This window comes from Polyodon spathula, chromosome 24 (assembly GCF_017654505.1).
Source record: "Polyodon spathula isolate WHYD16114869_AA chromosome 24, ASM1765450v1, whole genome shotgun sequence".
Taxonomy (NCBI): Eukaryota; Metazoa; Chordata; class Actinopteri; order Acipenseriformes; family Polyodontidae; genus Polyodon; species Polyodon spathula.
This window is the reverse complement of record NC_054557.1, coordinates 10,468,230-10,585,150: the sequence shown is the minus strand read 5'-3', so window position 1 is coordinate 10,585,150 and position 116,921 is coordinate 10,468,230. Positions and strand designations below refer to the sequence as shown.

At 36.9% G+C, this 116,921-nt stretch overlaps 7 protein-coding genes and 1 long non-coding RNA gene across 15 annotated transcripts; 7 read left to right on the top strand and 1 right to left on the bottom strand.

Annotated features, from left to right (window-relative positions):
• Window positions 1–7,302: 7,302 nt before the first annotated feature.
• LOC121299265 (protogenin-like) lies at window positions 7,303–49,279 on the top strand. Its single transcript, XM_041226933.1, has 20 exons — window positions 7,303–7,369; window positions 9,545–9,847; window positions 24,352–24,496; window positions 24,692–24,825; window positions 25,359–25,496; window positions 25,858–26,016; window positions 26,397–26,556; window positions 26,828–27,075; window positions 30,692–30,856; window positions 31,647–31,952; window positions 33,582–33,770; window positions 42,883–42,978; window positions 43,188–43,374; window positions 43,735–43,862; window positions 44,124–44,294; window positions 46,002–46,181; window positions 47,468–47,591; window positions 47,919–48,057; window positions 48,242–48,352; window positions 48,736–49,279. Exons 1-20 carry the CDS (start codon window positions 7,303–7,305, stop codon window positions 49,111–49,113), a joined length of 3,528 nt encoding a protein of 1,175 aa, XP_041082867.1. The 3' UTR covers window positions 49,114–49,279.
• A 6,789-nt stretch (window positions 49,280–56,068) lies between these two features.
• Window positions 56,069–60,519, top strand: LOC121299226 (pygopus homolog 1-like). Its single transcript, XM_041226877.1, has 3 exons — window positions 56,069–56,444; window positions 57,679–57,761; window positions 58,101–60,519. Exons 1-3 carry the CDS (start codon window positions 56,396–56,398, stop codon window positions 59,232–59,234), a joined length of 1,266 nt encoding a protein of 421 aa, XP_041082811.1. The 5' UTR covers window positions 56,069–56,395; the 3' UTR covers window positions 59,235–60,519.
• Window positions 60,520–62,360: 1,841 nt separating this feature from the next.
• On the top strand, window positions 62,361–66,683 carry LOC121299227 (dynein assembly factor 4, axonemal-like). The gene is made up of 9 exons (XM_041226878.1): window positions 62,361–62,553; window positions 62,727–62,874; window positions 63,143–63,276; window positions 63,475–63,709; window positions 63,805–63,923; window positions 64,256–64,365; window positions 64,460–64,613; window positions 64,746–64,851; window positions 65,849–66,683. Exons 1-9 carry the CDS (start codon window positions 62,431–62,433, stop codon window positions 65,956–65,958), a joined length of 1,239 nt encoding a protein of 412 aa, XP_041082812.1. The 5' UTR covers window positions 62,361–62,430; the 3' UTR covers window positions 65,959–66,683.
• A 2,245-nt stretch (window positions 66,684–68,928) lies between these two features.
• LOC121299225 (cell cycle progression protein 1-like) lies at window positions 68,929–81,365 on the top strand. Of its 5 annotated transcripts, none has more exons than XM_041226873.1 (10): window positions 68,929–69,034; window positions 70,974–71,044; window positions 72,907–73,024; window positions 73,617–73,678; window positions 73,877–74,078; window positions 75,016–75,273; window positions 76,771–76,892; window positions 77,333–77,458; window positions 77,942–79,278; window positions 79,821–81,365. In XM_041226873.1, exons 2-10 carry the CDS (start codon window positions 70,985–70,987, stop codon window positions 79,999–80,001), a joined length of 2,466 nt encoding a protein of 821 aa, XP_041082807.1. In that variant the 5' UTR covers window positions 68,929–69,034; window positions 70,974–70,984; the 3' UTR covers window positions 80,002–81,365. The 5 variants fall into 5 exon arrangements, with proteins under 5 accessions (XP_041082807.1, XP_041082808.1, XP_041082806.1 ...); XM_041226874.1 differs by having other exon boundaries at window positions 73,614–73,678; window positions 76,777–76,892; XM_041226872.1 differs by having other exon boundaries at window positions 73,614–73,678.
• Window positions 81,366–81,442: 77 nt separating this feature from the next.
• Window positions 81,443–87,503, bottom strand: LOC121299231. 2 transcript variants are annotated; one of them, XR_005947375.1, is made up of 4 exons: window positions 87,345–87,503; window positions 84,397–84,484; window positions 82,422–82,504; window positions 81,443–82,105 (listed from the first exon to the last, which is right to left on the bottom strand). It is a non-coding gene; the product is annotated as an uncharacterized LOC121299231 (long non-coding RNA). The 2 variants fall into 2 exon arrangements; XR_005947374.1 differs by lacking the exon at window positions 87,345–87,503 and having other exon boundaries at window positions 84,397–84,713.
• Window positions 84,866–85,705, top strand: LOC121299230 (protein PIGBOS1). The gene is made up of 2 exons (XM_041226882.1): window positions 84,866–84,965; window positions 85,340–85,705. The coding sequence occupies exon 2, from the start codon at window positions 85,437–85,439 to the stop codon at window positions 85,635–85,637; it is 201 nt and encodes a 66-aa protein (XP_041082816.1). The 5' UTR covers window positions 84,866–84,965; window positions 85,340–85,436; the 3' UTR covers window positions 85,638–85,705.
• Window positions 87,504–87,616: 113 nt separating the features above from the next.
• On the top strand, window positions 87,617–100,854 carry LOC121299228 (ras-related protein Rab-27A-like). 3 transcript variants are annotated; one of them, XM_041226880.1, is made up of 7 exons: window positions 87,617–87,710; window positions 88,521–88,557; window positions 96,465–96,637; window positions 97,549–97,631; window positions 97,955–98,058; window positions 98,535–98,658; window positions 100,069–100,854. In XM_041226880.1, the coding sequence occupies exons 3-7, from the start codon at window positions 96,485–96,487 to the stop codon at window positions 100,271–100,273; spliced, it is 669 nt and encodes a 222-aa protein (XP_041082814.1). In that variant the 5' UTR covers window positions 87,617–87,710; window positions 88,521–88,557; window positions 96,465–96,484; the 3' UTR covers window positions 100,274–100,854. The 3 variants fall into 3 exon arrangements, with proteins under 3 accessions (XP_041082814.1, XP_041082813.1, XP_041082815.1); XM_041226879.1 differs by lacking the exon at window positions 88,521–88,557; XM_041226881.1 differs by lacking the exons at window positions 87,617–87,710; window positions 88,521–88,557 and adding an exon at window positions 93,837–93,926.
• A 3,542-nt stretch (window positions 100,855–104,396) lies between these two features.
• Window positions 104,397–107,384, top strand: LOC121298624 (probable ribosome biogenesis protein RLP24). Its single transcript, XM_041225751.1, has 6 exons — window positions 104,397–104,553; window positions 105,240–105,353; window positions 105,450–105,522; window positions 105,698–105,761; window positions 106,271–106,356; window positions 107,027–107,384. The coding sequence occupies exons 1-6, from the start codon at window positions 104,473–104,475 to the stop codon at window positions 107,098–107,100; spliced, it is 492 nt and encodes a 163-aa protein (XP_041081685.1). The 5' UTR covers window positions 104,397–104,472; the 3' UTR covers window positions 107,101–107,384.
• Window positions 107,385–116,921: the final 9,537 nt, after the last annotated feature.

Genomic DNA, 116,921 nt, shown 5'->3' with positions numbered 1-116,921 from the left:
GGGAAGAAAAACATTTTTGCGCCGTGTGATTGATGTACTGTATTGACAGATGTTTCGTAAGAAAAAAAAAAAAAAAAAAAAAACCTGGGAAATGTTAATCTTAATTAACAATTTTTTCCCCCAAAAATATAGTTTCATCCAAAAATTGTACTAATTTTAGACATAATTTGTATGTTTTAGTTGAGTACTTTATCTGTGGTAGAATAATGTTTTTAAAGATTTTCAGTGAAATTGGTATTTATTTATTGATTTATGTGAATAGGTTTGTCAGGTTTAGTAGAAATACCACTGAGGGGGCTGCATTTTTCGCTGGTGAAGCATTGGAATTATTTCAACATTTTTCAATACTAGTCACTAACACAAGGTGGCAGAATTTTCTTGACAGTGCAATAAATGGTGTTTCTCTATTGTTTTTGTAATTAAAAATAGATGCTACAATAAATGTAGTAAATTTCCTTTTTTTCTATTCAATTCAACAGCAGATTACAGCACTAGCACTGTTTTAACTTTTAATAATAATTATAATTGATACCGTCAGCATTGTTAAAAATGCGTCTCGTTTCGACTCCCCCCCCACCGCTTTTCTATTTATTCGAGCTATATCAGAATCCACAGCCAATCAAAATTACTTCAGCTGCTGTGCTACCCAAGGGTAAAGTAGAGCTATTCCTATTTTAATAATGGTATAGCGATCTGCTATAGAAATAAAGACCACTCCATTAACGGTACAGCTACATTTTAATAACCGAGGGCAACGCGAATTTTCAATCACTTTATACTGGAGATATATGTGATTTTCCTACGCGTTCGCATTAGCCGCTATGTAGAATGCAACATTTTACTGAGAACACTGAGTCACCTGCGAGTGTAGAGACACTGTTTTGCACGCACTCATTTCCCTGCGGTTAAGCTGGCGTTTAAGGGATGCGATATAATATATTAACATGTTCACCCTTCACTGGCGTTTTCATTTCCACTAAATTGGACTGAATGTAACTCGGTTCACGCTTGCATCTATTTGATGTATTTTCTTTCTCGTGTCAAACAGTAGGAGGTTCATAAATGCATTCACGTCTGAAAATAAGGTGTTTTTTTTTTTGTTTTTTTTTACAACAAATTGTACACCAAAACCAAACATCTTAAAACAGCTTCGACCTAAATAAAACGAGCGCGTGGTGATAATTCTCCGTTTTAATGAATAGGCTGTAACTGCTTTACGCACGTGCTTGTGTTTGTGTTGTGTTCATAAATACATATATATAGAGGCAACTCTCATTATGACCACGGGTTTACCAACTATTAAACTGTTTTCCAACATTAAAAGTTGTAGCTATCAGATATGCATGCTGTTAGTAATATTTTACAAAACAAATGTAAAGTCTATTCTATTCTTTTTTTTCTTTAAAAGAGGATAATTGCTATTATTTGGGGTTGTATAGTCAAGATATAATAAAAAAAAATAATCCATTTGACTACTGAATTTAGAGTGGAATAAAAGAAAACCATGCTATGTATTTCCACAGGATGTGTTTCTCAATGGAATGTAGCGGCTATTTAAAACAACATATTTTTAAACAGCGTTGTATTTAATGTAAGGGTGTTGAAAACCCCAAATCCACACAGGAGGTAGAGCGTGCAATCCTCCCCCACCAAATGTGCCTCAGCCCTGCCCTGTAGGGACCACCCTCTCGGGTTAGGTGATAGGTCAAATACAATACCATTCAAATCCTTGGTCTCTGTGAAGCAACAAAGGTTGCTGTAAGGGTTAGCAGTGATGGGGCTTTTCTTAGGGTGACAGCTACCAATAGGAAGATGGTTAAGCCTACCGGAACTCATTTCACAGGGGCCCCTGCACATTCTTATTATGGTAATGGCTTTTACTCAATATTGATCTGGTCTCAAAGTGAACCTTCAGCCCAAAGTCTCCATATCCTTCATTGCCAAGTCACTGCTGAAAATGTCTAAACCCTACCAAGGCTGTAAATACCTTATTCTCTGTCATTTAAACCACACTTATTGCATAGGCTGGTGTGGAATCCCTCGAATAAGACAGTAAAACATTGGAGAGTTGGTCATACTAGGAGATCTTCAGATTGTCTTTACATTAAAGAGACTGACACAGAATGGTCAATGCGGGGGTGACCGTTATGAGGAGTACAATCAGATAGAAAAATACTCACATCATACCATAGGAAGACACTGTGGAAGAGATATATGGAAAGTGCTTGTCAAATAATTGTTTAGATGTCTGTGTTATGTAAAATAAAAAGTATTAAATAAGAACACGCATGTATATTTGGCTGATATTAGGAAGGTAAGCATTTCCTAAATTGAGAAAACAAGAAAACATTCAAATAAATTATACCAAGAAGCTTACTGACTCATTGAATCATGCTAAATCCGTGAAGTCTCCTTTTCAACCTGTAAGAAGGACCTTTCATGGCCACTGATGATAATGATAAGATGTTTTAATCTTGCTATCTACCCTTTTAAACATGTATATATTTTTGCAGCTTATACGATTAGTATTAGACTTAACCATATCAGTAATTATGCTTGAGGTCATTGTCGTGCTGCTGAATGAACTGTTCAACAAGGCACATTCCCGATAAAAATAAAGGGCAGATCAATATCTGCATTTAGTTGGCAGCTATCCGGCCACCATCAATTTTCTCCAAATGATCCACCCCCAGTTTGAGAGATGCTGCTCTCTATTTATGTGCCTCCACTATCATGCATCACTTTAATTGTTTGTCAAACAGCTCTTCTGTCCACCTTCAAATGGCCTGCCATGAATGGTTGTTGAGAAATCACCAGTTTGATTAAACGAGGTACACAATATCATGTTGAGGCACTGCCCCATTGCTTTGCTTTAGTGGTCGTTTTCTTTCTTTTAAGTTAATTCATGCTCAAAGAATGGGGGTAACCTTAATAAACATGTTCTTGCTATGAATGTACTTCATGGTATGATAATGGCATGACTTTGCCTTACTTTGTGCAATTGCCTTTCCAGCTCACTTGACCTCAATTCTGATGGTTCTGTGTCCAGTATTGACCCAGCTAGTAATAATGGGTAAATTAAAATCCTTCTCTGTTATCTCTATTTTAAAATGTGGCCACAGTTGGCATAGATCAGTAATACTCACATGTGGCTACTTCAATACCTTGTTCCAACCAGGGTCTTAATAACTTAGTTGGCTCTGGATCAAGGTTCAGTTTGATAACTATGGACTTGGTATGAACAAGGTCCAAGACTGGAATGGATTGAATTGAAAGAGCCATAGGCGCATATTTCAATAATCAAGGTGTCCTCAGCACAAAATACTGGCTCATTTAACCTTTAGCTGATCACAGATCTATAAAGCCTGGGGAATAAAACCAACCATCTTTCATGAGCAAAAGTCATTGATAAAGCTGTTTATCCTCAACAGACCAGCTCTTGAATTACAATCCAGTTTATCATAATCACCTTAAATGTAACATGTTCCACACAAACCTGACTGGAAACACACAAAAGTCAAACATCACCTGTATGTAGGTACTATTTAGAAATGATTCACCAACCTCAAATATTTCCATGAAAGTGTCATTTATTCACATCCCTCATTGTGCCTCCGAAATGTAAAACCTGCTTCACACGTGCGCTGGACACTCATTAGGTTACATCCATTATCAGTGAGAGCTCAAGCAATCGAGTTCTGCCAGATCCTAAAGCTGAGGGAACATGAAACTACTTTTTTAGGAACAAAAAAGTGGTTGAAACCTGGTTCCAGGAGACCTATTTTGAGGCAACTTTGCTGTATCAATTCCGAAGTCTCCCCTGGTGTGCCAGGCAGTGGTCTGAGACCTAGTATCCTGAAACCAAGTTCCAAGCCACAAAGTGGCTTTGGGTTCCCTCAGCTTAATTGGGGCTGAAATCAAATTGCTCTTGATCTGCTGCTGATCATGAGCAGTAGAAGGCACTGGCTGCCGTCATCCTAGCCCCAGGCTTTTTGACCTGTAGATCTTGGTCGCTTTAGCCTAGGCTATCCAATCTGAGAAAATATGTGAAACGTTGCTTGTAATTCTCAAACAGAGTTCCATTGAGATCTAATTTTGAGGACAACTTTAAATTGTTTGCTGGTATGATGAGTAAATCAGATGTTTTCATTTCCAATGAAACTCTTCAGTCAGATTTCAATATACTTTAAATAAATCATTAATAACTATTAAACACTCAATAGCACTACATTTAGAGGTAATAATAATACTAAAAAAAAAACCCTAGGAAAGAAATGTGTTGAATCAATAAAATTGCCCACTATTTTGAGATTAGTTGTGAACTGCGGATTTACTTTAGAACTTTGATTTAACAGTTTGAGAACTAAAAAAACATGTTTTATTAAATCCTGGCTTATTACAAATTGTAATACAAATATATTTTTGCTCAAAAAAGTTAAACTCAAGCTATGTACTGTATAGAATTCTGTATAGCAAGATAAACAATGTGTTATATTGACTGTTTTATTGATTAAGCTTTATTGGCATTTAGCATTAGCTGCCCATAAATGAAATTGGATGACAACTCACTACTGCCTTCGGTAGGAATAAAGTGACAAAAATATTTCCTATAAATCTTTAAAGGCATGTAAAAACAGATTACATGTTACTGCTTGCTTTACTATAGCTTTCTGATTTCCTGTGTATCTGGAAATATTTCAGATCAATAAATAGAACAGGGCTTTCCAAAAGCATGAACACATTAAAAAAAGAACTTACCAAGAATAAAAATACACTGTTCTTAAACAAACCAGATATTACTTAAACAAATAAAAATGACAACAAAACACACTCTACATCGTAGATTCATACATACACTGAAAAATGTGAAATACACCACACTTATTAAATGCATTACATCCTTATTCTGTAAATGTTCTCTTTGATTCCCAGAACATGAAGTGAACTGATGAGTCAGCAAACTGCTATTTCTGTGGAACTTTTCATTCCTTTTCGACGGTTTCAAAAAATGTTTGGAAAGGAATTTGAAAATTTACAACTAACAATTTACAGAACGTATTGCAGTGAATACAAAGATTTATGGGATGCCAGAGGAGAGGGGTTAGTCTTGTGTTGCTTTTTCAGTACAGAATATCTCCCTTTTCAGGAATATACAGTCCACTTCATAGAGGAGGAACAGAAGAATAGTTTTGAAACCTGTAATGGAATTTAACCATGGAACTGAGGGTTAGAGCCATGCACTTATTTTAGTATATTATTATTATTATTATTTTTATTATTATTATTATTATTATTATTATTATTATTATTATTATTAATAATAATATAAATTAGTCAGCTAGCAGATGCTTTGTGACTTGCAGAGACTAGAGAGTGAACTATGCATCAACAACTGCTGCTGCAGAGTCACTTACAATAGGACCTTGGTTTTATGTCTCACATGAAGGACGAGTGCTATTGGATATTTAATTTCCACAAGTAGCCACATCTGATGAAGGTACCTCCTGCAGCATGAGTGTCCAAGCGAGATCCTGGAGGGCCACTCCACTCTAGGTTTAACAGGTAAAATATTTACCTACCTTCGGATCTGGATGGAGGTTTAATTAATTCCATTCAATTATTTAGAACGGGAATGGAACAAAGACTGGGTTTGGAAGGGGGTTACTTTGGCAACCCCTGTCCTACAACATCGTGCCCCTTTGGGCATTGCTTGAAACAGGGCATTGGCACAGAGCGGCCAGTCTGGTTGTTATCCACACAGGGAATAGAACATTACCAAAGTTTGTCATGCTACCCCTATGGATCAGTTGAGACCTCCAACTAGAGCTTCACGGAATGATCATTGAATCATTCGTATAGAGCTCTCCACAGCAAGCAGGTGATAAAAACCCAGGTGGGGGTCTGTGGTGGTGATTAGTTTAATTAGCAATTCCAGTTGAAACAACTGAAGAAACGTCTGCATGAATGTATGCTTATTACTGCTCTCCACAAAGCTGCCTTTGCTAAATCTGCGCTGATTTAGTTGCACTTATCAGAGCAGAATAAGTCTCACCTGAGTCTGAAAGTTTAATATTAGGAGTTTTCCAGCTATAGGGGAGGAACAATTTATTTGTCAGGGACTTGAGTACTGCGACTCCTGATCATTATCATGCACGCTACTTACTTGATGGGGAGTTCTGAAACCCAGGACTAGTGTGACTTTTCTTCAGGATTCATTTCAATTCTTTCCAAAGCATTATTCACAGGATAAAACCCATTGATTTAATTTCAAATGACAAGACATTCTGCAGAAGACTTTTTTACAGCAGGGTATAAAACAAATGCGATATATTTAAACCATGCATGGCTCCTAACAAACTAATAAGGCACTCATCAACTGGGCAGCCACGACAGGTTAAAAGAGAAAAGAGACGCTTCTTAATTAAACGTTAATGAAGACGCTGACCTAAGTGAAACTGGAAGAAAATTCCAAAAGAAGCACACAATTCCTAAACACATCATCATTTTTAAATTTGCTCTTTCTCTCATGCTATTTTAACTGATTTATTTCTCCTGCTGTCTTTTATTTTAAGGAAACAGTCGTTTTATTATTATTTTAATTGATTCTGTTGCCACCCAATCAAATTAATTTCTGATCGTCTTGCACCAAGTGAGACTCCAAACTGAAGCCTCAGTTTAGCTCAATTATTTATTTATCCATCTCGCTATCATGGGCGCACCTGCCATTCTGCACTGTTCAGCTCATTTAGAGACTGGTGGAGGCATTGACAGCAACAGTCAACAAGAGATGACTGCCAGCTCAGAAACTTTATTAACAAGCACTTGGCGTACATAGCTCATGTTTTATGTTGTTTTACAGTCAGTAAACACAATGCAATGTGTAAAAATGTGTGAGATCAGCTTTCTGTCTTTGCTTCACTTATTTGAACAGCCTGCTTGTCTTACATCCCCTCACCAATGTGTTTAAAATAAATGTCAACTTGGGGAAACACAGAGCCCGAAAAATGAACGGAGGGTCGTATTGCAAACCTAACCTTAAAAGTTGAATGGCTGTAAACTGAAAGATAAAAGTAGTTCTTGGCACTCATCAGCTGGCGGATGAACTCTTCCTCTTTTCAGTGATGCCGCAGAACATAGTGCTGGGGAGGGGGAACTGGGATGGAATGTCCTTCCGCTTTGGGGTATGGAGAGTAAAGCAGTCCCTGATGCGAACAGTGGTGCTCTCAGTTGAAAGCACATTAGTGAAGAGCAGAGTGAGAGGCTGTAGTAGTAAGATTTAGCATGCGAAAACAATTGGAATAAATGGCGTCTTTTGAAAGGATTACATATCGGCGAATGCTGTATTTTGCAGTATTTATTCCTATTTCAGGTACGTGAATTAATATTGTTTGATTTTGGATTTTTTTTTTTTTTTTTTTTTAGTATACATCTGTGCACTGCCGAACTGACCATCGGATGTGTCCCTTTACCCCTTTCGCTGGCCTCTTCTTTCTGCATGTTTTAACAGTAAATCGCATCTTTTCATTATTGATTGCAAATGCTGTTGGAAGAATACACAACCAGCAAAATATCACATTTTAAAGTTGCAGTTTAGTTGAAGTGGCCACTTTGAAATAGTCTATTACTGACAAGTCTTAGTGTCCAAAGGCAGTGTAATGGCCGTGCTGACCACTATTTCGGGTCATCTATTGTCCGGTCTGACTAATGCAATAATTTGCCTTATTGCTGGAAAAATAAATCCTGTGTCCATTTCACATGCCTCCCCTCCAGCATTGAGTGCAGGGCACCGTAGCAACTGTAAGAAACAGTAGACAGATCAAAACATTTGTGATACACGTGGATTTATGTAGGCATTTGTTTTGCAGACACACACAGTAGCGTATTGAAAGTGATCGGCGTGCTTGCCACTGCATGTGTTCCTTTGCTTTACTTTCATGATGTTTGATTTGAATGAACAAAATGCAAGATGCATGTTCACTGAAAGGGGTTTATGCCTCCCTGTAGTCGTATGGTACTTACTCCGAGGTAGTAGACATTCGAGATGTTAAGCGTTTAGTTCTCAACGTGTTGTGCCTTGGCGATTGATTTACATAAATAATGTAAATGTATTCGTGTTCTGCTGGTCCTTTTTGAGCTCCATTTGAAAATTATCGTTTACCTACTTAGCTACAGTATGTTATTGCAGCGTGTATGACTCAATAAATACAGAATTTTAAAGAAGCAAACGGTAACGACTAAGTTGTGAGTTCGCTGTGAATTTATTAGTTCCGGAAATATCTGCGTTTTAATAGAATCTACATATAACACTCGGGGGTTTAAAGCGTTTCGCTGTGGTATAAGTTTATAGATTGAAGTCTTTTTCCCCAATTGGCAATTTTTACATTAATGACCATGTTATAGGTAACAAACATGTTCTGGGCCAATGTGTTGAAGAGTCGCAGTATTTATTTGTTTATGTGTTTATTTTATAAACAAAGCGTTGAAGGCTGTATAGTAGTTTCACAGACCCTTTTGGGTTGCACTGTTTTTTACTCATGTTAATACAAATGAGGCAAATTATTGCGCTAATTTAATAATTAATATATATTTCGAATAATACTGCAGTTATTTGTACCTGCAGTTATTTGTACATGCATTGGCTCGCTATCATCAGTAGCAGGCTGCAGTGCATGCTATTGTTACAAGAGAATACACAAACGTGAAATCAATAGGGTGTTAATGTTTCCTTCACGTTTCAAAGCCAAACGAATATGTTTTGTTTATTCGCAGTTTGTAAATTGCAATTTCCCCCAGATGTCTTAAACAGCGTGATATACCTCGTTAAAGAAAATTAGCAGGCTATGATTGGCTTCATTTGCATCGTGTTGGGCACAGAGCAGGACTCCCATCCACGTGGTGTCTTTCCAACTTGTTCAGAGAGAGATCAATCTATTTTGTAAAAGAGAAGCTACTGACCTATCTAGGTAGTTTCTTTCAAATGGCTCCTTGTAAAATATGACTTTTACTACTTGCACTGTTCAAGATCCCTTTTGACAAGCTTGTAAAATTAGCAAACAGTTTGTTCCCAAACGCGCAATACTAGGTGATGAAACTTTTAAGAAATTCTAGAAATTAAAACCCAGTGTGTCAGTTGTGGTGCCAGCTATTTCCTTAAACTGTTTCTGATACCCATGTGAAAAACGTTATACCACTGCACTGTAACATACTGAAAGCTGCTCATTACCAGGTGATACTAAAACAAAAACCTATTTTATTTAAAGTATGCAGTTTTTTAAATGTAGGTTCAAACAGTCTGTTCAGGCAGTTTATGTGCATACTAATTGGATTAAGTTAGTGTAAAGGGAAGTCTTGAAATGCAGGTATGATTGCAGTGTCCTGTTACAATATACTCTTGGGTGGCTGAATTCCATGCTCAGCCTTTGTTGACCTCTCATGCTGAACCACGGCAAATCCCAACAAGTGTTATTCCAAGAAACTCAATTGTGCATTACTTGATTTCCTTGCTGCCTGCCTGCTTACTGTACTGTGCCTTCTTTCTTTGTAGGTGTTTTATGTTTTAGTGAGCTGTTTTTCATCAAAGAGCCACACGACGTGATGGTTTTGAGGAAGGACCCTGTGATTTTGGACTGTCAAGCCCGTGGAGAAGTACCTGTGTCAATGACGTGGCTCAAAAATGGAGTAAAAGTTACAGAAAACGAGCGTGTATATGCCCTGTCCAATGGCTCGCTCTACATTGCAGAGGTGGAAAACCGAAGAGGAGACAAATCTGATGAAGGTTTCTACCAGTGTCTTGCGCAAAACAAATATGGAGCCATTTTGAGCCAAAAAGCCCACCTTACTATAGCAAGTAAGTTACTTAAGCAGGGAAGCTGTTTTTAAGTTGTCCGAATCCATATGATACACACAGCGCATCTCTTTTCATGCAACTCTGCACCGAGTTGTGGACCACAAATGGAATATGATTCGCATGAATGGTCACTAGTGTTCAGGGGCTGACATGAATGGGCCAGTACAGCTACAAGACAGCACCAGTGTTGTACTTTCCATCATTGAATTGCAGCTTGTAACCCCAGTTCATTTGTCAGGCTGTACATGGCTGTAGTGAAAATATTTGATATGCAAAACCCTAGTATAGTTTTCAATGTTGTGAATTGTTCTGCAGGTGTCTGTGAAACTAAATGTTAACTGATCAGAGAAAAAGATGAAGACCTAACACACTGATGTGGCTTTCTAAATTGGCTTTCTGTGCTTTAAGAAGGAAATGGTAGCCTATCATGAGTTTTCAGCAGGGTGCTATCATTTTCTTTTCAGTTTTCCCTGGCTAAGCTTTGGCCAGTGAGATGAACATTTTTTCAGAAGTGTAATATCCAACATTGCATTTGGAAGCCTAATCCATTCCATCTAATAGTCTAGGGTCTGAGAACAAGGGGGGAGGGGGGCGCATAATGCTTTTGCCTCTAAAGTTAGGGATTGGAACCTAGAAGTTACACTGTGGCAGAAAATGTGGTTATTCATGTGCAAATAAGGGAGTTGCAGGTCTAAAAGGTTAGAAACTGTCCGGGATGTGGGTTACCCCAGTGATAAAGAGCAGATGACCCCCATTCATTGGCCAAAGCTTTCATGTCGGTGCCTCACAAAGTGATTGCCACGAATTGTTCTTTTGGAATGCATTGCTGCGTATATGTGAGCAGGCCAAGGAGCATTATCACAAGGGGACATCGGAGCAGGTCTTCTGGGACGCTCTTCCTCCCTGCAAGCCCCAAGGGTTGACTCTGTTGTTCACTCATGCATTCAAGAATTTACTATAGTTTCCACATTCCCTTTCAGAGAAACTTAAGAGTTTAGGTACTGCATCCTAGTGAGACTTTGTTCAAGAGTTAGCTGTGAGGAACAAAACTGTTTAGTTGAAGCCTGACGTAAATATCTTGCAGAACCTGATCTGATTCACGACAGCAGGGCAAGCTAACTGCAAAATATAAACAGCATTCAACAACAAAACATTCCCTGAAGTTGGAATTTAAAAAGCAAACAAACAAAATACTTGTTACAATATTCGCCAAGTCTGGAACACACAATATACAAATCAACATGAATCTCATTTCCTTCAGAGTCTACCTATAGACTGAAATTTTGCTGAATTCACAAAAGCTGTGCATTTATCAGTGGGAGGAAAAATGAATTGCTCATGATATCTGTTAAGGTCAAAGGAAGCAGAAAGTGAAAAGGATTAAGTCTGTTAATTGTTAATCTTCCTTGTAAACTGTGGACAGGAAGTGACTTGTTTATTTCCTCTCCTTAAAAGGTGGAAATAAGATTATTGGGAATGGGGCCCATAGTGCACTGTATTGGTCAGCCTTCAAACAACAACCCTTGCTCTGGGTGACCTAAAATACCTTGCTTTCAAAATATAAACCTCGAACTGCATTTCTTACTGGGCTCCTTCAGATGACTATGATAAGAGCTTCTAAACTTACTGTTCACATTACCATTTTGACCATATTTATCAGTGCTAGCACTGTTAAAATAGCATAATACCTGATAGGCACAGCCATTTAAAAGTGCTGGTAGTAAAAGTCAAGTTAATGAGCCTTGGATAATTTTGCAGATTGCTATTTAAATAACCGAATGTTATTTAGCAGCTGGTTGCATGTGCGAAAATAGATGGCACCTTTCAATGCACCGTTGTTTCAGAGTGTGATTTTAAGATGATGTTTCCAGGTTGCTGTATACCATGTAATTTAATTGTAGGGGTGTGCTGTTTTATGTTGTAAAAAGGTGATAAAATCAACCAGTGGAGTTTACAGGCTTGTTTTTAAAGGGACACTTAGCTCTGATGGACGGTTTATCTGGAAGCTCTTAAAATTTGCAGGTACCTTTGATATATAGTGTGGAGGAACACCAAGCTGGGGGTGGGGTGTGCTGCTGCCAAGTTTACCATCACTTTAGTTTCACTCAATTTCCTGTGTAACTGGTTAGAAAAAATTGATTGGGTACCACCTCACCTGTAAAGAAAAATATGTACCAGTATTGCTGCGGTTTATTGAAGGGCCAAGGAGTGAAGCAAAAGGCAGAACTGTTCATATGATTGTTTTCTGCTCTTCTACACGGAGGAATTAATGAAAAGCATTCAGTATGGCCTCTTTTGTCTGCCTGCTCCCTGACTGTCCCCTGAAAGGGATTTTTTTTTTTTTCCTGGGCAGTTGTTTGTCCAGTGATCTGGGGTCAGGTCTGCACAGTTTAACAGCTGGGCCTTTTCTTTCTTGAAGGACAATTACTCTGACAAAAGAAGTCCCTTAGAAACTTTTTTTTTTTTTTTTTAATGAAAAGTATAATGTAGAGAACCTTATGCTTTTTTAAAACCTTCTTTTAAAAACTATGCTAAGGTATCCTGTTACTAAAAAAACAATGTCTTCGCATAGGTACACAAGTTTTTTTGTTTAGACTGCTCTGTGGGTTGATTTCCATGTATAGCATTTCAGATAACTATACAGAAGCTAAGGGACATTTTGTGATGTGCAGACTATACATTTAAAGTTGTTTCTGTTTTAATAGGGTAACTAAAAGATGTTCTGTTAAATGTGAGAATCTTGTGGACTTTCTCCGTGAAATCCTTGGCCCCTGAAGAAAGCTCAGTCGCTATGTTAAAATCTGTGCCATGATACAAAGAAACATTGTGTTTTTATTTTCTGACCTTTTCGCGGCACAATCGACACATTTACAGTGCGTACATGTGATCTTGCTAATGTTCTATTTCAGTAGGTTCAAGCCTGCTGTTTAGTCTTGTACCATCAGAGCAAGATTTTCTTTGTTTCTTTTTCGAATGAAAACATAAATGCCCTACAGTTAAAAACCTCCTTTCTCTGTAACATAAACAAGCAGGCAGTCTTGAAAGAACTGGGCTGTCGTTTTTGAGGTATTGATGCTGACTGGGGTATAGATAGAGAGAGAGCCTGAGGGCAATCCGATCTGTAGAGGCTCTAATTTGTGCCTTCGTGAACAGTGACATGTGGCTTCTGAAGCTAACTAGGATTACATGTAAAACGTCAGGTTAGGATTGACTGTTTCTGCAGTTGGAAGCCGGATACATGTTGGTTTTGCAGAATGTTTCCAGAAATGACTGGACATTGGAGAGATGTAATTTATTAAAGTTGCTTCAGTCATCTTTGACATGTATTGAACTTCAGTTGACTTTTAAAACCGAAGCCCATTAATAAATTGCTCCCTTTTGTTGCTGCATGCATTGGCTCATTTAAGTTTAAATATGAATACCTTTGTTGTTGGCAACTTGATTGTGATTATTTTGATTATGTAGACATCTGTTGCATCATGGATTTGCTGAAGTTAACCTAGATGTAATTGCAAATTCATGTATATTACAAATGTGTAGAGTTCTACAATTCCACAACCTGTTTTAAGTCGTAGGCTTGTGGCTGTTGGTTTAGGGTTAGGGCTGTCTTTTCTTTTTGAAATTTAGCACCCCATCCTGATTGATAACCATGGAATTCTTGGAAAAGACGTCTGAAATGAATCCACAAGCCAAGTGCTCTTTACACAACAAAGTTAGTCTGTCCCAGCTCGGAGGTCCACTCCAGCAGGCTGTTCAATCACTTTCCATTTTGTTGGTTTAGGCTTTCTGAAAAGGCTAGGAAGGAAGCAGTGGGGACAATTATCTTGAGGTGCTTATCAGAAAACATCTTCATCCAAGTGCACACGCAAAATCAATGGAGTTTCATTAGAACACCTTTTGGTTAAGCCGCTGTATTCTGAAATAAGCTCAATTTGCATTGCTGCCTACAAGGGAACTTGTTTTTCATTACAGGCTCTAATATGTGGAACGATGTGCCTTAGGCCAGACCTCTCTTCTCCGTGACCTTTCTAAAGGGAGCACTGAGTTTATAAAGCCATTGATCGACATTTATCTTCTTTCTTTTTTCTTTATTAAAATTCTGTGACAGCCAGAATTGAGCAGAAACTTCATAGAGTTCAAAGAAAAATCAATTGTTTATCTTCATATTAATGGATATTCAGGAGGAATTCCCTTTTCCTGCAAGATAAACTAATCATGGCAGTTGTACACAGATCACACAGAATGTGTGTCTGTAGAGCGAAAGTAGACATGGCTTTAGTTCTGTACGCCAATTAATTGCCCTGTGCATGCTCTGTTTTACAGTTATTTTTGATTTATATTTGCAAACATGTTTTCTACTTCATGACCTTAAAGCGTGTCTTGTCAAAGTGCATGTTGCAAGGTTAATAAGAGTCTGAAGACCTTTTTGTAAACCATTGTTTAACACATACTGTATAGTTAAATTGAGTCACTGGCCCATACTGACCTTGTTCAAGTTAAACACTAAATTAATAAGATTTAGTATTTGACAGTATGATTGCACACACATTTGAAAGTAAGACAATGAGTTTCTAACTGTACATTTTTTTAAAAGGAAGAGACAAAAATAATACTTTTTTTTTTTTTTTAGTATGTACTTTGTTTGATTTACAGAATCACCAAATAATATTATTATATGTGTATCTTTTATAAACAGACACACAGTTGGGGGGGGGGGGGGGGGGTGCATTTTAAATGTTTTTAAGGGCTTGTGAGGCAGAAGTAAAGCCTCAGGAAATCACTTCAGCCACTACAGATAAGAACTGAATCCTGGTTTGAGATAAAAGGCTTTTGTAGTCTCCAAGTGTCGGAGGTCATGGGCTCGTTTTGACCATTCAGAAGTCATATCTTGAGTATTTTAAATGAGACAGACCAAGACAGATTTCTGAAACAAATCTTAATCGCCTTGTTTGCTACTAATTATTAGATTGCCGTGACACCAGATATGTCCCAAGTTCATACATACGTGTTCTTTCATTAGAATATATAAATAAATAAATAGCTGACCTGTAGAAAATCTGATTTTTATTTTTTTTTAAATACTTTAAAATCCTAAATAGAATTAATAGATGGGACAGCATAGCCTTTAATACAATTTTTTGATGTTCTTTCTGGTACATCTTAAGTCTCCCTGACCATTCATCACCTGCCTGTCTTTTGTAGAACTACTGCTGGCAGTGTGAAATGGCGATACCTTGGCAATGCAATAACTTGAGAACTTTAAAACATACAAAAAAGAAAACCCGAGTGGGGTCTTCCCAGTGACCCCTGGTCTCGGAGGCCACGCTATTCATGGGGAAAACCGGCTTTGTTGTGCTTTGGCAATGGTCAGTGAACTGGGGCCAGCTTTATTCTGAACCTTCCTAGCAACGAACCATCAGCTCTATGATTGATTCATTTTAGCTTTTCAGCTTCACATTCTTCCCTTCACGTGCTTGTCTAGAAGAGTGTTTTTTCAGGGCTAGGCATTTAATTATAAAAAGTAAAGGGACACTATATAAGCTTGAGAGGGCTGTTTCACTAACCAATTTGAACTACCCTGCTGTTCATCAACTACTCATCAGTATAGTGATGCTGTTGGTTGGCCATTGAATTATCATTTTTATTTATTGATTTATCTTGAAAGAGTGTTTTTTGAAGTATTGGTGCAGGCCATCTATCTACAGAAATCTTTTGTATCACCCTATACAATTAATTTGGCTTCATAAAGTCAAATGAAACCTGATGAATTAATGTTATGTTAACATGTTGAATTACATACCGCTTTCTTATTTTTCCATATACTTTTTTTTTTTTTGTATATAAATTGTCATTGTACCCCGGTTTTCTCCCAATTTGGAATGCCGAATTGTTGTTTTTATCCCGGTTCACCACAGCAACTCCTGTGCCAACTCAGGGAAATAGCGACAGACACAAAACATGTCCCGCCAAGCTGTCTCTTCACACTGCAGTGAAATCACCAGACCCGGAGGACAACGCAGATCTGAGTGGCTTCAACAGCAGACCCGCCGGTGCCCTATCGGCTACAGGAGACGCTGGTGTGCGGTGAACCAAAGATTACCCTCCCCACCTGGCTGGCACTCAGCCAAATGTGCACCAACACCTGGGAACTCCCAGCCACGATTTGGCGATGACATAACCTGGGGTCGAACCAGAGATCTCCTGGCTATAGGGTGCATCCTGCACTCCACGCAGAGCGCCTTTACTGGATGTGCCACTCAAGAGCCCACTTCTTTTCCATATACTTAACAAAAAACTGACAACAGCGAAAAAATGTAACATTTCAAAGTCTAACATGAAATAATGTACTACTATTATGTCTTCCGGTATACTGCGATACCATTTTGTAGTTTCTTTGATTTACGTAATGTTAAATAAAAGATCTAAATTATGTTCATATAGGGTTATGTGTTTTTTTTTTTTTTTTTTTTTTTTTTTTTTTTTTAATTGTCTCTAACCTAAAATTCTAGGTGAGGGGAAAACTTTTGGCAATAGCTGTAGGCATTCTCAAATGCTGAAGAAGGAATTTTCTCAGGCAGGATTGATCTGTATTAGACTACTTCACAGAATGAGAAATTGGTGTTTGTTATTTAAATACATGAAACGCAGAACGAATGAGATTCTTCCATGGTCAGTTGCTTACAGTAGTTCAGACAGCCAGCGGGATGATGCTGTGGTTCTTGCTTGATTGACTTTCTAAATAAATACAGGATGCACACAATGAAATAGGAGATTGTTGCCCATCCCTGTGTGTGTGCGCACCTGATGGAGCGTGTCTGTTGTGCATTTGCAGCTTGTTTTCTGATCTGTTTCCGCTTGATCACAGCATGAAGTGGTTTTATGGGCGTTTGCAGAGGACAGCACCCTTTTGAACCCAAATGCTAGAAATAATTGAACTAATCCTTATAGCTCAATGTGTAATATATTGTTTTAATGTAGACCTTTGCCAAAAGCTGTGCGATTTGTCAGCTGTGATTTACTGGGTTCAGTGCAGCTGTCATAGCGAGGGGCTGAGGGATGGAGATCTGTGGCTTCACACGGCTCTTTCCACTGCATGGGATAAATGCCCTGCAGCCGAAGCTCTGGCTGTGTTTGAATGAACATGACGAGCTGCCTGTGATGAAATATGACAGACATTCCCTGCCTATGATCTGTGTAGTGTGTTGATAGACTGCACTGAAGGCATTCTGTGACTCGACCACAATTTTAAAAAGACTTTCTGTTTCAGTCATTCCACTTCTCTGAGCAAGGTCCCCCACTGTGGCAGATACTGTATCTAATATGCGAATCAAGGATGGATATTTATTTATTTATTTATTTATTTGGGGAAAAACACAATAATTGGTTTTCAAGGTTTGGCTAAAACCTGAACATGGGATTGGCTTACTGTATCGTGTACGTTTTCTGAAAGCTACACAATGTAAAATCCTTCAACCTGGCATTGTTTGTATATCAGTTAATCTCCTTCGAAGAATGTATTTACGCAGGGATAGCAAGCCATGAGGGCATCTGTAGGGTTAGGAATCTGTGCTTTGTCAATCGCCAGTTGCACCAGAGCAATTCATGTGCACCCACCTATCTTTAATCTGAATGAATAGCAGCCACATGACTCGAGCAGCTTGGAAGCTGTCCAGTATGGCTTACTTGGGGTCTCCCCTCTCCTGTCCTGCTTTGAACTCCACTGGGGGAAAAGGGGGACATGAAAATGCTTGGCGTGTGCATTTGTTCTGCACGCATTGTCTTGTTGATGTATCTTCTGAGAATTAACAAGGCTGGAAAATATCTAGCTTTAATACACAGTTTATATTCCAATAAAACATAAATAAGTCACTCTGATTGGAAGTAAACTGATTACACTACCTAAGATATACCTAATGCAGAATAAAATAGGGGAATGTTATTGTCATGGCCATAGTTATTGATTGTCAAAGGTTCCGTTGGACTACGCTGACATTTGTCTCTTGTTGTGTCCCCATGTTTTGTATTCGGATACACTTCCGTGCACTTTAAGGTATGCGGCTGCCTTCAAACAGTTTGTTTCCAATATGTAGTTTAAAATGACTATACCAGTGACGAGAGAAGTATAGTGGCAAAGCTTTAAAATATGTGACTGTCTTCATACTTCTATAGAGAGACTTTGTATTGGAGCTGCTATCCATGTGGACTCCACCTTAGGGAGCCCCTCAGGCCAGAGAGCTTCCAAGAAACCAACAAGATGGCATGCCAGTGTGGTGAGAAGAAGAATGAGATTGCCCCCTGACGTCTCTGAGGGGACCTTTGTTTGAGTCTGACCTGGCCACTGACCCATTGTTTACTCTGCTGTGTGGTTTAGTAAGGCTGCCTTCTCGGGTTACAGCACAATTGAGAAAATTAGCACTTAAGTTTAAGAGAGAGTAGACCTTCCTCCTTATTTTGGGTGGAGGCTTGTAAAAGTTGCGCACTTTTAATGAGCTCTTTACAGGTCTTTTTTTTCTGTTTAATTGCAGGAAGACCTGCTGCCTGAACATCCCTTTTATACAGTACTGAAGCAATATCGCCTAAAAGTCCTTAAATATATTTCCTAAAAAGAGAAACTGTGTGTTCTGCTTTTACTAGTTTGCATTGTGACTTTGGAGTTAAAGCCAATGGGTTGTATTCACTCTGATGCCTATAAGAATCTGGTGGAAAAAACACAGCATTTGTTTTATCAGTAACTTGAGGCCACTCGTGACCCTCCATGTCAAGAAAATCTTTAAGTTACATCAAAGAGGAGATACCAGTATACATGTTATTCAATAGTCTGTTTGATGTAAAATATCTTTGTTGTTGGTATTAATGTATTGGTATGTGTTTTTTGTTTGTTTTTTCACCCTTCGTAGAAAAAAACATGTTACAAAGCAGTGCATCCCAGGAATCCCCCTGGTGTTGGGAGGGCCCCTGTGATGTGATTGATTGGCAGTTTGCAGGCAGACAGCCTTGCACGTTGTGGTCTGTGAAGCAGCTTGGCCATGCATTGCAAAGTGTTGTGCTAGCAGGGATTTGTTGAGAGCAGAGGTGAAGGGGTTAGGGCAGGAGAAGGGGCAGATGGTCAAATCCTCTTTCAATGCATTGCAGTGAGGGGAATTTTCCTTTAGGTTTTTATTTGTTGGGGGTAATGAGAACAACTCTAAAGATATAGTAATTATTTTATAGGTAAGCCACTGCTCTAAGGAAGGCCTTGGGGAGATGTTTCTGTAGAAGGTTAGATTATGTATAAAGTATTTGAAAGGAACTACAGTGCGATATCACTGTGAAGTATAACTAATGTGTGTGTGAATGTATTTCTGGAGGATTTTTTACTTGTTCTGTGTCAAGGAGAAATCATTAAACATTACAGTAATTTCAGGCTGCATTGAGTTAAAGTCAATTAGAAACTCTGTTTCAAACGCATAGACTATGTAAAATGTCATAGCTTAACTAGGGTACTAATCACTGTTCATTCTGCCAGTTCCGATTTATAGATTAAACCCAAGGTAGTTTTAGCTGTTGCTGTTTTTTGCATAATCCATGCTAGTATCTGTAAACTGTCCTTGTTGTATTCCCAGCCCTGTCCGGCCCTCGAGGTCTGAAGCACTGATTTGATACCTGCCTGGTGAGAATGCCCTGTTGTGAAACCTCAAGGAATGCACTTTGATGTTGTTGGTTAATCCTTTTGCCTTGCTGAAGGATGTCCAGGATTGACTGTCCTTTTTTTTTTTTTTTGCTCTGGACAGCTTTATACCTCAAGTGTTGGCACTTTTGATAAATCAGTTCTTAACCAAGGATTCTCCCAAGAGGTTGCAAATCTTGCGCCACTCAACATGAAAGATCTATTGGAGTGGCAGCCCTGTTTGTGTGTTGCAAATGGCCTAATGGTCCAGAACTAATTGAATTCAGAATCTAGGTGCACACTTCTGAATAGATGAAAAGCTGGCTATTGTCAGAACTCTTACTGAATGTGGTGTTTCTGAATCTAGTTTTACTTTTATGGTTGAGAAATGGTCTTTTGACAACAGGACTTTTGTCCTGTTTGTCTTGACCACTTTATTTTTCTTGTTTTGCCGTTCATTTCTTTTTTTTTTCTGGACTAGATTTAAAGTAGTGTATTTATTAACAAGGGTTTATTCTACAACACTTTTCAAAATATACTTAAACGTTGGACATTCCCAGACTGGTCATCTTCTAATACTAAGCCTTTTAACTACCATACAATACAATTTCCACTTGCAGTGCAATCAACCCCTGACCCCTTATTGCAGACTACAAAACTACATCACCTTGCATTTTTAGTGGATGTGCTAACATGTTAGCTGATATTTCAGGGGGGCAGGAGGTCTTTGCTACAAACTTAAACCCAGGGCTTTAAATGCCTTAAGAAGCTGTCCGCTGCCAATGCTCTGGTAATCACTCACTGAAAGCCCATACAATCACCCAGGGAATTTGTTCTCTGCATGGGAAAGCAAGGCAGTGTGGGCTTTATAACGCTCTTAATCATAGTTATGTAGGCAAACGTATCCAATAGATTTGAATACAGAGAGATGAGTCAGCAGCTTTTTTTCAGCGAATCACATACAGTATTAGAGATAAGAAAATCCGAAGTAGATGAGCAACTGGATATCTTATATAGAGGGTAGTTTATTTATATAAATTAAGACAGGAGATTTACTGCTATGAAGTGTGGAAGCTGTTGAACAATCAGACCAGATAACCTGTTGCTTGGGAAGGTTGTTGTCGATAAGACATCATGAACCTTTTAATCTTTTTTTTGTTTCACCTTTTTCTCCTATGTTGGTGTTTTGAGCGTTTAATGGTATGGATGAACTAATTAGGACAACAAGTCATTTAGTTTCCGATAGAGATGCTTCAGTGAGAGCGTGAGAATCCTTTATTTGCAATCCAGTGAGCTCGTTGTGGTTTACTTGTAGTAAGTAAGATGCTAGTGAACCTCTGACCTTGTTTTGGGAAAGTATATAAGAGTTCTGATGGAGCATTTTTAGCTGATGAATGCCCCAAGAAAAGGCTCAATATGGGTTTGTTTGTGTATAGTATACTTTTTTCTTTTTTTTTAAAAGGAGTGGGGGATGGGAGGTTGGGCTGTTGACATTTAGAGGGTGTTGGTTTGCATTGGCTCAGGTTTATAGACAGAAATGCACGGTTTAGATTTAAATTACAATGCAATATAATATGCTGCTGTTAGTTTAGTTAGGAGCTAATACTTCTCTAATTATTCCCTGGAAGGAGCTGGTTAATAGATGACTCCTTTAATTACAATAGGATGGGCCAATTTGTCATTGAACTATAGGGTTTCTTTTGATATGGGACACCCCCACAGGGGGGAAAAAAAACTTGGTATTTTAATAAATGCTTTCAGAATAAAACCAGAAAGGTTAGTGAAAAGCTGTACAAATCTATATAGACGGCAGGCAGAGTGGAAAAGGAAGAAATATTTCATGGAAACTCGGCGGGTTACCAGTGGGAAGTCAATGTGCAAACTGTTATGTTTCTCTCCCTGTCAGATTTCATTTTCAGCCCACTTGTGTTATCTGTATTGGTTAGCCATAGATCCAGCGGAGAGAAAGCAAATCCCTCTTCTGCTTCAGCTGCCCGCTGGTTTCTTTCCTCTCGTGTCAAGCTTGGAGCCTGAAATCCTGAATGGAAGTGTATTGTGGAGTAATACCTTCTGACAGCTTCGGCAAGTAATGACTGTGTTTTTAACTGTTTTGATTTGTAAACTACAAAGTGGATTAGAGTGCTGATTGAAGGGCTGTGTCCTGGAAGTGAAATCTATTGTGTAGCTTATTGGAGTGTTGCTTGCAAGGGAAGGAGCTGCAGCAGGGAGATTTCTGGCAGCTCTCCAAATTATGACCAAAAGGACAGCTTCTCACTGTTTTTTTTTTTTTTTTTTTGGCCACACTTTGATTTGTTTTTTCAAACCTGCTGTTTATTTAAAGCATGCCCTCTTTGGCTTCGACTGCAATGTATCTACTGTTCCAGCACAAGCTTGACAAGACATATTTGGTTTGAGTGAATACAGAATAATTGAGTGGTCAGTTCTCCCTGTAATTGATATAAACTGTCATCTCCCACATTCGTAGACCTGCTTTCATAAGAATAGAATTGCAGTTTGGTATTTAAGAACCTTCAGAGGAGATCCTGTAAAGGGGTAACAAAAGCTGTACAGTAACATGTTTGTTATGACAGCTGGGAGTATCAATCGATCAAAACTGCCCTTTTTGTTTTATTTCTTATGAGCTGCCATGCATGCCTGTAAGATGTCCAAGACTGTAGGAAGTTAAGCTGATTGAGGCATGCCCGTACAGTTCGTTTATCTGGAGAAAATGGGTCAAATAGGAAAAGCAGCTTTTTAAAAAAAAAAAAAAAAAAAAAAAAAGTTGTATCCATTTTTAATATATACAGACTACCAGCTTGTTAAATTGTGGGAGAACCAAAAGCAGCAGCCTACTCCTGCACTGAGTCTCGGCATTGCTTTGGCATCTTCTCTCTAAACAATATAAAGAGATTCTATTTTAGCTCAGGCAGTGGTCAAGGAAGCACCTCCAGGACAACTACCAAAATGGGCAAGCTAAACTGCTTCCAAATCCCATTATACTGGGCCACTTCATCTCCTCGATGGGTCATTGTGTTGTTGCAAGAGAAATTGACATAAAGCTCTGTAGTAAAACAAAAAGGCAGATGGGTTGATTCACGAAAGGATCCGTGGAGCTTGTAATTTGTCATAGGAACTGTACATTTCCTTGTCTACTGGTAATCCAGGGATTAGTAATAATCGTGGTTACCAGGAGATTTGTATCAGTAGTTCAAATTCCTTGTTCAGCAGATCCCCTCTTAAAGATTGAAGTGTGCTTAAGCTGTTTCCATATACTAGGTAGTTGGCTTTTAACCTGTCTCGTTCTGGTTATCCTGTAAATAACTTGCATAATTTTAAACTGGATATAAGGAAAGCTATTCTTGTAAATATGGTATACTGTTCATGTTGGTTGTACATCATTCTTTTACCTTTTGAAAATATCTACAAAAGGCACAACAATAGCCAATGGACTACAAAGCCAATGGCACTGATTTAATTCAGTTATCCTGGAGACTGGTCAGACCTGACCAGACAAGGTGCTTGACAGTGCAAATTGATTAAAAATGTATTGGACCCAACATCCCTCTTTTTTGAACACCTGACACATGGTGGAAGAACTACCAGTAGTATACACATACAAACACAGCTATGCTCAGTCTAGCAATAGTCATAGTTTTTATTGTACCTTTTTAATGAGTTTCCAAACTCCTCATGTTGTACGGCATTGTTGTTCCTGGAGTTTAGAAGCCAGTAAATTTCACAGAATTCAATTGACTCAAACCCCGTAGCCAATTAGACTTTACTCGACAACACCATAAAGCTTCGCTGGTGCTATTCAGTGAACTGTACCTCTGTGCAGTTAGTTTAAAAAGAAATTAATGTTTCCTACATAACGATATCCTGACCTTGTTTTATTTTGTCCTTAATGCTGTGATTACACATTTAGTCCATTTGTCGTCACCACCCCCACACTCTTTTTCCATACATTGTTAGAATGCCTATATGAGGTATAGTTAGTGAATGCCAAATTTTGTTTTTGAGCAGCTGTAAACATATGTAATTTTTAAAAATGATTTATCACTCAGCCATCGACACGATCACAAAATAATTATCTGCATCAGGGAAGCATATCTCTGTTGATCTAGTGTTTGTGTCTGCTGTAATAACACATTTTCATAGAAGCCGGTATATATGATTTCGCTGGTACCTTATTACAACATGTAATCTCTTGCCTGAATAACGAGAGGCTGCTATTGGTTTACTATTGGAAATGAATGTAAAACGAACCATTGGATTCTGTAACTGGAGGTGTTAAGACAGTAGGAGCGTGGAGTGACGTTTCTGAACACACTTAATTGTTCCAGGTGCGTTCATTGAACAGCATGATTGATTTCGGTCTACCCATGGCCTGGTAGATAACATTCATGTATCTGATCATTGATCAGGTTTAAGGTTTCATTTTAATTGTAAAGCTTGTATTGATCCTTAGGTGAACATGGTCGCTCAGCCATGGTTTTTATTACAATGTTATGTATCTTCATTTGTTAAATGTAATAAGTAATTTCTTGTGCAGTATGAATATATAAATTCAGCAGTCCACAGAACAATACATTGATTTTTGTTTCTGTTCCAGCTCTAGATTTCACTCTCTTAAGATGCCTCATTTAACTAGGTGAAGTGTTATTGGTGATATGTCCTAAATAGCTATGTCTCAATAGTTACTAGAGAGGCTGTGCTTCAGTAGCCAGTGTATGTGTTTGTTTGGATTCTGGTTCACTCTATCCTAAGCAGTCCCTGCTGAAATGTTCTCATCTGGGTCTTTATTCACCTTCCTTTTCCAGTGTTGCCCATTTCCTCACCATGAACCTTTTGTCTTTAGGTATCTTACACTTTGAAGTCCAGCCAGTTTCTTCAGTGGTGGAGCAGGGTTCAGTGGCCAGATTTACCTGCAAGATCCATGCCAACCCTCCGCCAATCATCACATGGGAGTTGAATCGAACCATACTGCCTCTGGCTACAAACAGGTATGAACCCCGTCTCCTTAAAGACTAAAATCGGATGACTTGCAGCCTCTGACTGTACTAGTCAACTCCCTTGACATCGGGACCAGGGACACCAATGTTGGGTTTGCATCGTTTGAGGATTGTTTTTTGAATGGGTCTTCTGGTTGCTATTTGTTGTTGTTGAGTTAATTAGTTTGTGGTATTGCTGTCCAGTAGGATAACTGTGCTGCCCAATGGAGTCCTGCAGATCTATGGAGTTGATCAAGGAGATGCTGGGAATTATCGCTGCTTGGCAACTAACATTGTGAACCGTCGAAGGAGCACAGAGGCAACACTGACAGTTACTTCAGGTATTTACAAGGACGAAAACTGAAAAAACATACACATTAGCTGATTTATTTTAGTTTTTCAATATATATCTCAATAGTTTGTGTCCTCCTTTGGGCATTTTTTCCCCCCCCCCCCCCCCCCCATAGAGCAATACCAGTGTATGAATGCATTAAAGATCCCTTTCATGTCTTTAGGTGCTTGAGCTAATGATATCGGAAACTTGGACAAAGACATCTGCTAACAAACTAATAATAGTAATACTGAAATATGTGTTTGTGTACAGTGCTTCCCCTTTATAATATTTCCCTTTATACTGCAGAACAGGTTATAAGGCGGTACGGTCATGGCTCCCATTTGCCCCATAATGCCATTACACTAACACTAGTATTCTTGTTATAAGGGGGAACACAAATAGCACGGTCTCTAAACTATGGCTCCTGACTACAGCGTTATAAAGGGGGAGCACTGTATATATATATTGATTTTTTATTTTTAAATAACTAGTTAATTACCTCTACTTTTAATTTTCTTAATGGTTTGATTTGTTTTGTAGTTCTAGAGCCAAGGCCACTGCAGAAGCCAAGAATCATCGCGGGACCTCAAAACATTACAGCAACCCTGCATCAGAGGGCCATCTTGGAGTGTGTGGCCACTGGCAATCCAAAGCCTATCATTTCATGGAGCCGTCTAGGTATCAACTCTCTTAAAACAGGCTACATGGTAGCTGGGATTACTGGAAGCATCGTGGGTTCAGATTAGGTTATTTGCAATGTAAAAATTGGTGGTCTGATAACTGAAACTGTTTGTGGTGTCCTATTATAGATTTAAACATTTATATAGACTGGGAAGAAAGTGACACTGTTGACTGCAATTTATTGGTATCCACTGTATTCCCATGAATATCATTACTTGGTAGTGTAAACAGGCCATAGTGTAAGGACTTTAATGCTCAGTAAATGATGCCAACTATAACACAAGTAATATGAGAATGTAATGGCTTAAACCAACTTTGGTTCTGACTACTTCTTCTCATGCGTTCTTTTTGCCAATAGACCACAAGTCGATTGATGTGTTCAACACACGTGTGTTGGGCAATGGAAACCTGATCATCTCTGATGTGAAGCTGCAGCATGCTGGCGTGTATGTGTGTCGAGCCACCACTCCAGGCACACGCAACTTCACCGTGGCCACTGCAGCGCTCACTGTTCTAGGTAAGCTTGTTAACAGTTGTGTGGCAGCGATTCCAATTCCAGCTAAGGAACTCCTTGTAATCGGTTTACCCGGTGGGGATTAACACAAGTGTTGCAGAGTTGCCTGCCAATAGTGCAGTCCTTCGGATTGAAGAAGCTGGTTGCTTTTAAACTTTGTTTTGCAGGTAAGGAATCCTAATTTGGGTTAAATTTCAGTCAGACTTCTGGTTATAGTTACACAAGACCAATGGACCTGGTTGTTCACCTTGACCAAAAGGAAATCCTCTATTGTCCAATTCACCTGCCTGTTGCCTATATTGCTGTTCAAGTCAAGCAAAGCCATTTAAGTGTTTTTCCTTTTTCTTTTCTTTTTCTTTCTTTATTATTTATTTTTAAACTAGCACCGCCTTCATTTGTCGAGTGGCCAGAGAGTTTGACCAGGCCTCGCGCAGGAACTGCTCGGTTTGTTTGCCAGGCGGAAGGTATCCCGAACCCCAGGATCACCTGGCTTAAAAATGGGCTGAAGATCCACTCCAATGGAAGGATCAAAATGTACAACAGGTAAGAACCTTTTGATTTCCACAGCTTCAGCCTCCAAACGAGAAAGCTCTGCATATATTATACATGTATACAGACTATTTTAAATATGGAAATACACAATATTTTAATAATTTGATGTAACTAATGTGTTGGCCTTTACCTACTGTACTGACTTGTGTACACAGAAATGCAAGTGTATTAATAGGTATTGATGATCTTTACCATACTTCAAATGATGAATGAACCCCCCCCCCCCCCCCCCCCCCCCCCCCCCCCCCCCTGTCTCTTCCAGTAAATTGGTTATAAACCAAATCATTCCAGAAGATGATGCTATTTATCAGTGCATGGCAGAGAATGACCAGGGTTCCAATCTGTCAATGGCCAGGCTGATTGTGGTCATGTCTGAGGATCGGCCAAGCACACCAAGAAACGTCCGTCCTGAAACAGTGTCCAGCTCTGCCATCCTGCTGGCCTGGGACAGACCTCTGTACAACTCGGACAAAGTCATTGCATATTCAGTGCATTACATGAAAGCAGAAGGTATGGTGTGAGGAATATGAAGCTTCTGTAAGCTGCATTACAGCAATCGTGGAAGCTGATAGTGATTTGCATTATTATTATTTTTTTGTATGGGGACTAGTTAGCTACTACTGTCTCATGGTAGTTTTGCTTTAGGAAAAGCCTTAACATGGAACACAAAGTATAACAATGCAAAACATTTTCTTTTATAGGGAGAAAAAAAAAAAAAAGCTTTTTAAATGGTACCTTGAGAATCTTTTTGTAGCCTCCCTGAACCACACCCTTGTTTTATAGACACGGTTTGAAATCCTGGGTCCTCTTCAGTTTACAAATCCCAAAAATGGAATGTGAGAAACTGACCATCTGCTGTTAATAGTGGGTTGCTGGGCAGTGGTCAAGGTAAAGAATGGTTGTACCAGCTAAACAGTGACAGGTACACAAGTCCCCTCCTGCCCCTGCCTCCTTGCTAAAAGTGCATTGTTCCTTGAGAGATAAAGGAGATGTATTTTGCCCAGCTTGCAGGTTTTCACTGAAAGGTAACTATTAGGAAGATTAAGTCAATTCTGGCTTTGGAATAAAATGTTTTAATATACTATAATGTATATGGGGCCAATCAGAAGCCTTTGTTGTCCTCGGTAAATAATTGCTAAAATGTATAAAGGAATAGCAAAAACACAAACTTGCTCGACCTACTATAGAACTCTGGAACACCATAATCACAGTCTTCAGTGTTCAGTTGAAAATGTTCCCTATTCATTGTGCTATCAAAGTGTTTGAGGAGCAGCGACGGAAAGAAACACCTGCTAGTAAATGTATGCTTTCGAATTTTGTCAGAATAAAACCTCAGTTTCTCTTAGAATTACTGGCATCTGTCAAAGATTTAGTGCACTTGATCACAATTTAGTGCCACATTTTGTCCGGCTCTACAGAATGGGGCCCTTAATATTGACAAGAATCATTCCAGCATTGCACTCTGCAACTGAGGTCACAAAAAGAGAACATACAATGAATAGAGGTCTAATTAAAGTGAGGTCTAATTAAAGTGTGTGTTGGAGTGTGCTAATTCAACACGAGAGATTTTGTGAAGGTATTGGAACAGCACTGGTCTGGGTGGAAGGCGGTCTTTGTCCCTCGTTATGGTTTCTTTCATTTGGACACAGTATGAGGCCTAACCATGTATTCAGCTGCTGAACAAGGCCTTTTCTATTTGCCCTCGAGGATCTTGTTTACTAGGTCAGAAATCGGGCCATGCAATTCATTATGAACAAGCAGTTGGTGAATCTGTTGTGCGACCTTCCTAATCTCTGCTAATTAAAACGCTATCGGGGCATTCAGAAATGTGGGAAAATTGTAATTGTGGAATTTGGCTTTAGTTGTGTTTTACAAATTTGGCTGTTAAGGGGAGGACCAGTTTCGGTTTAAGTGAACATCATTTATTTTTTTTTGTCCATGAAGCATTCAGAGACACAATTTCACAAATGTATTGTGAAGAGACCCACAGACCAGCCCTGCTTAATATGCCACCTGATTTTATATTTTAATTGGCATTTACTAGAGGAAAAGAGATATAAATGGATGCAAACGGTTTTTGCTTAAATGTATGCAAATCTTAACACTTTCTGTGAATGCTTATACAAGGGCCCTTTTAGAATAGTAATTCAGAGTTAAAAGATTGTTTTTCAGCAGACGAGACAATGGGCCTTCTAAACTTTTAAAATTACTTTATCTTCTAATTAATCGAGGATTTTTTTTTTTTTTTTTAAAACCATTATTGTTTAGTAGTTGAGTTGGTGCTTTTGGGAAGTGGGGGTTTAATGAAGAGGTGGTGTGAGGTCTGTAAGCCTTTCATTGTAAAAACTGGTCAAATCTACAGGAGGGGGAGGGGATGCAAAGACTGGAGGGTTTCCTTCAGAATGTGTGTCCAGTTAATTTAAAATATGAATCCCCTTTTTTTTTATTACAATTTTCAAACGTCGGTTAAAAGAAAATTGAAAAAATAGGAAAGGGCATTTGGTCTTTTCTAAAGGAAGAGTCAGAATGATATATAATATAAAAACAGTCCTCCGTTCTATAAATATAGCATGGAATATCCAGGGCAGTGAAATTGCAAAGGACCCTTGTAGAGTAAAAACAGTACAGTATATGTGTGTTACTGTTAGCATGGCCTAACTGTGATTTACCCAGTGTGTTAACAAGGGAGTACTGTGTTACAGGGAAGAACAACAAATGAAAACCTTCATTTTAAATCCAATTTGGTGGACTTTCTCTGTCTACTAATTTTGTGGTGGAATCCCCTGCCAGTTGTCCACCTCCTGCTCTTCACTATTCACATTTTTATGTAATGCTCAACATGCAATAAAGATATGGGGGACTCTCTCAGGACTATAGTATACTGTATAACCCCTTCCTAAGGAGTCAAGATAGCTGAGTCAGTACCTCTGGCACTCAGGGGATTTGAATAAAATAAAAATAGATGCTTACCAGGTATCCATAATCCTCCCATTGCCTCTCTCCTTATCAAGTAACAGTCATGGTGACAAATTAACAAGAGGCACACGGATAGCTTGGCAGGACCGTGCAATCTACATGCTGTGATGTTAGAACAGTGCTTTAGGGTTTAGAAACACACTGTTGCTATGGTCACTTGTTTGGGCTATGACTCCCCAAAAGTGGTTTTTTTTGTGAAAACATGTTAAATAATTTTACAAATGTATTGCAGTATATGAAACTCTTTGTAGGGTTAGTTTAAGAACTCAAAAGCATGGCGAAGGTGTTTTAAGGTTAAGTTTTTTTTTTTTTTTTTTTTTTTTTTTTTTTTCTCTCACAGAAAGTTGTGGGACTGTATTTTGCTCCAAAGAGGGCCCAGTGTATCTGAGTGACTCTTTAAACTCCCTGCTGATCATTTAAACGCTTGCTTGTTTGAAGGAAGTCTTCATATCACCTGCGTGTGTTTAAGTCAAGCAGAGCACTTTGGGTACGATTTAGTCTGCTCTTAGGGATAAAGATGCCTCCTCCTGTGTGCTTGAATTGGCATGCCGGTTTCCTAGCAACGAAAAGTCAGCAAGTGAATGTAGACTTTCTTTGGATTATTTATTCAGCTTGCAGTAATTGCTGTTGAGGTTTCATTGGAGTCAGTTCCTATGGAAATTAATACATTGCTTATAAAGTATCTAGTAGGCAAACCATTATAGAGAGAACGGTATAGTTGTTGCCACAGGGAAGTTGAAAATCATTTGCAGCATTTCAGTAACGGGCAAACAGGACTAACCCATTGCCGCTATTGGCAAAACTATTGCTATAGTATAAAAATTGCCATTTGGTCTTTCTCTTGGTCATTTTGAAAATGTATCAGAGCCTCCAAAGCGGTCTTGCCTCACCATGTTGGTATGAAAGCAGTATCGATGACCAGTTAATGGATTTTGTTGCAGCAAAAAGGACCCCTCTGTGACTGTGTAACAAGGGACTGGGTGATTGGAAATGAATGGTTAACTCATTTCCTAGGTCCTAGTATTTTAACTGAGTACATAATGTACATTTACTCAGGGTATGGTTTGGTTGTGTTAATTTTGCTGTAGTTTCTCTAGATCCTGAATGTAATTAATGTATGTATTAATGCCTTTTATTCCCATTGTTGTAGGTTTGAATAATGAAGAATATCAAGTGGTTATTGGAAATGAGACAACACGCTACATTATTGATGACTTGGAACCAGCCAGCAATTACACATTTTATATTGTAGCCTACATGCCCATGGGAGCCAGCCGCATGTCAGACCATGTCTCCCAGCACACTTTTGAGGATGGTGAGTAAAAATTCTCTTGAGTGTACCTTCTAAGACTTGACCCACTTCACATACTATTAACACACATGTGCCATTGTGGAGAAAGAGTAAAGCAGAGGGAATAAATAGATTACGTGAACGACAATGTGTCTTATATGCTGTTAAAGTCCATTTCTGTGTAGCTTCTACTGTTTTGAAAGCATTCAATATTGTATTTCAAAATCACAAACTATAGTCATAGCAAAATTCTGTATCATATTGAACTCATAATCCGTGTTAAACTTTGATGTAAATCATACTTCATGGGAAAATACAATGATATGCTTTTAATAATGCTTCAGTACTTGACTAATCTTTAGAGAAGTTTATTTTTTAAAGAAGCTTTAACTGTCAGTAAACACCAGCCGATTTTACATTTTAGAGGAAAAATGTAATCTTAAGTGTCTGAAAGAAAATATATAATTGGAGAAGTGGACCTTTGCAAGTCTTGTATTCCAGTGATTGCTTGCTTGCTTTAGTGTGGTAGCAATGATGTTAAAGTTGGTTGCAAATGCAGTGCTTTTGTGATTGCTTGGAGTTCCAGGAAAAGTAAGTGCTCGAGTGCAGTTGATTTCGTACCCCCTCACTTTTTTTGTAGATGCTTGTTTGCAATAGAACAATGCAGAGAAAAGGGATTCAAATAGGTTATATATGATTAAAGCAATCCTATCAAATTCTGATGTGTTCCTGCACTTTATTCATATGGACCAGACACATTTTCTGTTCATTTCTTATTGTTGTTTGTGTTCATTCTGGTGTTTCCTCTTTGCAGTTCCACTACGGGCTCCTGAAATCAGCCTGACTAGCCGCAGCCCCACTGACATCCTGGTCTCCTGGCTTCCCATTCCTGCCAAGTTTAGCCGAGGCCGCATTGTGACGTACCGCCTCTCCTACCGCAGCAGCTCGGAGAGCACCATCACCACCCTCGAAATTCTAGGAGCCAAGTCCAAGCACCTGATTGAGGGCCTGGACCCTGACACCATCTACCTGCTTCGTGTAGCGGCCGCCACAAAGATAGGCTGGGGTGAACAGTCTGTCTGGACTTCCCACAGAACCCCAAAAGCATCCAGTGCTAAAGGTGACCTCAGCTCCCCTAGTACATGGTTAATTGTCTTGGCATGAAATGAAGCCAACAACTGCCATCACTGGCTCTCTAATTACTTTTGCAGTACTTAATAGCTAAAGCTGTGCATTCTGACTAATGCATGAAAGTGAAAGTTTTGATGTAGCCTGCATAATAACTTCCCCATTTTGAAGTTAACTGCGGTACAGGAAGAGTCACAAAAGACACATTCATTGAATGGCTGCCTGGACTAATTTTGCAAGTATCCGAACTTAAGAACCCTAAATAGTGCCTTTTCTTAAATGTGACCCGTCCATTTGGAGTGTCATCCATATGTGGGAAGAATTTGCTCTGGTAATCTTGTTAAGCCATTACGTTTGTTACACTACGACCTTTGCCTCTAGTGTCAGTAACAGTAGAATGGTCTCAGTCTAGGGTCAAAGGGAAAGATGGCTCGGTGTGGGAGGAAGAATAGGGTCTTTCCAAACCAAGGTCTGCTGGTGCAGGGTTTCTCTGCACCGTTAACAGTTTTATCTTGCAAGTAATTTCCTCTGCAGAAATGTAACTCTGGTCCTGAATGTCTGCTAGGAGAATGTTAGATAGCTAAAATCTGGCAGGTTGTTGTTTTTTTTTTTTTTTTTTTCCTAATTCAGCAGCCAGGAACTAGGTCCTAAATCTTCCTGTCACCCAGGAGATGGATGTGTTTCTGGGGGGGCTTCGGGACCTGTTTTGATCAGATAAAGGGAGTAAACAGCAGGGTAGAGAACATTCCTGGTCTTAAAGACCAAAGGAGGCTGATTGTTCTACCTGGGTCCCTTTTTTTTTTACCTTTCCAAAAACTGACAAAATATAACTGCTCTTCCTCGTCACATTTATGTTAATTTCTCTAGATTTATACACTCCCACATAATTTCTTACCTCCTATCTATATAATCGCTTCAGAGATTAATTTATATGTTTTGAAACCAACACAGATATTTAATTGCAAATTGTAATACTGAATTTATTCCATCTTCTGAAATAGTCTAGTTTTTTTTTTAAAATGTACTGCACATTCTGTATTGACAGTAGGCTGCTCCCAGTACAGTAAGCCATTTCTAATTGCATCCCCCATTAGTTAAACAGTATTAGACATTTAACAGTAGCTTATTGTCCCAGACGTCTGTAAGCAATGCAGTTCAGGGCCTTGGAGAATTTACTTTGCAAGGACTTTGAGGCCCTGAATGAAATCTCCATATTCAGACCAGAATGCCCTCAAACACAATGCAAAGTCCAGCCCTTTGGAACAGGGGGGTGGGGGGAGGCTTGAATAATGGTCTCAAATTGAATACACTTTTTGCAAGCAACAGAGGGCAGATGACCCTTAAGTGCTGTCACCATTCACCTTTCCCAAGCACATTATAATATCTGTTAAACATCTGGTGTATTGGCTTTCTTCAGCTTATCGCCACAGAACCTGTTTTTTTTATTTTATTTTTGTGCGTTTACCTTGGAAGTTTTTTAAAGACACACAAATTTCAAATGAAATACATTTAAACAGTAAACATAGATCCAGCATGGTCTGTTAACCTGTAGTCCCTCATGGTATGTCCTTCCTGACTCCTTGGTCCCTTGCATTTGTAAATCCTGTGTTATTCCCCACAGTGCCCATGGCTCCTGAGCTGCGTTTGGAGCCGTTAAACTGTACGACCATCCTTGTCAGTTGGCAGCCCTCTCCAGTCAACACGGCCAACATTCAGGGATACAGGCTGTTCTACTGGGAGGACAGCCAACAAGAGAGCATGCCCATTCAGCTGCGTGCCCAGGACTTGCACCGCACCATTGGCGGCCTAGGTAGGTACTGTTTAAAAGAATCTGCTCGGGGACTATTCAGTGGTTATGACTGAAGTATTATTGTTATTTTAAATTAATGAAGTAATAATTACAATGTAGTTTTAGGCTAAAAACTTTACAGTAACTATTTAAGAAGCCATAAGCTGAAAATATTAGAGGAAAGAAATGCCAGTTGACCAATCGTAATCTCTTGACCATAAACAGTATGTTTTATGTTGCCTTCTTCTCTGTTATTTTAAGTTTTAAGTGGGGTGAATGTGTGTATTGAAGTGGAGTCCTCTATCTCACAGAACTGATCCCTGTATCCTGACGGTACTTCTTTTTTTTGAACTACCAGAAGGGTAACTATTGACAACCAGGGTCCACAATGATTAATTGGGCAGATCTTTAACCCCAAATTCTGTCTAAACAAGAGCTGTTCCTTGCACCTTGGTCCTGACCTTAGGTCATTTTTGTGGCAAAGAATCTCACAACTGCTGTTTGAAGGAGGCATTGTTGCCTTTTTTTTTTGGGGGGGGGGTGGGGGTAGCCTAAAAATTCCACACCACTGAGTGGACAACTGACCATCTATAGCCGTTCCTACCAAGGCAGGTGGTCAGCAGCTGATATTTGAGTCAGGAAGCAGGGAGGGACAGTGGCCTTTGAGAGTCAGAGATTAGGCCACATATGGGTTATATATACTGTATATAAACATTCAGAAACCTGCATTTTTGTGAATGGATCAGGTTGTATAGTTGCACCGAGTCAATCTAAAGTATTTTGAATGGAAGTATGTGGCTTACATTTCTGAATGTTACGACTAAGGATGCATGGATTAGGACTAGGCACAAGTTGAAATGTAGCTCAAGCATGGTTTTTGTAGACTGTTACGCAACAAAACACAAAACCTGTTCTGCCTGTAGGTTCCGGAGGAAGTAATTCACTTAAGTGGGACCTGGTGACAGCTTGTGTTGACTTCATCATGTTAGTTAATATTGCATCATCTTGTTTCCTGACCGCATTCATGTCACTGAAGTTCACAATATGTTTCTTAGTTATGTTATTAATGCCTTAATTCCTCAGGAAACGTAGGCCTCAAGCTATTGGCAAGCATGGGATGTCAAATATTCGAGTCAAGAGAACTTGTTTGAATGTTAGAAACTGTTGTTACAGACCAGCTCGCTTGCAGTAGCATTTGCAGCCTTCTTGTGCAGCTTTGATAAATTGGAGAACATGAGATATGACTGTCTGTCTTTTAGAGGAGAGGAAAAGCTGTTGTTCTGGAGATTTATGGCAGTTTTATTACGTGTGTGTGTGAGAGAGGAGACCAGTTGGAGCTCTTCACTTCAAAGGACCCTATTGCCTATTGTGCAAGGTCCTGAAGACCAAGATCATTTATTGGGCAAGAGTCAACACAATTCAGTTAGCTGATCAACAGACAATGGTCTTTCCATTTTTCAAGCCACATGGTAGTGTGTGCATTCTTCAACATGAACTGGCCAGGAAAAAAAATAAAAAATAATTCTGTTCCCATATATGAGGATGTTAATAAGAAGTAATGTATAAATACTAAAACATATATCAGCATTAAGAGAAATATTCAGTATAGATGTTATCACAGTATAATACCAACACTGTACACATGTTATTGTATAGAAACAAAATGTGTTGTCAAATATAGATTCAAAGATGCATTCAAATGAAAAAAAAAAAGAGCAAAGGCAATTTCCCTTAATTTATGCAAACAGCATATATAATATATATATATATATATATATATATATATATATATATATATATATATATATATATATATATATTTATTTCTTTCTTGGTGCATGGTCTAATGAGGAGTCAAACCAAAGTGATCAACAAAGACATGATATATGCATGACACAATAATGAGTGAAACTGTCTAATTGCCTGTTTTTAATTTGGATACAACTTTGTGTAGCTAGATTGGGTCCAGCTGTAACCTCTTGTGTATTTTTTTTTTTAATAGTAGTTTGAATGATTTGATGTAGTTTTTAATCTCTTTGTCCATCAGACCCAGGGGCAGCAGTTCTCTTACTAGGACCCAGGTCTCTTCTTACATTCATGTATGACTGAAGGGCCAGAATAAGTGAACCCTCTGCTGGCAGATGTTCTCACAGCAATCTGTTTACAGGGAATCTGTGAATATGTTTGAACTGCTGCTTCAGAGCTTTGTTATTTTACATCTTTTTTTTCCAATATTGGGAAGCATCCAGACCCAGAATTTAAAGGGATGCCCAGTTATACTCTTTCTAGATTGCGCTTCCAACAGCAGTACCTGGTAGCCAAGCAGATATGACTATTTTAAGTGTTGACTTGCATTAGTGTATGCATCAAAGCCCTGTTTTGTTAAAGAATGATGTTGTATAGGATAATACTGTGTTGGGTGCTAACATTATTAATCAATTTCTAAAGGGGGTGTTCAAGTATTACATCACATCTGAGGTAACCTCATTCATGATTGAACAGGGAATGTGACCTACTACACGTTATTCATTTTGGACAAGCTTAAGTTGCTTTTCAAAAATCCCTTTTATTGTCTAAATTGGATTGTGTTCTTAATAATGACCAGGACTTGCCAATTGTGATTGAGCCTAAGGAATGTGCTTTTTATAGGTCATCTATTTCTACACTCTTGCAAAAGTGCTACATACACTCTATTGACAGCTGAGATTTTATGCGTATAACATTTTAAAGTTTCCTGTTATTTGTATGGTTCAAAGAAAATGCTTTTTTTTTTTAAATGGCCTTACGTAAATGTATTGGCATTTCTGTATCATACTGAAAAAGCAACTGCAGTCAAAACGTCCCTCAGAATCTTTGAAGATTTACCTTGCTAAATATTTATTGTACCTTTTTTAAAATGCAAAGGTCCAAGCACTCTAATTTGCTTTATGACTAGACTTTGAAACTAAGGTCATAATAGTGTTTAATTACAACAGGATGTGATTTATCAATGTGGAGTTACAACATTTCCATGCATCTCAATTCACCAGTTTCAGAGCGGATTGGATCTAGCAGTGCTGCTATAAAAAGTAACAAGGTTATATTTTCTTATTGATTTTAGGAGTGACAAAGTATGACAAATGCCCCTTAATAAAGCATTCTGATTCTATGTTTCTATAGGTCATAGGACAACTTTCAGGAAGACCATAGATTTGAGTAAAATTTTAATGAATGGTTTGACTAGCAGCCAACCAAGATTACTGATTCTGCCTGACCTGTCCAGCATCCTTTTGTTAAAGACATTGTTTGAGCAAAGTTAGATTATTTTTGTAGTCTGTTAGTTTGCCATTCAAATATCCTGTTGAGACAAACAGTAGTTTTGAAATGTATTTCCTTAATGTAAAATGCCGTCTTAGAATTAATTGACTGTGTTACATAGCTAGGTTATAGGGTGAAAAAATATTTTTTGGGACGTGTTAATTATGAAAGTACAATTTTTTTAAATCTTTCCTTTTGCCAACATTACTGAAATATATCAGATATACAACAGTGTTAAATAAACATGAATAACAACAAATATCTTGGCTGGTTTTGAGTGGATTTGCTTGTACCGCAATTGGTTTATTATTACTTTTCTCTACAGAGAAGGGTCATGTCAGAGTAAATTAGATTAACTTTGTCCATTAGGCACTGGGCCATTCTTTGATTTGCTCTCAGTGTAAGCAAGGCTTTATTTGATTCGTGAGGTCCTTCACAGCTTCGATGTGTCAAAGGGGATCTGTTTCAAAAGATGCTTTTACTTGACACATGAATGAGATCTGAAGCATGCCTAGGAACAATACCGTAGCCATTTATGATACAAGTGTTCTACATTTCCAGTTTTAAAGAAATTCTACATTTGCTCAAGTGTTTACAGTTAAAGGGGAAACACTGATAACATATATTTCCAATCATCTATTATATAAATGGGTTTATTTTTATTGAACACTGTAGGAAACTACATGGATTAATTATCCATTTGTGTGATTACGTCTTAATGATGAAGCGTTAAGAGAAATAAAACCTGCATTATTTCAAAAGATAGCCAACAAAATTTAATTTGCTTGTGTGGCTAGGGGGCAGGGTGGTAAGATGTCACAAAGATGACATTGAAGCACCACATGGTTCCCGTAGAGGGTAACACTAGTTTTCTAAAGATTAGCTACAAGGTGCAAGCCTATTTCCAGACATGAAAAATATAACAGATGTAGATAGTAGCTCTTGGCAGATTAAGGCTGTCTTTATTTAGTGTATCGCAGAATCCAATCTCCCAGGGAATCTTGATTTTGTTTAATTTATTTTTTCAAACTCTGTTACATACAAGGTCAAAATGCTGGTGAGAGAAACATGTAGTTGATGTATTTCTTTGCTCAAGGCAGTTTGGAATGTGTTCAAATCTAAACATTATCAAATAATGTGACCTTTTTTTATGGAAACTGAATTACAAAGACGTCTGCCATTGAGAAGGAAGCCCTCTTCTCTAATAGAGGTCCAAGTATACTGTTTCTGTAACTATAATTGTGATCTAAAGTGATGTATTTGATTAACTTTGGTGACCAAAGTAAATGGGGGAATTCGTAGGCTTTACTTATTGAACACTATTTTTGCACCTTTTTCATTGCGTTTTATGATCTATAAAGGATTACATGTAGCATCCCTGAACAGATTTTAAATACTTGTACAAGTCCTATGCATACCCTTTTGTTTTTTACTGACATACACTGTTTTTTGTCAATGGTACTAATACTAGTTACTCCCTTTAGAACAATTTGAATGACTCCGGGGAAGGAATTCTGTAAAGAGTTATCAGTTACAAAACTCCAAGTAGCCTACTGTCCTTCACTTTGTTCTGTTGCTAGTTTTTCTCCCTGCCTGCCCCTGAAAAGCTGCTGTTCCGGTCAGTAAAATAGATGCCATTTATTGCTGAGGTTTATGCCTGAGGCCTTCAGGGGGGCAGAACAAAGCACAGGACCAATGCAGGGTAGGCAAATAGGCCATAAAAATCAGGTAAAATAGGTATTAAAAGTCAGGTGACCACAAATGGAAGATCCCGCAACCCGGAATCCCCCCCCCCCCCCCCCCCCCCCCCCCCCCAAAAAAAAAAAAAAATCTAAGAAATGTGTAAGCTGTTACAGAAACTTAAGTTTTTATTTTTTTTTTTCCACAGAATGGAAACGTGTTATAACGTGCCTTTCATAAGGAAAACACTATTTGTCCATTAGAACTGGGTATTGTATTAGTAAACTATATTATGGTCATCCATTGTTTGTGTTCTTTTAAAAATAATATTTTGTTAGCCAAACTAGCTATGTTGTGGTCTTCTGGCCTCCCGTAACATTTCTCCAGTAGAACACTAGTGTATTAAGATGCCTAAAATGCAGCTTGCCAAAAACCTACCATATTTTAAAGTTAGTGGAGTTGGTATCATGTTAGAATAAGGGCTAAAATCCAACTGGTTTTGACTACAGATGTTTTTAGAACCCTTGATGTGTGCACCCGTATTGCTAGGAGAATAAAGCTGGCAGGAAATGTCAAGATAGGAATCACACATGCACAATGGCCACCATTTAAAGAGACTTCATTGCACCCACAATTAAATCTCATCCACAGTGCTTTTACTTTTCCTATAAAGCATAAGTAACCTGTTGGGTTTTTTTTAAACCCCAGTCTTGTGGTGAGCTGTAGAAAGTATCCTTCTAAACTACATGATTTTTTTCATCCTCGTTTTTATAAAAATATGAAAGAACTGTAACTGCATATTTAGGTTGTGCTTCACTTTGCTCCAGTGATAAACTAGAATTAATTTCCCAGTTCCTGACTTTCCAGACTAATTATTCGTTTTACAGATTGTATCTTAACTGAAGCTAATGGCAACTTGGAGCAGCTTTGAAGCAGTAAGCTTTAAGAAGTTTCATTGCTTCTCATGAGATTTACTCCCTCCCCTCACAGCTCCCCCCTGGTACTTCTGTAGCTTCAAGCAGGATTTAGCCTTCCCAGATTCCATGTCAAAGGTTGTGGTCCAGATGCCACACCATCCCCGTACTCTAGGCCTCTTGCCTGCATAATTACTGCAAGCCCATTGTGCTGAAGGGGTGGACCTGGGGGCTGAGCACTCACCCTGGAAAGGCAAGACCAGTCATCTTTCAGCTGGACTCTGAGAAACAAAGGCCTGTGGGGATGGCCGGAGTCGGACAGAAGGAAGATTGAACAGTGGGCATTTGCTGAGACCTTGAATTTTAATTTCATCACTAATTGCTTCTTTACAAAACCCCCATTGAAAATAGTCCAGACTCGTTAGTATTTCTAGTTATGAGAAATATAGCAGTATATTTTGCTGACTGTTTTTCAAACCACACTACTAAGCAGAGTTGTGCATGCAAGGCTACGTAGTGGAGTTTTTTTTTTTTTTTTAATATTTGCTTTTTATCGGATTCCAAGTCCTGGGTGAACTTTCTGAGCTTTGCAGGTCTGTTTTTCAAATCACTTTCTTTCTCGTCTTAAGTAGGAGGGGGTGGGCAGGCCCTAAATACTTTTTCCATGGTCGTGACCTCTGATTCTTTCTCCTGATATCTGGCCCCCTTGACCTTTATGCTGCTAGCCTGGCTGCATTCAGGGTCTTGGCAAACAAAGCAGCTGAAAGAAGCCATCCCTGGCATTCCTGAAAAAAGATATTCTTACCCTTTTTTTTCATTTTAAAATTGTTAAACAAAACTACTTTTTTTATTTTAGAAAAATAAATATCTTAAGTTGGTAGCTGTATTTATTTCTCAGTTACAAACTTTAGTTTGCCTGTCAATAGGCCTCTCAAATCAATTCTTTGTTTTTTAGTTACTCCTTTTTCAGTAGTAAACATCTGTGGGTTGCATAAAATGTGTGTTTGCATCATGCGTATTCACTCATGTGAACAGTTTAATAGCAGGCATGTCATTTACCACACTAGGGTGTTTCACACACAGGGTAGAATTGGGTTTGAGCACTTCTTATATCCTATAGCCAGCAGGTTAAATATCAGCCCTTTGAGACACAAACCCATAACTGTCAAATGTGAACTTCACAACTTGGCCATTTTTTAAAAATCTATAAATGTCTTCAATGAAGGCAAGGGCGTAGCTAGGTGGCCACTTTTGGTACTGCAGTGCCTGAACCCATTGGAACAACATGGAAGCATGGCAACATCGTAACTTCATACAAGGATGTATTTTCTTAGTTTGTTTTAAAGAAGCACAGAAAGAATTAGATGGTGTTCAAGAAGGTTGCATACCCGTCCCTACTTACTGTAACTGTAACATGCACTACAGCTCCAAGGAATCTACCCTTCTCAAATTCTCATTCTCTAGAGACAGGCCTATCTTATTATTTCCACATGCAGTCTTTATTAGACAACTAAGCACGCCTGGTTTCTGCAGATTAAAAGCGAGAGTTGCTTGAATTGGAGCAGGTCTGTAGTAGTGGTTTTGCTTGTTGTGAGGGAGTGGATTTCCAATACCATGTTTTGCTTGACCACCAAAGAGGGCCACAGTAATGGAGTTACTGTTGTGTTATTAAGCAGTAGTTAATAAATTCATACAGGATTTGTTCAGACCGGGTTAAAATTTAAAATGATTTGTGGAATCGGGACTGGCATGGGATTGCTGTTTCGTAACTTAAATCTGGTTAGAGATTGCGCTTAAAGAAGTGTGACATAATTTAAAATATTCAAGAGCCCTAGAATTCATTTTTTTTTTTTTTTTTTTTATCAGATTGCAAGGTCATTCTGTTTCCCGGAATAAATTGAATAATGTTTAAAGATTGATTTCCATAGGAAATCGCTGGTGTAGTAATGTCTCTGTTATACAAGGGGCTGACCTTTTTGAGGGATCCAGATGCATCAGGTCTGGATGTTCAGTGGTGGTGCTGTGGTTCTCTCTGTGCTGGGCAGCTGCTGGACAGCTCAAAGGCCTCTCCGATTGACCTCCTGTGTCGCATTAATGCTCTGATGTCTGGACACTTGAGTATCTTGCAGGACCCCCAGCTCCACTGGAACTCCAGGTGGTCAAGCCATCAATCTGATTTACATGTGAATTGGACGAGAGATCCAGTATTTTCAAGATTAGGAACGTTTTATGTGTTTCTGCATTTAATTAGACATTTTTTTTTTTTTTTTTTTTAAATCAATGTTTGATCACATGGATCTATTTAATGAATACATGCTGAAGGCAGACAGTGAAAAAAACAAAACCCTAAACAGAGTGGTATTGTAGTTCTATTTTGATGTGTGGAAACTCAGACTAGATAGCATGAAGTATAATTCTTTTCAGTAACACAGAAAATGCTTTTCTTTCCCGACCACTGTCAAACCCATTTGAAAGTTGAAATAGGTTCAGGACATTCTTCATGGTGCTCAATGCTGCCTCAAGATTAGGTTGTTATGAAGTAAGGATACTTTTGGTCACAGCTTGTTGGTAAGGAAATGTTGTAAAAATAGTACCATGTGTTGTGGGGTCATGCGTGCAGTGGCTCTTCCTTTAGAGATAGATGGTGATTCAACTTTGACATTAGACCCCGTCCTTTCTATGCTTTTAAGGATGAAATGACCATTACTGCTGAAGGTCCATTCACTGAGGGCCTGGGAGGGGTCTTTTTTAAAAGCTGTGTGGCAGGATGATGAATGGTGCTGTCAGTCATCTTCTGTGATATATATACCAGTGGGGACATCGCCACCCATCAAACTGTTAATGGGAAGCAGAAAACAGATGCAAGCTTTTATGGATTTCTCAACACGGGTGAAGAAGTAGGGAAAAAAACCCACCAATTTAAGTTATTTGCCTTGTCCTGTTTTCTCTTCTAATCGTTTCATAGTACACACACCAAGTGATTAAAATATATATCATGCTAACGTTTTCAGTGCAGAAAGTGATTAAGGTTTGTTTACTGAGATTGTTGTAGTTTAATTGTATTCTGTGGCTAGATTGTTTAAATTATTATAAATAAATACCTCTCGGCATGTGTCCTTTTTTAAATTTTTACATAGAAATAAACTAGTAGCCAATGTAATAAAAAATGAAGTTAAAGGATTCTTACTGAGGTACTGAAGTGTAGAAATCCTGTTTAACATTTCCCTTCTGTTTGTTTGTAGATCCAAGAAAAAAGTACCATGTGAAGTTGCTGGCCTACAGTTATGCGGGTGAGGGATATCAAGCAGACCAGACTGTCAGCACCCCAGGATGTGTGTGTAAGTATGGAAGAGACTCAGTGTGTTGCCATAGTTGCAGTGTCAACAAATATGTGGGCTGTAGTCTGTAGGCAAATATTGCTTGTTCTGTAAATCTTCTGAATCAGTCATTCAATAAAACCAACAATGTACTCCCTAACTCCTATTCTGTCATTTGCAGCGTTGTCAGTATTTATTCTAAGCTTTGGGGTATTTTTTTTCTTCCACAGCGGTTCGTGATCGCATGGTCCCCCCACCACCTCCCCCTCACCACCTTTATGCGAAAGCCAACGGTTCATCCTCCATTTACCTGCACTGGGGAAGACCAGCCTTTACTCTGACTCAGCCAGTGAACTACACCGTTCGCTGTAACCCTGTAGGCCTGCAGAATGCTTCCCTGGTTTTGTACCTTGAGACGTAAGCCGTATTCTCACTTCAGTTTAGAAATCTGAAAGCATTTCTTGTTGCTGAAACCACAATAAACGATGCTATTTTAACGATCCAAACTGAAGCAGATCTAAATACTGGGGACATACCATGGAGAAAGTGTAGTAAATACAAGTGATAAAGAGCATGCAATTGTGGTGAATTATAGGCAAGTGTACTAAAGCATTTTGAAATGCAGAAAACTGGAAGAACCTTAAATTAACCATGGTAAACGTGTGGAGTTCACAGAAGGATAAGCGGGAAGGAAATTTACACCTAAGATAATTTAGTGTAAACCTGAGCATTGGAGCACTTGTATATTCTGACTCTCTACAACTGTGTCTGCTGCAGATCAGAGCCGCACCTGCTGGTGAAAGACCTTGAACCGCACACTGCATATGAGTTTGCAGTACGCCTGCACGTCGAGCAGCTCTCCAGTCCCTGGAGCCCCGTGGTTTATCACACCACCCTATCAGAAGGTAAGCTGAAAGGTATTTGGATCTGGATTAAGGCTGAAAACCTCAGGTGTGGAGGTGTTTAGAAAGGATTGGGTTAGAGGTTACATGTAAAGGTTCTGCAAAGAGGTAGACCTTTTAATAAGACACTGGATCTGAGTATGGAGGTTCTGGTAGGCGCTTTGTTTTCTTTGTGGAGGCAAGTTGCTTGGGATTTTCATAGCAGATGTGGAGGTCCTTGGTATATCTTCTGTAATCTTCATTCTTCCCGGCCTCTTGTTGCAGCTCCCTCTAGCCCCCCATTGGGAGTGAAGGTGACTCTGATAGAAGATGACACGGCTCTCGTATCCTGGAAGCAGCCGGATGAGCCCAATACAGTTGTGACTCGCTACACCATCCTTTATGCCTCCAGGAAAGCATGGGTTGGTGGAGAGTGGCAAGTGCTTCAAAGAGAAGGTAAGTTTGGCAACAAACCAAAACCCTAGAATAAGCAGGTTGGAAAGCTGTTGCCAAAATTCCTACCTCCAAACTGACAAATCAATGTGGTAGTCAATACTTAATTTCTCATTATATGAGAAACAGATTCTTAATTTCTGTACATCCTGTTTTTTTTTATTTTATATTTTCATTTAGTGATTGGTAAAGATCTGATTGGGAGCATTTTGATTTCTCTAAGGAGAATGTTACATTCCAGTGAGGGTGTATCGTATACTCAGAATCTCATCAGCTGCAGCTCACTACACTATTCTATTTTAAAAAACACTATCGCTTTGTGAAGAATTTTCTGAACGGTTTGCACTTAGTGGAAATCTATAACACGCTAATGAAAAGACAACTGCTTTCCATGAACGTGTAACCAGCACATTGACCCTTTTTTAAAGTGATTTTAACTACGACATGACAATACTTAGGTTTTCAAAGTGCCATGAAGTGTAACCTATTTAGCTCACTCAGGAAAAGATTACAAAAGAATTGACAGCTTTTGAAGTCTGTCTAAGTTGCAGGGTTGACTATGCAATCGATTTAAAAATGCACTACAGAAACTTGCACGCACTGTTCACATTCAGATGGCGGTATTGAGGTCGGCTGCTGTTTGTATCAATTCAGTGGGCTCTGCAGTGCAGTAGGATATAGAAGCGGTTATTTTAACACCTAGTTAAGTTTGTGAATTTGCAGTGCAGTGTAAATCTAGGAATAATTGATTGCAGATGCAATTTGAGGCATCCACAGTTTACTTTTAGCCACCTCCTGAGGGGTTCAAAAGTTATGTGGCTCACGACATGTATTGTACCTGATCCGCTGTAAATCAGGACAACCACACAGACAGTTACTGCTAGAAAATCTCTGTGGAGATGTCTAGAGGTACTGAAACTTGACCTGCCATTCCTTTACTGGCACTGCAGCTATTATGGTCACAAATAGACCCTGTCAAGCGAACTTGATCCTTTCCACAACAGAATGACTCCACATGTTGTCATGCTTGAGTCGGTGAGTAAGAAATGAAATAGAAAGCAAGTCTTCCTTTTAAAAATATTTATTTATTTATTTTGAAAACATGAGCACTTCTTCCAATTGAGGGTATTTTGTTATCAAAATCTAATGTGTACAAATGCAGTCGAAGATGGGGCAGTAATTGATCCTGTGGCAATTAAAGAGGCTTCCAAGGAAATCTGCAGCTGAAATTTAGAAACCTACACCATTTCAGCAGCTCTGTCAGCAAGCATATTTTCCAGGTTTTCTTTAAAAAATCAGTCAAGTCTTTATTCTTATTTTCATTCTTCTTTTGGTGAATTCTGGGGATGTTCTCTTCAGGACAGGCTTGAGGCAAGGAAGGAATTGGATAGGGAGTACCTGTTCTATGGATGTTAGCCTTCATTAAACCACCATGCTGCACCCTCTCAAATATCTGAAGCAGGAACATACACAAGTACAACACAAGTTTTAGAGAAATATGGCATTCATTTCACGGTTAGTTTTAAACCAGCAACTTTATTAGTATATTCCGTAGTAGGGTTTGACTTCATGGGTCTGCTACAAGGAAGGAAAAACAGAAGATAAACTCGATATTTAGCTGTCTTGCACAAATCCTGTGCTTCAGTCAACCCTGCTGGCACCAGCCCCTTGCAGCCGGTACTGTTTTATTAACTCCAGACTTGTTTACAGGAACTATAACCATGGCCTTGCTGGAGAACCTTCTTCCAGGAAACGTCTACCTCGTTAAGATATCGGCATCAAACGAAGTGGGAGATGGGCCCTTTTCTAACGCCGTGGAGCTCGCTGTCCAGTCGAAGGGAGCTCAGTCCAGTCAGAAACCCAAGCGCTCTGATGGCACAGAGGCCAGAGGTCAGTAAGCAGGCAGATGCTATTTTATCAGCATGTTTCACGGTCTGATCCTGTCTTTTTAACAACCGTGTTGTCACGGTGACCATGCGTGAATGTAGTTGAAACGCTTAAAGTGTTAAAAGTTAATTCCCTTCCTTTAGAAATATAGAGGAGACCAATGCATTGTATTTTATTTTACTAACAATCTGAATTCAGTTTAAAGTCTTGCCAGGTTACCACTGTACAGCGGCGATTTCGCTGTCAAATATGGAATTATGAAACTGACAGTACAAAATCTCTTAACAGAATTCAGCCCTACTACTGAATAAGACTGAAAGCCATGGTGCTGGCATTAACATATGGGACCCATTTTCATAAAAAAAATCATAAAAATAAAAAATTAATCAATGTGAAATTGCACTTGCTGTATTGTCCAGGGGGGCTATGACTGGCACAAATTAATCTGAGCTTTTGAAGGTAATTTCTTGGGAAGCATTTTAAAGAAACTATGCGTGGGTCTTTGTCGTGATGTACTATTTTAAACATGGTGTCAGAGTGACCTACTTTTTTTATGACACCTGGAATATGTTATTGTGCTCTTGACTGACAATTTTCCTGTTTTGTCACTCTTCTGTTCTCACATGGTTTTTGTTGTCTTCTTGTTTAACTGTTCACGCAGACAAACTGCTTCCACTTGTTTGACGGCATAATTATTTAATCTTGAAAAGATCAAATGTCATCAGTGTACCAGCCATCACCTCCAGAACAATCTTCTGTGTGAAGAGCAGACTCTACTAAAATATTCTAATGGTTTTGAGCATTTAAGCTATTTATATATTGTTGGAAAAAGCTTCTCCACTAATATACCCGTACTAGAATACAAACAATACTATTCCAGGTTTCTTCTGCTTTTATAATTAAAACTGCTGTTGAAATTGCAAAAGACACACTAATGTTTTGTTTTCCATGTCAAGCTCAAAGGAGTTGCTAGAAAGGGTTACTACAGATTCTGAGAGGCACCCAGCTCACATGACCACGACCGCTGTTTTATGATTAACTCGGCCTGCCCTTTCACGCTGCTATATGACTTTAAATTTGAATTGCTTCCCACCGTGCTTAAGATTCAATAGCTCAAACTTTGCTCCTTGTGCCAGTAAATTATTTATATTTAGGTCAAGTTCTTGTATTTTAAGCCCTGTCATGTTAGAGACAGCCAATAATTGTAAAACACACAAAGATTCATCTGGTTGGTGGTGTTCTCGTTTTTAAATCTTTGATTTGTTTATACTTGATTTTTATTTCTACAGCTTACTCTGACAGCTTTTACCACCTGGACCAGAAATCAATGACTGGGATCATTGTAGGAGTTTGCATAGCCCTGACGTGTATCATGATCTGCGTTCTCATTCTGATCTACCGGAGTAAGGCTAGGTATGAAGTCATTCTCAATATTTTATGATGCACTTGTCCCTTTCTGTGGATGCTACATAAATATGCAGAGTCAGTCATACTAAAATACGATACCTCATTGACTGTAGACTACATTTCCTCCATAGTTTCTTGGCACTTCATTAGAAACCAGAAACTGTCCTTAAGTAGTTTCAAGTGTAGGTATACACATTTTTCACCTTGCTAAAGTCTCCTTCTGTTACAGGTACTTCGACTTGAAAAAACGAATTTAAGTAGTGGTTTGATGTATGCGTGCAGTATCATATCATAACAACATGCATACAATAAACCTGTGTTTATTCTTCATAGAAAATCATCCGCTAGCAAGATGGCTCAGCAGGGTAATGGGCAGGTCCCCCTAACTTCAGTGTCATTGGCTAACGGAAGCCAAGCCGAGAATGCCGAGTCCTTCATGCCAATGGTCTCGGATAATTTTATTGATGCAAAGGTAAGTAATTGAAATAAAGCACACTTCTTTAATATCCTCCATTAGGATCAGTTGGTTCTTCAGCAATTCAGAAGATAAAATGTAATAAAACTAAGGTTTTTTTTTTGTTCTTTACCAAAATAAAATGAAATGTTGGTTCTAAAGTAGCTTTTAAAATAATTCAGGGTGGTGTTTCATCTTTTAGGGTGGGACTGGTCTGATCATTAACAGTGCTGGGCCTGTGAACCTTAAACCAACAAAAAATAAATGGCTATTCTTCACTTGTGAAGATAAACCGAACGCAAAGACGGGCCAGGTAAGAGTGTTCAGAGAGGACGGAGTTTGGACAGGTACCTGCTTCCTCCCCTGTTGTAAAATAAGAGGATTTTGTCTTTTTTTTAAATTTATTTATTTATTTATTTATTTAGTGCTTTAAATTTTAGAATAACATTTCAAGTAGCCCACACTCCACAGAGTTAAAATTTACTAAAGTTATTTGGTTTAAATGCTGCGAAAAAAAGAAAAAAAGATTACTAGGAGAATTGTTGAAACACCTCTCCTAGTATTTCATTTCAAGTTGGTAAATATTCTTTGAACCTCCACTTGCAATTAGCTGCTTCAGGTTTTCCAAATTCTACCCAGGTGCATTAGTTAATTCCCAATTGAAGTGCTAAGCCGTTTTACTGTTTTACTCCATAGGCACAGAGAAGGCTACAGACCCTTTGCTCTTACCAATCAGGAACTACCATGCTGACCCATGAGGAGTCGTCCCCCACTTCCCTCCAAGTTCTGTTTGGCCCCATGTGTGACACGGAGCATTCCAACAACAGCGAGGGAAGCCACGAAACGGGGGACTCTGGGAGATACTCGCATGATGAAATGGAAATGACCCAACTTTCTTCCGTGGGCAGTAGCAGACCTCCTTCACTGGAGCCTTTCACAGGGAACGAAGGAGGTCTGGCCTGTGACGAGCCTAGCTTAGGTCCACCTCATTTTTTTATGGAAATCCCGGCATCCGCTTCCTCGCCACCCCAAAACGAGCAGTTTGCAACATCTCTAGCTGTGTTTCCTCTTTAACAACGATGGGCATTGGCGTCATTTATGCATCTGTTTGGAAAGGACAATGAGCAGGGAGACAAAGAGGCTCAAACCTCACCAGGCACCAATTTTTTTGAGCTACTTTTTATTTGTGAATGAATGTTTCTTTTTTATATAAATATATATTATTTTGTTTTTTGTTTAACTCGCCCACCTTTGAATGTTTCAAAAGAGTGTCAAAAAATGTGAAAAAGGACTGTACATTTCTGACTATTTAAAGAGTATATCACTGGAGCAGAAGGGATCCAGTGAAAAACCCCTTTTGCTAAATGTCTACCTCAGTTTACCTTGTGGGAAACTCCAGATATTTAACAATTGCTTTTACCTCAGTTACGTAATAGGTGACCCCAGTTACGTAACAGCTAGTACTTCCTCGTAGCAATATTTCTTTGTTTTGTTGTTGCTATACTAGTGTCTTTTCTTATGCTCCTTTTCCCATTCTGAAGTAAGGGATTGTAAGGTGCAACAATATTTGCTTAAAGCTTAGATTTTATTTTAAACAAGAAAACCAATGTAAGTGAAGCATTTACTTCTAAGACTGACCTGTGTGTATGAGCTCATACAAACTCACACTTATTTACATTCAGAAATATGTATAGTCGTCTTTGATGCTGTATGAAACTTCTGGCTTCCTCTGCAGTAATTAGCAATGTTACTTACTATTAACTTGTAGCACTGAGTATAAGCCTGTAGTGCAAACTGTTAGGCTTACAGAAGCATATAGTGTACATATATACATTAAAGGAACACTGGTGTGTACAGTACATTTTAGGGATATCTCACCAGCTAACCTTACTTTTCAATTTAATACAAATCAGCATTTCAATTGCAATCATTCGATTTCTAGTGGAAAGACTTCTTTGCTAGGCCGAGTTGCATTTATTTTAAATGTTAAAAAACGCACATCTTAGTATTTCCTTGGCAGACACACTTTCTTGATTTACTTTGTTGTAGTATCTTTATAATATTTGTTACTAAATTCCGGTACTTTTTTTAAAAAATTGAATTGGTTTATTCTGGGAAAAAAAATGTCTAAGCTTTAGGAATCGTGTTAATTTTGGTTACAATATGGTAAATTTCCTTTACAATCTTTGTTTTATACTACCTCCTTCTAATTGTATTGTGGAGTGCTACTCTTCCTAAACTCAGGGAACAATGTGTATTACATTTTGAATTGCCTTGAATTTTTTTTGTTTGTTTTGTTTTTTATATATGTTTGGCAAACTGACAGGGTATCTTTTTGTAGAATTTATTATTGTAGGATATAGTTAATGGCAATCTAAAGGGATGCAGCCATTTCACTAGAATAACTTTGACGTGAACCTTAAACCAATTACCTTTCCCTGTCACTGACATAACTCTGGCTTTATTATTTTTATTACATTTTTTTTTGGGCTGAATGAATTATTTTCGATAGGGTAGCTACTAACAATGTATATCTGTGTACTGATGAATTCGGTAAACAATGTTTTTAAAGCTTTAAAACTACCTGTAATGTTAAGAGACTTTAGAATAATTAAATACCAAAAATGTATGTGAATCAAAATAGTAGTTCCAAATTGAGTTGTAAAAATGAACTCTTAACAAAAAAGTTGTGAAATATAAATAAGAATATTTGAGAACTCCAAGAGAAAACAGAACTCTCGTTTTCGTCTCCAAAGATCTATTTTTGTCGGCTTCATAGTTCTACCGAGTACTCCTTGTAGTTTTTGATTCTAAAAGTAATTTTATCCTTCTAGAATAGAATTGTTCTATTAGTTTAGCACTTGTCTTTCAGATGAGTCATATTTTCTAGAAGAAATTGTTTAATATGTAATGGTGGCAGATGCTGTTATCCAAAAGTAGTTTGCTTTTTTTTTTTTTTTTTTTTTTTTTTTTTTTTTTTAAAGCTCTTCCATGGAATATGACGAGTAATCATCTTGCTAGACCAAAGATCAAATAAACCATTATTCCTGTGGATCGGCGAAGACGCTGCTTTCAGTACAACGTGACCCCGTGGACATAAATATGACCTCATTATTTTCCAAATATGTTGGGACTGTAGATGCTTTTATAAATTGAGCAATAATACCTAACCAAGTAAAACTTTTGAAAATTAATTTCCTTTGAGATGTCTGTGGTGATAACAGAATGTATTGTAAGTGACAAATTATATACAGAATTCTATAAATATATATATTTCTCATTCTACTGTTTGACAGATTTCTAAGGTCTTCTAATAGCAAAAGGATATACTTTTGTATAGAAAGTTTCACAATCCAGTTACTTTTTTTTTTCTTTTTAAAAAAGCAAACAATACAAACCAAAGATTCCTTAATGTTCCCTTTGCATATTGGATTCAGATTTCTATAGTTGTGTAATTTTGCATGTCATTGTTTTTGTGTGATGTGTTTTTTTTTTTTTTTTTTTTTAATTTAAATGATTTATTTTTAATGCTGTAATGTGTCCTGAATATGGGGGGAAATATCCCAGAATGAGAATCGAGATGAAAGTTGGTATCTACTTTATATGAAATAATAATGTCTGAAACTTGACAGTAGTTTCAGAACCTATTGGTTTTTCAAGGGCTGGTTAAAGTAGAAATTGACAGTGAACCCCGGCATTCCAAGGGTGCCAAATATAGACTGCAAATGCTTACCACTGCTATCCAGTCACTTACCCGCCCAGGAAAGCACCAACTGTATCTCTTTCGATTTTTACACAGGCGGGAGGCTCCAGAAAGCAGTGCAAATTGTATATCTGTGAAGATATACAATGAGCAGTTATCTGGAATTCTGTGTTAAACTGTCTGAATTGCTATTGTATTTGGAAGTGTTTTGTGAATTTATTATATTATTAGTTGGCTAGTGTGATGTTATGCATATACACAACCAGCGTTTTATTGTAAACCACCTTGTTGTGAGATAGTAGTTGTGATACTTTTGTCCTGCCAGTTTCAGTTTGAACACTGTTTCACAGCTGCAGTACACAATGCTGGAATGAGGAAAATTCATTCAAGATGTTTTTCGGGTCTTTTTCTTGTAAGTTTAATTGTGCTTGCATCCAAGGCTCCCCTGTTTGTTATACAGCTGGTTCATTTCCCAGTATTTGTTAATCGTTTATAACTGCCTGCAACAGCGTCTTCCATTTTAAAACTGAACGTGGTAGTAAAAGCTTGTGGGGTCACAAGACTCCTCAAGCGTTTAAAACACTGTTTGGGTTTAATTACACTTGTGAAATGACACTTGTTTACATAGCAATGTATAGTCATGTCTGCAAACTGAGCAGTGTTTGTCATGTTCTTGTGAAGTCCACAGGTACATGAATAAGATTTGGTTGGGCATTCCCATTATCTCATGAATGGGGTCACCTGGATGTGATGTGGCCTATAAACATTGGATTCTCAGTTTTTAATGAATAGAACTATCCTCATTCCAGTTGAAGTCTGTAAAAAGAAAGTTGGCAGGTGATGTATTGTTGAATGCAGACATTACATACAGCCAGTGTTAAGCAGGGGAAGAGAGAGAATCCCGCTCCTTTGGGTTTGTTTTGAACAATAAAATATGTTACTTTTGTTAAGATGTGAATTAAAAAAGGGGGGTGAAGTGGATGGGCCAGTTTGGCATTAAGGTAATCTCAGGTGTTCTGGCTCCTCTTGACTTCAGCTGCCATGTTCAGGCTGTGTTGACTTCCTTTGCAATAGAAGGTGGAGCTGCATTATTTCATAATTCAATTTCACTCAGGGGATCAGCTCCGTCCTTCCCATTGCTGAGTAAAGATGCATGGCACATGTTGGATTTCAATGTACTTTTTTTGTAGAGTATTGATGTTTTTTTAAGCTTTTTTTTTTTATATACAAAAATGTTTACAGTCTAATCGCCTTCAGGTTGACTGTAATACTCCAAAGCTAAAGCCAAAAAATGTAATATTAAAATGCCAAAATGTTCTAAAACTGTTATTAAATGTCCAAATACGAATTATTTGCACAGTTTAAAATAATAATAATAATAATAAAGTTTATTAAACTGCACAGGTGTTTTTGTTATTAAGGGACAGTGTTGTAAATCTGGGATGCATGTGTTAATGTAATGGATTCTGACGTTTTTGTGAAAGCAGACCACCAACTGCATCGTGTCCAGTTGCTGATTTTAGAAAGCTTTGATTTATGTTAGTTTCATGCATGTAATGATTTTTTTGAAAAAGTAAACATTTTTCCCTTGCTTTCTTGAATGACGTCTTTGCACCATACAAAACTCGAGTCAATTTATGGAGTTTGTCTGCCTCTTGCTTGCTTGGGTTCCTGGTGTGCTAGTACAGTACACATCGGAGCCAATATTGTGAAGAAATCTGAAAAGTGTTATGTAGTAGGAGGTCCTTTGGCATTCTATTCCACTGAGCTAGAACATCATGAAATTACATCAGAAGATTTAAAATATTGTGTTTGTAGAATGCAAGTGCGCTATCTTTTTATAGCAATATTTGTCTAGATTGTAACCATTTTTGAGGATCACAGAAGACAATTAACATCAGATTAATTCCATTTAACAGATGCTTCCTGCATGCTGGTCAATAGCATTTATCCCGCAGTCACTGTATTCTGTCCAGAGAAAATGAAGTTGTGTGCCGACTCAATTTTAAAATGTGAATCTGATCCTCCTTGCCACACTGCTGTGTGTCTCGGGGGACTGGGATTTTACTCTGGCTTTATTTCTATGTTGCATTCTGCCCTTCTGAATATTACACATAGCCAACCATGTTGTGGGTGATTGGCAGAAGTACAAAACCAGTGTTCTTTAAAATGGTGAATATGGGAGGAGATATCATGTGATGGAGCTGCCTCTTCAGGGCACACAAATGGAATAGTGGATCAGCCGATCAGAGACTCTATTAAACTCTACTTGTTTACGTTTTTTTTCTCTCTCAAACAAAATGTTTTTAAATGTGATCACGTTAGCAAGTTACACACATTCCCAGGCAGCTTTATGTAGATTGCATTAATGTGTTGCCATGGTAACCTATGTGTAACAGAGTCAATAAATATCTTCAGGCCAAGGCTAATAGCATCAATTCTGTTGATCCAATTGTATTCAAATGAAAACGGCTTGGGAAATAAGGCACCTTACAGTAACTAATTTTCAAAATGTGCTTTTATTCAACACCTCAGATTAATTCTGGGGCTTCATTACAATGCTGTAAAGGAAATTGGATGGAAGTCTGTTTAAGAGGAATCTATTGTCAGCCTTTTCGCGTTAGTAATGATAGTGGTTAATTATTCCAATTCTTACTATGCTGGGACTTGAATGTTCCTTCTGTACTAGTTAAACAATGAGGCTATTTGTAAATTAACATTTTAAATATTTAAATTTTCACTTTTACCCTAATGTAAATGAGGTTGGTGAGCAGTACAGATGAATAATTAAATGAATAATTAAAAAATGATTATACAGCTATGGCCAAAAGTTTAGCATCTCCTAGAATTTTAGGATTGAGACAGAATTAAAAAAAAAAAAAAAAAAAACACATTAACAAAATTTAGACATTTCATTGTAATCAAAGAAACTACAAAATGAGATAGCAGAAGTCTGCCGGAAGCCATACATAGTAGAACAGTATTTCATGTTCGATTTCGAAGTGTCACATTTTTTAATTTGTCAGTTTTTTGTTAAGTATATGGAAAACTACAAAGCGGTATGTATTTCAATGTTAACGTGACATTATTCAACAAGTTTCATTCAACCTTATGAAGCAAAATGAGTTCATTCAGACTGATGCCAAACTTTTGGCCATAGTTGCTTATAAAGAGAACAGCATCACCTGGTGGCATTGTTTATAAATGCACTTGTCTCAAAAGTAAAGTTATGGACTGGTTAAATCCAAAAGAAGGGGAATATTTAACACACATCTTCTAATAGTGACATAGATTGTACATTCCAGGAAGTATTAGGACAGTCACAATGCTTGGCATAACACCTGAACAAAAATAGTTTAGATCTTTCTGTGAGCATTCAAGAAACAACTCAAGAAATCTCCTGATGTTATCACTGATTTACTGAAGTCGTTTTGTGGAGCTAACCAAATTAATTTCAAAAGACATATCACACTAGTGATTTGTATGTATCTTACCATTTTGCTGAAATGTGTAAAACAAATGACATGGGGCACTGGATCTTTAGAAGGGTGAACTAGAAGATTAGAAAAGGGTTTTGTTCTGATTAGCCTCAAGCTCTCCTGCATCCAGCTCAAGCCAAAGGCAGGCAAGCTCAAGATCATCAGCGTCATCATCAGGTTGCTGAGAAGGCCTTCTGTGATCAATAACTAGGAACCCCTGGCATCTGCAAGATTTCAAACCAGACGTTATGCCCACCTTACAATTTTTTAACACCACAGGTTTTGTTACAAATAACACTAATTAAACTGCCCATAATTTCACACACACTGATTCGATTTTATATTTATGTTCTTGTTTTAAGGGTTTTAATTTTTTCATACCAATTTTGTATGAGAGGAAAATAGATTAATGAATAAATGAACAGGGATAACATGTTTTTTCTGGCCAATGCCTGAAAACATATGTTTTAAAAATATCACATATAATCCAATATAGTGCATTTAATGCCAAGAGCTGCAAGACAGACTCATCTAAAAAGCACAATCATTTTAATTAAACTGCAAATTCCTCATAGGTGTAATATGCTCAGTGTCAGGAAGGCTGCCTGTTAAAAGGCCATAGCGTTTATTACTGTATAAATCACATTTCTCACCCTGGTTTAGAAGTTTCAGCTCCTAGTTAGAACCTTATAGGTCAGTAAATGAAAAAAACGCAACGTGTATTGGGAATCTGCCTTCCGTGTCTGAGTGCTCCAGTGTAATGACCGCTTCTTGCAATGTTTCATCCGCGGTTTGCACTGTCTGACAGCAACACCACATCAAACAGCATAGCGCAGACATCCTCACATGCTAATGTGGAGGGGGTTTCTTTATCGTGTCATTCACATTCAAATGTAATAAACCAACAGATAAATGGACATTAATCGCTTCGACTTTACACCCGGGAGAAACGATGTTTACAGTCACTCCAGCTTATCTCTGTTTTCAGCGCGTACAACTAAATCACGAAGTTGAACGAGTCCGCGCCTCCCAAAGTTTGCAAACCCTTGCAGCTTTCCTGCCCAGACTGATAGCTCAGCTCTGAGTATTGCGAAGGGAGAAGACGAGTGCATGTACCTTTAGCTATTGAAATTATTATATTATTTTGTTGCAGAGTCATGTATGTTTTCCTGTAATGTCAGCAGACCAGGATAAAGACACCGTCACTCTTAAAAGAAACAGAGGTAATGTGTTCTCTTTTATTTTGCTATTTTTGACGCTTGTCTGTAGAGGCATGATATGCTGCGTACAAGTCTCAACACTAATTATGACTGTGAAGGAGCTGGTCGGCCTACTTCTAGTAAGGCCTTTTAAGAATTGAATGGAACTCTCAGTATAGCCTGCGCTTACTGCTTTAGCATTTGAAAGAACGAACGCGTCCGCAGACACATTTACTTATAAATACCTTCAAAAGGACAATCGTTCTGACTCAACACTATGGTTTGTAAATTTTAAAAAAAGTATTCATCAACCAGCTGATATTTTATTTATAAAAGCAAGTACGTGCGTGCAGGACAAACAAGAAAGTTATGCTTTTCTTCAAGTACTTTGTAATTCTTATTCAATGAGGGTTTTCCAAACTGGCATTTGCAAACTGAATAAAATGTATTATTATTATTATTATTATTATTATTATTATTATTATTATTTACAGATAACGATTGTTCATTTGCAAAATGACCTTTTGGAAATGCTTAAACTTACCAAAACTGGTATTTCTACTATTGTGAAACTTTAAATATCGGCCAAAGTCAACATGTTGCCAGCAAAGCTGTACAATCTTTGCAAACATTACTGTGTAGAAAATTTGCAGTCATTTGTATAAACATAGCTATGTCTGTTCTAGAGCTCGCCAAAGGCAACATTAAATGTACAAAACAGCAAATAGTTCACGTTTTTAGTATCAAGAAGTAACAATACAATTAGACAAGTGGCGAGTTTGTGAACTGCCGATTGCATTGCAGACAAATGGATTAAGCTATTGATATTCCTGACCTGATTAAGATTTCCCCCAGGATTAGGGATTCCCCAATTTGTGTACAGTTCCAGTTTATATACTACCAAATTATGCCTAATTAATGAAGATTGAAATTGTGATTTTAACAACTTTATTTTCAATTCTACCACAGTTAAACTATGCATCTCTTGTGCACCATTTCTGAAAGACTAAATTAGGTCTTATTAATGTCACATAACCCAGTCAGAAATGTGTAAACAGAAATCTGTCATCCAGTCAACCACATCAACTTTTACTGGCCAAGAGTGGACATTATTTCTTATTTCTGTGATATACTCACATTTGAATTCTTATTTTTCATACAAAGCCACAACTTTGTTTAACATTTATTTTTATTTGATTTTTCCAAAGCTATTGAAGTTAACTGTTTAATTAGGGAAAATGTGAATTCAAATTTTCAGGTGGAGATGGTGGGTTGGATGGCTTAGGAGGACCAGGCATACTGGGAAGCCCTGATAAGAAAAAGCGCAAGTCAAGTACACAGGTAGCTTTCTTTCTGTTTTGCTGCTGTATAGGTTGTTTGATGGTTGTAATCCAATGAGATTGTAATCCAGTGAAGTGTTGTTTTGAAAGGCATTCCTAACTGCCACTATGCCCCCACCCCCCCCATTTTATCTTTCCACTGACTTCCATGGTTGTGACAATGCCTCTTTTTATTTTTGTAGGTGCCACATCCAGGAACACTTTGGTTAAACTATAAAATAAAAAGATAATATAAAACCAGACACCTAAATTGTGTGAATTCCTGCAGTTCCGTTCTTAAATTGTTATACTTTTGTAGGCATTTATGTATTCGTGTATTTATTTTTTTATTTATTTCTAGGTGTCTTCTTTTCCTCCTCTTTCTGAGTATGCTCCACCACCAAACCCCAGCGTTGATCACCTTGTAGCTGCCAACCCTTTTGATGACAGCTATAATCCTGTATCTTACAAACCTTTGCCTTCTGGAAATCTATATTTTGGCAATCCTAACTATTCTGGTTTTGGTGGGTACAACTCTCACAGAATGCCACCACACATGCAACCTAGAATGCCTTCTCTTTATGGAGGTCCTTACCCCATGCGAAACCAACCCCATCCGTTTCCACAGATTCAAGTGGGCATGGGTTTTAATCGCGCTCACGGCTTTAACTTTGGTCCTCATGATAATCCAAATTTCAGAAACCAACCAGTGTTTACTTATCATATGAACTCAAATATGAGCTTACCACCTCATCTGCCCTTTAGACCAGGCCCAGGAGAAAACTTCAACCAAATAATGCCACTACAGAATATGAACCAAAACACAAACTCAGACATGGGCTCCAACTTTGGGACAGAAAGCAGCACAAGTATGAATCCATTAATGGGCCCTAACATGGATGGCAACCATGGTTTTTTGCAGCCACAGAGTAATAACCACAATCAGGTAAATGCTGTCGCTCCAAAACAAGACAACAGTCGAGGCCCAAATAAAAACCTCAGTCAAAGCCCATATCAGAACTCTGCTTCTCATCAGCCTTCCCAGAGTCCAGAAGAAAGTGTAAACCAGGACCTTTCAAACCCGAAAGTTATCAATAAACGCGGTTCCCCCAATCAAGAAAGCAGTCATTCAGACACTCCTGAAAACATTAATGGCAGCCATGGTAACAATAGTGCTCAGAACACAGCCATTGAAGGTGTTGCAGCCGAGAGGAGCAGTAGTAAAACAGCAGTACACCCAATTCAGCCAAGCCAGTCTTCTTCAAATCCTATTTATCCTTGTGGAATTTGCATGAATGAAGTCAGTGACGACCAGGAGGCCATTTTGTGCGAGGCTTCTTGTCAGAAATGGTTTCACAGGGTTTGCACCGGCATGACAGAGACGGCCTACAACCTTCTAACGGCAGAAGCAGCAGCGGTGTGGGGCTGCGATACCTGCATGGAGAACAAGGAGGTCCAGTTCACAAAACCAAGGCAAACAAGCAGGAAACAGTGATGGATAAGAACAGTGGCTTTAAAATAAAATATAAAAAAAAAATATTTTTTCTTTCACAGTTTGTATTTTTTTTTTACTTTTAGTTTACTTCAGAAGCTAATGAATATCTCATAATAATATCTCATCAGTGTGCTTGTTTATTAGATTGACTGACTTTTTCAAGACTTCAAAAGTCTCAAATGATTAACAATGCTATAATCCTCCATTCAATCACACCCTAAAGTAGTTATTTATTGTATCCTCTTAATCATGGAGTAGAATGAAGCTCCAGCAATGTGATTGGACATGTGACAGAATGTTGCAAAAGTGTACAGTCTGTTGTTATTTTTCCTATTGGAGTGTATGCACCTTTTTTTATTTAAAGCAATGAATAATTGATTTTAATTGCGGTGATAAACAGAGTGTGCATGGCATTGTGTGTCTTAAAGCAAACAACAAATGATTCAAGAGAGTGATAATCGTGGCAGTGGATTTTGATTGTAAATGCAGGAAGAAGTAATATGAGTAAGGCAGTTTCATTTGGATGGTGTTCTTTTGACCTGCGTTTGTTAATAATACTGGGTAATAAAGATTACAGTTTTCTTGGTACTATGCTATTCTAGAATGTAAAGCTTGTGATGTTCCAAAATCTTTTTATTTCTTTTATTATTTGCTAATGAGATGTGCTTACTTAATTATGGCTCTAAACCGTGCTTTACACAGTAATTTTATCTCACTGTAATACATTTTACACTTGTGAACCGTCGTACATATACTTGTAACTATAATATTGTAACTTTTATATACATTTATGCATATTTCTACGTATTTACTACCTCAAAGTGCCTGACACAATTCAGATGTAATTTGCAAGATGACCTGTGTGTCTAAAGTCAATGACATCTGCCTAATGTTATTTTCTAAAATACTAAAAGCCCTCACAAATGCCCTTTTAGTCTTTATACAGAGGAAGATAGTATATGAAACTAGCTGACAATTGAATGCATAAAATGCCCTTGTCAATGATCTGGTGCTATAAAACACCTTAAACAAATGTATTTATGATGTTAAATTAAAGTTGCCATGTGTAATTTGTAATAAATATTTCAAATATACAAACTGTAAAGGGATTTATTAACTGCCAACATACTACCAATATATTTTAAGTTGTTTAGGGTTTTTTTTTTTTAGTTTGGCTTCCATTTATTGGTAGTCAGTGTAATTGCACCAGTGCAAGGGCGCTGGAACTAGGGGTGGCAGCACCCCCTTGGCTCTTCCATCATATACAGGGGTTAAAGTTTTGATCAATGGCTTTCAGCACCCCCACTTAAAAAATTGTTCCAGTGCCACTGCACCAGTATTGTATTATATTGTATTACAGCAGCACTACAGAATGCTTCATGTAATTGAATGCAACCAGAAAGGACAGGTTCTTATTAAAACAAACAAACAAACAAACATAATACTTGTTGGTGGGTAGTGCATACAAATTAGTTCCATATTGGTGACATTTGTATCTTTTAATAAAAATAAATAAATAAAATAAAATAAAATACATTTTTTTAGGCTGGAAAAAAATTCTAATGAATAGTAACTTTGTGTAATTCAAATTGAAAATATACTTTAAAAAAACATTGTTTAACTTTTCACCCTGGTGAACTGAATTACTATGTAATTAAAAGCAATGAAATGTTGTAAGTTGTGTTTTAAGCTACTGTATGAGACACTTGATATCTTGCATCTATTGTACACTACCCTATGTATGAGTAGGAAGCAGACTTGTAGTTGTATAATGGTAACTGTTACAGGATACTTACCTGAGATCATTTTACACAATGCCCTTAGCCAGCCCCAGTGTATAGCTGCAATATGGGGTACAGATTCCAAGTGGAACTGCATTTTTAAGTGGGTATTAAATAGTATTATAGAAATCAACAGATAATAGGGCAGGTATATGACAAGTATCATGATAATACAATTATACAGAATTAAGATTCTCAGTTCTTCTAGTAAATGTGATTAGTTTAATCAGATATGAATGGTGTAAGTAGATTGTGTTTGGTACTCCTTCAATGTTTTCGGTTTGTAGCTTTAGCTATGTAGGGGGTTAAGCATTGACAGAAATATCCTGTTGGAAAATCCCTTGGTAATAACTTAATTTGCAACTACATGTCTGCCAGTATCACATACCTTGGCCTGTCATTGAGAAATTCTGTTTTGTAAGTGTTTTGACAGGGATGTCATGTTTAATGCCCACTGATCATATTAGCAGAACTTACAATATCAAATATTTCAGTATTTCTGATTGATGTTTTTTTGTTTGTTTGTTTTTAGCAGTAGTGGGAAGAGTTAACAATAAAACCCAATGCTAATATGACTAAAGTTGTTTAAAGACTATTGTTTCTGTGTATTTTAAATAAAAAGCCCCCCCCCCCCCCCCCCCCCAAAAAAAAAAAATGTAATAAAGGTCCAAATCTAAATTTTGTTATTTTATTAATTTCTGTTCTATTTACAAATATGCTTATAATAATAATAATAATAATAATAATAATAATAATAATAATAATAATAATAATAATACAAAAAACAATCAGGGGGTTTCGTAATGTACATCATATTCCGTTTCTGACAACGATTGGTGCAATGATAGCCACTTACAATGACTTCTGAAATCTAAAATGTACACCCATAAGACCTCTGAATACCGGTAGTTCTTGTATTTATGGCTTGAAAAACATTAATGGCAGAATAAGAAAATGCAATATTCACGGCCACCAATGTATAGTCCTTATCGAAATATTAATAACGGTATTTCTGGCTTTTAAAAATGCAATATTTATTATATTTTAGAACAGCATGGTTCTCAGAAAGCCAATAAATGATATTACAGGAATTCTGTTGCACATTTTCAAAATAGTTATGCATGTATTAAGCCAGTTAGGGTTCCAGCAAACTAATCTGTGTTCTTTCCAGTTCCCAACATTCAATTTCAGTGCTGTGTTCAGGAAAATAATATTCTAATAACGGTACAAGAAGCTTGAACTACTGAAAAGTTTAATTTTGACGATTAATTCGCGGGCCCTTTGATATGTTTTCAAACTTTTAGTCAGGAAGTTGTAATAAGCACGTGCACGGAAGGATGACGTGTTGCCCTAGCAACAGGAAAAAGCGTTGATCTCTTTAAAAAAAAGAAAGTGGCCTGATTTATCAATAAATCATGCCTTTGATTGTAAAAGATTACTCGTGGACTCAGACGGAAGCTCTGGTGTACATAAATGTACCTTTAAAAGGGGTGACAGTTGGAAAAGTAGATATATTTTCCACAGACGAATATCTTAAGGTAAAAAGTTGACTAGTACGACTGTATTGTAAGGACAGTGTTAGCGGTGTTGTTATGTCTCATGCGTGTACTGTATTCTGGTTTTACTGAAACCATAACTATCGGTGACAAGCTGTGAAAACACCATCGTAGTCTCTGCCCGTTTGAATATAACTTGATATTTTTTTCCTTAGGTAAATTTCCCCCCATTCTTATTTGAAGTAATACTGTATGCGCCGATAGATGATAATAAAAGCGTTGCAAAGATTGGAAATGGAGTAGTTATCTTCACATTGTATAAAAAGGAGGAGTCAATATGGGAAAATCTTGCACTCATGAACGGTAACGTATATTTTGATTATATGTAAGCATAATGCCGGTACAGCTGGTAACTACATACTAAGTGTGCGTCTGCTGTCTGTTTATTTGTTTTTATACTGCTGCTTTATGTTAGTATTTGATAAGGTGCCATCATTTTTTATTATTTAATTGGCTAATTTCGTCATAAGTGGATATTAAGCTCTATTGATATATGGAGCATGTATACTCTGCTTTTAATATTTCTTGTAAACAATTTTAAATATATTAATAATCATTATTTTTCTACCAGTTGATAAGGAGACGTTGCAGGAGAAAAGAGAACATGCTGTCCTTAAGGCTCAGGAAAAGGCTGTCGCTGACGCAGAAGCAAAAGCAATCAAGAAAAGAGAAGATGAAAAATATGCATTGGAGACAATGATGAAGGTAAAAACACATTTTGTCAGCAAGTAGAATAATAAATGCTTAAGCAAATGTAGTTCCCAGAAAGATGTAAGTTTTGAAACATTTTAATAGGTTCTTAGGATTACTGGAACATCTTATCTCTTTAAAATTAAGAGGAGTCTCAGTTGGGGAGAAGATTTAATTTGCAAAGCTCAGTATATAATATGTTTTGGATTTTAGCTAGAAGATGAGGAGAGAAAAAGGATTGAAGAAAAGAAGGAGTGGGAGCGAAGGAGAGCTACAGAAGAGCTGGAGCTGTGGAAGGAGAAGCAGAGGAAGGAAGAGGAAGAGAAAAAAGCACAACAGAGGCGAGAAATACAAAAGCTTGAAAATGAGAAGAAAAAGAAAAATGAGACGAAGACACACTCAAAGTCTGTGCCAGAATGCCCTAGAAAGAGAACCATGACTAAGACAGGTAATTTATTGATATGTCAAGTTTAATACTGTACTGTAAACATAATTTATTATATGTTTTAATAAAAACAAATGTTTTTTGTTGATGTTAATCAGGCAAATCAGAAGAGATATCTTTGCCCGCTCCACGATCTGCTGGCAACATCAAAATCCAGTTTACGCCTCGTGTATTTCCCACAGCTCTGCGAGAGTCCCGTGTTGCTGAGGAAGAAGCGGTATGCATCTTGTAATGTTTTCCTACAGTTAATTGGCCCAGTAAGAAGAAAATGGCAGCCTTGTAAAAAATATTTTGAACATTTTAAAGCAAGTATGAAAGCAAAAGCATATGCTCTCTCAGGAATCAATATTAGCTATATTAGTTTCTTGATAGTTTTCAGCATTCAGATTATTTTATTGCTCTCAGAAATTTGCTTTTGACCTTGCACTTTCTTTGTCTGATTTTTTTTTTTCTCAGTCATGACAAAAAATATTACAATAGAATATTTTGTGGTCTTCTAGTTCTATATCTAACACATAGTAACTCAAACACATGTATTTATTTCTATAGTGGCTAAAAAAGCAGGCAGATGCAAGGCGAGCCGTGAACGTTGATGTGTCTGAGCTAAAGGATCTTAAGGAAGAAGAGAGGAATCCAGACTGGTTAAAGGAGAAGGGAAAGTAAGTAATCCCCAAAATTTGTCATCAGATTATGTATGCAGTATCTTTATAGATTGAAGAAAAAATAAACAATATTTTTTATTATGCTTTTTAGAAAATTGTTTGCCACACAGAATTACCTAGCTGCTGTCAATGCCTACAACCTAGCAATTCAGTTGAATCACAAACTCCCAATCTTGTACCTCAACCGTGCTGCCTGTCACCTCAAACTGAGAAATCTTCACAAAGCCATTGAAGACTCTTCCAAGGTCAGTTTTACCTTTTAATTGTAAAAATGAAAGAACAGCAGACTTAGAAAAACACAAACATAATAACACAATGTTACAGAAGTAGATACAGAATTCTAATGAATTTATTTTTCATTGGGACTTTTTCTGTAGGCACTTGACTTATTAACACCACCTGTTGCTGACAATGCTGATGCCAGAGCAAAAGCTCACATTAGACGAGGTACTGCATTTTGTGAATTGGAGTTATATGCTGAAGGTATGTATGTATTTAAACATGGTACTTTTTGCCAGTTTTATTCATCACTGACCTTTATGTCTAAGCAGCTTCGTTTCAAAACCTCTCCTGGATCAGTAGTATGTGTTAGTGTAACCAGAGCAAGTTCCAGTTTTCTGTCCCCAATGCACCAAGTAAGACTGTGTGTAAGCCAGTTTTTGGTCTGTGAAATATACTAAATCAGCAGTGATTAACAGTACATATTCTTTTAAATTGTGTTTTAGAAATCCAGTATTCTTAACCAGATCAATTTAGTTTTAATAGAAGAACTAGATCAATCCTTACAAATGGTTTTAAAACTGTGTGAAAGCATAACTTGACAAATGTTTAACTAATTTTTTACTATTATTAATGTAATTGTCTTAATCTGAAACCCATGCAATCTTTATTTAGCAGTGGTGTGTTACAAATTAGCATAATCTGATCGCGATTCAGAAATAAAATCTGTTGCTTATTTTAATTTAAATCTACTATGAAGCGACAATACATATATTGGCTTACAGTACAAATGTCTTTAATTTGCTTTGCATTTTTCAAATTATAGATCAATAAATGTCAAACAAAAGTTCAGTGCAGTGACCCGTACTGCTGAGAAGTACAATTTAAATTATATTTCCTTAAAATACATTTTGAACATAAAAAAAAACAAAAAAACAAGAAAAAACTAACAGCAATATCATCTGCTTTACTACAGTTCATGTCCTCGGCTTGGATAAACAGAAGAATGATAATTCCTTGTATACTGAATGTATATCAACTAGAAGGGTGTTTGCCTAACAGAGCAATGTGCATTCACTATACTCAGTTACTATAGTATTAATATCCATGTTTTGGGGGGTTTGGGGTATTGGTTTATTTTGCATTTGCATTTAGGTTGCACAAGGTTTAATTGAAACAAAAAAACACCCAATTAAGAAAACATATACAAGTAGTATGTGCTTATAGATGTACATGTTTTAAATGTTGTAAAATTTGACAGGTCTTCAAGATTACCAGGCAGCCCTGAAGATTGATCCCCTTAATGAAACAATACATGCAGATGCAGAAAAGATCAGAGAGATCATTCAAGGAACAGTGCCTGATTCTTAATGAAGAAATAGATTTATACAGTAAATTTTTTATAATAATTAGTTTTCAGACTGAAGGCTGCCCATTATAGCTGACATGAGTTTAATAATTAGTGTTAAAATACATTGTAATTTTTTTTTTTCATTTTTATGATTGACAAATCTACTAGTCGGATCAATAGTGAATGACATTTCTGCAATAAATAAATATTTTAAGGTGTCATTTTACTAGAAATGGAAATATTTCAACAGATAATTTAATTGTTCCCAGTCCTGGGTATGCCCCTATCTCATATTTATATGAGCTATTTCTGTATAGGACACTTAAACTATTTAATTAAATATAGTAGGGTAGACCTTTTGCTAAGTTACCCAAGGATTAAATCATTATAGTGACTACCAAACAACAAAAACAATTGTAACTGTTATTTAATAATAACGCTGCATAAAATGACAAACCAGCAGTTGTTTGTTTTATTATTTGGTAAGTTTTAAAAGTGCCAGAATTAAAAAGTATTAATGACTGAAAGACTTACTTTATTATTTTAGATCTAAATCCATAGGTGCCCTTTCTGATTATCATTTGAAACTTAAAGGGTTTAAATAATTCAAGCTTCCTTACATAAATTAAAGGTTTAACAATTGTGATTCATAATAAACAACACTGTATACATGTGAGATTGCTGAATGTTATGTTCCCATTAGGAATCATTATTAAACACATGTGATGAACCAATAAAGTCAATAAACTTGTGATCAATTGTTTTTTTTTTTAATATAGTAATTGTTTTTTGTTAGTTGATTTTAAAACATGTAAGGTTACATATTACAAAACAATTATTGTAACAATAATAACTGTTTTTACTGCATCTTAAACAACAGTCTTTGTGAGACAGCTCTGAAACATATGACATGCATGCTTTGGGATGTATTATTAAAACTGTAAATATTTAAAATCAGAAGCCCATAATTTAAACTCCTACTGTGTGTGTCACAGATAACCTTCATGAGATCTCATCACCACATTAATATAAAAAATGTGTCCTGCAAATATAAACTCTAAAAAATGATCACACTTTGTCATAATGAACCCACTTGAAATTGTTAAGAGAAAACACATACAATATATATTTATGATTTTTTTTTTATTGTTTCCAAAGAAAAGTATTTGCATAGAAATTGTAATGAAAAGTGTCATATTAACAATTACATATCAATTAAACCAGTTTTACAATCTACATATGAATCTTACATATATTAAGATCAGTTATTCACTGGTGTTAAGTTTCAGCAATAAAACATGTCTGTTACCATGCTGTAAAATATAGCAGCATAAATCATTTGAAGCCCAGTGTTAGTGTTTCAGAACATGAAACATTATTTTTTTTATTGATGTTCTCCTTTAAAGTAAAATACTGAATTAGAAAGATGTGAACAAAAGAAGCACAAGAGAAACTATGATATTACAGTTTAGAACAAATCAAAGAGTGTTATGCAGGTATGGATAGTCATAAACTCTGCTTTTGTCTACAACTGTATTCAAAGATTGATTGCGATACATCCCGCAGTTTCTAAGAGCCTCAGAAAATGTCTGTGACACTGGATAGTAAACACACGGAGCTGTTTCAAATGCTGGAGGCATATATCCATAATTACTTGATGTAGTTTTATAAAGTGGATTTTGTGGTCTAGCAAACCACCCAGAATCGTTTGGAAGCGTAGCAGGTTTTATCATACATGAAAACACAGGGTTACCAGGATTTGCACAGGTACTTAAGTCTTTAGGTCCAGCTCCAGATGCTGCTCTCACAGCGTTGGACATTTTGTTGTCTGAATCAGAAAATGCTCCTGGGTTAAAATTCTGTTCTTCTTGCTTCAAATTTGGCTTTTAATAAGCACTTCTTCCAGGCAGCTGAAAAAAAAATAAAATAAATAAACAAATACAAATTCAAATTGACAACACAGAATAACATGGGACAGAACAGTTTATCAGTTTGACTAGTCAAAATGGAAAGGTACTAATACTCCTTGGAGATGGGTTAATTTTTTTCATAGGTATTTAAAAAGACTACACATATTTGCATAAAATATCGCTTACGTTGTGTATGATATGAAATGTCCAACTAACATGTAGATGCCGTATTTTTGCGCAATTTGTTCCACCCTTTATTTAGCTGCTGTCAGGTCGCAATGTTATGCACGCCAGCTGCATATGTCTAGCTTGATCTGCTTGTAATTTTGCCCCCTTGTATCATTGTAACGTTACTGTGTCACAGTTTGCTCACTAAAGCTTGTGGCAGCTGAACATGACATTATTTGCCCCAGTTCGAACTTTAACCAGATATAGATTCAATCAACTACTTAACCCTCCTATTATGTTCAGAATTTAGGTACATCTGTTATGTTTTGGGTCATATTGACCCGATGCAATTTCAAACAAACTGTTTTTATTTGCAAAGGTTTTACTATTTTATGCTCTTTTAGTCCAGGAGCTGTGATAAAACTTCTTTGACTGCCAATATATATATAGTTTGTTTTTTGTTTATAAATCTCCAGACAGGTGCAGCCATTTCCAGAAATAATAATACAAATAATAATAATAATAATAATAAAATAATAAATTAAAGAAGTTTGTTTTATTCCTGCACACAAATCTACATAGATAAATGCCACGGGTCACAGTGACCCGAAACATCTTATTTGTATACATGACCTGTTCTAAAAATTACTTCTAAAATGTAATATAAAATTCACCGTACCTGATTTATCTTCTTATATTGTCGCTCCAACTTGATTAATAAGAAATGTGTAAGATCACGAATCTCACTAACTTTACATCGACACTGAAAATGTTTTGTCGTGCTGTCTTCTCCATAGCAACGATCACGTGGTACAGTATCTATTTACGTGCCGCTCAGTAAAGCGCTCTATATTTCCGCGCAGCGTGAGAAGGGGGTGGTTGTGTTGTTGATGATGTAAGGCGTATTGTGCCCAAAACAACACGAAGCTGCAAAGCTGACTGAGGCGGCGAGCTTACTCTGTGTTTACATATTTACCAACTATTTAATTTTCCACCTGTATTTTCAAGAACGTCACAGGTAAAAACACCAACGGTATTTTACACATTGCAATGTCATTTTATTTTAAGCTGTTATGGTTGTTTGTTTTGTTGTGTGATGAGGATGAGGATGAGGATGATGCAAGATGTATTCTGTGTTTTTTTTTTTTTTTTTTAAAGGGCTTGCACAACAGTCTATTATCGGTTTGGGATTTTTTTTAGCTTGGCGAAGCGCTAATACGAGTTTATCAGTTCAGTCAGTATTATGTTTTAATTTCGTTGTTTGAGTTGCAGGTCAAAAGGATATTGACGTTCAGACTATTGGTACCGATAATCTCACTGCATTTGCAGTAGCAGTGCAAGAACGGAGCCCATTTCTGTGGTTGTGTTTTTTTTTTTTTTTAATGTTCGTTTGTTTGCAAATTAATGCCTCGGCGGCACTTGACTGTTAAAACGCTGACCAGCTCAAGTCCTGACAGTGGTAGTAACGGCCGTTTGCAATATGTGGGCTTTTCACGTTCAAAATCATTATTCGATTCTGTGTTGAGCGTTTCTGGCCTTTTAAGTTTCGAAATGAAAGACAGTGCAGGGAGTAGGAAAATTCTGGTGTCACAAACGACACAGTGGAAACTAGAAATAGCCTAGCTAGTACTGTGTTTTAAAATCACCATTTTTTTTTAAATTCATGTTTTGGCCACAGATATTCGTATATTGAGTTTTGTAGTTTGTATAAAATTGTCTTAATTGTAATTTTTCTCTGCACACTGAGCAAGCATACAGTGTAATGTAGCAAATGTGAAATAGCAGTTCAGAAACATGACTGTAAGTTACATACAGTTTATATAGGTCACCAGAAGTACACGATTTGGTAAGTGGGAGCTGTGTTAGTAGGCCTATAGCCAGTGTGGTCTACGTATCATAGGCCACTGTTCTAAATATGTGGTAGTAGTTTACTTTGCTCAGTGTAACTGAACTGACCTTGAGATTTTACACTCCCACGTTATATTAAAATGCTCATTACTCAAATGTTAACTCCCTAGAAGGACCGCAGACTAGTCATTGAGCAGAATTAATATTAACATGCAACTGTAACCTGTTGGGAATATGCTTCCATTCACTATAGTACAGCCATTTGCCGGCACTGTTACAAAAACCCCCAAAAAAGCTGCTGGGCTTATGAAATAAAGCCACATGACTCGTGTGCTTGGAGTATTTCAGTTAAATCTCATGCACTGAAAGTCCACATGACTGTATACAATTAAACGAATCATGCCAGTTTAACAATTGAATAAAGAACACACTGTATCTGAGATCAGGAGAACATACATGATCTAGTTATATAAAAACAGTTTTGGTTTGCTGTTAAAGTGCATTTAATTAATTGCCCCCCTATTTACCACAACTTGGTAACGGTATTTACTACAGCTACAGAAACAACAGCTTAGATAAATAGTCCATTGTTCATATTAGTCTTGAAGTCATGAGTGGCCTTAGGCTGTTACCCAGGCTGTTTTCTAAGTTTGCATCATGTTGACACACACACACACCACTATATAACAAGATATATATCTATATATATATATTTATTATAGATATAATATATATATATAATATAGTTTTTTTGTGGATGATGCACAAGTATGCTATTGGTCTATCGATGGGCTTTCCTTTTGTTTCGTCAGGCATTCTTGGCTTGACTCAGACTGTCATTCAGTGAGAGTGAGTTGTTCCACCAGTAAATCTGTGTTCAGAAAGGTCAGGTTATGGTTTTGAAGTTTAAACTATTTATTTTAATTTGCAAAAAAAAATCTAGTTTCATTGCAGAAAATGTGTTCAGAACATGTATCAAATTATATTCTCATCAGAGAACATTGTTTTCCTCTTTTTTAACTTTAACTAATGTCTGGAGCCAAAAGAGAATCTGTTGTCGGGTTAGGGTAATAATATTTTGATTAAATGAATCTATTTTTTTTTTACAGCTGCATGAAATATGTCTGCAAGTTCAAGTGACACTGAGTCATCTTGTGGATGGACCATCATAAGCAATGAGGTATTTCTATAGAAATTGATTGCAAGCTGCTATGTCAGTGTTTGAATTATCATTAGCCAGAAATTGTTTAAGGATCCTGATTTCTGAATTCTAGGCTTCATTACCTCAAAGTAAAAGTAGATGTGAAAGCTGTTTTTATAAAGTCTTTATTGGTCAAATGAGCCGTGATTCTTTTTCTGCTAATGAGCAACAGACACTTTAATAGCATTCTCTTATCTTTTTCCTGTTTTCACAGTTCACTTCTAATACAAAAGTTTAATTTTCTGCAGAATGTGATATACTGGTAGTTTTACTTATTATATACTGTTGCACCTTAAATAGATACATGTACAGTACATCCTCACTATAACGCCCTTCATTATAACGAACATTTGGGTATAACGAACCTGGCCCCTGGATCCCAAATAAAAAAAATAAGAAAAAAATAAAAAGATCCTATAAACACACACTGTCAAGATCCTGGACTGTTCACACAGGATGCCACCTCTTTTGTTTAATAAAAAGCGCGCTATATAACTGTGCCTCTGCAACAAAAATCATTTTATGTTGCAACAAAGCTGGAAAGTAATTAATCTTTTGAAAACTTGGGCATATCTCTGTCGCGAATATAGGTTGTTCAAAAGCACTTTTGGCTTGTTAAACAACAGTGCGGCAAAACAAAATTGATTTAAAGAAAAAACAGCAGCAAAAAACTTGAGGATCTGATGAAATTTTCACGTCAAACCTTTATGTCAAAAAGCTCGGTTTGGGATTCTTGGTTGTTGGATTAAGGTTTGGTGCACTTTGAAGTGATTCATGTCAGATTCATTTTGAATAAAAGTTCAGCTTCAATTTGGGATTTTTGCTTTTTGTACTGTGTTTTAATTCTTTAACGAATAGGATAAGCAAAGGCAGTTTACTGCATACATGAGTTGAACAGGTACATGTAATTCTACTTGTATTCACAATCTCATCTCATTAGCTTACTCCAACAGTTTATTGTTCATTTTGATTGTCCTTTCGATATAACAAACCCCTCGATATTATCAGCAAAAGGCTTGGACCCCCACAGGTTTGTTATAGCGAGGGTGTACTGTATTTATTTTTCAGTTTAAAATAAACATTCAATAAATAAAGCCATGTGCTAAAGTGGCCCTGATGATGCATTTGACTTAACACCTAACGTAGCAAAAAATAACTGCCTTGCTTATGTGCAAGATTACCTGGCCTGCCAGCTGAGTGAGTTTGCTCTTATTATCTAAATCTGTTTTATGATAATGCTGCATTCTAACATTGCTGTATGAGAAGGTGTGTAATCTTGTCAAACTGCTATTGAACACTCTATTTCTATTGGAAGGGATTGCTGAGGCTTTTTGAACACACTGGAAACCAAATAGCAAACTAGTTTAAGGTCAGATTAGTAAAGATATACATGAAGTAGGTTTCAACATTTGCATCAGTAGCTTGATTCAAATATCCTGGCTGCCATTTATTTACATGACGCTATTTCTGGATCAGTTCCTTATTCATTCATTTCAGGGTACAAATCGGTTTTGTTTCAATTTTAGAAAATAATACATTTTTTAAAAGTGTTAAAATTTAGTGAGTGATTTTAGTAGGTTAAAGTGTTATTTAATTGTTAAACAAATATGTATGTACTTCTAATTATCCAGATCTGTTTTCTTGAGTTAATTTCAAGTAAACTGTACTATATGTTTTACGAGATGAGCAGGCAGTAACTATTACTATCCATAGTTTAAATTGTGTATTCTATGCTTGCAGGAGTAATGTTTTAGACCTAAAAATTGACCATGTTGCGCATTTTGTTTTTTCAACTTTTAATTTGAGACTGAATTTGACATCTGTTATTTTTGATTCTTGAGGGCTCTGATATAGAAACACTTGGTCCTGAAAATGGTGGAGCTGACAGTATTGCTGATCCCACAGAGGTGCCCATGATTCTAGAAGATGACCAGCTAAGTCATGCATTGGAACAAGGAGGTAGGTACAGTACTATGATCTGTCAGTGGTAACTTTTCCTTAAATTTGCAACAACAGCACTGAATATTGCATCCCCTTACATTCAAAGGACTGTGATTTAAAGCAGTTTTTCCAAATGTAATTACCATTGTAGGTCATTCGGGAAATGCATGCAGTTTTAATAAAGTAAATGGATACGGGTTACTGCACACCACATTCTTGCTCTCCTGCTGTACCAGTCAACAGACAAACTATACCTCAGATATGTTTGTTTAAATTGGTGCATTACTTATCAGTTCCCTTTAACACGTTTACCATGGTACATTTGCAATTTTACCTAGCTTTTCCCATGGTTATACTATGCGTTTACCATAGTGAGGGGGAAATTCTTTACTATACCTCTCTTCCTTAGTGTTTACCTATGCTTTACCATGCTTTCACTGTGCTTTATTAAATTTACGCTGGGCTTTTACTGTGGGTACTGTGGTAACTTTTTTATAAGGGTTCTGCCCAAGAATACAGTGTCATTTGGGTACAGTTTTGAGCCCGTCCACTTAATACTTCAATTATGTTAAGATAAAGCTTCATAGTAAACTTTATTATTTTGTAGCAGAGAGCTTTGAAGAGTCCACTCTTGAAGCCACCCCAACAGAAGAGACTTTAGAACGGCCTGAGGTAAGCACTTTTATTAATTTAGGTTTTATTTTGTTCAGCTGTCCAAATATTTAAATGAAACAAATTTTATATGACGGCACCATTTATGCCCAGAATTTATGTTTATCTAGTTATTTAAATTACTTCTCTGTTTTTTAATGGAGATTAACTGTATGGGTTGTTCATATATGTTCAACCTTTTTCTCCCTGTCTTCCCAGGTAGCCGAAGAGAAGGCACTACATGAGCAGGTTGTGTTCGGGTCTTCAAGTGACCATTCTGACATTGTGACACTCGAGCCTCCGCAGGTGGAGGAGCTTGGTGTCTGGGAGGAAAGGGAGAGTGCTGTGCAGGAGCCTGAGAGCAACGAAGACCTTGGCTCCTCCTCCAGCAGTCAGTACACGTTCAGTGCTCCTGAACCTCGTAAGTATCAAGCATGCATCATACATACCGTTTTTTATATCCCAGCTATATAACTTCTAAAAAAATGTACTTTTGATTTTTTTGTTTTAGATAGTTTTTTTTTTTTTTATTTAGATAAAATCAGTAGACTTTATTAACACAGTGTTTGCGTTAAGTTAGTGAGCAGTTCAGTGAAAGAACCCACTTAACAGCATGCTTAGTCCCGCTCCCCCTGAGCAGCTCAGAGCACTCGGGGCAGGTTTTGCTGGAGATCTTAGTGAGGGGAAAAATTCTCATCAGTTACTTAATGCACCCAATATATCTATTACCCTGTTTTATATTGCAGCAGACTATGTTACAGCTAGAAGGCACATGACCCTTAAACTCTTTTCTGAAGTAGTTGCGGTTTCCTACTTCAATCTCTTGAACACAAAATAGAAACAATTGAAACCAAAAGTGGAATTAGTTTGTATTTTGTACGAGTATGGTCTGTGTGTCTGTTAAACTGTGGACGCAGGAAGTTGCATGTGTTAATTCTTTGGTTCAGTTCATGTCAAGGGGGGTGGAATTTTGTGTAATAAAGGACATATAACATGTTTTTTGGCTTATAGTATTTTGTATTGTATTTGTTAGTTATTTATTCAGTTTAAGTAAATTGTTCATACAGTTAATATATATTAAGTTATTTTAAAATTAGTAAAAACAATCTAATAATATTTTGCAAATCTCAAAATACAAAATAATCTTGTTTTATGTTATGGCTGTACTTGTTATCTTGTTATTCAGCCACGGCCTTGTTAATGGTTTTCTAAATTGGTTTGAAGGTTAAAGTACTTTGGATTGAGATATGCATTGCCCCGGATCTATTTGTTGTCTTGGAAAATAATTAGTAGTGAATTAACTGTGTATATAAATATAATTATTATTAATGTATCCCCCTCCCTCTTCTCCTCCCTAGTCCTTCCTTCCAAGTCCAAGGCATTTGATTCTAGCAGTGATGAGGCAAGTGAACACTCCAGTCCTGCTGTGCGAAAACGGCGCCTGAGAAAAGCAACCGCTTCAACTTCTGAGGCTGAGGAGGTTCCAACTGTGGAGCGGCCGGGAGAGCCGGAGCAGCAGGCACCCCGGAGACGGGGCCAGGTCAGCGGCACCCTCAACAAGTGCGTCTTACTGGCACTGGTTATTGCCATCAGCATGGGATTGGGACATTTCTATGGTAAGTTATTTAGGATCTGGAGTTTCACTTTTGTGTCTAATCTATTTTGGTTTTTTTTAGGAGCGTCTTTTTTTATTTATTTTTTTTATTTTTAGTTGGTCTGGTACTATGGTTTGTCCTTGTTTGACCTACTGTACTTGTTTTTTTTTTTATTATTGTCAGGTAAAAATGGGATTCAAGTTATAAAATGGTATTGATCAGAATTCCAGTGTCACAAATCGAGATTTTAATACAATGTCTAGAAAATTATGTATCCAAGGTGCATAAATGCTAGTCTGGAATGCTTTCCCCCAACAGGTGTGTTATTTTAGGACAATGGTTAAGGCTTGAAATTTGCTGAAAAGCCAGGTTTGTATGGACTGACCACAGTGCACAAGTAAGCAGGATCAAATCCATGTAGCAGGTAATAAGAAACCAGTATAATTGTTTGGTAGGGTGCATCTTCTACTGGGTACATTTCTTTTAGTCATGCATTTTTAGTTTTTATTTAGCTTAGTATTATTTTGCTTTTACAGGTAGATTTGAAGGTATGGATCTGTGAGTACGACGTATTCATCATAAGGGTGCTTTGATGGTTATTCAGTATGCAAATAATCCACATCTAATATTAAACTGTAGGCCAGTTTATTTCTGCATGAACATATAAAGATTTTGACACCATGTATTTTGATGCAGTTAGAGTGAAGATATTAAAGTGTCTTTTGTGCATTAGATATTGTATGCTGATCTAGTGCTTGAGTATTTTAAAGCTGTGTGTGTGTGATGGGAGTGAATAAACAATATCTTGAGTTTGTGATACCCATTTTACTATGCTGTCTTTACAAGCTGAAAGGTTGCGACTGAACACATTATTTCAGCTGTGAGATGACCCTTTTGTTATTTTAATGAGCAGACTTGATGATATTAGACAGGCACAATTCAACCAGTGTAAATTTAACAATGGCATTATCTGTAACTGCATGGTACTTTATCAGCTGCTTTCTTGCTAAACATTCTTTGGAGTTGATTGAGGAATTTAGTGTTTTTGCATGGTGGATGTTAGTATTCCAGTTTTTACATACAACCTTATGTGATAACTGCTACTGAGTGTGAACTGAACCCCCAACACCCCTCAAAAAACCACACCATAACAAAATATATGTCTTTTGGTTCTTGCAGTATTGCAAACTTGCAGTACCCCTGGCTTTTAGTAAAGGTCAATGAATATGTTCAGAGTCACTGCAGTTTTCTATACATGCCCTTTCTATATGTGTCTCCTGTTTTGACATAACCCTCTTTAGATTTCAGATGCACTGCATGCAGTAAGTGTTAATGTGATGTAAAACCTTTTTTAGAAAGGCAGAAAAGTCAATGGCATGATCTTACACTTGATAATACGCTGGTCTGTTGGATATTAAACTTTAAATGGCATGTATCAGTCAGTTAAAAGCTATGGGTGTGTGTGTATACATTTGCATTATTACACTGAATATTATAATAATTTTTTTTTTCTTTAAGGTACAGTGCAGATTCAAGAAAGACACAAGATAGTTGAGAAAATCCGTGAACACGAATTGAACGATGTGAAGGATGATCTGTATCAGTGCCAGAAAGAGCAGGATGCCATTGCAGAAAGCAAGGTAGGTACTTCAGCAATAAAGGGAAGGTGGAATTACATTAGAGACAGCTTTAAAATTAGTTTTCAGTTTTTTAAATAATTTGTCCAAGAGTCGTGCATTATTATAGTCCACTGTTTGTTCAGTTTTGCTTTATTGTGTGTTATGTCATCCTGGGTGAACTTTGTTTCGGCTTGTTTCTGTTTTTATGAATTCTAACAAGTACCCATTGCGTAAAAAAGAAAAAAAAAGAAAACATTGTGTCTGAGGCTAAATATTTCCCTTGTTAGTTTTCAATTGTAAGCAGCCAAGCTGTTGGTAATGCACCTTGTTAACTACTTGGTTTAATATATAATTTCCATGTGCAATATAATACATGGATGGTAGTGGATGTTAACTTTTTATAAGAGAATATAGTGAGGCAATATTTTGCTCACTTAGTGCTGCTGTTTCCAAATATCTAGGAAATTGTTAAGCAGCTGTCAGAAGACCTAGATGAAAAACGAGACATGGTGCTGTCCCTGACAGGGATAATGGATAAAATAACGCAAGAGAACCAGAAGCTCAGAATGAAACAAGCTGAGCTACAGGTAAAACTTCATAGAAGTTCTATCCTGTAGCTTTTGAGTTTTCATGGGTTTGTGGCTCTCTGGAAGACATCAGCTAAATGAATGGTAAATGGTATGACCATGTTTATATAACACATTACAATCGGAAGTAAACATTCAGGGGGAAAAAAAATATATATATATATATATATATATTAGTACTTTTGTTTCTGTTTACTGTGAAAACCATTTATAATGCATATAAGGCTGCAACAAAATTCCCCATAGCATGGATCCATAATTGTGAATTTGTTTGTTTGTTTCGTTGTGAGGTCATAACCAGGGCAAACTAAGCAACATTTTTCAAATACGTTAAGAATAGTAAGGTTTTAATAGCGGGTAATTTACAAATGAAAAGTACAGAAGTTGCTTATGTAGAGCATGCTCCATGTGTCTAACTTTTTTTTTTTTTTTTTTTTTTTTTTTTAAATATTTTTTTTTACTCCCCTTGTCAATTTTAACTAGTCCCAAAATGAAGATCTTACAGAAGAATTAAAAAAAAACATGGAAGAAAGGAGTTCCATTGAATCTCAGCAGAAAACCCTTTTCTCGGAGAACCAGAATTTGAAAAATTCTCTGCAACGGGAAGAAGAATCTCTGGCCTCATTGCAGGAAGAGCTGAGAAACCTCCGGGCGCAGATGAGGAGTTTAAAGGAGAAGGGAGTCGGCACTGAATCCATCATTACAGAGAATCAGAAACTCAAGGATCACCTGGAGGAAGAGACACAGCGGATCCGCAGCTTCCTGAGCCAGAAGGAAACCCTGATGGCAGAAGCTCAGATGCTCAGGAGAGAGCTGGATAAAGAACGAAGAGTGACCGACAAGCTGAAAGAGCACTTAGACCAACTGAGCCAGACTTCAGAAGATACAGGGGAAACTGACCCAGAAACAGAGGGGTTGCAGACAAGGCTGGCAGAGCTGGAAAAGAAACTGAATTTTGAGCAGCAGCGCTCTGATCTGTGGGAAAGGCTGTATGTCGAAACCAGGGAAGAAAAAGGTAAAGAGGAAATGCCTAAATCGAAGAAATCCAAGGATGGTGTGTTTGCTTCGGTTAAGGACAAGTTTGATGCCGTGAAAAACTCCACAAAGGAGTTTGTGCATCACCATAAAGAGCAGATAAAAAAAGCAAAAGAAGCTGTTAAAGAGAATTTGAAAAAATTCTCTGATTCAGTGAAGTCCACATTCAAGCACTTCAAGGACTCTGCCACACGCATGTTTAACAAAAACCGCGACAGGAAGATGCATGAAAGGAGATATCAGGAAAGAAAAGATGCAAAGTCTGCCCAGCAGCAGCACAGAGGTGATCCTAGAGACCATGATGCTGACAAAATCAAAGCATCCTGGCAGTTCAAACAACAAAGACCAATTCATACACATCCAAGAACATCCACAACACACAACTATCAGGAGAATGATGAACAACAACATTCACAATATAGGAGTCCAAAGGGATGCTCCAGTGTATTTGATTGTGCAAACCAGGAGTCCATGAGTTTATTCAACAAAGCTCTGAATCCCATTAAAGCAGAGGAATTCAATCAACTAATGCAGAGGTACTTGAAGCAGGAGGTAGACCATTTCCACCACTGGAGAGAGTTACAGAATTTTATGAATAGGTTCTTCCACAATGGTGTCTTTATACATGACCAGATGCTATTCACTGACTTTGTTAGTGGTGTTGAGGATTATCTAGAGGATATGGAAGAGTACCAAGAAGGTAATGATGAAGTTTTTGATGATCTGGATGAATATGTATACAAACACTTCTTTGGAGATACCTATTCAAAGCAGCATGCCCCAAGGTGAGTATTTAAAGATAGTTCTAAATCTAAAAATGAATAAACCATATCATACAAACAGATTTGTTACAGTTTTAATTCAATGTATAAAAACATTTATATTAATTCTTAGTTACCCAATTTTAGTCTAATGTTAATGTTGCTTTAAAATAACACTGATAATGATTCAGATGTAGTGTTTCAATTTAGGCTGGGTTGTGATTTTTTTTTACAAGCTAAAGCTAAACTGGTTTACAATCAGAAATCAGCTTATAAAACACAGGGGTTTGAAAACAATCATTATGAAAATTAAGTAAAGGTAATTAATTCTATCCTCAGTTAAAACCCTATTCATTATTGGTATGATATCATCTTCAACAATTGCATTTTACAATACTTGGTGTACAACAATATTCTTCTCTTGTGTTTTTAACAATAGGTCAGAAAGTCAGTAGAGCCTACACATTGAATGAATGAATGAATGCTCTGCACAAAACATTATGAAGATAAATGGATTCTTTAAAAGAGGTGAAAATTTACTTTCAATTTCTGTTTACCAATTTCAGTAAACCCTTTGAAGGGCCATGTTTCATAAATGCAGAATACAAACCTCCCAAACATGACCAGCGGCCTCCTTCTCACCAGCAGAAAGAAAGGAAATGGAAAAAGCCGGAGCGTACCACTGGAAGACATGTAGCTAATGTCAAAATAGAGCTGGGTCCACTGCCGTTCGATCCAAAATATTGAAAAGCAATGGTTTAGTAAATGGTGTATAAATACATTTTGAGTGATTTTTATTTAAGTTGTAATTCATGTAAAAGATGAAATGGATGTCATGCATTTTGTCACCAAATATTAATTCTTGTGATTTTTGGATGACAATGTTTAATTCTGAAAGCAGCAAAAAAATAAAAATAAAGCGCAGAAAATGTCAATTTTAAAACTATTAGCATTATCTGATTCTTGCTTTCCTGTGTTGTGCAGTATGCGTTGCTAAATGTAGTTGGCAATAGAATAAAGGCTTTGAATTATTGATTTGTTTCCCCTTGGTGAGCAGGTGTGTGCATGATAACATGCATTTTCTAAAATAACTTTCTATACTGGTGTAATTGATCTGTTTGTATTAATGTAACTTTTTCATCTGCTTTGTATGTGTGGAGGGGAGATTTATTTGATTTGATCTAGTTTTTTTGGGGAGAAATTTGTAGTTGGCTTGTTGCTGCTAGGTTTTGTTTATGGAGTTAAAAAAAATACAGTGCAAGCCTCTTTTGGAGGTTTACTATCTGCTGTCAGGTGTTTTGGTTAATGTGATCAGATTAAAAGCCTCCCTTTTACTATGTAAAATAATGTTGGTAGTAGCATATTTTCACTTGAATAGGAACATAAGAAAAGTTGTTCACCCCGTCAAGTCTCTCTTGCTACCACAGATGGCTCCCAAGCTTGTATGGAATTGTTTCTTTAATAATCCCAGTGTTTTAGCTGTTGCAGTTTCTTCTGAAACTATTCCACTTGTCTGTTTTATTCTCTGTGTAAAAAGTGCATTCTACATGTACAAAGTTCTTTTTACTCAACTTCCATGATTGGCATTGAGTATCTCTCTTTCTCTCCTAAATGCATTTGGTTGATATAACCTACTCCAAAACCTACCAAATTCAAATAGAATCTGAAGTGCTATGTTAAATGGACTACTCTGCTCATGTATGGCTGGTTCCACAGAACTTGGCAGTAACTTTAGACTGTCTCAGGTAACAGTAGGTAGTCCAAGCCTAGTGCAATTGCTGTCTGTGAAACCAGCCAACATTGACTTGTCAGAATCTGTGCAGTTTCCCATGAGAACACACAGTAAGAATCATCAAGTGGCTTGCACTATAATTCATGCTTTGGCACCGAGTGTACTTCGCTGCTGTATGTTAAAATGAATGGTGTTGCATATTGAACTGTAATGAAAGCTAGTTTGTCAAGTGATTTTCTTCTTAATTAGCATTAACACGGATTTTATAAATGTAACATTCCAACAGTATCTACACAATTTACTGAAGCTCATTTATGTTCTTTTACCATGTATGCTTATGAAAATGTGTGCAGAGATACCTAATAAAAACTGAGGTGAAGGGGTTTTGTTCTGTATTTGTTCTGCTGCAGTAATGGAGACTCTGAAGCTGCCCTTTATAGAAAAAGTAGGTTTACTTGGTTACCTGGGTAGTCCTGTCTTTATTATTGGATTTATTATTTAAATCCACATTAACTCTACAGTTTACAACAACATACTTTGTTCATTACTGAAAATATTGCAAGTTTATTTTACTAATTAATTGTAAAGGTGGAGTAAGCCAGCTGTTAAAATAGCAACCCATTTTCAGCCATGTAAAGTTTGGCTTTCAGACTTTTTCACCCCATACTCAGATTCACTGCCTCTGTTATAGAGAATAGGGCCCCTCTGATTGAGCCTAAGCATCCAGGGGTGTCCTATTGCCTGTAACACAGAGGATGTGAACCTGTAGTGTTGTTGCAGGAAAAAGGGCCTCAGCCTATTGTTAACAAATAACTATTTGAGAAAACAAAGTTCAAGAGCAAAACATATTAATAAATTATGGTTTATTTACATGATAAAATGCCTAAAAACATCTAGAAATATATATTCTGTCTGGAGTGTCCACAAATGCCTTCACAGATCACTGTATACCCCACTAAATATCTTGTTAAATTCCCCACCCTTCAAAAGAAGTATTTTTTATTAAGTTTGCCTCTCATATATGCATATGTTTCTTCCAACCTGGCCTTCAGGGATGGGAGTATGAAAAAACTGTGAGGTGTTCACGTAGCTGTTCCTTTCCAGGAAGGGGGTTATTTCCTATAACAGAAAATGACAAAATAGTTCAAACAAATCAAAATGTTATTGCTGCAAAAGAAAAATAAGTAACACAACATTAAAGGGGGGGAACTGAGATGTAATTTCATATGACCCTAAATAAAAATTCTATTAAAATCCATATTATTTTTAAGCATTACCAATTAACAATATTGTCATGCAAATGACCATTACAGAAAACATTACCTACGTTCTATATGAGTGTTTACTGTTTTGACTGAAGTCAAATAAATCCACAATCAAACAAACAAGAAACAGAATGTAGACCTTAATTTAATGTGGAGCATGCAGAAGTTACCTTTTCTAAAGCCTCAAAAAACACCAGATGAGTGGACAATGCAGTCTGATTAGGGAAATGTGCCTCAAACCACCTCACTGTGCCTGAAAAGAAAACCTCAGCTCCATCAATGTAACTTGTATTACCAGTCAGATCTGGTGGGCACTGTAGAAACTGCACTGTGATTGGACAATGAACATGGCTGAAGTAGAAAATCACAAACAGCATAAATTTAGGGAAACTAGGTGTCAACAATAATAATTTCACATTTGAGTAACAAACAGTTTGTTAGGGCAATTTCTCACACTTTATTCAAACACCATTGTCCCCTGTAGTAGTATGATTTGAAACGTGGTGGGCAAATAAAACAAATGTAATCTTTATCTCCTTACTAAGTGTCCATTTGAACTTGACAAATGGATATTTACCTTGCCAGAAAATACACGGTCAACTAATGTAGAAATCCCTAGTCAATAACCTGGAAAAGAATAATAAAAAGCCAGAGGAACCCGATACTAGATCCTAATAAAATGGCAGTTGAGTGCAAGTTCCACTTTTGTTCCTGGTATTAATGAATTCCCTTCAGTAAAGTGCACTGTATTTGAAAAAGAAAAGCTTAGATTCATTCTCACCACTAACTTGACAATATTTTCATTTTCCAGTTTTTTCACCAAGGAGTACAGCTTTATATCAGACAATGCTGCAAGAAATGCTTGGGCAAGCCGAGGGCCCCAAATCTATTTCCACCAAAATACAAAAAAAAACAAATACATATTTTCTCTAAGCACATTCAGTATTTTCAGTTAAAAAAGTCAGAATTTACATCTTAACTTAATTTTGGAAAACACTTTGAAAATTACACTTCAGAAAATTAATTACATAAACATATTGATCATTTTATATATATATATATATATATATATATATATATATATATATATATATATATATATATATATTTTTCATAAAAACTGGTTGTGATTGCTTGCACTTCTGCTTTTATCACAGGTCAATTGATTGGCACAAAGAAAACTCCAGCTGTAAAGTCAACAAGGACATGCATGTGAAAGGATATTTAAAAACCATGTTATGGGCAACTTCTAGAGACTGCCAGTATTCATCTGGGACGAAGGTTGTTTGGACCAGACAGCAGTTAACAAGATGGAACGTGACAGTGAACAGGGCAAAATTGAGATTTACTCCCAGAAAACCTAAGAAAGAAAATTAAATACACAGTGCACTTCTCAACTATTTATATGTGTGATTGTGAACAGCTCCACTAAATTACAGTTCCATTTACTGCTGCATGTAGTGTTCTAACCACGTGACTGGCTACAACCCTGTACAGTTCCAAAGTGGACCTACACTGGGTTTCAAGAAACTGTAGATTATAATGGCTTAAGAAAAGGCTTTCAGATGAAGTCCCTTTAAAATGCTAAAGTTGACTCTGAGTGTTGTCTGCAATCTTAAATAAATCTTATTACTCTGTGCTTGGCTTGTATCTACGGAGTTTTTATCAACCTGCAGAAACATGACTAGCAACAACGAATTCCACACCAGGGTGTTCCAATAACACCAACACCACACCAGGCGTGCAGATATTGGATGATATTTGAACACCCTGTCCTGTTATTGGTTTCAAACCAGGCATTGTTCTCTGGGTAATTGCAGCACAACAGGCGGTTGTGATATTTCTGGAAACAACAGGTTCCCTTTGACTTACATCACTGTAAGCATAGAACAATAATGGTAAAGATCAGGCAAGCACGGCAAAACATGGCGCATGTTAACTGTAAAATGGCCATGCATATGTGGAGTGTAAACTCTGTGAAGGAATATAAAGCTGTTCATTTCCAGTTATTCTGGCTTGACACATTATTTACAGGCGCACTTTTATGTAATTTTATTTAAATACTGTCATTTTAAATACTGCGCTGTGTTGACATCATGGCACTGACATCTTACAATAAAAAATGCAACGTGCACACTGTGTTACCTTTCTCATACAGTGAATGTGCATCCTCTTGGCTGTATAGTTTTGATGTTCTTTTCCTTAGTTGACAGGCTCGGCAAATGCAGATTTTCTGTTAAAAGACAATCGTTTTTTTTTACCCTCTCTATGACGCTGTATGTGGAACAGATTCACAGAACACTACATGATAGTGCTTGCAGAGCTTTGCATGAACCGTTCATTCTATTATTCTGATTACTGCGCTTTGGTTTTGGTTTCCGTGTTTGGAAAGACATGTGGTGACGACACGATAAAGTTCCCACCTCCCTTGCACGGTATTACTGTAGTGTAGATGTGTAAATCAAAATTACTGACGAATTGTTTAGTAGTATAGAAAAATAAGGTTACATTTAATCAGGCGGGTCGTTGTTCTTGTGCATGTGTTATTTTTGAGTTTTTAACATTTGTTTTTGGTTGAAAAATAAAGCGTTGTAGTGCCTCCTGATAGTTTGTCCGCTCCCTTTGCCGTACCTGCTGTTTTGCATGATGACCCTTCTTAACTTTTATTACGCAGCTTGCGTCGGTAGTCTATTCGTGATCACGTTATAGGCTTGGTAAGAGTGCTGTACTTGCAATTTAGACTTATTGCTAATAAATATGACACGAGACAAAGTGAACTACATTTTTAACATGCAGTATTTTTTTCCTGGGACTTGACTAAGGACGCAGCGCTGTGTGTTACCGCCATTGTGATATATTCTAAAAATAATGTTTGGGCATATGTTTATGTTAGAATTTGAATATATAAAGTTCTAATTACAGTAAAATATATCAATATACTATTAGACTCAGTAGCGTCCTCGTTTGTTTAAGTCATACGCCTACCTTTTGTTTTAGCATGCATACACGTTCTAGAATTGGTAAATATTCATCAGTGAACAATTATTTCCTTAATGTAAAACCATCTACTTTTTTCTTTTTCTTTTAGTCGTTCTTTTAATCATCACGGGGTGAGGTAGGCGTGTCACCCTGATAGGCTACGTGAACGAGGATTTTGAAAGAAGATTGCAGATTCACCAGCAAAAATGATATTCGGAAGACTATCCTTTTCTCAAATTGCACTGGTGACTCTCATCGGAGTTGCTGGGGGAGTATATGTGTACAAACCAATCTATGAGCAGTATAACAAAGAACAGAGGTTACTAAAAGAAAAGACAGAACAAGGAGAGCTGGGAGAGCAGAAGGGAAACCTGAACAGCAAACCAGACTGTGGGTGCCATCATTAACCCGGGTTCAAATCCCAGCTCAGCCACTGACTCACTGTGTGACCCTAAGGAAGTCACTTAACCTCCTTGTGCTCTGTCTTTTGGGTGAGATGTATGTTGTAAGTGACTCTGCAGCTGATGCATAGTTCACACACCCTAGTCTTATATCTTGTAAAGCGCTTTGTGAAGGTGGTGCACTATGAAAGGCACTATGTAAAAGTAAAGATTATTATTATGATGATGAATGCAAAGTATTTTTGTTCAGAAATGGAACTGTAATAAATCATTGCAACCCTAGAACTTGTCAGGTTAATTTATAAGATTATAATACATTATTTCTGAAGTCTTATTGCTTCTTTTCAGCTGAAATATATCATTTTAAATGCTTTTGTCTATAATGCCTTCCAGAGTACATTTTGAAGTCTGTTCCTCATGAATTTCTGCAGCCTGTCAGATCTGCTGTTTTGTCTGTTATGACAAAAGTAGAGAAATGGTCCACACCTACATTACCTGGAATGGCTAGCAACCCTGTAGTTATTTGCTAGCAGTTGTTGCAAGGAGTGGGCTGAGCTATAATCTTGTGCAGTCACCTCGAGTAGCTAGCCCTGTTCCTGATTAGCAGTTTTTAGATTCTCTGTTATTTTTATTGCGTAACACATGTATTGACAATGTGGTTGTTAGCTACTTGGTTGTGCAACTTTTCGAGCAGCTAGCTGCACAGTACAATTGCTAAAGTAGCTGTCTTGTTCCAAGACTGATGCTCATGAACATATGAAACCACACTGGCAGTACCAGATAAAACAGTCTGCTTCTATATGTGCACAGCAGATCATGTAATAAAAAAGACCATCACTGTTAAGAGTAAACCCCTATGCATTGTGGCTAATGGCCTTTTCTAAAATACATGTAGAAAGGAAACATTTCAGGGGCTTGTGGCTCTGAAACTCCAATTTTAAAACTAAAATCTGGCATGGCTGAAAGGGAAATCAATTATTGGTTTAATTCACATGGAATGGCCCTTACTATAAATAGCAGTGGGTGGGTGTAACTATTTGGCTTCAGTATGAGCCTCTGAGTTCCAGTTCATTAGTAATGACGAGTAGAACTAATAAATAATCTCAAGACTTTGGCTTGCCCAAAGATTCCTTTGGTGTAACAGCAGCTTCCAAGGAGCGAGCTCCACAATCTAATTCAAGATTAATGAGACTGTGCCCTTGGGATCAGACAGAAGTGCCTCTGTCATGGGCAATTTGGACAAATCTATATATTATTTGAATATCAAACCTTCATTAGGTTTTAAAAAAACTAAAACAACATAACAGCGATGCCAAAAAAAAAAAAAAGAAGCTTAATTGACTTCATTTGCAGCAAATTGTACCTACTTCATAATATAATGATACTGTAAATAATGCTGAAAATCCCCAATAAAAAAACAATACATGGAGCTGTAATGAAGCACTCTGATGTACCCTTAATATATAAATGTTTTCTTGCTGGTAAAAAAAAAAGTATAGTATATCATTTTTCGCGCCATACCTAAACTGTAAACGATTCTTACGCAAGCGTACACCATTTCGACGGTGTTCCTGCCAAGATCTTTTCTGTAATTTGCGTTATAAGGTTTTATATTGTAGCTTAATATATATATATATATATATATATATTATATATATAATATATATATATATATCTATATATATCCAAGTTTTCAAAAAGTTTTTATCTCACCTTACTATTTTTTAATTTTTTTTATAGATTTTAAAATCTAAAAGAAGACCACGTTACTGTTCATTGCCTCTTGAACTGCGACTGCAGCATCGCCCAGTGTAGAGAGTGGTGTAGAAACGAAGTGCTTATTTCTCACAGATTCCTCTTGCTTCAGCGAGGTAGCATCAGTTTGATTGTGATACAGAAGGAGGAGTCGATATTACGGGAAGTGATGTTGCACTGACGGAAAAGGGCAGGTTTATATTGGTTACAACCCAAAAAGGACGGAAAATTGGTTAAAAAGAGTGTGTTAGAAGAAGTGGTCAGAAAGCTGAACTGCGTTTTAAACGTTATTAAGTATAAAAGGACTATCGTTTTCCGGTGTCGGTAAGTAAAATAGTGCCATGCTTATATACTAAAACTTAGATTAACTTAAGTAATTGTCGTTTTTTTTTTTTTAATCTGTTTATGTAGTAAATTTGTCTATTTTAGCGTCACTACAGCTACATACTGAAATCGCGTGCATATAAGTTAGAACTAGCGGTCAAAAGCAAGACGACGAATTTACTGTTAGAAACTTTCAACCCATTGTCCTGATAAGCTATTTTGGGACTGCCCTTATATAGAAGTAGGTTCGTACTGTATTTATGAACTTCAGTAAACAACACACAGGATACAGTATCCTGTACAGATGTTGGCATGCGTTATGTACAGTATGTGTGAGTGACACTGCCAATAATTATTTTAATATGTGACTCGTTATTGATGGAAATTGCTGTTATTCCACATAAAAAGTTTGTCTATCCTGTTACTTACTGTATATTAATGACCACGTAGGGTCTTTGAATTTGAAGAGTCTTAATCTAGACCATAGGTTAAATATTCTATCTATCTATCTATCTATCTATCTATCTATCTATATATCTATATCTATATAATCTCCAAATGTTTTTCATGTCCAGGGGTTACAGGGCATAACATATAATAAATATATTAAATACTGGAAACTGCCAGGCCCACAGTCTGTTACAGAGATATTTAATGTATTTGCTGTGAAAAACTATGTCACCAGAACATCGACTCTAAGGGTTTTTTTTATGTTTGAAACCGTGGTAAAAGCAGAACAGCTATACTGTTTATCATTTGTTGTTGTAACTAATAAAGAAACAAACAGATGTATTATCTTCTTATGCCTAGAACACTCCGTTCCGCACGCTGCGGATATTGATACCTGGTAAGCTGGCCTAACCTCATTCTGCTGGATTTGTTATTTTGTTTTTTGTAGTTATTTTAATACGTGATCAATAACTAACCACCGGGGGTAAACCCAGTCAATATTGATGTGGCACTGAGCTTCTCGTACAGATGTTTTATTTAGATACTTGATAAGGGGACTGTACTGTATGTGATTAACAAACTTGCAGACATGTATTGCAGATGCCATTGGCATGCCACTGTAAAATATGTAATGCTAATACTAAGAGAATAAATACCTAGACTTTAGAACTGTTTAATATCAGCTTAGGTGAAGGGTGACGTTTCTCTGGAAAAAGTTACAGTCAAATCTTAGATTTCTGTCTGTACGTGGCAAATATGTTCTCACTGAAGTTGCTTTCTATGCATACAGTATAGATATTTGGTAGAATTGATCTTATAATTGATAAATGGGAAATGAAGCTATCTGGGGTTTACTCTAATATACCTACTCATTTTGCATGGTTTCAGATGAGATAGAAAGTAACTGAAAGCGTGGGCTTAAATCTCTCCATTTCTCTGTGAATTGCCTAATAGGAAAACAGTGGTTATAGAAGGATGTTATGGCATGCCTCTGGGCTCTTCCTAAAAAGAGTAGGGTAGAGGGGAGTTTAAGAGAACCATTTCCACCGTGAACTGTAGTGGAATCCAAAAAGTTTACAATTTGGAAAGCAATTTGGTTCTTTATAAAACTATTTGTTTGTAAAACCTTTCAAAGAGGATTAAACTCAAAACACTCTTACTCCAAAGATAGAGCTCCACCACTATGCCTACAAATGTAATGGTAATTTGATAATTCATGTTGCAGTTACGAGTTATTTACCCTGCATTGGTATATGAACATAACAATAGTTGGATCTTTACAAGCAAAACTACAGATAGGCAAATACTTTAGCGCTTCTGAAGTATGCAAGCATCCTGGAAAGGCTTCATATTTTCATAGTTATAGTCTAATTATAATTTTTCTTACTTAATATGGCTGACAGTTTGATCATGATCAAACTGATATGATCCTTCATTTTGTATGTGTACTCTACAATTCTCTCATCTACATTTTCTAGTAAGATATATATTTTTAAACCTCTGCCCATATATCAGCAGCCTCGCGTCAGTGACCTTAACATAACACCTGCCCTAATATATTGCTTTCATGTTACCGTTATTCTTGATAAACTGACAAGTCAAAATATTTATTATAAATTGTATAGGGTTTAATACTGTTAGCTGGTGTGTGTAACATTCTACCAATAGAGATGGTTACTGGGAAATTGAGTGTGACATTTCTTGCTAGTTGTACAAACGGTATCTGTGTTAGCAAGAAAACCGATGTGAATGCAGAAGTTAACTTAGCTAGCTTGCGTCAGTCTGATAATGTAACTTTGCTATTTTGAAGCGCAGAGACAAAAGCAATTGAATAATTTCCGAAAGGAATAAAAATATTCTAATAATTTAAAATTAGCCAGAAAGTACTCACTGCAAGAATAAAGACATATTTTCTTAGAGGGATTAAAAACACAGTTACAACCATATAGAAGATTTATCTTTATATCGCCAGAGAAACTAAACTACCACTGTCTTCACACTTTACCCTGCAAGTCTTGTTACAATATGTAGGCTAGGTCTTCAATACACAGTGATTGGGGTGGATTTTTTGTGTCCCACGCTACCTCATTTTGAAGCTTAGGATTGCTACAGATGGTAATGGCTGAGGAGGCGTATTCTTTTGCCACTTCCCCTGTGGGTGTGAAGGTGTTGATTTGTGTGTTTCCCCAGGAATGCTAATGTTGGCCAACTCGGATTTTAATTCCACCTTAAAATTGTTTGGCATAGTAGAGATAAATATTTTTAACCTGCAATCTTCTAAGATAAACTTTTCTACCATGAGCAGTAATTGAAACAAATATGGAAAAAAAAAAAAAGTGCTAAAACCGTCCAAACTTTTCCCAAAGCAATACCAGACCATGGTCTGAAAAAAAAAGAAAAAAACATTCCCCTGAACATTGATTTTAATGACAGAATATTCCTGTTGAGGGGCTCCCGAGGTGGCTTATCTGGTAAGGGCGCTCTGCGTGGAGTGCAGGATGCACCTTATAGCTTGGACACCGCCTGTTTGAGTCCAGGCTATTCCATTGCCGACCGTGGATAGGAGCTCCCAGGGGGTGGCACACAATTGGCCGAGTGCCGCCGCGGGATGGTTGGGGGGGGCTATGTAGGTCGGACAGGGTGTCCTCGGCTCACCGCGCACCAGCGACCCCTGTGCCTGTAAGCTGCCCATAGCTGCGTTGTCCCCGACGCTGTAGCTCTGAGGTGGCTGCATGGTGGGCCTGCAGTGTGTAAAAAGAAGTGGTCGGCTGACGGCACATGCTTCGGAGGACAGCATGTCTTCATCTTCGCCGCTCCTGAGTCATCACAGGGGTGGTAGCGGTGAGCTGAGCCTAAAATACAGCTGGACATTTCAAATTGGGAGAAAAACGGGGTAAAATCAATTGGCGCTTACAAAATTTAAATAAAAAAAAAAAAAATAACTGCATAAAAATGTTGTGTACAATAGATGACTAATTAGCTCAATCAGTCATATAAATGATTGAAGTTGCACCTACTGTAAACAGTCCAGGAGTGCTGGTAATATGAGTCATACTGGCCCTTTTAAGTAGAGTGGAAAGTGTTCCTCTGTGGTTATTCTGGAATGTGTGGGGAGTGGGACACCCAGCTGACTAATCCAGTACGGCAACAAGAATGGTATCTTAATTCAATGCATAAGCCAGGTTAGAACTGTATTTCTCTCTCATGCTAAAGATCTAGGCCTGCATTGCCAAATTCACATACCGTTGGTTTTAACACAAAGACAACAACTTGACAAATGTGTGCTTCTGTACTGCTGTTATTTGTCATTGCAGTCTAACTAATTTCTACCAAATCAACACGTGTAAATACCAAAGTAAATTCACAATTGAGTCTCACTCATTTTAATAATTTTTTTGGCCTCAATTTGTGTAAGCTGTAGTTACTAGCTATAGTTAGTGTAGAAATATCCTCAACTCCTAAATCAAGATGCACATCCAATGGATTGCAGAATGTCTTAGAACTCTACAGCTTGAGTGAGGATAACGCAATGCATAATGGATAATGCAATTGAGTGTTTAATGCAACATGTCTGACAGTTTTCTCTACATTTTTTAGTAAACCGGCAACACTTGGCGGTTGTCAAAATATGTGAAATGTTAAATAGCGTCTGTTGTCATCTGTTTCTGTAACTTTATTTATGTGTCAAGCCTGAGTCATTTAAACTGTAAAATCAAGACTCTGAAAGACCTTGTATGTGAAAAGAAAGTTTCAACACCGTTTATATGTTTAAACTTGCAATTAATTGTGATAAAATCCTAAAGATGAAGAACCAATTGAAATAAAAGTAAACTACACTGAGGATAGTGTAAAAAAAATCCAACTAGGCACAGTTAAAACCTGTAGTTTCTGACTTGCAATGATTTTATGTTAATGGTAATGCTTTAGTTTAATGGAACTAGGTACTGTCATTCTAGAGACTCTTTGCTCAAGGCTTGTTGCACTGATAAGGGAAAAAAATGGGAATGTACGTTCACAAGAATGTACAGCATTTTCTTATGAGATATAGTGGCTTGGTAAAATAAAATGCACAAAGTGCTGTAAAGAAAAAAAAAAAAAACGTTGATATTGCGGTTATATCATAGGAGACATGGTTATTTAATTGGATACTTGGCTTTGTTAAATGTTACTCACCTGACCAGTCAATGCTGCCACATGATGAACTGCTGATACTTATTAGATAAGGATATTGTGCATTTTGAGTTAAGTCCATGTGTGAGCGTTGCTTGGGAAAGAAGTGGTTTGAGTTGCTTTACGTGACGCTTCAGTGAAATACAAGTTTCTCAAAAGGTCAGACTGTTGCAAATTTATCCCAACCTGTTTCTTGAAGACAAGATGAAGAGCTGTTCTGTGGATGGATTAAAGGCTGAGGTTCACTTTAATGCATGACGGATCAAAATTTCTACACAGAATCAAAATCCGTTCTGTTTTTCCTTGAAGTGTTAAGGTATGTTATTAATAAGGTCAAACTTGTTCGGTACAGTAAATGGTAAGTTGCATTATAGAGTATCTGCAGTTTTTAGGTTAAGTTTTGGGTTTGGTTTGATCAATCTATACCCTGCAGGATTTTATTAGAAAAATTTTACAGCACTGGGGAATCACTCTGTATTGCATCAACTACCTATATGTTATATCAGGATTACCCATAAAAATAGATGGTTGATGGAATCCAGGGGGATTTTTCCTCCATGCTATAAAATTCTGTAATCCAGGGGTGTCTTAACCTGGCCAGGAATCAAGTGATCAAATCGGAAAATAAAAACAACCAGCCTACCACGTTAGTGCAAAGATCGATATCCTCATACTTCTGTACATGCTTTGTGTTGCCTGTTGCAGTAAATCAAACTGTTGATTTTTGTATCACCAAACACCCTGTGCTAGGATTTTTTAAATTGACCTTTTAACACCCATTACCTGAGCTACAGGTTTGTTAAAATGACAGTATGGTCTTCAGATCTAGAGCAACATTACATTCTCCTGTAGTTTGGTTAGAGTTGGACTCCTGCCCAGGGTGGATACCATTTTTCCTGTAATTTAGCATGTCGGGTGAAACTCACTTACTATCCTCAGGGCGAAAATAATTTATGGCATGGTAAGGAGGTGGGGGAGTAAAAGGTATCTAGTATCTTCGTATCAACACAGATATTTATAGGTTCTGTTCAGGCGTAATTATAGCATATCAAAGGAACCTGATAATAATGATATACCATTTATTTTTTATATAAATATAATAAAAACGAAATGATACAGCGACAAAATTAATATAAGACTTTGACTTAATATTCAGTTTGTCTAGCTTATCGCTCCGTGATATGAGACTATTTTTATTGGCCTTGTGGTATGAATATGCAGTGATGGACAATGTCTGTGAACATGTCCAGTCGTAATCATCAGGGTGCAGCTGTTCTGAGTAAGAATGGAAAAGGCCGTGCCCTCTTTGTAGCTGCATGCAAAACTGTTGAAAGGAAAAGTACATGCATTATGGCTTCAGCTGTTCAGCACTCCAATTTCCTTAATCACTAGACATTACAAGTGTATGCTCCAAAAACCTTCCTAGCATAAGCAAATCAGCTGTGGTTCAGAATGCAGATGAGAGCCGCTCCTTTGTGACACGTAGGCTCAGAACGCTGTGTACTTTCTACAGTAGGTGGTGTTGCAAAGAGCTTCTGCTGATCGCACTACTTTGACTTTAAGCCTGGGGACTTCCTGCTGTTTGTTATCGTGGAGGTAAGACTGTTCAGGCATTTGTATCGGAATAGTTCTAGGGATCAGTGTTCCAGATGTTACTTTCACATGATGTGTGCAGGATTAATTGAATAGTAGTGCCAAGAAAGAAATATTAGCAAACAAGTCTGATTCCTTGTGAGAGCCTACATTCTCCAAGTGCTCTTGAAGTTTTGGGCAAGCATTTAAAAATCAAATATTGAAAGCAAATCCGATTTGATACAATGAGCATCTAACGACAGACATATTGTTGCTCACATATTACATAGTGTTTCTTCTGAACTCTGTGAATAGCTGGGGTGTTTTTTCTGTTCAGTTCTAGAGTGCATCAGCTGCAAACATTGATGGTTAAGGATACGATTTTGTCACTGTGATTGTACATTTCACAGGCAAGTTGCTGAAAAAAAACGAGAATTCCCAGAAAGGTCATGGAAAGGCCACCAAATAATGTAGGTTTAGCTACATCAACATACACAGGAGGTTTTAAATAGTACGCCAAAACCAGTAATATAAAGACTATTGCTTTTGACTGCTGGCAGGTTTAAATGTTACTTTGGAGTACAAAACTTTAAATAAGTGGTGCTCCTATTTCTCTCTGCACGTCTGGCGTAAATGTACGCATATATACCAAATCAGCATGCCAAAATAGCTTTTACTACCCTGTTCAAAATGAAACACTACTGTTATAAATATCATTCGATAATAAGAATGAGATGTTTAAATTGGTTGTTTCTGAGTAGCCTACAGAGCACTGCCCCTTTAAAAAAACAAACAAACAAACAAAAAATCACACAGGCAGGCGCCGTGTTCAAGAAGCGGGGCATCACAAAGATCAGAAAAACAGATTGATTGACTACAAAACAGATAAACCTCTTGTTTTAGCTACAGTTTGCAGGAAATAATGATAAGCAAAAAGTGGTTCAACGGCAGTCTGAAGTATTTTGTTCAGCAATGTTTAGTTTTAGAGAAAGTGAGTATTTATTTTCAATAGACTACTTGGGTACACTACAGTGTATGAAAACAAAGTTTCAAGAAATAAAATGTAAGTCTTAATATTTTTTAAAGATGCAAGCCCACTTTTTTGTTTTAAAAAAAAAAAAAAAAATGAACAAGCGCTGTATGTATGTGAAGATCACAACCGAGAGTTTACAGTGACATATGATCTGTGTTCATTTACATGCTCGGACAGCTACAAAATAAAAATCTCATTTCCTGACCCACACAGCTACATGTAAATGCTGGATGCTACACAACCAAGCAATTTACATGTATTGTAGATTTGTATTTTCAGTGCCTGGCATACTGCATTTTTAAAGGAAATAAAGGCAGTGACAAACCAAATGTTTTTTTACATTGATTTCCAAGATTTCACAGACTTTTGTTCAAATTCACGATTTTCGTGACCTCCCATGACAAAATCGTATCCTTATTGATGATTCAGTGTCTTTGTTTGTGTGGTGCTGTGCTAAATAGACACCTTCCAGATAACAGTGGATTGATAACCTACAGCAGGTGCTTGTTCACTTCATTCACTGGGTGGAGGTGTGTTACTAAACATTTAGAGAGGGAGGAAGGTAAACCTGGTGTGCGGTGTCATAAAGCTCTGTAATGAAAATATTAACATTTAAGGTTTGGTCTGAAAAGTGTGTGTGTGTGTGTGTGTGTGTGTGTGTGTGTGTGTGTGTGTGTGTGTGTGTGTGTGTGTGTGTGTGTGTGTGTAATTTCACTACAGTATGTTATGTACTCTTTCACAAGGGTAAGTTGGATTTCTGACCTGTAGGTTGTGGTTACTTTTGAAGCTAAGGTTTTTCACACACATTATGTTTTTATTAAGCATTTAATTGCTGGTCTTTGCTTCTGTTTTATGTTTAGTGTGCTGCAAATTCACTGCTGTTTTGTAACATACCATCATTATTTTGTTAGACATGTAGTTCATGCAGCATTAACAAGGGTGTGCATTTACCATAAAATAATGAGGACCGGGTATTCTTTAGATTTTTAACAGCTACATGTACGCCCTTTGGATAGCTTGTAAAGTCTAAAATACAGCACTACAGTGCTCCTCCTGGGGTTCCAATATGCTTGTTCTTTGTTTTGCTTTTTGGTATGAGTTACCATAATGTGTTCATTTACATATTCTAAACAAAAAAACAAAAAATGAAGCTTTACTCTGAATAGAATGAATTAGTCTAGCATTAACTAATTTGTGGAGAGATAGTCTTAGAGCAATTTCTGGCTTCAGCAGTAACATATTAGCCCTACCCTCAAAAAATATTGCTGTGTTTTTGTGTGGCAAAACGTAATTGTTAACTGATGAGGTCAAATGAAGTTAAAAAAAAAAAAAGAGATGCACATACCACAAAACTAGCTCACGTGCTACAAAATGCTTTGAAAGTTTGAAATTCTATATTATTTCACAAATACAATAGATAGCTGTCAGTTGGTATGTGAATGCAACTCGAAATCAGAGGTGGTCGTATTCACATTGACCAATGGATGTGCTCATTATAATTAACAGTGGTGTGTTTGCTTGTGTTGCAGGTCAGAGCAAAGTTCTCACCATGTCTGATGGGGACTATGATTACCTCATCAAATTCTTAGCTCTGGGAGACTCGGGCGTGGGAAAGACCAGCTTCTTATACCAGTACACAGATGGAAAGTTCAACTCCAAGTTTATCACAACGGTGGGCATAGACTTCAGAGAAAAAAGGGTGGTAAGTAAGCAGTTGTAATTGACAACACTGTTCTGTTTCAGTATTTTTTTCACTTGGAGTTGGCCTGCTTGGGAACTGCTGCCATTTGATTAGGTTTGTCCCATGATGGGAGTGCTCCAGGGGGGCGTGGCTTGGATTAGTTGAGGAGCTGCTCCTGGTTCCGGCTGTGCTAGTTGAAATGACCCTGTACCGGAAATAGTCACACACTGTTTAACTTGAAAACCCCAAAACTCAATCAGGTGTACCAGAAGTTGACCTCCGGAGGTTTGGAACACAGATCACAGACTAAAAAGATTTTAGTGTTTTTCTATTTTCTTAAATATCCTTCAGCTTGTTAATAATTTCTGTCTGTTGGTAGTTTTTGAGTATGCAGACCTTAAGACTACAAACTTTGTCTCCCCAACCTGTCAAATTATTTAGAAAACTTAAAATCTACTGAGTCACTCACTCACTTGAATTCTCCACTTCAGTGAATAAGGATGTCCCAGTGGAAACATTTGCTGATTTAAGAGCTAAAAACAGCAAGACGAGATTAGGTGGCAATGTAATTGACCTTTTTTGAGTTTCTAAACTAGAATGGTTCCCTCTGGGCATTTTTCTGCCTGCTCCCACAAGAAGGTTTTTAAGGTCACTAAATGAAATGGCTTCACCGATTTTTAAACAGTCTCATTCTACTGCACTGAATTTTAACACTGAGTCTGCCACTCGAAAGCATAGAATGAAAGACAAGACCATAGAATAAAAGACAAAAAGATCACAATCAGTCTTGTACCAAACACTGGAGAAACCTTAAACTGCTTCTGATCCAGTAATACGTGTATAGTGTGCTTTTGAATTCAAGTGTAGTGCTTTGGTGGCATAAAACAAAGGCAATGTAAGCTTAATAGAAAAGTAATCTCTTATTTTAATAGATGTATAAATCTGGCCCAGAGGGGAATTCTGTCAGAGGGCAAAGAATACACATTCAGCTTTGGGACACGGCGGGACAGGAAAGGTGGGTTATTAAATAATAATAATAATAATAATAATAATAATAATAATAATAATAATAATAATAATAGTAACTAGCTGCCCCTAATGCTGTTTCTGACCCTTGGCCTCTGTCTTTTCTGCATTGCAATTTTCTACACTATTTTAGTTTGCTTCTGTGGGGAGTTTGATTTACGTTTCTTTCATTATTCACTCTCTGAATACAAGTCTCCTCTGGTACATAGCTTACCATTACGATTTGAAGATAAAAACTAGTTTCCACTGCCTGATTTAGTGTATTTTTTACGTGTACTGCATACCACATTGATGTTTTCTTTGTTCTCCTAGGTTTCGAAGCTTAACAACAGCTTTCTTCAGGGATTCTATGGGCTTTCTTTTGCTATTTGATCTCACAAATGAGCAAAGTTTCCTTAACGTTAGAAGCTGGATGAGTACGATTTAACATTCTTTTAAGTTCTTCAGAGTTTGTACTGTAATAGTTATATGTCCTTAAGCCTAAATACCCGGAGTCACTGTCTGTATACTAATGTAAATGGGGGTCTATATTCATGGTCTGAACAGCAGCCGATCAAAATAGTTCAAACTCTTAAACATTTGTTCTTTTACAGCACTCTTTCCATTGCATTTGAATGCGATGTTATTAAGGAGGCCGTTAAACCCCTCTTGAGGGGAAGCCCCAGAAGGATATATGAACCAGTGATATTAGTTGGCTCATTTGCCACAGTTTAGATGATAAAAATAGACCTAAATAAATCTCAATGGAATGTATTTAAAAAAAAAAAAAAAAAAATGTTGTTGTATTAAATGTACAACTTTCAGAAATGGCAGTACAGCCTGGATGGAAAGCAGGTGTCTGTTTTACAATTAACACTGCAAATATTTATCACATTAATGCCTTTCTATCTAGGTCAGTTACAGACGCATGCATATTGTGAAAACCCAGACATTGTTTTATGTGGCAACAAATGTGATCTGGACGACCAGAGAGCGGTGAAGGAAGAGGAAGCCAGGGAGCTTGCTGATAAATATGGGTATGCAGCCTCACGTTGTAGCTCTTGCTAAACTGTGTTCTAGTTTACTAAGAGGGAAGTGGCAAATGCCACCAGACGCAGTGTTTGCATTGGCTGAAATGTTTGGTGCAGCAGGTAACAATGCAAATAATCTATCTATTTAAATGGTACTTATAGACCTCCAGAAAGGGTGGAGTAGCTGTTTCTTTTTCTTTTACCTTTGTACTATTTCAGTCTTCTACAATAATAATTTGATTAAGAGCTCTTGCATGAGCTCTCATTGAAAATAGCTTTTGGCATACAGTGACAAACCCATTGTTAAAGTGACAGTGAATGATTTTTGTGGTTCCCTGATTGAATAGTTCTTTGTATTCGGCCATAAGAAACATATCTCTCATAAATCCATGATGGGTGCCAGTCTCTGCTGGGGAGGTGGTGGTGTTTAAAAATGCAGAGGTCAATATAGTGCATGTTAAATGTGTACACTAAAAGATCAGCATTGCAGTGTCTAAGGCTGAATACAATGCAAAAATACTTTTTTAGATTTTGTTTATCTGCATACATTTTAATTAATGAGTGTTCCCAGTTTCGTCAAAACATTTATTCAATGTCCAGTTTGCTGTGCTGTTTTGTGTGCTATGTTGATAAAGAAGGGGTTGAGGTAGATGGGGCAAAACTCACGGAACATAAGAATTGTCAGTTTAATGACAGCAAATGCTCAAATCCTCATCCTTGTTCTGGAAAACACGTCTGAGTGAGCCCGAGACATGAGTGTTGAACACGTTCTACCGTTGTCTTTTTTGAGTATTAACTTGCAAGAATGAACAAGTATGACTTAATAAGAAAAACGTGAAATTACTCATTTGCAGAGCATTTTGCAAATCCTGAACAAGGATAGCCAGCTACAAAGAGGGTTGCTTCATTTTCAAACATGGTCTTTTTTTTTTAATAAAGTAAAATGCTTGTTAGTGGTTCCAGGGTTGCGCCAGACGGTGCTGGGAGCATTTTCTGTGCTGTGCTATGCATGTGCTGTTCTGTAAAGGCCACGCGAAAGATTTGATCATTTTGGTTGATTGAGTGTCTCGTATGTCAAAATCAAGTACTGTACTTTGTTCCTCATCCTGAAATCTTAACGGTACCAATCGATCAGAGCCCTTACTCATTCAGAGAACAAAACAAACACAAATTCAGTTAATTGTCATTGATCTTTGTTTGTACTTGATTTGGCTTCTTAGAATTCCTATCAATGAGTATGTTGACATTTTTTGATGACAACAGTGTATCCTAATTGACATGATCAGATCTTGGGGGACACCGTGATGAGTACTAACTTCTTAATTATACAGGAAATTACATTCAAACTGCCAAGGTAGAAGTGACAGGATTGAGAGAACCAAGCTAATTTGTTACCTTTTCTTTCTTTTTTTTTAGGATTCCTTACTTTGAAACGAGTGCAGCCAACGGGCACAATGTGAGCAAAGCAGTGGACGCTCTCCTGGATCTCATCATGAAGCGGATGGAGCGGTGCGTGGACAAGTCGTGGATCCCCGATGGGGTAGTGCGCTCCAACGGCCATGGGTCTACGGAGCGGCTCAGTGACAGCAAGGACAAAGACCAGGGCAAGTGCAACTGTTAATCTGCACCTGGAGGAGCACCCCTGGTTTCTGAGTAGAACAGCTGCAGTTGCCTTGACAAGGGGCATGACCTTTCTGTGTTATTGTAACAAAGCCCTCCGTCAGAAGAGGTTGATGTGAATGCTGAAGGAAAGACTAAATGTATTTTGCCCCTTGTAATTACAGTTGTACTACCAGTAACCAGTAATAAAGTAACAAGACACATGCTATGTACTGTACTGGTCAGGAGTGGTGGCGCCTTCATGCTGAAGCCATGATATTTAAAATATAAACTTTCTTGTATTCCAACAGGAAAACAGGGCAGAGTTAGTGCTAGCAAAGTTTCTTCAGAGAACTGAAACTGCCAGATGTTCTTTTGGGACCATTTCACTTCTTAATTGGATAGAAAGTGCTGTATACAGAACCTATTGGTCCTGTTTTGGTGAGACATAATTGTCCTAAGTCTAATAATCATTACAGGAAATTAAATTGGTGATAGAATTATTTGTACATGTTATTGTGTTCATGTATTTTCTTTAGGATTCATATTATGGTGGTATTTATTTTTTTTTCTTTCTTGTTTTTAACTAGATGGGATTTGTGTTTGATTGTTCTTTCTATGTTCCTAAAAAAACAATCAGAGTGTGTGTGTGTGTGTGTGTGTGTGTGTGTGTGTGTGTGTGTGTGTATATATATATATATATATATATATATATATATATATATATATATATATATATATATATATTATATATATATATATGAACTTGATTTCAATATGTGCCTAAATCACGGATTTAGTGGACATAACATAAACAAATTTGTGACCTCCCAAACACTCAATATAATGCCAAATATGTTAATCACATTCTGTGTAATGAAAGGATTCCTCGTAATATTTTATTATTTATTAAAAATCATGAGTAAACATTAATGATATTTGCATCTTTATTGTCCACAGAAAAAGTATGAAAGTGTTGTTTAATTTTCATGTGTAATATGAGAGCAAACAGCCCACAGGCTTTTGTTTAAACATTGTATGGAGGCAGTCAATGCAGTCTTCAGTAGCATTTGGTGCAAGTCAATAGTTCATTTTAAATTATTTTAATTCACAGGTGTAATAAGTGAACAACATATAGCATGTTTGATTTACATATAGATATACAATTGTAGTAACAAAGCTTAAATTACTATTTAAAATGCAGTATTTTTAAATACTTCATATTTTCTGATCTGGGTTTTTGATTTTTCTCTAACCCCAAATTTTACAAAGACACATCTGACTGCTTCTTCTTTTAGTGGCTAAAAACAAGTGAAAGATCCACATTGCTATGATAAGAATAGGAATTATTAGGGTCAACATAGTGCTAGAAGTTCAGTGGATATATATATATATATTTTTACTACAGTGCTGTCTCGTTCTTTCACTATTTTAGTTATTTCACAGTTAGGGCATGCTGGTAGTAAAATGTACTTCTATACTGTATAATGACCCTTCACTTATTCACTGCCATCAGTAGTTTTTGCACAAGTCTTATGTAACAAGGGTTGGAAGATTTTACTATATATTAGGTTGGAAGATTCTGTGCAGATTTAAGCACTTTTTAAAATTAATATTGTCAAAGGTAAGAGATACTTTTTAATTACTGATTAAAATTAAGATTAAGATTATGTACTAAAACACTGAGAATATCTGTTTCTGTTTTAAAGCATTTTCCAATTGTAAAATCATTTAAATTTGATACTGAAAAATAAAATAAATATTTATCTCTTCAGTATTGTTTGAATGTGTTTACAAGGCTGTCAAATTAAATATGGCTTCACCTAAGAGAGAAAAAAAAGACAGTGTACCTTTATACTTGTGAGTTTCTTGTCTTGTACATTATTGGAAGAATTCTTCAACCTGGTTGATTTTTTTTTACATTGTTCAATAGAGCGGTTGTGTTAATGTGTGTTTCCCTTGCACCGTGGTTTTAACCTGCACTGGTGCTTGAAGCTGTGAGATGCTTGTGCAGCACACCAGAAGGGTTTACTACAAAGGTTGCATTTGGTACAGAATGTAATACAAAGTGAGAATATATTACAACACAGCAATTTTAGTGCATTTAACTCTAGCTGTGCTTAACACATAAGAAAGCATCAGCATTGAAATAAACCTGGGATGAAAGATGTTGAGAGGTTAGGAACAGATACCAAATCAAAAGATTCATAAGACCCTTCTGAGTTATTTAGGTAAAAATTGTATTGGGGGAAATGGGAGCCAAGTATTGGTGTGAGTATGCTGAGATCAAACGAGCCCTTGAATTGTGCCAAGAGAAGTACTATGACAATCAAAGTGCAGAAGAGAGAACTTCACTACAGTTGAAACGGTGTTGGTTCTATGCTGGTCTTGAAGCCTTAAGATATCCTTTAAAGACACAATCTTGATAATAAACATTCAGTGAATCTTTTATTTTTATTTTGAAATAGCACTGTTTAGATCAGGGGTGTCCAATCACAATCCCGGAGGGTCATTCGACTCTAGGTTTAACAGGTACATTGATATAAGTAACTACTTTGGGGTCTGGATGGGGGTTTAAATGGTTAAAATAAACAATTCAGAACAGGGCTGGAACAAAGACCAGGAGTGGAAGGGTCAACAGTGGCCATCCCTGGTTTAAAGGTATCACAGCTATGTCAAAGCACCTTAACACAGAAAATATCAGTAAAAAAGACCTGCAATAAAGGCTTTTGAACCCAGGCTGTGCTTTGTTTTTGATAGAATCTGGTTTTAGCCCATTCTAATTGCTTAATCAAGCATCCATTGGGGTGGGGGATTCTAATGGTCTGGTAACTACTGCAACTTCATTCAGTGGCACCCCTGGCTTAATTTTCTTCAAAAGTCAATGACACACGTGGTGCTAATTACCCAATAGGACTTCTCTCAGAATTCCAACAGAAGAATAATTACACTCTGAAACTTATGCATTAGGACTAAAGCAAGTATCAGTACATTATAAGTACACTAACTCACTAACTACACTGGATGCTGGGACAAGATGTTGACAATACAACTACTACTACTGTCTGGGGATGTAGTGGAGGTGGACATGCAAACAGTACATCCTTTCTGTCTGTCTGTCACACGTTATCTAGAGGATCGCTTGTCCAATTGTGATGCTATTTATAAAGGACATTATTCAGCACAAGTTATAGAGGGTATATGAAGGCTGTTTATCTGACCTTCCTCTGAATGTGACACTTACAAGTTTACAGATGTCTTGAGAAACACTTACTTAGTTATGAACCTTCTGTTTTTATATGTGCTACAGTGGCTGCAGGTCACGTGATTTACTTTTTCATGTTCCTGATCGCTGGTGGGCGAATCTCATTGACAAGCTTGTTACTGAAGTACTGTATGGCAAGGGTATATTGGTCTCTTGGGTCTTCTGCACTGTTTTCATTTCACATCTTGTAGGTTTAAGCTGAGCTCAAGGCAAGAGTTGTATAATTTAACACACCAGAGCTCAAAAAGCTACAGATATGTTAGTAGCACACAGCACTTTTCACAATAATATCAGAGAAGCAAGAATCAGATGGTAACCATTTACAGTACCTACAGCAACAGCATCAGACAATCAGCACTCAAGGTGCTTAAAATAGCTTAGTCAAAGAGATGTTAGTACCTTGATAAGGATGTCACCGGAACCAATACTCACAGTATGTGGAATAATTAGTGCATTCCTGGAATAACATATAACAACTAAATAATACCCCTAAAATATTGATGACAAATAAAATCAGAATATTCCTACAACTTCAAAGACAGTTTAAAGCAAAATCTGTAATTTTGCAGTTCTGTAAAATATTTTATAATATAGGGCATACAATATGAACATGTATTGTCTATAAAATATTTGGAGCTTAGTTTGCGTTTAAAATACTTTATATTATATATATATATATATATATATATATATATATATATATATATATATATATATATATATATATACTCTGTGTTTTAGACAGTGTTATTAAAAGCAAAAATCAACCAGGCACATATTTCTGCTTCTGAGCGGTATGTAGCAGGTCCAGCAGGGAGCAGTGTCACAAAATAAACTACTCTACAGCACCCTTCTTCTCCAGAGGCTGAACATTTCAACTTCCTTTAGTAAATCCTCCCAGTGGGGCTGTGGTTTGGTGTTTCAGATGGTGGTTTAGAGACTCGTATTTATGAAATATGCGTATTGAAAAATGTTATTTTTGCTCTGGGCCGGTCTACCCAGGGCATGGGATGATGTTTGTTCGAAATGACTGCAAGGTAAGAGGTCTTCTGAAGAGTAGTTTGTGTGCTTAGATTAAGGCCTTATCTAACAAAAATACGCCATGTGTTTGTTATGTAGCGCAGAGAGGTGATTACAAGGGATACGGTCCTGTAATTGTTTTTAACATTATACGCATCCTTTTATAGGATAGTATGATATACCTTTCGATGCTGTAGGTGTTGAATGTAGCATGATTTACTTTTTGTTACTGGATTTATGTGTACATTATATTCAAAATCGTATTGTCGAATAAATCTTTGCGAAAATAATTACATAATGTTACTCGTTTTAATTTAAAACACATAAACACAGAGTACTCTAGGCTACATTTTCAAGTGTCTCTGTATGACAAACTGAACTGTCAGTGAAAACGGGTTTTCTTTGATAGCACGAAAGTAGTTCTAATAAACTGGTGTATTGTATTAAAAAGACAGTGAATTCTGTTTATCTGAAAGTAAAAACATTAAGAAGACCAGTTTTTGTACGTTTATGCTGAAATGCTTCTCTGTATTGGTGATCATTGTTTCAGCAACTCCAATAACAAAAGTAGAATTATTTATTTAGCTCTGGATTGATGCTTTTGCAGCGTCATTTGATCTGTAACAGAACATCAGTAGACATTCAAAATGTATTTGCTGTTTTGCTTTGCAGGGATTTTACTGTAGCCTTTCTCTTGTTTCAGGTATTCAGGTTTTGCAAATCAAAATGCCACAAGAACTTCAAGAAGAAGCGCAACCCAAGGAAGGTCAGATGGACCAAGGCTTTCCGCAAATCTTCAGGCAAAGAATTGACCGTAGTAAGTCGGGCTCTGTACATTACCTGCTGTCATTTACATTTTTATAGTAGACTGGGAGGTTGATGTGTGTGTGTGTGTGTTTTTTATTTCTTGCAGGACAATTCTTTTGAGTTTGAGAAGCGCAGAAACGAGCCCTTCAAGTACCAGAGGGAGTTGTGGAACAAGACAGGTAAGCAGATGAATTGCATTCATCTTTAGTGTATATTATAGCTCAGAATAAGGCTGTCAGGCGCTATACATTGAACTGCTGTTTGTTTTCGTGACAAGAACACACACACATTTTGTGCATATGTCTGTGGAATCCATTTCAAAGCCTAATGTTTTTTTTTCTTAACTTATTTTAGTGGAGTCTATTAAGAGAGTTGAAGAAATCAAACGGAAACGTCAAGCAAGGTTCATCATGAACAGGTGAGACTTTTGTGTAATTGCTTATGCTGCTTGAGGAGAAAACAAAATTGTTGCAGGTGAACAGTACGATTTTTAAATAAATAAAAAAAATGCATGTGTATAATATATGTGTATATGAATATATATATATATATATATATAATATATATATATATATATATATATGTGTGTGTATATGTGTATATATCTATATATATATATATATATATATATATATATACACACACACACATGTACATACACACAGTATATAAAAATTCAAAATGGTACTTTTTTTATTCTCATAACTCTTTAAAATGGTTGCATAAATGTTTTTTTAAAAAAAAAAAAAAACTAAACATATTCTCCATCAGATCCCCTCAGGTTTACAGAGTTAATACTTATTGTGCTAAAGGTTACCATTTTGAACATCTTATGTTGTGTTCTCTATTTTATGATAACTGTTTGTGTGAAAGAAACCTGTATGTTCTTGTCATTTTCTGTACTCATGTTGGATTATACTCTTAAAGGCTAAAGAAGGGCAAGCAGCTGGAGAAGGAGGAAGCCATCAGCGAGGTCAAAAAGAATATCCACCTTATCCGGGCTCCTCATGCAGGTAAGAATCTGATTTAAAAGCAATCGGCTCTTCTTTGTGTTTTCGGGGCTTCTCTACAGGAAGGTTATGATTTATTCTGTTGACTTAGCTGTTTTTAATCAAGGGGAAACTCACTTTCGTATGAATTCTCATCCCTGGTTGTTTTTAAAATGCATGCTTGCTCTCGTAATTGATCTGGGTGTAACTGGGTAAATGCTTTCCTTTAGCTAAATGTACTTTGATCTCATGATCACAGGTGGTTCTTTGGAAAGCAAAGTTAAATATGAAATCTCTGGTATTTGTGATCTGCCCACAACCTGCCACATTGTGCTTTTTTATGAACATTTTTTTTATTGTGTTACTGTCTCTTTAAAGGTTAGTGCTGATAGCGGGCAAAAAAAGGGAATATATTTGTGATAAAAATTATTGAGTTTCCACATATTGATTGATTATTCTGTGTGATCTCTTGGTGAATCCTCGATTTTCGTCTGGGTGCGAAGGAATCTCCTATGATATCAAACTGTTCAGCTTAAGCCTACACAAGTTGATACAGTAGCTGCTACAGCTCCCTTTTTTGTGCCTGCAGGTGTCACTGTTTAGCAGCTAAATTCGATGAACTGTGTGGTGAAGGGGTAACATGAAAATGCGTTATTGATGTGCTGTTATTTATTCATGTTATTTCTAAATACAGGCAAAGCAAAGATGATGGAAGACAAGATGGTGCAAAAATTACAAGAAGATGTGGAAATGGGAGAAGATCAGTAATACAGCACATCCTACAGTTGTTCTCTACAGGATATTTTCAGTTCTTTGTTTTGGGGGTAGAAGATCATCTCTTTGTCAAAAAAGGTTGGCATACAAACTGCACCTAGAGAAATGTATGTCAAACATTGCCAACACCCACATTTTTCATTAAATACAATATGGAGAGAAAAAATGTCATTGTTTTAGTTACATTAAATACAAATGGAAAGCATGTTCTAATAACAAAATTTAAAACATCAGTCTGAGTATATACCATCACTGATAGTAAAAAGGCTTTAACTATAGAATGTCGTGTTTTTCTTTTATTGCATTTACAATGTCTCAATTTTATATAAAGCAATTTCAAATGTAAATGGCTTTAAGTAGGGGTCTTCCTAAAGCATGATTTCACGGAAGTCTGGAAATTGTCAGGTCACCGCGAAATTCACCTCTTTTAGGGGCCAGTGCATACCAGACAAGTACGGAGAGGGGGAAAAAAAAAAAGAAACCTAATTTAAATTAACTACTTCACAGCGCAAGCGACGCAAATTATGTCTATTCCTTCTATAGATTTTTTTTTATTCCTTCACTGTCCTGTGTGCATTGCACTTAGGCAAAAAAAAAAAACCTTAGACAAATAACATTTCCAAAAAAATCCTGCAATGACGTTTACGTTCATGTTTACTTTTCAAATGAGAACTATTTTTTAATCAGCCTATCGGTGCATTTGTACTGGCTTTTCTGTGAGCTGCACTGTGCAATAGGTGGTGGGACAAAGTTAGTGCTGCATTGTTTTGATTTAGGTTGCTAAAATCTAGTTTTCAGCATTAGAGATATACCAGAAATGGATGACAAAGCAAAAAAAGCAAAGTATATTTCGACTGATGATTGCGTCAAGATATTTCCCAAAGAAACTGTACATGCAGATGGAGGTAATTGTTTTGCACATCTTGTAATGCTTCTTTTGAGCAAATACGATCGATCGCTATTTAGCTTCAGAATCACACATTAATCGAAAGGCTACTATAGAGGCTGCTGAACAGAACATAAATAAACAGCTTTCAGAAAACAAACTGGAAAGTCAGCGCAGACAAAAAGTATACCTGTTGGTTGTAGCCAAGTTAAATCAGTACTACAAGTACGATCCAGCACAGCCACCTCGCTTCAAACAACACTCTGCTTACTTTTTAAACGCAGTTAAAATTTTAGACCCGAATAGGTATGTTTTCTTTGTTTTGACTTGGTACTTTAAAATAAATTATTGGATGGCACAAATAACATGACAACGAACGTGCTGCATATATTGCCTTTATTAAAGTATGTCAGATGCCCTTGGGTAACTGCGTTTTGGGACTGTTTCTAATCGATTTCCACATCTGTATAACTTGGCAAAGCTTTGCCTTACACTTCCAACCAATTAATTGGATGCAGTCTCAATGTATGGGCAAGACCACAACAGGTAGAGAATTTTGGCAGCAACTGCTGGGAGATGTTGCTTGCTTGCCTTTAGCAAATGACAGCACTCTGTTTTAGTAAGGAAGCAAGTACCACTATTTTTAGGCTTTTATAGTGCTCTAAGTAGACACTATTTCAGGTTTATTTAATGTTTAAACAGGTCAGAGAAATCCTAATTTTATCCCATAACCTACCCACGAAAAATATGTAAATTTGCAGTGATTTAAGACCCCTACTTATAAATGAATTACAGTTTTCTGAAAGGCTCTGATGAACCATATGTTCTCTTTGCAAATTAAAATGGTCTGAGATCTCCATCATCTGCAAAGTGTCCTCTTCTGCTCTCTTTAGTTAGATTTAAATGAAGGAACTCGTATCCATAAAGAGAAATGAATCAGCAATAAGGTAGTGCCTGTGCAAGTCCTACAATTTAAACACAACTGCATGTATACTGTAGGTAGTAGTGATCATCAACATCTACTATGTTTAGTGCTACATATACTAAGGGATGTAGTACAAGTGTAAAGACCAATAGACCAATGTCTATAAAATGCTGCATAATAATTTAATAGGGTTTTCTCTTATGAGGCAACATACGTTTTTTAAATTATATTTTAAGCTTAATTGCCATTGTTCAGAGTTTTGGGATTCTCTTCTAGCATGCTTTTGTTTACACTGTTGAAGAAGGCATGCTTTATTAGTAAATGTAATGTCTTGCAAAGAAATCAGTCATTAGCCAGAAAATTCCAAATGAAGGCTGCACTTAAGCATCAAGTAAATTATTCTTAACCAGCAGGTCACAATGTATTGTATTCCAAAGAAACATTATGGAAATGGGATTAGCTCTTTGCTCATTAGTGTGGTGGAGAACTTGGATTCCTTATTATGTTAATGTTACAAGAATGCGGACTGCAAAAACAAAACATATTCATCTTGATTTTTGTTTACAGTGCAAGATTTATGTACTCTAATTCTAAAAGTCTGAGTGCTATAAATTACCATCGATAATTATAATTGGAAATTAAAAAAAAGATGCATATGAGATTGGTTAAGTAAACAAGGGATTGTTTCCTGGGAATTACACAGGCTACATGAAACAAGCAAGCTGTATACAGCTAAGGCATTGAATTTTAGTGTGTGTGTGTGTGTGTGTGTATATGTATATATATATATATATATATATATATATATATATATATATATATATATATATATATACATATATATATATATAAACAATATGAACATAATTTAGATCTTTTATTTAACATCTTGTTATCAAAGAAACTACAAAATGATATCACAAACGTTTACCGGAGGCCATAGTAGTAGTAGTATTTCATGTTGGATTTCGAAGTGCCGTAATTTTTTGTTAAGTATATGGGAAAACTAGAAAGTGGTATGTAACTCAATATGTTAACATTATTCAGCAGGTTTCATTCGAATTTGTTAATTCTATGGGGTGATGCAAAACTTTTCGCCATAGCTGTAGAACAAAAGAAAAAATGAAACCTCTGAAAATCCACAAAGCAATCCAAAACAAAAAGTGGAGTGAAGTGTGAAACTATCTGGGTTGACTTTCATAACAGGAAGTCAAATTGCTTTGTTGTAAGGTTTCGTATCCTGTACCTATATGTCCAATAGTGATGGCCTACATTCCTTCATGGTATTGCACTGTGACTGTGGTTGTCTTTTGAATATAAAGTAAAACATTCTTGTTTTCAGAATATCAGGATTACATTTCTTATTCATGCAATGTTTTAGTGGCACGTAATGTAATTCACATGACATTTACTTTGACACAAAATATAACCTGCAGATTTTTTTTTTATATGGCAAATGGTAGTGTGCATAAAATTGAGAAGGCAATTGAAACTATTTGTTTTTAATGCATGAATTTAGTCTTTGATCATATTATTTTTATATATAAAACAATGGTACTGAATGCATAATACTGATTTTTAAAAATAAATCATTCAAATGAGACGGGTATATATACGCAATGGAAATTGAAGAAAGTTTGAGACATGTTTTATTTTTCAATGTTTTTAGAAATTGATGATTAAGGGTAACCTATAAAACCTGCTGGACTGTGGCTCACCAGGACCAGGGTTGGCCACTCCCTGCTGTAGAGGGTATGGATTGAGCTACCTAGCCATGTTGCTGAGGCAGAATCGTTTGGATCCTTTAAGAACCAACTTGACAAAGTTTGAGATCAATCTGCTAGGAACCTGACGAGCTTAGATGTGTTAAAGTCCTCCTCTAGCTTGTACATTTTATTTTGTTCTTATATTCTAAATAGCCACAGCAGCATCTACACCTGCATGAGTTGATGTGAAGCAGACTTTGAGTGAAATTTGTACTACAAAGGAATCCATTTTAATCTATCCCTTGTAAGAACTCCCTTCATATATTTTTAAAAATAATTTAAGGGTAGTTCTTAGTATCAAATTGGCTTGTTGCTCCCCAGTGCACAGTATGGATTAAGGTATACCATGAAAAATAAAAAAAAATGTTTTAAACAACACGGCACTGACACAGAGATGCCTGATTGTGTTATGTGCATGCTTGGAGAAAAGGTGCATTTTCAAATATTTTTAACCAGCAGCTTGCAAATGATTTTCTTATCCCTTTTATGGAAAGAAGAAATCGAAAGGTAGTTAATCCCTATCACTCACCTTGCATTTTAAAATGTAATGTAGAACTATAGAGCTTTCAAAAACTTCCATTCAAAATTGTAAATGAACATGGATTTTCATATCAGTGATAACTCATTAAACAGTTTTTGTTCAGCTGGAATTAATTGTTTAATTTGAAAGATAATTGATACTGCAAGTTTGAATAGCACAGATTGATCTGTTACTCATTTGGTAAACATTAAAGCAAGAAATCAAATACTTTAATCTATCTTATTATTAGGGCTTGAACTTTTCAGCTTTTATTTTCCAAATCTCTCACTCCCTTTAAATGTTAATTAGTAAATGTAAGCTGTCTCTGCATCCTGATAGATGAACTTGCTATCAATATACACTCCATACTGGTTAATGTATGCTGAAAAGAAAGTGGTGGTGCAGAACTGTAACCCCTGTATATGATGGAAGGCTAAAACTTCAAGCCCTATTTATTACTGACCTCTTTTTCATATTATGTCACTCTGTTTTGTTTGTAGGCTAGATATACTGCAGGGCAGAGGAGCAGAATTTTTATGATTTAACTACTATGTGAAGTTTATTTGTGCAATATTATGAATAATCCAAAGAGCAAGAATTAACCCAGTTATCACTGGTAGGTATGCACACTAGAAGTTAAACTAAGCAGAAATTACAACAATTGGCCACAAGATTTTGTAAAACAAGGGTCCGAGCGGTGCTTGTGGAGAGCTCTTGATGTTGATATCTGTATTGGGGGAATGGGATTCTAGTTAGATACTCTTGGAATTCAAAATGGAACTGAAGACTCTGTGACTACCCTATAACTCTGCAATCTCCATTCATTTTTTTTTTTTTTTCAGAGCTAACAAACACAGATTTCTTTAAGTCAAAGTAACAGTTGCTGCTTTTGTTGCCATCCCTTTTAAAACTGTACTTGGGAAGCAAAACAAGAGAGAGTTCATCAAGCTTTTTAGTTTGTTTGAAGACCATCTGTAAACAATCAATTATTTAATAGGTGTAGCTTGAACAATGTCTTTTAATAGGATCCCAGAATAAATAAAAGATCATTCTAAAATGCAGCGCTCCTTCCTCTCTGGTATCTGTGATTATAAATGAATGGATGAATATTTACTCAGGATTTAAGACAAACCCTTTTCTGTCGTGTCCCTGTTTCATATTTGTATTCTGGAGGAGGAGGAACATCTTATATCTGCTTACAGGTTACAGTCGTCTACTTGAGTTGCTAGTATACTAAGTCAATTTTTCTATCACTCAGCAGTTTTCGTGCTGTATAAGCTGCTAGAAGAAAGTGGGGAAGTCTTTATCCTTCATCATAACATTGACAAAGTCTACTTGATGACCGTCTTCTTAAACTTAAGGAACAAATACAACATTAATGCAGATAAGTGTGTCCTCCAGCTGTATAGCATGCAATGTTACTTATTTCACACAGAACCTATCCATATACCAGACCCTTGTATGGTTTTGATAGTGGCAGCCCAGGTTAGTTAAGATTCCAGACTTCAATGTTAGAACATCGCTCATGTAAATCTCTATTGTGGATCTGTCTATTCAGTAGTTTTGTATGCAATTGAGATAAAGCACACCTTCCACCACCAGGCCATCTCAAAAGGGATCATAAAAAAAAAGAACCGATTGATTAAGAACGCCTTATATTTCATTAATCCTCAGGTCAATCGAACTCCCATGGCTGGGGTTTAGTGAAATTTGCTTCAAACCCTTATGGAGTTGTATAGGTAATGAGAGACTTGAGGGTGACGACTCATTCAAGTGAAGAAGCTAGCAAGAAAATCTTTTACTGTACACTATGAAGATACACCACAGTAACCATTTCTTAAGCTTAGAAAGGGAGACTAGTTGTATGCAATAATAATTCCGGATGAATGAGACACATATACAGAAGGCTACGCATGTACAGCATTTATGTGTATATTGAAAAGACAACGGTTAAACGTTTAGGAAAATATCCCAATGTTTATAAATCGTTTAAATGTTTAAATTATTAACATCTCTCACTGTAAAATTGAATAAGAGATAAAAACAGGACATTGTGTGAGCTTAAGACATGGTGACTAATTATGGTGGAACCAATGGACAAAGAAGCATTTTGATTGCCTGTTTCCAAGGTAATGTTGTTTTCTTGCCTGTGTTCAAAAGTAATTTGTGGGCAAAGGCCATCCATTTTGGTAGATCTTTTACATTAGAACTATTATCTTTCACAATCAGCATTTAATAGCGCATAATTTTTACATAAGAAGGTTTCATATGTGATGCACATAGATACGGTTTTTGGATTTTGTTGACCCGCTGAGAATACATGTGATGACTTTACATGTCAGTCTAACAATCAGCTATTCTGTTTTTAGAACAACATGCAAGTTATATTATTTAAATATATAGTTGCATATCAGTGTTGTATGTTTATATATTCATTGGATATTGCTTGAATACAACTTGTGTTACTTACATGCAAATATAAATTCCAATTTCTTGTAATTACCAGACAAATTGTAAGTAAGATTACATAGTGCATAAACAGTCTTCCGTTTTTGTGTTTCATTGCTAATAACAAAATAATAATAATGTGGGCCTGTGTCGATTTTAGTTTGTGGCTGGCCATTTAACTGCAAATCAAAACTGAAAAATGACATTAATTACATCACAACATATCTTCAGACAAATGCCTCCGTGCTTATCATAGAAATGTAAAATTCATACATTACAAAAAGTGTAGTGTCACCTGTTTAGCCACCAGAGGGCAATGGCTTCCTTTAAGAGCAACACGTGCCTGATCATGTTTAACATGTTTGTATTAATTATAGTTGAGCTTTATTATTAGGCTTATTCTTATTGTTAAAGGTTTTTTTTCTTTAAACTGCTGCTGCTTCGAAGCTTTACAGAGCATTAAAAAAGGACCAAAAAGAAAGTAAGCAGAAAGAGTACACAGAACTGCAAACGCAAGTCAAAAAGGAAGTTAGAAAGGCCAAGAGAGAAATAGAAATGAACATTGCTAAGGGAGCTAAAACCAATTCCAAAATGTTTTTCCAATATTACAACAGCAAGCGAACATTCAAAGAGGAGATTAAATGTTTAAGAGATACAAATGGCAAAATCGTAGATTTTATAAATAGCAAATATATTAAATGATTAGTTTTCACAAGTTTTTAGAAAGGAAGATACTGACAACATGCCCCACATGTCATCCAGTTCCTATCCAGTTTTAAATAACTTTAGCATAACTGAGGCAGAAGTGTTAAAGGGACTAGGAGCTCTTAAAATAAACAAATCCCCTGGGCCAGATGAGATCCTCCCAGTAGTACTCAAAGAAATGAAAGAAGTAATTTACAAACCGCTAACCAAGATCATGCAGCAGTCTCTTGACACAGGGGTGGTACCGACAGACTGGAAAATTGAAAATGTAATACCGATCCACAAAAAGGGAAACAAAACTGAACCAGGTAACTACAGACCAGTAAGCCTGACTTCTATTATATGCAAACTTATGGAAACTATAATAAGATCCAAAATGGAAAATTACCTATATGGTAACAGGGTCCTGGGAGACAGTCAACATGGTTTTAGGAAAGGGAGATCATGTCTAACTAACTTGCTTGATTTTTTTGAGGATGCAACATCGATAATGGATTATTGCAAAGCGTATGACATGGTTTATTTAGATTTCCAGAAAGCTTTTGACAAAGTCCCGCACAAAAGATTAATTCTCAAACTGAACGCAGTTGGGATTCAAGGAAACACATGTACATGGATTAGGGGGTGGTTAACATGTAGAAAACAGAAAGTACTGATTAGAGGAGAAACCTCAGAATGGAGTGTGGTAACCAGTGGTGTACCACAGAGATCAGTATTAGGTCCTCTGCTATTCCTAATCTACATTAATGATTTAGATTCTGGTATAGTAAGCAAACTTGTTAAATTTGCAGACGACACAAAAGTAGGAGGAGTGGCAAACACTGTTGCAGCAGCAAAGGTCATTCAAAATGATCTAGACAAGATTCAGAACTGGGCAGACACATGGCAAATGACATTTAATAGAGAAAAGCGTAAGGTACTGCATGCAGGAAATAAAAATGTGCATTATAAATATCATATGGGAGATACTGAAATTGGAGAAGGAATCTATGAAAAAGACCTAGGAGTTTTTGTTGACTCAGTTGACTTTAATCACTGACAGCATTTCCCTGTGATCCTAATTTAATGTTGTTGATCTGTATTGTTTTTCCTAGACCTAAAAAGGGTAAGTGGGCTCCCTCGCACAGCCCTGCCTTGCAGTTCAGTCAGAATGCTGTCTTCCACAGACAAGCTTGGATATTGCATGACATAGAGCAACTATCAATGGCATGCAGTATAAAAGTGTGACATTTACTGAAGGTAGTAAGATATGAAATTGATATGGTCTAATAATGAACATTTAAAGTAATAATACATTGAGAATGGTATGCAGCAATAACATCAAGGCTCCACAAATCAAACATGCCCCACACTCGTACACCTTGTATAAAGTCCATAATAAAAGTCTCAACAAATACAGATTTTTCTATTAATATATACAGTAACACTGTAACACTTGCAGGGTTTAAACCTATCCACTACGCGGAATTCAGTTTTCAATATATAGCAAAACTGAAAGAAAATCTCCTGCCATCCGTTAAAATGTCAAGGCATGTCTTCATTTTTTATTTCGTTACTTCATGGTTGACCTTCACTTCTGAATGCCTTGTAATGTCAATACATACAGATACTGATACAGTAGCAGTGCCATTTCATCAGCTAACAACATTTTATCTTTAACTTTGTTTTTGGCTTGGTTGCTCTGTTGAAGCCCATTTCCTGCCAAAATACTACAAGTTCAATGGAAGCACAGCAAGACCCCCTTTATCTGAACTGACCAGCCCTCTTATCCAAACTCAAGGAATGTTTGCTCTCCATATTTGGACTCTTGTGGGCCTATAATCTCCTTTGTCCAAATGCTTGTTATACAGCTCCATACCATTTCAATGTCCCAAGAGCAATGACGATAAAAGAGGTTCAACTGTAATTTATAAGTAGAACCCCACCTGGACTCACATTGTTTCAGTAATTATTCTGACAGGAACAATTTGCTTCTTAGGAAAACCAACAAGGATTTTTGATAACGCTAATGAGACGTAGGCTTTACAATGTCTCTTTTAAGATGTCTAACAAGCACTATACATTATATTGGCAATATAGAGTGGATTGCATGTATGGATATACAGGTACCCGTTGGAAAGCTGTTAATATGCTTTTGCTGTTATAGCCTGTGAAAGTGACAATGGGCGCAAAGACATGCTGGTCAATAAAGTGAAACGTAAAAAAAGTGGAAACCCTTGTATTAAAATTAGCATGCACTAATTAAAATAACAGGTAACAAGCGTTAGAGTTTAGAACTGAAATACTATCAACCTGAGAGGACAGAATTACAACAATAGCTGTGATTCAGTAGGTGCTTTTATTAAATACAATACAGTCCTTCCAGCCATGTGATAGGCAAAGTAAAACAGACATGTATAGATGTTATTATTAATAACTGCTAATTTTATCATGAATAACTGCAGGTCATTTTCAGCATGGTAGAATGCAGCAGGGAAACAATAGCCTGAATGTGAAGTAATTGAATTCAATATTTTCTGAGCAACGTCCCTGAGGGTACAAACAATTGTGTTGAAGAAATTAATG

Bases quoted from the DNA above. Each gene is read 5' to 3' on its own strand.
- LOC121299230 (XM_041226882.1), top strand. From the start codon at position 85,437: ATGATATTCGGAAGACTATCCTTTTCTCAAATTGCACTGGTGACTCTC.
- LOC121299225 (XM_041226872.1), top strand. From the start codon at position 70,985: ATGTCTGCAAGTTCAAGTGACACTGAGTCATCTTGTGGATGGACCATC. The intron at 74,079-75,015 runs GTAAGTATCAAG...TCTCCTCCCTAG, and splicing joins GTTCAGTGCTCCTGAACCTC to TCCTTCCTTCCAAGTCCAAG. The intron at 79,279-79,820 runs GTGAGTATTTAA...TACCAATTTCAG, and splicing joins TCAAAGCAGCATGCCCCAAG to TAAACCCTTTGAAGGGCCAT.
- LOC121299227 (XM_041226878.1), top strand. From the start codon at position 62,431: ATGCCTTTGATTGTAAAAGATTACTCGTGGACTCAGACGGAAGCTCTG. The intron at 64,366-64,459 runs GTAAGTAATCCC...TATGCTTTTTAG, and splicing joins TGGTTAAAGGAGAAGGGAAA to AAAATTGTTTGCCACACAGA. The intron at 64,852-65,848 runs GTATGTATGTAT...AAAATTTGACAG, and splicing joins ATTGGAGTTATATGCTGAAG to GTCTTCAAGATTACCAGGCA.
- LOC121299265 (XM_041226933.1), top strand. From the start codon at position 7,303: ATGGCGTCTTTTGAAAGGATTACATATCGGCGAATGCTGTATTTTGCA. The intron at 9,848-24,351 runs GTAAGTTACTTA...TTTTGTCTTTAG, and splicing joins AGCCCACCTTACTATAGCAA to GTATCTTACACTTTGAAGTC. The intron at 42,979-43,187 runs GTAAGTATGGAA...TTTCTTCCACAG, and splicing joins CAGCACCCCAGGATGTGTGT to CGGTTCGTGATCGCATGGTC.
- LOC121298624 (XM_041225751.1), top strand. From the start codon at position 104,473: ATGCGTATTGAAAAATGTTATTTTTGCTCTGGGCCGGTCTACCCAGGG. The intron at 104,554-105,239 runs GTAAGAGGTCTT...CTCTTGTTTCAG, and splicing joins TTGTTCGAAATGACTGCAAG to GTATTCAGGTTTTGCAAATC. The intron at 105,762-106,270 runs GTGAGACTTTTG...ATACTCTTAAAG, and splicing joins GCAAGGTTCATCATGAACAG to GCTAAAGAAGGGCAAGCAGC.
- LOC121299226 (XM_041226877.1), top strand. From the start codon at position 56,396: ATGTCAGCAGACCAGGATAAAGACACCGTCACTCTTAAAAGAAACAGA. The intron at 56,445-57,678 runs GTAATGTGTTCT...TCAAATTTTCAG, and splicing joins CACTCTTAAAAGAAACAGAG to GTGGAGATGGTGGGTTGGAT. The intron at 57,762-58,100 runs GTAGCTTTCTTT...ATTTATTTCTAG, and splicing joins AGCGCAAGTCAAGTACACAG to GTGTCTTCTTTTCCTCCTCT.
- LOC121299228 (XM_041226879.1), top strand. From the start codon at position 96,485: ATGTCTGATGGGGACTATGATTACCTCATCAAATTCTTAGCTCTGGGA. The intron at 97,632-97,954 runs GTGGGTTATTAA...TTGTTCTCCTAG, and splicing joins GACACGGCGGGACAGGAAAG to GTTTCGAAGCTTAACAACAG. The intron at 98,059-98,534 runs GTACGATTTAAC...CTTTCTATCTAG, and splicing joins TAACGTTAGAAGCTGGATGA to GTCAGTTACAGACGCATGCA.